The sequence below is a fragment of the Blennius ocellaris genome (assembly GCF_963422515.1).
Source record: "Blennius ocellaris genome assembly, chromosome: 11".
Taxonomy (NCBI): Eukaryota; Metazoa; Chordata; class Actinopteri; order Blenniiformes; family Blenniidae; genus Blennius; species Blennius ocellaris.
The window spans coordinates 17432587-17554482 of record NC_137660.1 but is presented as its reverse complement, the minus strand read 5'-3'; the positions used below and the strand labels follow the sequence as shown (position 1 = coordinate 17554482).

General features: G+C 41.4%; 5 protein-coding genes across 8 annotated transcripts; 2 read left to right on the top strand and 3 right to left on the bottom strand.

Moving 5' to 3' along the window:
* Positions 1-7894: 7894 nt before the first annotated feature.
* LOC308136120 (deoxyribodipyrimidine photo-lyase) lies at positions 7895-13985 on the top strand. The gene is made up of 9 exons (XM_080504348.1): positions 7895-8204; positions 10132-10720; positions 10842-11153; positions 11240-11412; positions 11496-11580; positions 12025-12257; positions 12411-12605; positions 12689-12914; positions 13018-13985. Exons 1-9 carry the CDS (start codon positions 7983-7985, stop codon positions 13518-13520), a joined length of 2538 nt encoding a protein of 845 aa, XP_080360474.1. The 5' UTR covers positions 7895-7982; the 3' UTR covers positions 13521-13985.
* Positions 13986-14002: 17 nt separating this feature from the next.
* LOC308136119 (glycine cleavage system H protein, mitochondrial-like) lies at positions 14003-16661 on the bottom strand. The gene is made up of 5 exons (XM_080504347.1): positions 16502-16661; positions 16305-16387; positions 16167-16230; positions 15370-15501; positions 14003-14544 (listed from the first exon to the last, which is right to left on the bottom strand). Exons 1-5 carry the CDS (start codon positions 16650-16652, stop codon positions 14447-14449), a joined length of 528 nt encoding a protein of 175 aa, XP_080360473.1. The 5' UTR covers positions 16653-16661; the 3' UTR covers positions 14003-14446.
* A 1276-nt stretch (positions 16662-17937) lies between these two features.
* fam107b (family with sequence similarity 107 member B) lies at positions 17938-36256 on the bottom strand. 3 transcript variants are annotated; one of them, XM_080505101.1, is made up of 4 exons: positions 36066-36256; positions 22594-22765; positions 19079-19235; positions 17938-18958 (listed from the first exon to the last, which is right to left on the bottom strand). In XM_080505101.1, exons 2-4 carry the CDS (start codon positions 22719-22721, stop codon positions 18839-18841), a joined length of 405 nt encoding a protein of 134 aa, XP_080361227.1. In that variant the 5' UTR covers positions 22722-22765; positions 36066-36256; the 3' UTR covers positions 17938-18838. The 3 variants fall into 3 exon arrangements, with proteins under 3 accessions (XP_080361227.1, XP_080361226.1, XP_080361225.1); XM_080505100.1 differs by having other exon boundaries at positions 36070-36256; XM_080505099.1 differs by lacking the exon at positions 36066-36256 and adding an exon at positions 23652-23809.
* Positions 36257-51240: 14984 nt separating this feature from the next.
* On the top strand, positions 51241-65879 carry elapor2a (endosome-lysosome associated apoptosis and autophagy regulator family member 2a; the record flags this gene model as incomplete). Its single annotated transcript, XM_080504395.1, has 22 exons — positions 51241-51339; positions 52952-53072; positions 54794-54983; positions 55205-55352; positions 55698-55787; positions 56652-56757; positions 56857-57009; positions 58166-58254; positions 58360-58540; positions 58645-58773; positions 59666-59756; positions 59835-59937; positions 60025-60162; positions 61815-62078; positions 62162-62335; positions 62432-62612; positions 63201-63297; positions 63392-63493; positions 63606-63732; positions 64086-64264; positions 64478-64646; positions 65333-65879. The coding sequence occupies 22 exons, from the start codon at positions 51241-51243 to the stop codon at positions 65399-65401; spliced, it is 3000 nt and encodes a 999-aa protein (XP_080360521.1). The 3' UTR covers positions 65402-65879.
* A 5640-nt stretch (positions 65880-71519) lies between these two features.
* grm3 (glutamate receptor, metabotropic 3) lies at positions 71520-93809 on the bottom strand (the record flags this gene model as incomplete). 2 transcript variants are annotated; one of them, XM_080504396.1, is made up of 11 exons in its annotated part: positions 93513-93809; positions 92119-92262; positions 89225-89494; positions 88175-88775; positions 80531-80773; positions 80233-80422; positions 79647-79956; positions 79355-79548; positions 79030-79162; positions 74247-74424; positions 71520-71644 (listed from the first exon to the last, which is right to left on the bottom strand). In XM_080504396.1, the coding sequence occupies exons 1-11, from the start codon at positions 93789-93791 to the stop codon at positions 71568-71570; spliced, it is 2619 nt and encodes an 872-aa protein (XP_080360522.1). In that variant the 5' UTR covers positions 93792-93809. The 2 variants fall into 2 exon arrangements, with proteins under 2 accessions (XP_080360522.1, XP_080360523.1); XM_080504397.1 differs by having other exon boundaries at positions 71568-71644; positions 74229-74424; positions 93513-93797.
* Between the last annotated feature and the right edge of the window lie 28087 nt (positions 93810-121896).

Below are 121896 nucleotides of genomic sequence, written 5' to 3'. Positions count from 1 at the left end.
AGCAGGGTAGAGTGGGGGGCTGGGCTCGGGCTGGGGGGGTGTAATGTCATTGCCTGCTGGTGTATCTGTAGTGGGGGCTCATTTAGATTTAGATTGGTTATGTGAGGAGAGAGCTGAAAGGCCAGCTCATGTTTATGCATGAATCCCAAAGCATGCTGCTGTGGCGGAGCCCTGAGTTAAAGAGACAGAGCTGAGATACATTCGCACATTTAGACACACCTCTGCCTCTGAGGATAAGGATTCAGCTGAAGCGATGCTGTGCTATCAGATACATTTCAATCAGTGTGTGTGTGTGTGTGTGTGTGTGTGTGTGTGTGTGTGTGTGTGTGTGTGTGTGTGTGTGTGTGTGTGTGTGTGTGTGGGCTGCTCCGTAGTGTTTGTCTCTCTTTGCATACATGCACACACATTGCGCTTTGTCCAGAAGAATATCATAATACTCCATTTGATGTAAACAGAAAAACAATGTCTAATTTCACTTTTTTTCCAACACAAGCTTCATCACTGACTGCCCGACTGTGTACAGATGGCTGCTTTTGGAGTACTCTGTTGCTGACGCAGAGCTCCACTCAGTTCATGTGTGCTTCCCACATCACACTTGCTCATACCTCGAGAGCAATCAGTAAATGTCTTTGAAGGAGAGTTTGTTCAGCACTTCATCAGGTATAAAGTGGTTTTTATTTGGAAATGTGGTCCCTATCCATCTTTTAAATGACTTTTTAATGGTCGTCACACCATCCTAATCAATCATGTGGCAGAGCTAGCCTGCAAGCGCAAATACACTCTATTTATAATTCCTACATTCTGCCGCAAAAACTGACTCAATGAGTCTTTTCAGTACAATAAACAAAAACAAAACAAAAAAACCCAAAACAAACTATTGAACTACATTTCTGATTTTTTTGTTTTGTTTTTTTAATTTAAAAATAAAAAGGCACTCTTTGCCAATCTCCAGCATCCTGGTTACAAGGTTTTCCTCAGTAATTTCTCTTAATATTATGACATTACACTTCCCTGGTAGTATGACTTCAATAACTTTAAAACTGATGTTTATCATTGGTTTTTGGTGTCTCTTCATTCAGGGCAACACTTTGTGACCTCTCACCATCCCCCATCCACAATGTACCCCCTTCCCAAATAACCCCCTCCGACCCACTGGCGGCCACAGTACTTTACATCTATAATGAGATACAAATACGCATCAGCAGGACAGTGTCTACGCCACGCGTCACTGTGTGAATATTACTCACACTTATTAGCTGGATTATGTTAATCTTTACACTCTCTGCTCACAGACAACAGACTCCCCATGATATGGGGGGGAGGAGGGGGGGGGGTGGTCACGGCAGCAAGCGTGTGTTGTCGTGTGTGTGTGCGTGCGCGTGTGTGTGCTAGAATGATTGCCATGTTGTCAAACTGATCTGCATGTGAAAGGGTGGTCTAATTACATCACTTATGCAAATGAGAAATGCACACATGCATGCACGTACATAGACATCTTAGTAATACGTGGGCAGCCTAATACTAAGGTCAAAAAGACAGTGTGAGCTAGTCTCTTACTGACTAAACACAGAGTGGCATCACCACCTGTCAGAGATATGTCTTGACCCAGTACACCTAAACAGGATGTTTTGACATACTCCTTCAGATAAATCATGGAGAAAAAAGTTGATTGGTCAAGCTCAAAGTAGACTAAAGCAATCAAATTGTTATTGGAAGGTGTCCGACTGCATATCCTCTGATTAGTCTTTTTTCAGGCTGAGACATTGATGGTGTCCCGGTAGGAATGATTGATTGAGTCTGACACATTTTAATTACGCCCAAATTAAATGAATCGGCTGGCGGACTATAAAACATTGCTGTTTAATAATGAGTCGCTCCGTTTTCCCTTTTTTTTTTTTTCTTTCTTTCTTCATCCAATCTTATTTTGGCTACCCGCACCAAATAACCTCTCCTCATTTAATGATATGCAAATGAATTTTCATGAACCCCATGATCCTATGCGATGATTAAACTGAGATGACATTAGCTGCCATGCTGCCGCCACTGTCAGTGTTTCTGTCTGCCTCCTTTCCCACTCCCTATCGCTGCTATCTTTCTTCGTATCCACGACAACAGCCAACTGGCGATATTAAAAGGGGTTCATTGTCACCATTCCCTTATGAATTTTCTTTGTGGGAAATGACATTCTGCGAATCCAGTGTTATTTCAGAGAAGTTTCCCCAGTGGCGGCTGAGATGTAGCATCAGAGCACAAGCGTTGGATCTCACACACCGGAATGTGGTCGTGACACAAGGAAGACACATGTTACAACAATATACAACTATTGCAATGCAGTAACATCATATTGAAGCTTTTGGTAACCTTCCACATCTCTTCATATTCCAATTCCAGCGCTCCCCTCCCACTGTTCCGTTTTAGTCTGTATCCAGCTCCACCTCTGCTGTCGTTTATTGTACTCCATTTGCATAATGAAGCCCAGGCTTAATTAAGATCCCACTGGAGTCTGGAGCCAAGGATGAAGGAAAGAAGGACGAGGAGGAGGGGCGGGTGGATCCGGCGTTCCTTAGCTTATCCGCACGTGTCCAAATAGGAGGCTCAATTTAGGGGGGAGAAAACCGTTGAGGAGCGATTAAATCGCTAATTATGATCGGCTGTTAGAATTAGTGTGTGGCTGTTAATTAGCTGCAGATGAGATGCCCAGACAGTTGCCCGCCCCTGACGACTGCAGCACCCTCCCTGACTGGCAATACAGAAACACAGCTTGACACCCTGGAGATGATGCCAACACATCCCTCCCTTTAACACACGGCAGTGTGCAGGGATATCCCTTTAAGAACATCCCAGGTGTGCAAGTGCAGGGAAAGGCTCTTCATCATCCTCGTCCACCCACTCCCACTGTTCTTCGTTAAGCACGAAATTCCTCATTTTTTGTTCCCGCGTATCCTTTCTTCATTTTGCTCATCATTCCTTCTCTTATGCACGGTCTTCCTCTCCACAACAGAATGGTACAATCCCTTGTCTTAGCTCTTTGAATTGGGCAGCAGCTTCTGTTTCAGTGCAGCAGCAGTTGGCACTGAGCTGAGTTGGCATCGACGACGAAACGGCTTTCGTCCCATCCTCCCGCCAGGGCTCCATCTGTGGCGATAGTTTTAACCTTTTACGACTATTTTGTGTCGCTGTTTGCTAAGTTCCCATGTCGCTTTGGATAGCGCTCGCGAATGCTTCGCTGTTTGTGTTTGGCATGGTGCCATCTGTGTCTTGCCTCTCCCTTGAGGGGATGCCATCGCCGAAAACACTCAGGGCATCAGAAAGGTTCTGCTCACCGTATGGAGGTTTTTTGTTTACAAATGTGTGTATTATGTTGTCTTGGCAGCGTGCCATCTTTCTCCTTGTGCCCTCACTGGCCCAGACCAGAAAGGATGCCATCACAGAATCGCTGGCAACGGTTGCCCGGGCACTTCGTCTTGGCTTTGTCCAGGCAAACAAATGGTGATTAGTAGCAAATCCTTAGAGGTGAGTTCCGTTGTCTTTGACTGTGACACTTCCTTGCCATCCGATTTCTCCGCCTCGGGCGTGCCACGAGTACAAGCTGGCATGCTGCCCATTCGCCGGCATGCTGCGATTAGCAAATACAGAAAGAAAAGTCAGAAAACGGAGAGAATGTGAGATTGCCCACCGCTGTTTTACTGACGGATGCTCGACGTGGCATTATACGTTACAGTTTAATAGCAACATACAATCTTATCTTCAATGTTATGATACGTTTTATCCATCTTATTCACGATCATCTCTATGTCTATTGGCATCTTACCTACTTCTATGCACTGCTATCCTTGGATGATTTTCAGATCTCCTTTTTCGGTGCCCATTCTCTTGTCCATCACAGCCAGTCATGCCTGTGCCAAGGTGGCATCATGGTAGCAGTATGGAGGTCTGTTTCTCTTCCTCTTTCAGTCTTATTCTCCTCGCCCCTTTGCCCATGCCCATGCCCGCCCCCGCTCAAGTCCTGACTGGATGGCACTGTGCCAACCTGCCACCGCCATCGCTCTCATTTGTAGCTCATCTCTCTGTTGCCCTTCCCCCTGTCTCTACATTTCCATCCTTCTCTCTTGCCCTTATTTAACTCATTCACTTTTAAATCGTTTACCCCGTCTGTTTGCGTGTAAAGCTTACATCGCTCACATTACTGTTTTGACACACGTGCGACTTTTCGTTTCTTAAAGGCACCAAGCAAATCGGACGCTGTCATTAGGAAGACTTGTGTGGCACCTGAAGGAACGCTCTCAATGACTGCCCTGTACGTAATTACAGCAGCAGTTACTTATCCCACTGAGACAGGAGGAGAAGGACGAAGTGAGCCCTGAGTTTAGAGAAAGCTTCTGTTGTTTTAATTAACTTTTACCAACCCCCATCGCATGTGCTTCATTTCACATACTATTAGAGCAGGTTGCACTTATTCAGCACTTAGTATACAATAATATGATGGGTTCGATAAAAGTAAAATTGATCGTGTACTAGTGACCTCACTCTTTCTACTTTTTTTGTTCACCAAGCTGACCCTTGATCCTTTGCTTTTCTACCCCCATCTCTTTAAATTCTCGCGTGTCAAACAAAAGCTGCCAGTGGTGGAGGAGCTATTAAGCAAATACTCTCATTAGAACACAAAACATAATGAATATGTAAATGAGGTGTGTAATTTATGCATGGACTGAGCGACTTGTTCTCTGTTCAGTCCTCTATTGTATTCACTGTGTTTATCCCCTCTTTTATGCAACTTCACACTCTTGTGCCATTTTCTTTTTTAGGACCACATCCTGTGAACAATTCCAACAGGATCTTCTTGAGGTCCACCTATTATTTCTTTTATTTAGCATCTTTATTTTGCCCATTTTTCTCACCTTTAAGCTCAGTATATAGTTTTTCATAGTGTCTCAGAGTCTTTCTTTCCCTCCGTTCTTTTTCTCCGGTTCTCTGTCCGCTTCTTTCGACTCACAACCTGTCCCTACGAAAAACAAACCCTGCAGTGACGCATTAAACCAACAACTGAGTGTTTGAACAAGGTCCAGGAATATGAATACTGAATAATCCAAAGCAACAGGATCACATCCACATAGGACTGTGTTTCATTTTATGATTTTTCTTTTGCGGTAATGTGGATCGTAATGTGTGGTTCAAGCTGTGGGGTAAATTGAAGCATGTCCTGATAGAAGGAGAGTAGCCCTGCTCCTGTCTAGGATAAACACCTATAATACTCTGGCTCCCTTGGCAATCACCATAGCAACAAACCATGGTACCCACGTGAGTTGCATAATAAGATGTTCCCCAAGACCACGGACCATAAAGCGACAACAAACTAGACACCGGCAGCAAATGGATGTCTATCAGAAAATACCCATTGAAATGTCAAACTTCAACCCTGACTCATTCAGAATCAATCTTTCTATTTATCCATAAGCTTGCATCACACACTCTCAGGCGGCACATGCACCTTTTCTGTCTCTCCAGACCTTAACAGGTGCTGATGAGCCGCAGTCAATGATTGTAATGAGCTATCGATCACCGTGGGAAAACAGAGGGACAGAGAGGGGTGAGGGAGGCAGGGGGAACCAGAGGACATGCACACAAACAGAGGGACTACCAGAAAAAGAAAAAGAAAAAAAAAAACTTGAGATGAAGTAAATGGAGACAAGCTACCCAGGACAGAGTATCAATACTTGCTTTAATCAAGTCTTCATCTCTTATTGTTCAGCTTAAAATAGAAGGTATGGGACAGAGAGCATTTCTGTGAGAGAAGGTTAGAGGGAGCTGGTCAAGTCGGGGCAGCTTTTAACTGGGCGATTTGCTTTCGGAAGACCATGCAGACATGTTCGCCATGAGCGGGTCCACATGCCAATGAATGGAACTGACGCAGTATCTCTATTTTCCTCTCTTTTTGTGCTGTGTACATGGAGTGGAAGCAGACAGCTTTAGGGAAGGGGGAGGTGCATTATGTGTGTGTGTGTGTGTGTGTGTGTGTGTGCGTGTGCGTGTGTGTGTGTGTGTGTGTGTGTGTGTGTGTTGGCTGGCGTTTCAGATAATGAAATGCAGCAGGGAACAAAGAGCTGGGGGCCCCTATTCTCTGTGCTGCAGCTTCATTTTCACTCCCGTCAGTCTATGATTCTTCCATACCCTCTTTCTTGTGTACACGTATGTGTGTGTTTGTGTTTGTATGAGCCAGTTGTTGTGTGTTTGAGTGTCCCCTCCGCCTCCTGTTAGCATTCTGCATGGCAGATCCCCCTAATGTAATAACTGTGTCTGCATGTCTAATTTACAGCAGGAGAGAGTAAATAGCCTGTGGTTAATTACAGTACGTGTGTGTGTGTGCGTATGTGTGCATCTATGCATGTGTCTACATGCGCGTGGGTGTGTCAGAATGATTTATGAGTTGCAAATAGCTACACCAGTGGCCCGTTTCTCCTCACTTAGTTTTTAATCTGTCTTTCCATTAATTTTCCAGGAGATGTTATTATGGTTTTATAACAGTGTGCACGAGGATGCACATGTGAGTGCGCGCAAGTGTTAATGACACCGAAGTGTACACATTTTGTGAGTATCGAGGCTACATGGTCAGGGCTTTGCTTTGCCACCTTTCCACTTCTCCTTTCCACTTACTTCCTGGCCACTTGGCCACTCTTCTCTCGCTGGTGCTTCATTCACTCTCTTCATTGAGAGCCACAATGGACACAGATCTTTATTGACAGTACACGGTAGAACATGGAAACAGCAGGTCAATCCGTTTAGCCCAAGGGCCGATACACCAATTCACCAATTTGTCAGTGTTAGTTTGAGAGAGAAAAGCAGCTAATCTCTCCTCTCTGCTCTCTATTGATCACACACTTAGACTCCACTTTTCTGTCTAAACACTATTGATTCTCTCTCTCTCTCAATCTCTCTCTCTCTCCCTCTCTTTCTGTCCTGCTCTCTTCACAAACCACAGCTCTCAACACATATCACCTTCATACATTCTGACTACTTTTCACGTGTTGGTCTGAATAACCGAAACTGTATGTCTTTGCATTTGAGTCACGTTTTGGAGGACTACTTGGGAATCTTTTAAACAAGAACAAAAATCAAGCCACGTGCATATTTCCACTAATACTTTATCGCAAGTGGTGCTTGTGAACCATACAATGCATTTTAATGTTTGGTCCACAAATGTCACAAATCTTTGTGCCCTGCTGTGAACATTCGAAAGCTTATTCACGATGTCATTAAAAAAATCAATTACTTAGCAACCCTTCAACAGCGTGAATACAGACCATGATTAAAAATGCACTGCTGTGTGCACCGTCTCCTGCTTTTGTTTTTCAGTCTCACTTCACAGGATGCACATGAAAAGCACCACATTCCTGTCAAGATGAAGGCTATGCAAAAATTATAGGATGATTATCTTTAGGCCAATGTGACTCGTATTTCCCAAGTTTTACATCAGCACATATTGATGCAAACATTTCCACTTCATAGGATTTAGCTTTTGAGGATCTGTAGATCATGAAATCTTTTAACTTGATGTTATGATTTGACAGAGAAACGATTATGCTGTAAATGTGTGGATGAAACACAAAGGGAGACCCGAATCTGTCACAAAAGAGGCCTCCCTGTTGTGTTTATTGAGTCTATATTGCTTTATTATGTTGTCTAATTAATTCAATGTAAACAGGGGATCCCATCTGTCCTCACATGCTGTGAAAAAAAATAGCAATGGACTTCTCTCAAATCCTAGCTGCTTCTTATTAGATTCGCACACCACCTACTGGTGAGTTTTGCATCTTACATATACATGTTACAAAACGCATGACAACATGGCTTGTGTAACTTTCGAGTCAGCTGTTGTTTGGTAACCGGCAGTCAACGTCTCTCTTCTCTTCAAGTGAAATGAGTTTACTCAAGATTTACTATTAAAGGCATCGGAACAACTGTTACCGTCACCTTTCGCTGGGAGGATGAGTCCGTCAGCGACTTCTGTCCAGCCTCTGGTGAGGGAGATGTTGAGGGAGGTGCTGATGGGTCGAGAGGATCCGGAGGGCTTCTTTGCCATGTGCGTGTCCCTGATGGGGCACCAGGAGAGCCGGTCAACGTTCCCCTCCATCATACGGCCTCTGTCCACCTCCAACAGCAGTCTGCACGCCATCCTCACCTCCATCTACCAGGAGTATTTCTCCAAGGTCAGTAACTCTGGGCGCATTTCACTTCACCTGTGGTGGGTCAAAGTTAGAGGAATTGTTAAGAGAGTAAGATCATGATTACATTATGCATACATTTTTCAGTGAATCATCATGGATGATTAGTGGTTATCTGCATTATATTGCCTTGTAAACAATCAAAAATGTCTCTCTTAAAAAAAAAAACTAAAACGTTTTAAATTAATTATTGATTCACATTTATAACTTGAAAGCACATTTCACTGTTTATAGTTAAATATCTGTACGGGATGCTGCTTCTTCCGAGATAAATTAGTCTCTATTTTAACCAATTGTGGTTTTCTCAAAGTATTGTCTTTAAAAAAAAAATATATATATATATATATATACACAGTCCACAAAAACAAGTGCCCTTTAGGGGAGGGTAAACCCCTAAAGTATTCTGCAGGAATTAGTTGGAGAAGTTCACCTTTGAAATGTATCTTTTATCAAGTTAATATTATTATAATAGTTGCAGGTCAACATGTGTGTTATTATACATAGTTTGTCTGTCACTTTGCAATATATAGTGAAGCCAACATGAACATAATGTGTTTATTGAGCAATTTGCTTCTCTTGGATGTTAGATCTTACACAGCAATGTGGATACAGGAGCTTATTTAAACTTCTGCACGTTCACATTCCGCACATTGTGTTTGGATTAAAACACAAAAACATATTTTCTTGCTCGACATACCAAAATAGATAACTAAATGTATGAATAATTGTTTTTAACAGACTTACTCTGGTCGGTTGGACCAGTGGCTGATTCAGTTAGTTCATTAAGAAATGTTGGAAAGCACAAATATTAATGAAAATAGAATAAAAAAAGAAAAGCTAAAGCTAGAAAGCTAAGCTGGTTTGACCAGTTTGGATTTGAGTTGTTGGAGTGGAGCAAAGCTAACAGGAAGTTAGCAATGACCAGTGAGATCAGTCATGGGTGCTGGAGTTCATCCCATGTGACATTACGTAAAATTTACATCATTCACACCTATGGCCATTGTAGATTTAGAAAGTAAGTCTTTGGATTGTGGCACATACCTGAGATACTCATGAACAAAAATAATAATTAAAAAATAAAACATGCAGGCAGAGGAAATACATGCAAACTCCCCACAGAAAAGCCCTTGTCCAGTTGTGGATTGTATATATGTCTTTTGTTGTGAGGTACCAAAACCAGAGGGTTTAATCTCGCCTGCAGGATAACTTTGTAACGTCCAAAATTGTCTAAGTAAATGCTGTTGTGAATTTGTGTCTGAAAGAATATTTTTTTCCCGTTAATTTTAGCAAAAAATAATGAACTTAGCACGACACTGAGACCTGAGCAGAGAGATTAATGATGTCGCAGTAAAAACGATAGCTTCAGAGGTATCTTCAACATCAAAATCAGTGAATTTGGAAAAACATACACAAATGCTGCAAAATGACACAACTAGAGGGATTTGATTTGTGACTTTTCACTGTAATCTGCACCAGGATACAAAGTTTAGAATGTGAAATTTGAAATTGAGCTCAATTTCATTTGTAAATTACATTGCCAAACCTGTTTTGACCTAAACAAAGGTTGTTTCCAAAAAAACCCCCACCAAGAATGGATGGTCATCTCTGTATATACCCAATTACCCAATGAGCTCAAATAATGGAACAGTTGTTGATCTTATCAAAAACACCTAAATATACTTCTCATTTAGAAAAAAACCCCAGATTAACTAGGGTTTCACTTCCTTTATTAGTTGCACTGATTTTGCATCTTGCATAACAATGTCAAAACTATAATTTTTTTGTTACGACCATCCTCTGTGTTTGTTTTAGAATACCGTGTAACATTCTTACTAGTGAGAACTTGAGTAACTCAGTAACAAAACAGTTGTTTTAACAGCAGAAATAATAGATGTTTCTAATTCACTTGCAGACTGAAGAGGATGAACTGGAACTTGCTTTGGCTCTCTCTCGACTGGAAAACAAAGATCAGCAGCTGTCCACCTCTCGCCAAGAATCACAAGTTATATGGCCCGGAAAAAACCCCAATCATGCCACTTCCCCTCAACTCATTTCAAAACAAAAGTCTATGGAAAACAAATGCACCCAGCTTGCAGATGGACCTGGCAGTGCAGGAAACACTTTTCCAGTACAGACCAATCCCTGGAACAAAGAGAGCCCGTCACACACACAAAATTCCCACAGTATATTTCTTAAGGAAAATGTGGCGGGAGAAGATGACCAAATGACCAAAGAGGGAGATTTGAGTGTATCACAAAAAGCAAAACGCTCCGGAAAGAGGCGGCGGCGGCAAAAAGGTGCTGGCCATCAGCTCGTAGGTTTGCCTCGCTCTCCATCAGCAGCACCACCAGTGTTGCTGTGGTTCAGAAGAGACTTGCGACTGTGTGACAACCCAGCTCTAATTGGATCATTGGAGCTGGGTGCGCCAGTCATCCCTATCTTCATCTGGAGCCCCGAAGAAGAGGAGGGACCAGGAATTACGGTGGCCATGGGGGGAGCGTGTAAGTTTCTGATGGAATCAGTGATCATACGAAGATTTGTCAAAGCTATAAAATCATCACTGAACTTGTCAAAAACACTCTGTTCACCTGTTGTCTACTTATACCCTCTAATTCCCAACAGGTAAATACTGGCTCCATCAGGCTTTGTCTTGTTTTCTTACATCTCTGGAGTGCATTGGAACCCGCCTTGTCTTTTTCAAGGCAAATGGAGAATCAAATGGAGTTGGAGCTTCTCTACGTACTCTTAAGAAACTGGTACAGGAGACGGGGGCACAAACAGTGCTGGCTAACGCCTTGTATGAGCCCTGGCTGAAGGAGAGGGACGACGCGGTAGTGTCGGCTCTGCAGAAGGAAGGCGTTGAATGCAGGTTGTTCCATTCCTATTGCCTCAGAGACCCTTATTCAGTCAGCACAGAGGGCGTTGGACTCCGAGGTTAGTCATGATGATTTTACGCTACTTGATATGTGCTCTACAATTCCATATGTTGATGATAATGAATTGTTTAATCTGTGACGTAGGAATAGGTTCGGTGTCTCACTTTATGAGCTGCTGCAAACAGAACCCGGGTTCTGCTGTCGGGGTTCCCGTCGATCCTCCTGCTTCCCTCCCCGCACCTGCCAATTGGCCTCAGGGTGTCACTTTGGACAAACTGGAGCTGGCGCGCATGCCTCGCAGGAAGGACGGCACAACGGTCAGCCATCACAACACAGCAATGCCATTAGGCCCTTGAACTATTAGATCATATAGTTCTCGCTCATTTTTTGTTAATTTCAGATTGACTGGGCAGCTAACATTCGAAAGTCCTGGGATTTTAGCGAAGAAGGTGCACATGCCCGGTTAGAGGCCTTTCTTCATGATGGTAAGACACTCCACAAGGACTTGATACCTTAAATCAAGGAGGCGACTAATGTTGCCTTCATTCATCTCAGGAATATTGCCAAGATGTTTTCAAATTAAGGACGCTGCAGTCGACATTCATGCCATTATCATATCTTGTGTAGGCAATTACAATGTCTCCTTGTCAGGTTTGTCAAAAAAAAGAGTTTTCAGGGTCTACACCCTTAATAGACTGCATCAATATAAACATCGCTCCACTACTGGCCTCTTTCCATTTGCTAGCTGTTCAGGAAAGAAGAGATTTTAGTGCTTCTGCATACTTAAAAAAATATTGAATGCTGTTGCCTCATCATATCCGATTAATCTGTTAACTTTTTTCTGTGCCTGTGTGTGTACATCACTTTGATTGACAACCTTTCTAACAATGAAATTGTTAAACAAGCTTTTTTTTGTGTCATTCCCAAAGGTGTGTATAGGTATGAAAAAGAATCCGGCAGGGCAGACGCCCCCAACACCAGCTGTCTGTCTCCCTACCTCCACTTTGGTCAACTCAGCCCACGATGGCTCTTGTGGGATGCCAAAGGAGCACGTTGTCGACCACCAAAGTTTCAGCGTAAACTAGCGTGGAGGGATTTGGCTTACTGGCAGTTAACCCTTTTTCCTGACCTCCCCTGGGAATCTCTCAGGCCCCCATACAAGGTTGTAATTGGCTACAGACATGCTTATTTAATAGTAGGATTTAGCAGAACATTAAAAAAAAAGTCTAATTATGTTTCATACACCATTCGTCTGTAATTAAAATGACTTCACACAGAATGCTGAACAAAGCTCATTAAAGTATGGTATTTGCAGGCTCTGCGGTGGAGCAGTGATCGCAGCCACCTCAAAGCATGGCAGCGAGGCCGAACAGGCTACCCTCTGGTTGATGCAGCCATGAGGCAGCTGTGGCTGACAGGCTGGATGAACAATTACATGAGACACGTGGTGGCGTCTTTTCTCATAGCTTATCTCCACCTGCCTTGGCAAGAGGGCTATCGCTGGTTTCAGGTGAGCTGTGCGGGCATGCGTAAGTCACACCCAGCATAGTGAGAAGCACTTGCCGACTGCCGCCAACATCTTCATGTGTTTAGGACACCCTAGTGGATGCGGATGTTGCCATCGATGCCATGATGTGGCAGAATGGGGGCATGTGTGGTCTGGATCACTGGAACTTTGTCATGCACCCGGTCGATGCTGCAATGACCTGCGACCCCGAAGGCAGCTACGTCAGGAAATGGTGCCCTGAGCTTGCAAGTCTGCCTGATGAGCTCATTCACAAGCCTTGGAAGTGCCCTGTGTCCATGCTGCGACGTGCAGGTGAGGAAACGAGAGCACAGATTCCATCTTACTTTAAGCACTCTGGAATTACACAATGTAAAGAAATACATTTCTGTAGCTCAATACAGTAATCTTTGTTTAGGTGTGACATTTGGCCAGACGTATCCTGAACGGATAATTATGGACCTCGAGGAGCGAAGGAATCGGTCTCTCCAAGACGTCGCACTGGTGCGCAAGCGGTTTGCAGAGTATGTGGACAAACGCTCAGGCTGCGACCTCGTGCCATTGCCCCGACGCCTCGTCTCAGAGGCTCTGGGATTAGCGCACAGGAGTGGCGGTGTGGTGACGGAAGGGAAGGAGTTCCTGCTCCCCGTCATCACACGTATGGAGTTCAAGCACCAGCAAGAAGACCCAGATGCAGACGCTGCATCAAACCCTTACAACGCTGTCCTTAAAGGATACGTGAGCCGCAAGAGGGACGAGACCATCGCCTTCCTTAACGAGAAGGACTTCACCGCCAGCGTGATGTTTGAGGGAGCCCAGAGGAGGGAGAGATTGGAGAACAATCAGCGCAGAATGGAAGGGCTTCCTCTCCTCACTGCTCCTCGAGGCAGACCCCTACAGCCAAAGACAAGTTCTCTATAGTTCCAGGTGGGGCAGTAGGGTCACTGAAGTGACCCCTGAGTCAAATAGCTCATCATGGCAACCAGCTGTAAAATGCAAACAATGTTACATGATTTGTGTGAACTAGTGTTCATTCAGTATCGTCTCAAGTCAAAAAACACTGGTGTAAATTTGGGAGCGTTAACTTAGGTACAGGGTGAATTCCTTTTATACGTTTCTAGAATGGTTTTACATTAAATGCATCCGTTTGTGGTCCTTTTGCCAGTGTGCCTCAGAAGACATTAGTTGGAGGACATTATCCCACTCCGGTGTCAAGCTAAAGGAGACGTGTTTGGAGGGTTCATGCAATGCATTTTTAATTGAGGCTCGAAATAAAAGGTCAGGCACACCATCTGTACAAAACTGGTGTGATGCCAAATATCTCATATCAAACAGTATTTTCTTTTGTAAATGTCCAACTACAAATATAAAAGGATGAAAATAAATAACTGCAACAAAAAGTGTCAAGCATTTTTCTTTTTATTTACTATTATACAGGAACCATATCCAAAGTTTAGCCGTCAAACATGCAGTATAGACCAACATAATTATTAAACATAAAGATCAAAGTGCTTTTTGAGTCTAACGTTGCTCTATGACATATTCAAGTTTTCAAGCTTTGATTGAAATACTTGGACATACTCTACCAACTGCAAGTCTCAGTCTCTTCTTTCGGGGGCCAGAGGCTGCAAGAACTCCACAGTTTGTGTTTAGTCAATGCAGAATTGCCCTAAAGTCAGTCTTTAACAATAGATAAAAAATGCTAACGTTCACAGCTCGACAACACTGGCAGAGCCCCACTGTCCCATGCTGAGCACTGCTTTTGAGGACGACACAGGTAATGTGTCTCGTTGCCAGTGGTGTTTGAAAAGGGAGAGGGAGCACAGTGCTTATTATAAGATAGTCTGTTAGTTCTCGATGGCGCGGATGTATCTCTCATATGCAGTTTCATCCATGAGAGTGTCGAGCTCAGCAGGGTTGGTGATGGTCATCTTCATCAGCCATCCTGCAATGAACAGGTGAAATATCGGGTTTAATTGAGAGCGTCACACAACATTATGCTAGAAGATTCTTCTATGTTCTTGACTATGAGCCAAAACATGACAAAGTTATAAAGAAGCAATATTAAGCAGCAATGACAATGAACCATGCAACATATGATTTGACCAAATGGTTCAAATCACAACATTATTGAAACCACGCGTGTCCAAATAATTTAAGTTTAGGGCCCGGATACAATTTCATTTCAACTGGCCAAGAGTAGACAATTGATGGATAATAACCCACGGATGCACAAATCCCATGTTTTCCGAGTTATATTGCAATGAATATATATGTACAGACCATTTGTAAAAAGTTTGATTTAAAATCATGTATGTGGCAGTGTTTCTTTTTTTAGAGTAATGTGGGGGGGGGGGGGGGGGGACTTTTCCAGTCAGAATTGAGGATTGTGTGCTGGTTTTCACAAAGTCTCCCTTTAAAGGCAACAACGTCTGACAATTTATTTGGGAGCTCACTTCAACTGGCCCATGGCAACAAAATCTGTTGTCATCCCTTTAAAAAGAAAAAAACACTAGGTCACAAGGAAGCCTAATTTCCTCCACTTGTAATGAAACAGTGACCCTTAGTGGGAAGATTAGGAACAGCAGCTCTTTATGAACAAAAAAAAACAGCCTATGTTGACTACAGGCGGTCAATGTACAAAATGTAAAACCGACCATTCGGAGCATTTCTTTTTACTAAGACTTCACATTGGTGTAAAGATTAACATCTGAACAAAACGTCATGAGTTACACTGACTGGACTGTGTAGTCTGTGTGTGCGCGCTTACCATCTTTGTAACAGGATTTGTTTACCAGACCAGGGTTGTCTGCCAACAGTGCATTGATCTCTACTACTTCTCCAGTCAGAGGGGAATACAGCTCACTGGCTGCCTTGACACTTTCCAGAGCTCCGAACTCATCTGGCAAAGTAAAGAAAACAAATGGTAATTAAAAGTAATTTCAAAACAACTCCAACAAACAAAGTATCTTTCCAGAAACCTTCTAGGATGGTCAGAACAGTAATTTGTGGCTGAAACATTTGAAAATCAATTCTTAATTAGCACTGTAAAAAGCAGCTTCTTCAGCTGACGTAAATGAAATCCAAATATAATAAAAAGGGGATTTTAAGATATTTTAAGGCATGACGATATAAATGTGGCTTAATCTACAAATCAATGACACACACATTAATGTGCGCATAGATTAAATTATAATGCACAGTCTAGGGAAGAAAATAAATGCCAACTTATAAGTGTTACTGATTATAACATTGATTTCTACTGCAGCTATATCTTGAGCCCGTAATTCTCCTGATAGTCGAGAAACCCTGGTGTTTGGTGGTTGTGAGCTCCAATATCCTCTCTTCCAATAAATAAAACAATGACTTTCCTTTGAAAATGGTTCGTGTGATGTTGATTGTAAACATAGGAGTGTGTGTTAACAAAACAATGAGTGAAAATGTAAACAGACTGAAAAACCTACAGCATTTAAGAGATAGTATAAAAATAAAAAAAGAAGGTGTACATTTCCTTCATTGCTAGATGTAAATTAATAGAAACATGGTTTTAATAATTGAACTTCATACCTTGTTGAGCCAGCTGTGTTCCCACCTCTGGCAGTCCACAGTAAACTACATCTCCCAGAGCCTCCTGCAAGTGGCCGACAGTTGTATTACTAACGTGGGTGAAGAGCCTCGGAGCAGGGAACTGCGTTGCAAACGTACCTGTGCAAAGTTGCTGATACCGACAGTCCCAATCCCTCCGTCCTCTACTCGAATCCATTCGTGCTTGTCTGTAAATTTAAGAGCTGCAAGACAACACAACAAGTGTGAGTAGTCCTTCCCCCGTGTCCTTCTCTCCGGCTAACGCTATCAGAATGTGAGCTAACGTGCGGCTGTAGAGTAAATTCACAACGGACTACCTGCTGATAGTCGGCAAGAGGAGGCTAGAGTTCTTCTAAAATAGGGCTGCGGTGCCAGCTGCAGCGGAGAAAGCTGCGCCGAGCGGGCGAGTAGCGGCATAACTGTGTGAAAGTTGGAAGAGAGGGACCGAAGTAGCCCGCAGGTCGCCATGTTGGTCGCTCACTGATGAGAAAGCGGAGTTGAGCTCTTCCTCTTGAGCCTCATTTGCAAAGCCAGCGGCGCTCTGCTGCCCCCCGCCGGTGAGAAATACAAAAAACAAAACACTCTCCAATTCAATTCAATTCAATTCAATCCAGTCCAATCCAATCTATAGCACCAAATACAACTCTCATCTCAAGGCATTTTTACAGTGAGAAACCCAACAATTTCACATGAGCTAGCATAGGTGAAAATGTAGTGATGCGTAAAAGAGAAAGGAAAGAAGCTCAGTGTAGATCGACCTGCAATCGGAAACTATAGCAGTACCACGTTATTTTAACTCTGGGAATTATGTGGTGAAAAACTTTAACGTTTTGGCCTATGTGGTTTCTTCAGCATCTATTGTTTCAAGTGCGATTATATCAATTAAAAAATGTCTTCATTCAAATAAATGTACACTAGTTAATTTACACTAACTGTTGCAATAGTGTGATTTTATGATACAAATTCTTTCATTGATTTCTATGATCAATTATCTGAAACTAGAGCTGAAAATATCAGTGGATTTTCTTTTGATGAACTGCAATGCTCAGGAAAGTAAAGTGAAAATATCATACTATTTAGAGTAGTGTAGTGTTTCACGCTCTCCACTCAAATCAAAAAGGTTGTTGATAAAAGTCTGAGTTTAGTCTCCCTTTGTGTGCTCCTGTGCATTTCTCCTAAGTCTAAAAACATACACGTGTGTGATTGTTCTGTTACGTACGAGTGACTTGCCTCGGGTGTACCCTGGCTTCGCCCATGGTTATTTTTGGTATCCCTGATTCAGTAACAATTGGAACAAAAAGTAGTAGTATCCTTGCCTCTTAGGGAAATGTTGTGGGTTTGGATCCAGGCCAAGTTTTTCTGTTTGGGCTGTCTCTGGCTACGCCGGTTTCTCCACACAAATCCCAAAACATGCATGTCAACACTTGATTGCCTGTAGGATTTAATACGAGTGTGTGAGCTTGTTTGTGCAGCTGCGTTAAGCCTGTGACAGACCACTTTCACCCTTAGACACCCGGGATCATCTCAAGAGCCCCACAACTCTAAAATGGATGAAACGATTGGAGGATAATCTGTTGCTTTAAACTGCCCATTGAAACAAGGTGTTAGGTCTTAATGTGAGTGTGCGTGTGACGGTTTCTCTCCGTTATTCCTGTGATGGCGAAGCCTCCTGAATGGATTTCTCATTAAAAACGAAACAAGAAACACATGATGAGTCATCACTCATGACTTATTCTGAATGACCAACCTCACAAAAACTTAAATTATTTATTTAGTAACACTTTTATTCATACAAAACAACAGAATATATAAAGAAAATGTCACTCTCATGCCTGGGAGTTCTACTATTGCTGACAATTGCATTAGTTGAGGAAATGGCATGTTTGAAATTAAAAAAAAAAAAAAAAATTATAATAAAGCAAACTTGAGTGTTTTACGCAACCACACACTCCCTTTGTCCTGTTCTGGCTTCATATACTATGATGTAAAACAAACTATAATACAGAATGACTAAAAGTGTCCCCCCTATACCTGGGCTAAAAGCTACTAACATAAATAAGAAAAGCACATTTGTTTGGCTTTTACATTACACAGCTTCAAGAGTCCATCCAGTGTCCACTTTTTCTTCTTTTTTTTTTTTTGATACTGATGATGAGAACGAAAAAAAAACAAGGAACGAAAACAAGAACAATGACAACACAGATAACAGTAAATAGAAACAACAGCTTGCTGTGGAGAGAAAGGAGTCATGACAGAGGGAATGAATACTCCTGTGCGTGCATGTGTGTATGTGTGTATTTGTGTGTTTCTCCATCAGAGCTCACTTGAAGTTTCCTCGCCCTTAGTGAGAGAGAAAAAAAAAAAAAAGCGTGTAACATGTCTGTGTGAAGTTCCATCCACGTGAGGGTGCTGTGTGCTGCTGGATGGGTGCGAGTACTGGCGGTCCGTAGCAGGCAGATGGAGGGGGTGTCTTTAGTCGGTAAAGTCTCTCTCCTCACTGCAGGAAGGAACAGCTAGGTTGGGAAAGCCAGGAAGTTCATCTTGGACCACAGTCAGGTCACCAGCGTTGTACCACAGACACAACACACTCGCTCTCTTTTGCACACACTCCCGACGCTCAATGTCGGCCAGACACAGACACCCCTGCTGGTGTTTTAGGTGGTTCGCTCCTCTCCGTCGGTCTCCTGCTTGGTCCGGCGGAGGTTGCTCTTCATCTTCACAAATTCTGGCGTGTTTTCCTGCTCCTCCTCATTTTTCTGCTGCTCCAGTTCCAGCTGCAGAGAAAGACACACTCAGGTTTATGAACAGGTGAGATTCAGACACGCAAAGGCTGCAGCGGTTCATCTAAATTTGTGATCGTTTCAATGATTCTTTTACTTGAATCGACCGTTTACCTGCTCTAGCTTCTGTTGTCTTTTCATAAGCTCTATCTCCAGGTCACTCCTCTTCTTGTGGGCCTCCTGTTCCTCCTTCTGAGCTTTCAGGACTTGTTCCCTCTTTCTCTTCTCGAGAACTTTTTGGAGTTCGGGTTTGTTCTGGGGAGCCAGGCCCCTGTGCAGATATTGAGAGAGCACATTATTAGGAGAGAACTTCCAGAACAATGTCTAAAAATACACGCTAAAGAAATCTCAGAGACGCTTTCCACAGTAAAAAAAAAAAAAGAGGGCTTACAAATTCATACATAACAGATATGGACCATGACCTCATTCAAGTCTGACATGCTGATTTGCATTAAGATGTTCTGGATTACACGTGGAAGGCATGTTTTTGGAAAGTTTTGATTCAGAGCCAATGACAGATTGCCCTACATTTAAGAATTTTGCATATGTGACAGCAGTTAGAACCATACACAGGCAATATTTACTCTTTTAAATAATCCCAAAATATGCATATTAAAGGTTCATCTAAAAAAAAAAAAGTAAAATATTTTCCTTTAATTCAATTCAAAGTGTTTTTATGTATCCCATATAATAGAATCTCAAAATATAAAAAAACAAAAAAACATTGGCCTTAACCATTACAATCAAAATTTCAAATATGCTCAAAACTTTATTCATCTGCTTTGAGTGTAGAAACAACTGACAAAACAATCAACTCCTCAATGATATTCCACTCTTTTGGCATGCACCTGTATCTGCAAACACTGAAACTCCTATAGTCACGAGCAAGTCAGTGTGGTAGTTACACAACCACCATGATTCGTGCTGCAAATTTCAGGGGGAGGATGGACAGAAACGTCTTAGTTAAGTGTGAGACTGTCTTGTGAAGAGGAGTTAAAAATCAGTGTTATGTAATGCACCGAACTCCTCCATATTACAAGAAAAATAAAAAAGGCTGGGATGAGTGAGTACTTAAGACAGAGGAGGGTAGTAACACATATCGGTTAGAGGCAACAATAAAAGGCAAGGGGGGGAAGAAAAAGCCTATAAAGGATTAGTGGCAACATAAAATCCCACATAAGATGAAATAAATGAAGAGCAGTAAGGGGCTAGAAGCTTCACTGGGTCAGAAATCAAATCTCTAACCTCTTCATTATTTAATTTACAAACCCTATGATCCACATTACCTAACTCTCCTCGTGGTTACACTTTTTCTTTTCTAACATGTCGTGACAGCATAACTCTGCACAAGCTGCAAAAGGTTCTTCGGAGAAAACACATTGTGCCAAACTGACTACAGTTTAGCCGCAACTATGTCTTAATTAAATGCATTATTGAATTCTGACGATTACATAACAAAGCTCGCCGTGTTCCAAGAAGCGGTGGGAGTTAATTTACAACAAGGCACTACTTTATCCTGAGTCACTGCTGCAGTTAAATGCTCGCTTTACACAACAGTGAGGGTCCTATGAAAGCACTTAGCAGGCTGTGGCAGAACGCAGAGGGCAAGAGGTGCGACCGGTTCCGACTGTTTGACGTCCCGCGGAACGATAGGTCAAGGTCATTGAAAGCTATAAGACAGGCTATAAAGATGCTGAGCCTACTCCTCTCTCACGGTGGGCAATGTTTACATAATCGCCGACAACGCAACACTCACACACACACAAGGAGGACTGTGTATTTAATGCCTCACACATCAGTGCCTCCTCCATCTGATAAAATCCTTCACCAGTCCTGGTGGCTAAATTTCTGAAATTCCTCTGGATGAATGTGTGTGTGTGTGTGTGTGTGTGTGTGTGTGTGTGTGTGTGTGTGTGTGTGTGTGTGTGTGTGTGTGTGTGTGTGTGTGTGTGTGTGTGTGTGTGTGTGTGTGTGTGTGTGTGTGTGTGTGTGTGTGTGTGTGTGCGTGGGATGGGTCAGTGCAGCTAAGGTAGCACAAGCAGAAAAAGGCCCTCAGCGAGAGACTGTTTTGCAATGTTGATTGCATAACATGCCCCCCCCCCCCCCCCCCCCCCCCCCCTCTTCATACATCCACCCACCAGTCACCCCACCCCTCCCCACTATCATCACTGCGACTAATCCACAGGCAGGCCAGCTTTCTTATACTGTATTCTTATACAGTCTTTTTTTTTTTTATTCGAAGCACCAAAACAAGTTTATATCCCCTCAATATTCCCTAGCTTTGCTTTATAGACCGACATCCTCTGTCTAGACAAACAATAACTCCAGACAATATTTGTTGTTTCACAGGAATATCAAGTGATTTATTACCGATTCAATTTTCATTTGTATCTTTTCTATTAGTCCAAAAATCTATGCTGTCATCTTCACCACTTCACTGTTTGACCTGTTTAACACAATGCATTGCTGCTGTTGTGCGGTAACAGCTGTCATCAGCATGTGTGTTTACGCAGCTATTTATAGTTCGGGCACAAAGCTGCTGGCACTGAAGAGTGAGAGATGATATAAACACTCGGGTGTTAATAAGGGCGATCATGGCATCACACACACCAATGTATGCTCTTAATGCAGCTTGAAATCGTCTTTTGCATGATCCAATATTAATATCAGGAGCAAGGCTGGGTTCAGATTTGTGCAGTGTATATGGGTGACCTTTACGTAACCGATTTTTGACCAAACTAATGGACTCAAGGTTTTATGTAACAGCTCCAATGAAACTTTTATACTTCGAGCTTTACATAATACTGATGCTGGAGGTTAAAGGGACCCGTGAAGTGAACTGCAGTGACACACTGCAGAGTCTGCATGGATGCATGAGCGGCCAGAAGAAAAGTAGCAGGATGACTGTATCAACTCAACTTCAATTAGTTGGGATGAAACCGAATTAGTCTCGATCTGGACACTGCCTGAACTATTTCCCTCCAGCTAACATGCTTCAGACATTGGGAAACTTGATATTACGGCTAAAAATAAACCAGGAGAAGATAATGATTATTCAGAAAAAGTTCTGCGCAGCAACAGACTTCAAAACTACATAAACTTGTATCTGTTCCGTCATGTGACGAGCTTGTTTCTTGCTTCATTTCGATTTTCTGAATCATAAGCTTGGACTTCTGCTGTCCCCGCTTCACACGTTTTCTTTAATGTGCTGTGAAATAAGACTTCATGCTGCAATAAGATTAGTTTTCTCCCAGGTATGACTCACATGTATGTAAATGTAGGTAGATTAAACACTCAGCAACAGTGGTTAATTTGACCATTGTAAGGGGTGCAAAAATTGTGATTGAGGGAATCAATTTATGGCAGCTAATTTAATGAAAAGGACAAACTGTATGCCTCTAATCAACTTGCAATGATTTTATCAGGTTTTACATGAATTAAAACAATAACTTGGAGTCGATTCAATTCACATGTGGGTCAAAATAGTTCGAAATGGTCATTATCCTTCCATTACCTATAAAACCAACATTGTGGGAAAAGTACTGGCGTGCCAGTATTTGAGGCCAGGAGCTGCCAGTTGCCTGTGTTTAATACAGAGATATGAAAAGTGTATTTTCCTTCCTCCTGACCTCTTCTGGTTCATGAGCAGCTCTCGGTGCAGGTCCTGGTGGTTACGCGAGTTTTTGACAGGATTGATCAGCTTCTTGGGTTTGATGAGCTCATCACAGTCCCCGTCCAGATAGTCCGGTTCCGCCATGACCCTCCTTCCTGGTGACAGCGATAGACCAGGATCACACGGATCTGGATAAAGAAAAACAAAAAAGAAAAAGTTTTAACAATTATTGGGACATGCGCTAAGCTGCAGGGAACGGTGACATGCATTACCCTGAGCAGTTAAACACATCATAGTGTTTTATCAAACATTTTATACTCCTCAAATTACCCCATTTAAAACCCTGGTGGAAAAAAAAAAAAAGAAAAACATCTGTTCAATCATCTGGCAGAAGCAAAGAGTTTTTGGACGCTCTGTATTCTGATGTAGGGAGGCGCTGAAATTACATAATTGTTCCACCCTGAGGGGACGGGTGCAATTCATCCTCCTGCCAGATAATATAAGACATATGTAAACTAATGAAAAGCTGATCCAAGACAGAAGAAGGCTGTGTTCATGATAACAGACGCAAACACAACAAAACATTTTCTTTTGACTATTGTTCATGACGTCAGTATAAGATAACCTTTAGCCATTTTCCACAAGATGTAAATGTTGGAAAGTATTCTGCGTTTCACAAGAGTAAAGGAGAAATATCTACGTCATAATACTTATATCTGCAGTTTATCTCGCCACTTATGAAGAAACCACGACTGCACAAAAATCATAATTTTCCACAATCGTTATAAGTTGGGAAAAATGAACAAAGATATTTATAAAACAGAGTATGCACAACATCACAGCTTTTGTTTTCTAGTCTGTTTTGGTAGGCAAAAAAATATATTTTTTTATTGCACCTGAATATATGATTCATATGCCCTATTTTACAGAGCGATGATGAGAAAGTTATAAATGATGCACAAAAACCAGGCGCTCCACTGATTTTATAAACACAATGTTATCTGCCTGAAATAAAAATAAGCTGCCTTTAAAACCTCTGCATCTTCAAAAATACTGCATCACATTCAAACTCACCCTGCAGATGAGGGAAGACGGGGTATCTGAACATTGTCGCCATCTTTTATATTTAGGTTCAGAGTTTCCTTTTTGAAGAAGAAGCTTTTAAAAACACGCTGTCCTGTTTATCGGCGCGTTTCACAGCATCACATAGGAGAGGTGCTCCGTCCTGCACAGCTGTCTGCTACTGAGCTGTGTGGAGTTCAAAGTCTGTTTTTATAGTCTCTCTCTCTCTCCCTCTCCCTCCCCCTCTCTCTCTCTCTCTCTCTCTCCATCCCTCTCTCATTCCCTCCCACTCAGTAGCAAACATGCATCTCTAGCAATTGATCCCTTATTTCTATCAGAACAAAAATGTTTATTCTTCACATAGTTGAGATTTTTGTCAAAACCTCAGACCTAAAGATGCAGTGTTCATGGCACAGCACTCTGTGAAGTGCCACAACAGTGGAGACTGTTGATGTCAACTTAAAGCTAAGCAATCCATGCATATCTCTCCTGCAGCCTGAAAATTTACTTGGATTTATAAATGCTCACGTTGCCCATGTGAGTGATTTCAAGGCACTGCGTGGTCACAGATTTCTCCTACTTAGTGACTGATATGGAAAACAAATCGTGATGCTCTGACTCATGAGTGAGCCAATCACAGTCATCGGTGGGGAAGAAGCATTTCACTGCACGTGCTCCAGAAGGATGAGGGGGAGTGCGTGTTCTCAGCATCAAAACAATACATGGATTAATGTAATGACTTAAGGACACCACTAGAGGGTGATATTTTGCACCCCACGAGCTAGAGCACGTCAGTTACATAACATTAGATAAACATGGCCAGCCAACACAGTGTTCAGAACAAAGAGGAGCGCCACACAATAAATGTTCTTAATGGATACAATAGCGTGTGTGACAAAGGTTATAATGCTTTTCCAGCGCATTGTCAGTTGTGGATAATCTAAATTAATCTGTTTAAGCGACCTTTTACTGTGTACCAACCGATGTGGTCACAAAACTCTATGCATGCCATAAATGTGTAAGATTCCAGTATTTGTGTTAAGTAAAATCACAATTAAAAGTGTTTTACTGGTTTACTGTTCAGTGGCGTCAGCACTCACTCCAGTCCGGACTTGGGGACAGTGTTTGTGGGGGTGGGTCAGCAGGGACGGGCCCACAAGTCTGCGGCTGTAATGTGGAGCTGTGTGTGAGCCCACACGTGCTGTGCACATCAAAGTGTGGTTTCTGTTCAAGCCAAGTAGTAGGGGCAGAGCAACTTTAGAGACCGGCAGCGTTGTCAAAAGTGTCCGTTAGCTTAACACATCTGCTCCTACTTCCTCTGTGCCTCGGGGGTGAGAGGATGTAACATGGGGAGTTCAAAAGAGACCTGCAACCTCAAATTAAAGCACCGCTTAAAGCCAAATCTATCACTACTCATTTTATCTGTGGTGTCCTACGCACTGTCTGGTTTCACTTAAAAGCTATATAAGATAGCACATTCAAACATTAGTTAAATGTGCTATCAGACCGACACCTACAAGGCAATATAGATAACAATGCTCGAGTAGGTATCCGATTCATCTATCTTCTATAGTGCTTTATAACCGAGGCTCAGAGGATGCTTGAGCCTATCCCAGTTGACTGTGGGGAACCCTGGAAAGGTCACCACTAAGTCACACACAGGCCGAGTCAGACAAGCCCTGCGCAAAGAAGAGCTCAAAGTCTGGACTCGATCCGAGGATATTGCTGCTGTCAACTATTACACCATGCAGGCTTGCTTTGATTCAATTGATCCAAATGTACATAGCAACCTCTCCCTATGAACATAAACGCTTTGTCCGTGCGCAGTCACAATCAGATAGCCAACACAAGCTGCTGAAATTATCTACTCCGTGGGTGGCGGGCCTCGTTCTGCGATAGGGTGACAAGTTCAACAGTACCAGAGAGATTCAGAGTAGAGCCGTTACCCCTCCACACTGAGAGGAGCCAGCTGAGGTGGTCTGAGATTATGATCACGATGCCCCCCCCCCCCATCTCAATGGAGGTCCACCAGACACGTCCAACTGGAAGGAGGCCCTCAGGTCAGCCCGGAACCTGCTGGAGAGATTATATCTCTCGGTGGGTCTGGGTGGGGCTCGGGGGGCCCACCGGGGAGGACATAATGCCACTGCGACCCCATGTGGAGCGAGTGGGGGAAAAAAAGATGGATGTTTGAGGTTTTAAGCAGGAGGTGTCAGAAAGGCCACAGGATAACTGGCTTGTGGTGGCCAAGCATTTGATCTCGCTTTATGATCCCTCGATGTCGGCCCCTCCTATAATTGTCAAGCAGAATTCACCGCGCATTCCATTGTTCGCCCAATAATAGGAAACGTGAGCTCAGATTAAAATGTTGTGGCAAAGGGTGGGTTTAACCTACTGATGTGTTTTTGCAATAACAATCCAGCAACCCCTCCCCCCAATAAAAAGCCATTCAAGTACAACTCCCAAACAATATTGTTAAATTAATTAATTCCACCCCTGCATGTTAGCATGCTTCAATCAAATCAAGATTTTATCTGATGCAGGATGTAGTGTGGAGTTAAAAAAATACACAACACTGAAACAAATAGTCCCTTGAACACATATTATTCCTCCCAAAGAAGCATGCACTGTATGATGCAAGCTTAGTTTCATTCCAAGAAACAATCAGTGTATAATGGCCATGTATGGTTAGGTTCTTTGAGCGCAATTAAAACAGATGATGTATTGGTTTTGTAGACATGCCATGAATTTAAAAACAACAGACCCAACAGATATAACATCTTTCTAAGACATGCATCAGAAAGCATGCAGCATCTGTTTTATTCAAAAGGCCCAAGCATTCATGGATGAAATGAGAACAATCAGGGTCAGATGAGAGTCAGGAGACAAAAAAAAAAGAAAATTATTTTAGCCGATAGCTTCCTTCTGTATATTCTGTGTCTCTCCATGTTAGTCTCATGAGCTGTCCGACTGTGACCTTATGTTCTGGCGAACGTCAGAGTTGAACCAGCTAATCACAGGAGATATCCAATCCGTCATCATGACAGAAACACTAACAAACAGTAGTAAAGTCCAAACACACTTTACACACCTGAAATGACAGAATATGTGGTAAGTCATTCTCATTTTTTTAAAGAAGTAATTTAATAATTGTGTGACTGTGTGGACAGCAGTGGCACAGTGCATTAGAGCTGATGGAGCGACTGAACTTCGAAGGACAGAGTGCCTCTGCACTGTGCCAAGTGTTGCATCATCAACATGTATTCATAATACGGAGTCATTTTTCAATTTTCTCCAAGTCACCATGGAGATCTGCCATCATCCAGACCTCATTACGTGACACAGCACTCAGAGGCGAAGCCTCTGTGAAGTGAAGTGCTACCAGCTGATACCTGAAGGACAGTGCTGACAAGCTCTTCAAGGAGAGAAATGGAACAACGTCAAAGGTGCCGTTGATATCTTACACCAACAATGGATCCATCATGAAAAATAACGTCAAACGTGTGATTGTGGTAATCAAACAATGGAATGTTTTCAATGAACAAGTAACTGGAGTTCTAAAAAGCTTAGCATTTCCATTATGTCCAATGTTGTACTTTACTCATGATTAGTAGGAGCAGTCCATCTCTTCTAATTTAAAAAAGACGAGCTCAGAGACAGAAATACTCGACACGACGGATGGAAGGAAAACCATAAATTGGTTTGGCAAACAACATTGTAGCTCCAATGAGAATCACAGAAAGTGGATCCTTACTGTCACAAAGAAAAATCAGATGGTGGAGATACTATGTACACGAATTTATGTATGAATCAGTGGCAAACTTGAGAAAGTACATGGCACGGAAAGACACGGAGACACAAATACTAAATAATGACATGGTTTAGTGGATTATGAGTCACGAGTGTCCCTCTTCCTGTTGCAGCCTTAGAGGCAGAAAAATGAAGGCGAGGAGGAGCAGCTGGTGGCTTGTTTCACCATCTGACCCCTCTGCTCTCCTCCAAGATACGGGAACAGGCCGTGCACAACGCTGCACAGGGTGGAGCTGAGCTGTCAACTGTCATTGGTGGTGAACACATGGCTGACCACACCCACCCCATCAACTGTGAGCAGGGATTTTTCCACAGTATCAAGGTACATGGGGGGTCAGGTTTGAGGAAAAAACAAGACTGCCAGGCAGCTTAGCATTTGTTGCTCGAGTAAACAAATACTTTACAGAGCTTGTTGTAAAGGAATGGTTTAAAAAAAACAAAACAGATTCATCTCTCATCTTATGGTACATGAATGTTTGAGCTTGGGAAGCTCAGTCCTCTAGTGCATTAAACATATTTCACACAAAACGCATATATTGCTTCTGACTGTACAATCGAGCAATCCAGCAGCTGTATTTTACACACGCACGCTAATTGTCAAAATGGGAACCTTTTTAGCCACATCCTTGACTCCTACATGCTCTTACTTGTCCCACATATCGTACTCCTTGTTTTTTCTCCACTTTTTGGCCCGATCTCATCTATTCCACTCACAGATGGGAGGCCCACCCCCCTAGGGGAAATTGCGTCATCAATAGCCCTGAAGCAACCCCCACACCCCATTCTACTTCCCCCTCTCTCTCTCTCCCTCTCTTTCACACACACACACCCCCCCCCCCCCCCCCCCCCCCCACCTCCTCCTCTCCTGTGTGTTACAAGCTGGACAGATCCGGGTTTGCATCTCCTCCCCTCACTGCTAATGAAGCGGCCATTCAGGCATAAATAGGCGAGACCCTAATTAAAACACAGAGATAGATGGGCTTTTAACGGACAGTTGAGTGGGGTGGGGGATGGAGAAGGGTTGGTGGTAGAGAGAGGAAAAAGTGACAGAAAACGTGAAACCGGTTCAGAGTTGAGGGGCTGAGCAGTGACAATGACATCATTTCCCGAACAGGCACTATACTCGTTTGCAAGCCTTCCCCGCGACAAGACATAAATCAGGGTGGGAAGCACATTCACTCGCTCACACGTACAAACACCCTCAAGTCATTATCTCCTCAAAACAACTCACATGGCCACTGTGTTTGTTGTCTTGTACTCCATATATGTCAGCAAAATCATATCAGGGCAAATGACATTCATGACATTGAATGTCTCTCGGTTGACAAACTGTTCAAGTTTGTCAAGTTTATGAATGAGATCTAGTAATAAGATAAAGAAAAAAACATGTGTACCTTAAACAATTCAAATGCGCCCCATCTCTTGACACTAAATTTGACATTTTAAACTTTTGACCATTTCTAAAGATTCAGTTTATGTTTTTATTTTATAGTAGACTCTCACCGTATCTCAAGTAAATTACCATCGCTCAACAGAAGTTAGAAATGTAAATTCAATGTTAATTTCCCTTTATTACATTAAGAGAGCTGACGTCAGATCATGCAAAAGTGAAACGAAGTGAGAGGCTGTCCTTTTTAGGACAGGTTCCTCCTCTCCGTTTTTTTTTTATTTTTTTTTTTAAGGCTGTGCACAAACAACTCACTGTTCTGGTTTTACCTACTGCTTTCACCATCAACAGGAGGCAGGGCACCACAAATACCCTAATCTATACCGAACTATCTGCAAATGGTATGCATTGGACATTGCCTGCTGTTAAAGGACAGTCATCTTTTTCTGTCATTCAGGTTTGTAGATGGATCAATGCAACAGACGATGTCTTAGGCGTTCATCTATTCAGTTAGGAAAGCAAACAGATATGAAAACGAATGTCTTGTTATATATAGAGTGAGCGATTATTGTTCACTTCAACTGTCCAAATCTAGAAACACACTAGGCTTAACTCACCGTACAACAAGTCAATCAATTGTTTTATAAGCAAAAAAAAAGGCATGTTCTGCATGCCGCAAATATTGCAAAATACATGAATCCATAGAAGAGGAAGGGACTCCTGATCCTAGAGTGTCCCAGCTGTACAACGCACTTGAATTTGATAAATATTTATAATGAAGCTGTGAAGATTAATGAACAACTCATTAATCAAGTGTGTTAAAACAGAGAAATGTCAAAGCGCCATGCAAGGCTGTAGCATTCCTGGACCAGAAGTGCACACAAACAAAGCATAGAACTTTGGACACTGGTGAGTATGTCTCTGACCACCAGTGAGCCTTTATTCTAATGCAGACTAACTATTTTTCTTTTGGTCTAAACCAAAAACAAAACCTCTGCAGTTCAGTTCAACTCACTTCAAGGGGACTTTCATCTCAACAGCAAACCAGAAGACATAAACAAAACGCACGCTGGACAGCCGTTGTCAATTACATTCTGCAGCAATAATGACAAGACTGTGGTGTGCGTGGCTAAATGCAATACAATTCCTGTAGAACTATCGAGTTGGGATTTTTCAACCAAGTCAGAAATCTCCAAGAACTTTGAGAGGAACAAAGAAATCAAAACATCAGCAGAAATGTTTAACAAATATCTTTGGTCTGTGTGGTTTTCGTAGTTTAATCGAAGCAGAATAGAGTTTGCAAGGCAGCCATCAGAATTCCATAATTTGAACATTGTTTTAATCAGGTCATAGCTGAGAAATATGAAAATGCACTGTACCGAAAATACAAAAGAAAATTCCAGTGACTGAACATAGAACACAGCTGTTGGTTCAAGTCAAATAATTTTGATTTAGAAATGGTTCCTGTTTCTGTACAAGATGTAATGACACAGTCTTGGATACTGAGCCTTCAGGAGTCTTCTCTGACACTGACCAAGACCAAGAAAGAGTGAGAGAGAAAATGGCTCCTCCAAAAGCATGCTGGGGAGTTTGGGGGTTGAGATCTGTTTTGTATTTCCTGCCTTGGAAACCGGGGTCTGGAGCAAAAGAGAAGAGGAACGAGGGAATGCTTGAGGCCTCATCATGTACTGACCTCCGAAGGCTCCCGGTCTCCTCCCACAAAACAATGATGTCACTGGGGAGATGCCAGGGGTATGAGAATTCACGATCGGGGTTTTAGGGTTCACATGGCGCAGATGCGCAAACATGCAACAACGCCCACAGGAGGAACGGATGATGTGCATCATGTGATGGAGGCATGAGCAGTTCAGCTGGATGACGCGTGTTGTTGAAGAAGCTGAAGTCATTAAGAAAGGACTATAGGCGTGTCTGCAGACTGCTTTAAGACCCAAATTCACTACCAAACCAGGAAAGAGTGAGACTTGCATCTGATAAGTATGACTTTCGTCTTAACTGTAACTCAGTTAACCGAAAAACATTGCTTTTGTTTGTCTATTTTCACAATCATTTTGCTGAACCAGGGAATCATTGACCTGATTCCCGGTGCAGTTTAAATATCTAGTCTAAAATGTTGAAAATGTGTCACCATGTTGTAGTTTGTAAAACAAACATCATATATGGAACTCCCCAGCTGATCTATTTCATACGTTAGTGAGAGAATGACTGCTTCAAAAGGTCAGCCTGATACACTTATTTGTGTGACGCTTGTAAAGAATCCCAACTTCAAATTAGGAAGTTAAACTACTTCTACTCTCCAACTGCTTTTTCACAGATTAAACAGTGTGATTTTGGATTAAAGCCCATCAAAGAGGAACCTATGGTACTTTTGTGAGCGCTGAGAACTTAAAAGTTCCTCTTCTCCTTCTGAAAAACTGAAATACTCACATTGCATGTTTGCAATGCGAGCTTCTATTTTTATTGATTGTCTGCCTTGTTATTTATTAGCTGCTGTTTTTGGTTCTGGTATTGAAACGCATTACCCTCTGAAGATGATAAAAATAAAACACATCTCCGACATATGCCTCAGTCGTTTTATTGTATTATGATAATCACATTTGCACATCGATGACAATAACAGACCGACTGCTTCTGTGTGTCTGTTAAGAGTTAATTGTAAAACAAGCAACGAGACAGTGAGTCCTCCTGCAGTCATTAGGTTGAACAACACGTTTCAAAACCTGCCTGCTTTGACAGTTTGCGTTCACCGCTGACTGAAGTTGTTTTATGTACTTGCGCGTGTACAGTCCTGTTGCCTCGCGATGAGCCCTGGGGTGGGGCAGATAACAGAATGAATGGGCCGGATTGAAAAGGCCCAGGCATCACTTTGAGTCACACTGTAGGAATGTGATGAAGCTGCACAGTGATTATTGCTTTGGGTCAGCATACACACACACACACACACGCACACACACGCACACGCACACGCACACGCGCACAAGCAGGACAGGAGAAAGAGTCATCCAAACATATGTCAAAATGTTGTGATATCCCTGCATTTGGAGGAGATCTATATGCACTGCACTTTAAAAAAAAAAAGGTGCCGACTCAAAACCAAATTCAGAACAAGTGCTGAATAAATGGTGAGGGGGTCCGGTTTAGGGGGGTCACACCTGCCAGTCAAATACAAAAGGCTGGTCTATAGCATTTAGCAGCTGGCCTCTGACACATGGTTCTGTATGTTTATGTATAGACCTGATGAGAACAGGTGGACTGAGACAGATGAAGAGGAAAACACATGCAGGGATCCATATATGCTATACAGACACGCACACACACATCATCATCATCATGAGGACACATGCGCATTTCCTTTGCTCTTCTTTACTGAGGTGTAAACATGTGTCCTCAAATGGCAACATTCCTCACTGACACCACCCTTTTATAAGCTGTTCCAATATCTGTGCATTCACTGGTATAATTGCATGCATAAGAAAAAAAAAAGAAGACATTGCCATTTTGTCTGGCTAAGCAGTGTGAAGTGCTATTTAACCATAAAGGAAGAGTCTTTGTTATGGCTCTGCTGTCTGTTCCAGTTTCAAAGCTTTGTGCTTTACTGCCGTTTTCCCCGTTATACAGCAAAGAAACGCCCCTCCTCGCTTCTAGTGGCTGAGCCCGTCTGGGATCTCCAGTCTGATTGGCTGGAGGGCACACCAGGGAACATTTGGGAGGTTCTCCTTTGTTTACATGCGAGGAGAGAAAACCCCAATAACAACTGTTACCTTGAGCAACCAGACAATCTCCAGTAAGCTAGACAGACACAAGGGATGCAAGCTGCCCGTGCACCCACACACACACACACAGTTATTGAACTAACCTGGTGGTTGAAACGCAGGGTAAAATGAAAAGGTTTTGTTCTCTCTGATTCTGTGTTATGGTAGACGTGACACAAAATACATGGTGTATTTATGCCTCGTTTTAGTTAAGACAGGAGGCTATCATGTGGTTTTATTGTCTGATGAAACTTTCCAAAGCCTGTATATATACAATCTGAAAGCACAGGCAGCTTCAGGCAGCACCTAGAAGAAGTGGGTCTGTGTCTCTGTAACAAGGATCATATATCTTGATACGGACTTGCAACGCTTAATCCAATACATGCGATGCATGCCCCCAATCTCTCTATACTTCAGGCTAACAAGCAGAAGGAGGAAGGCATTTAGTGACTGCAACGGTGCACGTGTGCTGTCCATTCCCTGAGAGTATGCAAAGTGGTCAGTACAGTAATGGTGCTTTACAGTGATTGAAGCTCCAGCATAACGGTGAAAAAAAAAAAAAAAATCAATGGGATTCTCTGAGAGGGGGCGTGAATGTAAGTGTGTGTGTGTGTGTGTGTGTGTGTGTGTGTGTGTGTGTGTGTGTGTGTGTGTGTGTGTGTGTGTGTGTGTGTGTGTGTGTGTGTCTGCGCACGCGCGCTAAAGTCTCTACTTTCGTCTTTGTTACACATATACCTCCTCCCTCTTGCACAAGTAAACAGACCATGAGGCTCATTAAACAAGTCTCTGCATGTGAGACTTTTTTTAATGAATTAACCACTTTCCATGCATCACAGCATAACGACAAACAACCCCTGAAAAAAACACCACACATTCGCACCCGATTGGGACACTTGCGACGTTGATAATGACACAATCTTTGAACCCATAAAAACCAAACAATAATGGAATGCAAACAGATCTTTGGTCTTATTCCAGGATCCGGTGGTTGCATCACTCATATTTGCATTGCATCATAAGATTTCATCCAGTTTCGATGGAAGAGAACACTAACACACCATCTACCAGTGAAAAACTGGTTAACTCAAACTGACAAGCACTTATGTAAAAGGACAGATTTTGGAAAACCAGTGCGTTCTTCGGTCCTTGAATAATTTGCAGAAAGATCTTAAAAGCTAAAAACACTAATCTCTCACAATGATCATTAGGGTCTTAATTTGTTTAATTCAGTGCATTTGACTTAATGTACCGGCTGCTACCTCAGCCACGTCTCCCTTAATAAATACATCTTGTTCTCAGTGAGACTTTCTGATGAAATAAAAGCTGAAAAAATTATTTAAAAACAAAACAAACAGATTTTCATAAATGCGCATTATCCATGAGTGTTTACTTGCAATGTAAACAACACTTCTCAAAAAAACACTGTCACATATTGAACAAGTAGGAAGATTATTTTCAACTAAACTATAAGGTTTAAGGAAACAATAACATAAGGAAAGCTTGAGGGTCAGCACCCTTGCAGTGTAATACACAAGCACAGCACAAATCAAGGCGTCTCTCTCAGCGGGTTGGAACTGGACAGAGACGAGGTGTGTTTGGTGAAAGACTCCACACTGAAACCTCTCTTTGTTTACATGGCTCATGGCAAGGTAAAGACATCAAAACATTTGCCACAGGGTAGTCTTTCACCACCGGTGAGCAAAATGTCCAGAACTAACACGGCATGATCGCCAAAGACACAAACACAGCAACACGGTGTCTCGTGCTGTGTGGGTCTTAAGGATCAGTGCAATCTGCTGAGTAATGAAGAGTTTTCTGCCCACAGATAGGCCAGCAGGGCGGTGGGAGATAATAATATCAACATACACTGTGGCTGGCTGCACTTATAGCCTCCTGGACACCCAGCTGTTCTTGACCCAAATACCTTAATTTCCTTGAGGTGAGTTTGAGTGCTGAACATGGACTCTCTCTAATGATAGATCACAGACATGCAACAGAACCACTAATGGACGCGTGCCATTATAGAATGGAAACGCAGACATTTCATTCACATATTTAAATTCCTCAGAGTGCAATAATAACAGAGCAGAAAGCATTATGTTATAAAACACACACACACACGCAGTGACAGCGTCAGCTCTTACGGGAAACTGAAGAAAGGGAGAGAGACCTAGTAAAAGAAACAGAGGAGAGGAAAGGAGGGGGTTCAAAGATCAGAAAACAGATGTAAATCGTTTAACAAACTCCCCTCCAAATGACTAACACATGTGCGAGAACTTTCCTTCCCGAGACCCACACACACACATGCATCTACACACTTGAAAGCTGTGCACCAAGACAATATGACAGTCATTTATACCACCTGCTTTCGTCACTTCTTGTCTCACTGTCATCAGATGACCCACACTGGAAGTGCTTCACCCTAACACTGCGCTGCTGTATTTGCCAGGTTGCAGCTCGGGCCTCCACCCAGCAAACACTCAAACATTCAACCCTCTGGCTCCAGCTCTGCCCTGTTTGTTTTACATCTTGTTAAAGTTTGACAGAGACTGTATGAGCCACTTTGTGAGAGAAATACACTTATGTCTTTGAGACATGCAGACCTGTTGCCACGTTAGAAATGTGCACACGCACGCACACACACGCACGCACACACACACACACCCAGCAGTTGGTCCATGATCTGCCTGATGACAGCACAGGTCAGTTTGTCAGCTCTCACTGAGACCATGTGCTCAGACACAGTAGTCACTGTTGTGCTATCACACACTGTCTGACTCACATGATGATATCAGACACTGGTCATTGGAACAATATGGTCTGGTTTTTTTATTTTGCCACACAAATGGCTTACAACTACATATAGCTAAATACTGTAAGCTTTGCCGTTACCACATTAGATCAGTCCTGTATTATAATACTTCTTGTAAACACCTCAGGGAAAAACATGTGATTTGTGGATGGTTGGCCATGACTTGGCTTTAAAACAAGAAGGACTCTGTCTTCTTGATATAAGCAATTAATATTAGATAATATACATAATGTGATTTAACGTAAGTACCATATCTACTTAAACTAGGCGTCAATAAAAAAGATAAAATAAATTATCAGAGTGAGAAGTGACATGAATGTTTGCAGTTTGATAAATGTCTGCAGATATTGAACAACAAGCCCAGCGTGTTTGCTCCTCACTGTCCCGTCGGCTACAGTCATGCGCTACAACAAAAGGAGAGACAATGAAAGTAGAGTTTTGCAATCTCATTCCGTCTCTCCACACGCTCAAATCCTCTGCTTCCTACTTTTCAGTGTTCCGATTCCGGACCTGCTGCAGATTCAGACGCCAAACACACTTGAAACGTGCGGCTTTTTGTTGGTGCGCTCGCGAAAACAATCACACGAGGAAAAAAAACAAAAAAACGCAAGAGCTTCCAAACCCCACACACACACATACACGCTCACCTACCTCAAAGTCGAACCCGGTGTGACTTCTCCAACTCAACTTGTTTAATATTTAAAATTGACAAAGCGGCTCGGACCGCATCGGAGCGTCTCCGGTTCACTTCTAAGAGGTTGAGGTGTGTCTCCTTTTGGAAACTGTTCAATAGCTCTGGCGGACGCACACACACACACACACACACACACACACGCACACTCTCAGACACTCAGTCAGGACCCATAGAAAATGTAAATTTGAACTGGGTGGGAGGGGTGACGTGACGTCACACACACGCCCCGCCCCATCTTACTTCATCTGCCTGCTGGAGTCAATGAGGGGGTGGTGGGGCTCCTCGAGCTCAGGGCGGGGCCTGCATGGGAGCGCGCACGCTGTCAAACACGTACACTATGATAAACAGGGGATGGTTATTACTGAATGTACCGTAAATGTAATAATATTATAAATTCTATAAATTAAAATAAGTTGCAGCAGTTCGCTGGTTCGAGTCCCATATGGGTTAATGTAGAGGTTTCCTAAGTAGCCCATCCGGCTGTGTCAGGACCAGGGCCAAATCAAACTGCATGTCCCATGATGTGCTGTGCTGAATCCTGTCAGGCAAAATGCAAACACAAAATGCATCGTTGTTACAGGTGGTCTTCTAAGGTCTAAATATAAGGACCAACTCACTTGACTTTAAAGAGAAAGCAAGCACCCACATCAGACCTATTTTTGGGCTAACGATCCCATCAGACACAAACAACATATTTATTTGTGTGCTACTTAGACATTCACTGTGAGTGCAAGGGAGTTGGCATTCCGGCTTTATTTAGATCTCAAAATGAAACATTACATATGTTTGGTTTGGTCTGCAAGTGAAGTAATGTTAATCACTGTGAGATATAGAGTGATTTTTAACATGACAGCAAAACAAGTTATACAGGACTGGTCACTGGGTCTATTTTGATCTATCTATAGTCCATCATACATTGCAGAGTTAACTGAGTTTTTGATAGCTGACTTCCCCTAAGTTAGTTGAGTTTAAAATGAAGGTGAAAGAAAAGTACACAACCAGCAAAAAAAAAAGTACATGTATATATATATATATATATATATATATATACACACAGTTTGGGATTGTTGAATCTGGTTTATATGCCGTTTCTAATGAGTGTTGAGCGACGTAATCTTGAGTCATATGTTATTTCATTGTCATATCGGGCAAATTTAGACTGACATAGCTTTGAGATCCTATTTGAAGTGTTTGTAGCTTTTATTACTTGGCAACCCCCTATGTTTTATCAAGCAATGTTCTCTTTCGTAGGGAAAACCATGGTGAAGTTTACAGCAAATCATCTCATCACTCTTTACTTTGAGTATAACGGATCAGCCCCTCTGCCTGTTGTCACAGACTGAGTATCCTACCCATTCCTTGTGATAAAGCATAATCTGCTTACTGATGAAGGGTCAGTGGATCTGCTTATCCACCATCCTTCTGTTAAATCAGCTCACTGAAACCCCTAGTTTCCTGGTGAGCTGTCGCTTTACATGACTTTACTCATGTCAGTGACATCAATGAATGGCTTCATGGCTGTTTCTCATTGCGTTCGATCACTGTTGAAAGAACATCTAAAGTTTCTGTAAAACTACCAAAGTGGGCTTACTGGAAATTATTTAAAAAAAAAGAAGAAGAAGAAGCTCAAATCAGCCCAAGGGCTTGGTTTGACATATCAGCATGTGAGAGGAGGGGGGCGTTGGAGAAATAAGGCATTCCTGCGAACTTTCTCATAATTTAAGAGAGGGGTGACTAAGAGTGTATACTGAACAATGGGATGAGTCATGTGAAGGGTCACCTCTGACAGAGAGGACACTCCCTCTGGAGACCACCACACTCACAGTTCTGTGTGCGCAGGAAACAGATGTGTACACAAGTGTATGTGTGCCTGCATGTGGTTGTGTGTAAGGGGCTGAAAGTTGTATCGAAAACCAAAAGATACAGACAAAACAGTGATATCAAACTCTTCATTTAAACTAAGACAAGAAAGGCAATGTATGTTTTTGCCATTTATTAACTTATAGTTTAAGCCTAAAAGTTGTCATTATACAACTATCTGTTTTTTTTTTATATATATAGTTTGTCCAAATATAACAATGCCACATTTAATCCTCAAGTTGAAACATTTGTCATAATGAGAAGGAAAACACTTCCCTACTGCTACAGTGTCTTGCTTGTATTTGTGAAACAACTTCATCACTACCGATATTGCATCTGTCAGAGTAGTTTCCGCTTTAGGTGGTTTCAGGAAGTTTCAGCAAGTGCGCTTCTGAACCACAACTGAAATGAAGAGGCACATGGAAAGTTGCATTGATGAGACACACTCAAACCGCCATTTTAATGCACCAAAAAAGGCTTTTTTGCTGTTTTTAGTGACAAAAGAAATGTGCAAATTCACCTGCAAGTCGATCCCCAAGAGGAAATCACCAACTAACCTGTGTGCGCACGTATCAGCCAAGCAGACACGATCCATAGTAATCAATACATCTTCCTGTAAATGACGGCTGGTTGGATGATGTGGCCACTGAAGGTCAAGTTCATGTCTTTTCCCGCGGGTCCGTGGCAGTTTCTTCTCAGCATGTCATTAACTGGAAATGATCATATTGACAATGCTCCTTCTCATCATGTGATGAGTGTGGTGGTATCAAAAGGCAAATTTCTGAGACAGATGTTTCAGTTATCGTTGGCGGTTGTCTCGTAGTTTGTGTGTGCGTGTTTGAAGGTTTATACATGAGGTCTGTTGTTTTCTCTGAGGGCCCCCACTTTAAACAGGAAATGACAGTTATCTAAAAACCATGGTGACAGAGAAACCTTCCTGGAAACGTGGGTAGCACATACAACTAATCTCTGGAGAGATGAGGTTATATTTATATATTTTTAATTTTTACATTTTTGTTGCTTTTTGAAAATTACTGAAATTACTATCCATCAAGCACAAGAAACCGACGCATACAAAATAATACCTAATTGTTTTGAGCCTTCACGTCACACCAGAAAAGGGTTGATTCATATAATTGCAGGTAATTGTTGTGTACATAAACACCACCCCCCCCCCCCCCCCCGCGTACTTGACCTACTTTTGAAAGACTGGGAGTTTCTAACAGCAGTACACCCAGCATATGCCATGGCAGCCTTAGCTCAAGCAGCCACAGCTGAATTTGAGATACTTGTTGAAACAACAAAAATATATATTTTTTTAAATGTCTTTTTCACTGATCCCAAACAGATTTAATGCATTCTTTCCACAGTTTTAGCCCTTGTGTCTGACCCACTAACACTTGAGGGCACACCAAGGAGCTGGTTTAGAAACCACAAGATACAACTATGTACTGAAACACTATTCCGCATTTATGACATGGGTTTTGGGAGAAATTTCCATTCGGTTAACTGTAAGAAACTTTGTATTTCCTGTGCTGACACGCATATGTGTACATCACGAAGAGGATGCCCTCAGGATTTCTGTATGGTTTCATTAAGCTGTTGTACTCGGTGACACTCCCGCTGTCAGCCTGTCTGCATGTGAGAGGTGTTCTCCAGTTCTTGGGGTAACGTAATGCATTCAGCTTTCCTGGCCCTTCCCTCTGTGAGTGTTCAGCCAGAGTTGAGCTAATTCAATCACTGCTGGATGACTCACACCACAGTGTCCCCTTCTGCACAGATTCACAAACACACAAAGGCAGGGAAGGAACACACAGAAACATGGGCACATGCACGACGGTGCCTGGCTGGAGGAGGTTTGCGAGGGCAGTGCAGCGTCAGCTTCCCAGTGTGCTTGTGAACTGAGGTCTTGAGCAGCTTTATGCAAAACTCGAGCTTTCTCAATTGATTCATCGTCACATTGTCTTTCGATTAAAACTCACTTACTTTTCGCAAGTGTCCATGTGTGTGTGTCCGTGTGTGTGTGTGTGTGTGTGTGTGTGTATGTGTGTGTGCGTGTGTCCGTGTGTGCGTGTGTCCATGTGTGCGTGTGTGTGTGCATGTGTACAAATCATAGGCTGTGTGCTATTCCCTACATTTGCCCGCCTGTTGCTGCTGGCATGTGTTCGAATGTCATGCAAGAGAACACATGCGGAGATCAACATACTATAATTTCACTGCAGTCCTTGGATGTTGTCACAGAGGCTAGTATTACTGGTCAAGCCACACAGATTTATTGAGCTTTGCTGTACAGACTCTTTCCACTTAGCCTAATGACTGCCATCAGAAATGAGAGCAGATGGCTGGTTTTACAGTATAGAAGTGTTTCACAAAAGTGCCCACACTTGCTGTGTATATTTATTTACTACAAAAACCACAGTACATTTGGGATGTGAATCTTTGCTAAATATTTAAGGTTTTATGACAACTAGTTCAACTATTATTATTTTTCTTACAGTTTTAACACTCTTATGAATAGGATTCATTGATATTGTTGCAGATATAGAATTATGATATGGGAACCTCTGCCTCTTTTTCTAAAATAACTTGAACTTTTAAAATCTGACCGCTCATCAGTAGTACTGTGGGTTTTCAATAGTATACGTATGTTAAATGTGTAACACGCCTGTGAGTGATATCTTGGATGATGGCCATGTCCTTGGGGGCAACCATCATGACAAGTGTGTATGGGAGAAAGGCTCTTTATCTATGCTGTCTAGTATATTTTACAATTTTGAAGATATCATATCATCAGTCTCTGAGTTACGGTTATGAGTACAGCACGTACATGACAGGAGTAAAAGGGATGAGTTGTTTGCTATTGACATCTGAACTACAAAATAATAGGTCACCTGTTACAGAAAAGCATTTATGTTGCACCGACACTTGAACATGTAGAAATGTGCTGGACTATAGATCAACTTTTTCAAATTGCTGACATGGGCTAATAAAACTCTCGGGTGGGATTATTAGCTTTCAAGTTAATCATGAACAAAAGGTAGACAATGAATTCAGGTCAGATGTGGAAGGTGAGCACACAGGACACTCAACTCAACTCAATTTTTTTATAGCACTTTTAAAACAAAAGCTGAAACCAAATCCTGTACATATACAGGACACATAATGGAGAAGCATGTATTTGTCCCTTCCTGTGTCCATCCACTAATCTGTGTGTGTTTGTGTGAATAAGCTGAATAAGCAGGATTTCCAACACAGAGGGCAGGAAGGCCCTTCCAACAACACGCACACACTGCGACTACAGGAAATCAAGGTCAGTGTGACAATTGCGTGCATGCGTGCGTGCGTGCGTGCGTGCGTGCGTGTGTGCGTGTGTGTGTGCGTGTTTGTGTGTGTGTGTGTGTGTGTGTGTGTGTGTGTGTGTGTGTGTGTGTGTGTGTGTGTGTGTGTGTGTGTGTGTGTGTGTGTGTGTGTGTGTGTGTGTGTGTGTGTGTGTTTGAGAGTAAGAGACAGAGGAGGGTTTGTGCGTACATTACCCCCCGGTGCATCATAATCTCCTCCATTTTATCCTTGGAGGGGTGGCGGTAAAGGGTGGGACAAAAGTGTGCTTGTATTGTTTAAATGTCTAGCACTGGGATAAAGAGATCTCAGTGGTCAGTCTTGTAGCCTTCATTGTTTTAATATAGCAGCTCTTAGAGAGCAGAATGTAACAGATGTTCACTTGTTTTGCTCTTTCTCTGCATGTACGAGTGTGCTCGAAGCACAGAAGCATAGTTAGAGATGTTAATCCCTTAAAAGCTTCTAAAACACTGCTGGGTTATTAAAGCCTTAATGACAGTGTTGTATTTAGTTTAACATATTCTGGCAAAGCAGGGGAGTTGTGCTTTCTTTTGTGGCCATAGCTACATATGCAAGGCACAATAGGATATTATGGCTGAAATCAACCAAAATGACTACAGTATACATTTCATACATGATTTTATGAGACAAACAGCCACTTTGATCTTATTTCGAAAACATTCCAAATTGGGTTGAAACACTCATTGTTTTTGTGATTTCAGAAGTTACTGATTAAAGTGTTTTCAATCTGTGACAGCAGTACTTTGTACCCCCCGCCATCCTCTGTAATGTTATCAAATAGATTTAGACACAAAAGCCTAAGATATTGACTGCAGATGGGGCAGCCTTGGATTGTGCATGCCAAGGCTTTGTTACACTCAGTCGATCCACTAACACACTAACATTCACACATGCACATAGACACACCGTATACACACTTAATCACATTATTAAGCAGACTCTCGACTCCATCCTTGTACCCATTTGTTGCCCCCCCTCCCGTGCTTTGCCCCAAGACTCATCGCCAAGGTAACCGCCAGCACTCAGCTCCTCCCAGACAAACTGGTGAGGCAAGACACACAAATACACAAGACTCACACACAAAGTCAAGCACACAGAAAACATATTTTCTCCACGTGGGTCAGTGTTCACTGGCAAGGATATGGCTCCCTCGTCATTCCTGAAGGGACAACTTAGGAAACAAAAACTCATCCACAATGACTTGTTTAAATATTGACTGTTTGGACTCCATTATTTCCTCACACGCAGAGTGACTCCTTTCACAAATATGTCTCTCTCCGCAGAAGAATAAAAGTTGTTTTTCCATCAGCACAGACTAACTGAAGCCAGAACTTTTTCCACTTTCAGATTAGTGCCCAGCAAGTCCAACATGGGAGATCTGGAGATGGAGACGAGAGCGGAAAGTGAAGGAGAGGAAACTTGTGTTGTTTTCCGTACCTGATAACCCTTCATCCTCTGTCTCTCTGTGGTCCGACCTGTCGGACGTCGTTTCCTGGAATTCTGATTCCTAGGGGGGAGTGTGTGGAAGGGCCACACAAAGGGATACTGTCAGTCACTGTAAGGTCATCATGAATAACAAACACATTAGCCTGAAAGACTTGGCCAGTCACACGTCGATAAGTACATGCCTTCAGGAGGCTGAATAAGGCAAGGTGTTGCTCTGTGGCAATAAAAAGGCCAAGCCAAGAATGTGATTCCAGTGGTTTATTTGACACACACCAATGCACAATAAAGAGAGTTCTGAAGTTATGCAGCTCATTTTTGTGAGAAATACTTAAGTCTACCTCCATGATATAGAAAACTAATAATCTAGTAATCTAAGAGCCAAGACATTTACAGCTTTGGTCAAAAGAAAATATGACTAATGAATAGGAAATCAGAAATGACCATTCATAATTGTGTTTTTATTTATTGCTAAATGTTTGTGAAAATGAAAAATAGAAATGCATCATGACTGCATGGTGTGAAGACAAGTAGTGATTGCGAGTAGGGAAGTTCATGTTCTTTGTGCTCGCTCTTCCTGTTCAAGCTAAACCCCACTATTTCCCTAATAACAGTGTTCAGCAATTGTTCAGTAATCTTTTACAACTGATTGCATTGCTGCATGTGTGTGAGAGGGTGATACAAAAGAATTTGAAATTGTGTACCGCAAGACACTGTTTTATGAACCCTACATTCACTGGCCCTGTGTGTGTGCGTGTGTGTGTGTGTGTGTGTGTGTGTGTGTGTGTGTGTGTGTGTGTGTGTGTGTGTGTGTGTGTGTGTGTGTGTGTGTGTGTGTGTGTGTGTATCATTAGATGGCATTTCTATTTTAGTACCTACCTCCCTCACCCCTCTTTTAAAAGAGAGCAGGTTAATGAGAGATTTCCTCTGTCGAGCACACACTACTGTCATATCAGTGACACGCACGCACGCATGCATGCGCACGCACACACACACACACACACACACACACACAAACAAAGCAATAGAGAAAGCCTTTGGGGGCGGAAGAGATAAAAGCCACATCTGTTGAGCCTGACATCTTAACATAAACAATAATGATTAAGTCAAAGGAATCACACATCATTGAATGACACACTGGACTGGCGTGTGAAAAATGTCTCTTTGTCATTCCTACAGCAACATTGGACGGACCGTACAGTCTGTCGGTCCTGATGTGCTTGTCATCAGATGAGCTCAAGAACTGAGAGGACTTGAGTTTGTGCCTTGAAGGCAGCACTCGGTGGGCCTTTTGGCTGTGACTGTGTTACTAACAAAGCAGTGCTGCATATGGTCGTATCACTCTGCTCCACTGGGTCAAACAACTTTCTTGTATCCAGCTGTCACGACCACAGCTCAATCATGAGGCAATCCTGGGTGTTACACAAGATTGATATTTGCTTAAGAATTTTATTTTTTTTTTTAAACATATTGCATGTTACATCAGCTTCCACATTTCGACATAAAGTGAGAACTACTTTCTCAAAGCAGATTTTTACAACTCATTTTGAATCAACACAATAATTGCATTTTTAATGGAGAAGAGGATTTCATACATATACCGGCTTAAAACCCAAGCATATGTTGAAGTGCTGGCCAATTTGTAGTCTACATACTGCTTTCTGGATTCTATACAAGGCTATAAAATGATACAAACTGTTGAGTAACTCACACAGTCGGCCTTCTAGTTAAGGAATTTGAGATTCTTATACCAAGTGTGTATCTGCCTGTCACAATAAATCTTCCCTTTGTTTAACAGTGTCACAACACGATTTTGTTTTCTCTTTAATTCAGACTGCATCGAAATGACAATCCCCTGGACAAACAGATGTGTAAACATCTGCTGATGGGGTATATCTCTCTCAATGAGGTCACACAAGAGTCTATGCCTCAGGATTACTCTCAAGCATGACCCTTCTCCCACTCATGCATCTGGAGTTTCCATCTCTGATCAGCATTATTGATCTCAGCCCCAGGGACACCACGTTTCTCAATCCCCTTCTCAGAATTAGGGAGAACATCTTGTGCAGGGCTACAAAATGCTGACTCAGCAGCAATTGTAATTGTACACAATTGCACATACACACAAAAAAAGATACACAAAAGAATGTCATAGCAAGATCATGTACAAGTATCAGGCTGAACATAGACTGAGGACACATTTCACGAACATCCTATCAATAGTCACTCAGTACTTTAGCTGCCAAGTGAATGAGAGTGAATGTTCATGTGGATTTCAGTGCTTTAAAGTTCATTAATAAAGACAAAACATGTCATGAATTGAATGAGGTTGATCCTACAATAGACGTTACCGATGCAGAACACAGAAATAAGGGTTCTACATCCCCCTTCTGGTCATTTAAGGAATGAACGCACAATACTAGATTACACAACTTACTATTTGTCAGATTTTATACATGTTTCAACTTAATTCATATCTATGGTTATTACATTATTCTAATAAATGCTAACCATACATTTTAATAAGAGAAAATATTATGCTACATGTATAATATTTGTCTCCCTTTGTCTCAAACAGAGACAAAATGATTAGAAATGGTGAAGATTTTGACATTTACACTGAGAATCAACTCAACAACTTTGTCAGCAAGACACAATCAAATGGAAAATTTACATGAAATGTACAATTGTTAAACGCAATAGGAAATACTAAAGTGTTGGGTCTTGCTGGTTGTTCAGATTATACTGATTTGAAACAATTGGTTTAAGAAAAGTAATTCTGATTTTAGGAAAAGTCATATCAAATGAATAAAACCTTGAAACTGTAAAATATTGCACTTCTAAATTCACTTGTTGTCACATCATAATTGATTATTAGTAAATGTATAACTTAAAAAGAGAACTTGCTTGTCAGTGCTTTCTCACCTTTGGATGTCTGATAATAATGGAGGGTCTGGGGATGTGAGGATACTTCAGTTCCATCTCTGGACTACACTGCAAATCCAGGTCATCCTCATCTGAGCTCTCTGGGAGGCTACAGCAGGGCGGCGGTTTTGGTGGTGACTCAAAGAACAGGCCATCATCTTGGTCCTGCATGCGGCAGATAGAGTTTGAATTGGTACCATTTAGTTTTCTGGTCCTGGATGATCTGGCGGAAATACAGCTGACTGTCCTCTGAGGCTGTTTGTGCTGTTGTTCCTGTGAGCAGCCTGGTAGAGCTTCTGGCTGGGACATTACTGGATCTGCTGCTGCAACGTCATGGCTATTTCTGCTGCGTCGCCCCATTGAGGGTGCTGGATCAGTGTTAACATCAGATGGAGTACCAAAACAGTGGCCTAGAGATGAACAAGGCAGTCCGTGCATGCTGGCAGATCCAGAATTGCTCAGGTTAGAAAACCATTAAAACAATTCATAACACCACTGACATCAGGCAGATGTGGAATTTTCTTGCAATGAGTTCATTATATAGGTACTCTCTTTTAACTTCTGGTTGATCATCCCGCACTACAATAAAAATATGCTTTAGTGAAGCACAAACATTTACTTAAGCTTGATAAAAGCACACGTCAAAAAAGGACAAGCAAGCCATTTATGAGCAAACAATGTGGGGGGGACAATCACTTCCCCCAAAGGCAGCAAAATTTCTTAACATTGTGTCACAGAGGCATTAGTGGTGCATCCCAGACTTATCCTGAAGAGTCAAGACTGTGTCAAGCATTCCAGTCAGTTTGTTGACTTGTCTTCATACCATTTTCTCTTCTTCTTGTCGGAAAAAAAAGATTCAGCCTCCAAGATCTCATTCTACAGTCACATATAGTCCAGAGTCCTTCTTTCCTCAGCTCTTCATGGTCGCTTGTCTGCCTCCAGGGCAACCTGCAAGACTGTCACAGGGTTTTTATCTGTATGTGTGTATGAGAGAGAGAGAGAGAGAGAGAGAGAGAGAGCGAGAGAGAGAGAGAGAGAGAGAGAGGGTGTCTCATTACCTGGACAGGTAGTACCTTGTCTGTCGTGAGTTTGGAGGTCTGGGTTGGGCCACGCTATTCCACCTGGCCTCTGGTTACCAGCTGATTTGAGGTCAGTTACTACATAATATACCTGCCCTGCATTTCACTACTATTCAAATTAACTGATCGCAGACCAGCAGCCCAGGGTCTAAAGGTTATTGGGGTGTTACGGATGGGTGAATATGAGAGCTCAAGTTCCAAGCAAACACCGTGAGGGATAAGCCTCAGATGAGAAAGAGAAAGGAGGGAAAAGGGCGTAGACAGACAAATAGATAGATAGATAGATAGATAGATAGATAGATAGATAGATAGATAGATAGATAGATAGATAGATAGATAGATAGATAGATAGATAGATAGATAGATAGATAGATAGATAGATAGATAGATAGATAGATAGATAGATAGATAGATAGATAGATAGATAGATAGATAGATAGATAGATAGATAGATAGATAGATAGATAGATAGATAGATAGACAGACAGATGCAGTATCTGCTTGTGTTTGGTGTTGGTGGGGTGAAGTGACATATTAACACCCACGTCATTGTTAACCTTAAAAAGAAGTTAATGATTAAGGTCAACAGTACGTCCCACCCATGAAAGAGAGAGAAAGGTGAGGGTGGGGTGTTCAAAATGTCTTTCATCTTGGTAATCAAACAGGACAAAACAGATAAAGAACTACATTAGAGCTTCATGTTATAAATCAATAAAATCCACCGGCAATTAAGGTGTAACTGTGTACATTTCATGATTGAAGACTATAATCAGATAAGAGTAAAACACACTTGTTCACTCTGTCTCTCCCACGCGCAGTTCAAGCGGTTTACTGCTTTGGGTGTAGCTCACGATGACAAATTGAACGAGGGTGTTACTATAAAACATGCATGAGGCTTTTTGTCTGGCGACGTAAACAAAGATAGAGTTTTCAGTCACCATTCTCTAAAAGGCTTAGTGGGACTCAATAACTGCCAAGATTAGGTCATTCACCAACATATTCATGGTTCCATTTTACTGATCCCTTATTTTCAATGACATTCATCACCGTGCATAACAATTTATTTATCTGAGTTAGGTATCACATTAAAGCCAGTCACTAGTAATTGCTATATTATGGAGGAACTGTGGAAGACAGTTGTGATGAATGCCTTATAAAGCGATGTGTTACTATAATAATACGACTTCTGGAAGAAATATATTAGTACTATTTTAATATTAGTAACCCAATTACAGTAACATTTTTGACACCACAGAGAAAGATTCTCAGTTGCCTGTCATCATCTCCCTTTATCATGCTTGGGAAGTCCCACCTCTCCTCATTGTTGTTCCCAAAGGGAGAGAGAACCCCCCCCCCCCCCCCCCCCCCCCCCCCACCCACCCATCCTGAGTCCTGAAGAGGCCCTGAGAGGATCTGCATCAGTCTGTCCACATTCACCTGGGTAATATCCAAATGGCCTACTCTTCATCAAGTATCTAGCAGGATCTGTAGGTACCATAAAGACAGTAAAATACTTTTGAATAGGCAAGGTTGTGCTGAATACCTTATAGAGTGGGGCATTATTGTGGTGTTATTACCTGTGACAGTAAAATGGTACTATTATCATGAAATATAAAAAAATGCAAGACACATTTTACTTTACAATCCATTGTTCTGTTAATTTTATGCTTGGCCGCGTTTTCATGTCTTGTATTCCTTGTTGTTTGCTGATGTCTGGTGTTCCACTCCCTGCCTGTTCAGTGTCTTTTTGCTCCTCCCTCATGTCCTCCTCTGTACCCATGTTCCTCCCCTGAATACTCTTGATCATGGGCGACCGTGGCTCAGGTGGTAGAGTGGTCGTCTTTCGGAGTGAGAGGTCGGAGGTTCGATCCCAGTCTACACCGGTCTATGTGTCGAAGTGTCCTTGGGCAAGACACTGAACCCTAAATTGCTCCCAGTGGTCGACTAGCGCCTTGCATGGCAGCTCTGTCCCATTGGTGTGTGAATATGAGCGTGAATGGGTGAGTGAGCTGATATGTAAAGCGCTTTGGGACTGCACTCAGTGTGGTTAGAAGGCGCTATATAAATCTGGACCATTTACCATTGTCAGCTGTGTGTAATTGTAGGTTTGCTACATCTAAATCACGTTGCCCTTCTCATCCGTGTCACCTCAGATTCGTGTCGCTTTCTTCCCTCCAAGATTGGATTTTGTTGTTGTTTTGAGTTATTTGGCTCCATCCTCACGACATACATACATTTTACAGAGCGCTACAGAGCTGCTGTCTCACTTTCTTGCTCCACTATGTAACTATTCTCTCTGACTCTGTCTCTAGTCTCTGACTATTTTACTAAAATTCTGTTTACTTAAAAAAAAAAAAAAAAAAAAAACCCCTCTATAATCCCGAATAAACTCAGTCTAAATGGCAAATACGAAACTGTAACACTCACACAGCACTTGTGATGCATTAGCAGCATTAAATGGCCTCAAGATTGACTTGCTTCAGTGAGGTATTCTGTGGTTGTTTTTAGGAACCAGGAATATCCAGATCAAAGTGTGTCTTGATGGACCACATGAGTGAATCAGACTAGAGACTTACCCACAAGTTGTTGAGAGTTAAGGTCAGAGCATCAGAGCAACACTACAATGACAAAGCAATTTGCACATTAGCAACACGACCAATACCATTCATCCATCTTCACCACCTACCAATTATTTGGTAAGAGTTACTATCTTATATTATATATTTTAGAATAGTTTGTACTCATGGCATAATCATGACAAAAACATGCAATGGGAATATTACAATTCAAGTAGGATCATCACTAAAAAGAAAGACTCACAAAAGAAAATAAACATCTAGGTTTTTGCAGCTTGTAGTGTATTATTCACTTTTTATTCAAATATGAACCATACGTGTTATATAAAGGCTTCCCATCCACCCGAGACATCAAGGTTCTAGTTTTATCAGCTGAATAAACGAGTAGAACATTTATTTAACCCATATCTTCACATTTCAGTTCAGATCTGCACATCACAGCCAGCACACATTGTCTCATAACACTTTGTGTAATCCTGTTTGACTGATACCGCACTGTTGTGGAGCTTTTACGCTCTCTGGTGGTGTCATCTATAAACTACAAATACGCACGGTTCGGGGATTTATGCGCCATCAAATGATTCTCATGTGAATATAAGTGCAAAGTGCAGCAATAGCCATCATAGTTCTGTTGTTTTGCGTGTTTTGTCAGTGAAGCCGGAATAAACAAACAATTTTCTCCGTGTGTAACAACACAGAAGCGTCAGAGCCGGTGGAAGGAGACAACGGCTGTCAAGTTAACAAAAATCCATCCGAGAAACGCCCACATTTTCCTTTCTTTTCAGATTAAATTAAAAAAAAAAAAATCGCCTGTCGGCTGGATGAGGCGCTACATACTTAAAGTCTCCAAAAATTACAAAATCATATCAATATCATCAGAGTTAGAAATAAAAAACAAGTAGTAATGTCGCACAATATTATATACAACTAACTATATATATATATATATATATATATATATATATACAACTAACGCACTACGTTCCATCGTGGGTAGGTGGGCATTCGCCCCATTGCTGCTTGCTGTAATTAGTATTTATATCATCAATTTCTGTTTATTTTATATATCAATGTTGCTAACATTAAACAAATTGGGTTAAAAAATTAGGCCACACAGAAGCACAGTGGCCCACAGCGAGAAGGTCATGGGTATACATACTGGCCTTTCAGTGTGAAGTTTGCATGTTCTCCCTGTGTGTGGGGACTCCAGTTTCTTCCCAGTCCGAAAACATGCTTGTGAGGTCAATTGGTGACCTTGAATTGTCCCTCAGTGTGAATGTGAGTGTGTTTGTGTGTCTCTGTGTGTTTGCCCTGTGATGGAAATTAAGAAAGTGCTTTATGATCGAACAGGAACATATCAAATCTAACAGGAACCTGTTGCATAATAAATTAATATATGTAGAAGAATTGTATTTGTGTTTTCAACTCCTCTTCAGACATGAGAGCTGTTGGCGTGCCTGTGTAAATGATTTTATATACACTATTGCTGTAGGGAAGTGGGGGTGCATCATCATCATCATCATCATCATCATCATCATCATCATCATCATCATCATCATCATCATCTTACTGATATAACATTAGTTGCGCTTGAACAAGCGCGTTCTTTTTCCCCACTTCGAACAGATTTCCTTCCGTCTCCTCTCTCGCCTTTTACTTTGAAATCCCCGAGCGGAGGCGCTCGCGCGGAGTGCGCCGGTGACGTGATGAGGTGGCTGGGGAGCGCTCAGTCTGAGAGGATAATCGCAGGTGGAGAGGCCGGCAGACAATCTGCTAACCCGAGGCTACAGCAGGAGCAGGTGTCCGCACGTCTCAGGTTGAGGATCCGCCGAAGCGGCTGCGGTCCTTCGTCTCTCTCTTCTCCCCCCCCCCCGCTCGATGATCCGGGATGCGGACCTCAGCTCGGTTCGTCGCCCGCTGCGCGCTCATCCTCATCAGCACGCTCCAGCTGACTGACGGAGCCAGAGGACCGCGACAGTGTACCGAGGTGAGGCAGAAGCAGTCATCCTGCTTCACAGCCCGAGGGCCGCAGTGTTGGAGCGACAGGATGCATTATCAACAAAAACAACAACAAAAACAAAACGGCTGTTTTGCTGTTGTGGCCGCACGCGCGCGTTATAATGGATACATATCAATCACAACCATTAGAAATGATGACACACTTCCGGCTGGACTTATAGTGGTAGTGTTTGTTTCGTTGGACACCACCGTCACTGTCCTCTGTAAGTAAGTGGGGAAAAAAAAGACAAAACAAGTTTGATCAGCATGGAGCTGCTGAGAGCTGTTATCAGCTTCCTGCATGGCCTGGTCTTTCCTTCCCTCTGGCCAGTCTCAGCCCAACACCTCCTCCTGATCGGGCTGGACACACACACACACACACACACACACACACACACACACACACACACACACACACACACACACACACACACACACACACACACACACACACACACACACACACACACACACACACACACACACACACACACACACACACACACACACACACACTTAAGTGCATTCATGAACACACTTCTTTAGTGCCATGTCAGTGATTGACCACAGCTTTTGTGAAGGATAATGAGTTTGTTGTGGATTCATTCACGTACAGTACAATCAGCCAACGTCATTACATATAGCAACTTGCATGCATTTAAAAGATTAATTGATTTTGATTGCAATAAAAAAAAAATCAATAAACAACAATGCCAATATAGCACTATACTTATAACATTTACTATATATGTGGAGACCCAGGTTGGAAGTCCAATCACATGCTTTTTATCGAATTCAAACGCATGTCATTTAACATGCATGGAAATTGATTGGAAGAAGTAAGACTTATTTAATATGACTACTTGATTAAAATAATATATTTGTTTAGCACATGTTTGTCTCATCTTTCCATTTATTTGGCAGATTATTTTCCATGTATACATTATTACATAGTTTGTAAATAATTGACATGTTCATCAACAGTTTTCTAATCACACGAAATGAAATTTATGGGAACGACTGTCAGATCAGGCCAGGTTCCAATCTGGAACTCAATATGTGTATGAAAAGCAAAAGTTGCTGTGTCATCACTGTAAGAGCGCCGCACTACTCGACCTACCAGCATAAATCATTCTTCACACAACAGCCTGCATGCACTGCAGTGTCAAAATCTGCTTTGGCTCAAGGATGCCATTATGTAAACTGTCCGAAATGAGGCCACCCTTCTATTCTATATACTGAAAAAGTGGAGTCAAAAACATGAAGCTAATGCTTTTCCCTCCATACCACATCTTAATATGTGCAATAATAAAACGTCTAAGTGCTCACAATGTTAAAAGCTGCTAGTTAAGCGACGCCCTGCAGCCTGCCATCGCTGTGGAGATGGTATGTGGTGTATCCATGGCAGAGGAGTGGTCGGAGCAGGAGCGATAACACTTTAAACTGACACTCCAGTAAAAGGTGACACAGCAGCACGCTCTCGTTAAGGTAGCGTTTCAGTATACAGCCCTGTGTTTGGCCTATATTTGCTCACCGCTTGAGCTCAAGTCACTGCTGGCGACTGATTTCTTATGCATTTGCTTTGTGTGTCTCCTTGGCAGGCGGACTACTACTATGAGTACACAGAGTGCGACAGCAGTGGGACTCGGTGGAGAGTGGCCATCCCACGCGGCTCCGGGACCTGTACTGGACTGCCGGGGCCAGTCCGTGGCACAGAGTGCAGTAAGTGAGAAACAACTGACTGTGTGTGTGTGTGTGTGTGTGTGTGTGTGTGTGTGTGTGTGTGTGTGTGTGTGTGTGTGTGTGTGTGTGTGTGTGTGTGTGTGTGTGTGTGTGTGTGTGTGTGTGTGTGTGTGTGTGTGTGTGTGTGTGTGTGTGTGTGTGTGTGTGTACAACAGTGAAAGTTGACATCGCCTGCTTATCAGTCTCTGGAATTTCCACCACTACAAACTCTTTGGACTCCAACCAACCACCGACTTTAGCTCCAGGCCGAAAACACAGCGACACAGCATCAAGCTTCATAGTTAAGGGTTCACAGCCTAAAAGTGGAAGTGGAGCTGCAGCGGAAATGGATTTGATAATTTTGTTTATTTGTTTTTGTTCGAGCTATTCATAGCCAGCTTACAGTTGCAACATTACAATCTTAATCTATCGCTGGTGGAATCCGTGTAGCTGAACCGGTCTTTCAAGTCAACCAAGGCAATTCATTCCTTAAGCCAGTTCTTAAAAGGCTAAAGAACGCCGAGTAGATTCCAACAGATGTTTCACGCATTGTACACTTTTGATTTAGATTGCAATGGCTATTGATTTACTGTCCAATGTCATAAAAAAAAAAAATGAATGAATCCTCATTTCATGTTGATGTTGGCATAATGAAACTGAACTAGGCCGGTGCCAACACATCTAATCATATGTCGATAATGTAATTGTATTTCTTTGATTATGCTACGAAAGGCTGTGACTGATGCAGAGTTAATCTAGAAATACTCCAGCCGTGGCTGCAGCGCTTCCCTGGGAATGATTTGCTAATCGCTCGTTTTCATCAGAACCACCTCGATGCGTCTCAGTGCGTGCCTTTAGAAGCCACGATTAGTTTTGACGGGAGCCTGATCGATCTGAACAGAGGAGATCGATTCGAGACAGACAGGTAGTTCTCACTCAAAAGGCATATTAAGAATGAAATTAGATTTACATCAAAAACCCGGCGATGTTCTGATGAGTCATTTCTGGTTGAGACTACAGTCTCTGATGTGATAATAGCTGCTGTGCTGCAGCTGCAAATCATGTAAATTACCCCTAATCTCAGCCTTATTACATCGTCCCCCTCCACACTCCACTCACACCCACTGGGATTGGAGTTTTGGCGATCGTACAGGATCAGACGATGCGTGTAATCGCAGAATGGCCCCACTCTGAAGTCGGTAATCTATCTTGCGAAGGAAAACATCTGTCATGCCAGTTTTACTGAACCACGATGAAAGTGACTGACCAAGCAAACTCTCTTTGCACGATGTTGAACTGAACCCGTGTAGCCAATTCGCGGACGCACAGATTGCTCAGTCTGACCCATTTCGTGTCGTCGTCGGTTGAACTTGAGCGACAGGACAGGCGACACAATGGCATTAGACCAGATCAACTATGAGAAAAATCCCGACGCTGTCAAAACACTGGCGAGTGCACAAGACCCAGCAGCTCGCTGGAAAAAAAAAGTGTAGAGACAGACACAGTGTGTAACAGGATGTAAGGATTAAGTTCCTCGATTACAGGGGGTACATTGAACTGAATGCAGCAGCGATTTCTGCATGACCACTAGTCTGTCATCTTTCAGTCTGTCTTAATTCCACATAAATGGCATAAAGAACTTACTTATTCAATGTGCTGTGCCTCTTCTTTTTTTTTTTTTTTTTGCCGTGCCTCTACACCTCATCCACTGTGTTCCTCAGCCTTCTCGTGTGAGGCTGGGGAGTTCCTGGAGATGTCGGCTCAGGAGTGCACTCAGTGTGCTGCGGGAAGCTACTCCCTTGGCAGCGGTATTCGCTTCGACCAATGGGATTCCATGCCTGCTGGATTCAGTAGCCTGGCGACCAACCCGGAGAGCAATCTCCACGGATCTGACACAGTCACCTGCAACAGGTAAAATGTCACCCGAAATATTAAGCAGTGCATTTTAGCGCTTGAGCAGTCACAATGTGTATTACGCTCACATACACACACACATACATGCACAGTGACCTCACACAACGGTGTTGATTTTGGTCCACTTGTGGCTCAGTCTTTTGTCGAGGACATTTGCAAACCTCCCCCTTTTTTTAGAAAGTAATTTCAAAACCGTTTAAATTTTTTTTGCCTTGCAGTTCCTTGTGGGTGCCTCAGGGAAACTACCTAGAGTCTAATAGGGACGAATGCACAGTCTCTCTAATCTATGCGGTTCATCTGAAGAAACAAGGCTCAGTCAGCTTTGAGTACCAATATCCAGACAACAACCTGCTCTTTGAGTTCTTTGTAAGTATTACATTTCTTTTTCTGTATTACGTCACACGTCGGCGTAATTGTAAGAAAATTATAAATACATGATATCCATCTGCTGATGTGTCAAGAGGTCATCGATCAGCCTGATGTATGTCTGAATTTGATTTGTCTATTTATCTTTAATTAATATGTACATAAAAGGGGAATACTGTCTGAGAGGTTTTAGGTAAGTAGGTAGTTGAAGACAAATCCTTAAGGAAACTATTTTTTTTCACTTTTTGTAAGTACATTAGTGTGATTTGTACATCTCATCATGATTAAATGTGAGGCGGTCGTGAGTTTTGATGTGGCCACGCTATCGTGTGTGTGTCTATTCAGATTCAGAACGACCAGTGCCAGGAGATGGATCAGTCTGCTGATGCAAAGTGGCTCAAGCTCACCGGCCATGGCGAGTGGGCGACTCACACGGTAAACGTCTCGAGTCTAAGGACGCCAACGTTTAGCTCAGCGGACAGGTTTTTGCGGCTGGCATTGTGCAGCGTCTCACGGGTGGAGCTGGACAGGAAACCCGCGCCAAGAGTTGTCTGTCATCACCTATTGTCTCTACATATCTTCCTGTCACAATGCAGAACAACTTTATTTGTGTACACAGTTCACTTTCAACATGTTTCCTTTTACACACTCTTTGGAGGAGCAGAGATACACTGGCTCAGTCTTCTCATGTTAACTAAATAGCTTTCATTGCAACTTTACATAAACAACTTAGTCCAGTTCCTCAAGTCACTTTGCTCAGGTTGCATTTTTTTAAGGGCTGCAGAGTCTATTCTTGAAATTATTTGCATTCTTCATAAACACTGTTCCACTTTTGAACTGAAAAACTGTTAATGTACCTCTATCCTGCTTTACCGTTAATTCAGTTTGTGATTGTGACATTTTGAGGATGATCCCAGTTGACTGTGGGCAAATATGGGTCACATCTTGTACATGACAAGCAAGACGGTCGCACTCGTGCATTCATGGGAGTTGCCATGTCTATTTTTTCACTGTGAGGCGAGGATGCTGGACAGTATACCACAGTGCTGTTACATTACCAAGACTTCTACATGCTATCACATCCTTTAAGCAATAAAACACTAACAATTTAGTTATTTACCGTGCATCTTCCTATTGTTTTTATTTTGAGATATCAGGCATGAAAGACTGTGGCGCTTTAGCCGACGTGGGATGTCCAGTGACTTGAGGCTGCAGGAAATGTCTCTCTCATCTCAACTGCACAGACTTGTGTTCAGTGTTCAGGCCAAACTGATGATATTCGAAATGGTTATGTTGTAGGTGAATCTGAAGTCTGGCACAAACATCCTGTACTGGAGGACTGGAGGTGTTCTGATGGGTAGCAAAATAGTGAAGCCTGTCTTACTAAAAAACGTTGAGATTGAAGGTCGGTGACACATTATATACGCAGTTTTTTTTTTTTATTATTGTTTAAGCAATAATAAGCAAACTATTCCTATCGCTGTCTGTTATATCTCTTTACCAGGTGTTGCCTACACTTCAGAGTGTTTCCCCTGCCAGCCGGGCTCCTTCAGTCGAGAACCAGGCTCCTCCATGTGTGAACTTTGTCCTCGGGACACCTACTCTGGCCACGGCGCCAGCTCCTGCACCTCCTGTAACACCACCACTCAGTATGCAGGTTTGTTCAGACGTTGGCTTTTGCGTTTTCTAAACTGCACTGAACCCCCAAGAATAAAACCATCAAACTGCACCGCAATAATGAGTGTTGGTGTAATTGCTTTCACTGCTGCTCAAAGAGGCTTAGAAGGATGCAGAGAGCGCCTGTCCTATTTTCTCCCACATTCGTCAAACTTGAAAAGAAGAAACATGCTTGTTAGCTCAGCAGAATGTGTAATCTTGAAAGAGAAGCTTGTATTGACAGATGGCGCTTTTAAATGAAACTCGTGTTCCACTTTTTCAAATTTGTTTTCTACCATGGCATTTATCAGAATAAAAGAACACTCCCTTATCATTTTCTTCATGCTATTTTTATATTCAAGATCATTTCCCCATGTATAGCAAAGCATTCAGTGTTTTATACACTGTTAAATTGCCACTGACAAATATGTTTTGTTTTTCTTAATCAAGTGGGACCCGATTGTTTAAAATTTTTTTTTTTTTAATCAAAAATTGACATAGACTTTTGCATGGCATGATGTTGCATTGTCTAATGCCTTGGAGCTTCTGTTCTGCTGAGAAATAAGTGATTGCAAAAGGCTTGAATGTCTGGAGCATATTACATATTTAATTTAGTATATCTCATGATGCACATTGTACAACCTTTGCTTCAGCATAGTGTTTGTAAGAGGTCTCCTGCAAGAGAAAATAGAAACTTAAAATGTATTCTTCTTTATTTGTTGATTTATATTGACATCTTGCATCAACAAAATTGTTGGTTTAAATCAGAGATCTCCAACTCGAGCTGGCACCATTATTTCATTAGAGGGTCACTTCAGGGTTTAAGTAATTTTAATGTGTTCTTTTAATTCAATATAAAATATAAAAGTGCTGATATCTCTCTTGATCCTTTAATAGCCAACTGAAGTCTTTCAATGAACTAAAAAATAAACAAATTGGTAAACTCTTTTGCCCAGACCCATGACAGCAGTTTTATTCATAATTAACAAAATGTAAAAAACTATACACATTAATTTTTGACTTCTTGGGCTTGCAGACCAGGAGTTTGAGACCCCTGCTTTAAATGATTGTGATTTTCTGTATTTCTAGTTTAAGTTTAGTTTTATTTGGTTGTTTATTGCAATTGTAATCTTGTCTTTCCACTGTTTTCGTCCAAGCTGAGGGATCGGGTGCGTGTAAGAGCAGACCTCCATGTTCAAAGAAGGACTATTTCCAGATTCACACAGCATGTGACCATGAAGGCAAGGTCAGGACAAAAAGAACCTTCCTTTAAGATAAAAACCATTGGGTTGGGGGGGGGGACCTCCTTCTGCAATCACAGTTTGTGTCTTTTTCCTCCATCTAATCTCAGACACAGATCATGTATAAATGGATCGAGCCTAAGATCTGTCTTGAGAGCCTGACAGGAGCAGAGCCTTTGCCTCCAAGTGGGAAAAGAGAGCCATGCCCTCCCTGTAACCCTGGATTCTATAGCAATGACAGAGCCACCTGCACGCCATGCCCACCTGGGACTTTTTCTGATGGAACAAAACGTACTGAAAACTTCCTTTATCTTGTATTCATCCCAATTATTCTTCTGTTGTGTTTTTGTACTTGCTTTGCATGCTTTCCTAATGGTCTTCTGCACTGTGTTCAGCATGTAAGCCGTGTCCAGCTGGCACCGAGCCCACCTTAGGTTTTGAGTATAAATGGTGGAATGTTCTTCCCTCTAACATGAAGACCTCCTGCTTCAATGTGGGAAACTCCAAATGTGACAAAATGAATGGTGAGTGTTTGTGCGAACGCGTCTACTGCAGTGCACCCTTCAGATAAACAGTAGTCAAGAATTATACAATGTGGCGACCTCGTATTTGCGTGAAACAAAATAAAAACAAATTAAAGTTGCAAACAGCGTTGAACGGGTCGGAATGTGTTGCATGTTGATGTTTTTGTGCACGTCATCCCACTTCGTGTTCCCAGCAGGTGTTGCTATGCCCGATCGATGTAACTATGGTATGGCTGTGATCAGATGATGACTCTCATGCAAAGTTTAAAGTGTCTGCCAAAATAGAGCATGTATGCCTCACTTCCTGTTTCCAGCAGGTGGCTCCATGGCCATTAAGAATTTAATAATCAAATGTAACCAGTAAAAAAAGAGTTAAGAGGTCTCTCGAAACAAACAAAAGAATAATGGGCAGTGGACAGTTAGATCCAGAGCAAAAACAAACAAACAAAATTACTCCCAAAACATCCATTCATTTACCTTCTATATTGTTCTGGTTAGGGTTGTTCATATAGCAAGTAAAGGAGCAAAAGAGCTTCTTGCTATGAGGCGAGAACGCTGACTACCACAGGACTCCGCAACCCTTGTTTCATTCCATGTGTGTTTTCTAATTTAAAAGTTGATTAAAGAAAAAGGCTCATTAATTGGAATATTAAGCCATCGTCCCTGAATAGATAATATAATATGAACACAAATTAAAGAGGCAGCCGATGGACAGCGTTAACGGTTAGTGGTTTTTTATTTACTTTTTGGAAAAGTCACTCGTGTTCTGCTAAGTCACCCATTCGGACGAAATGAGATTATGAGTTGTGCGACTTTACTCAGTTTTTCCTCACCTGATTGTGTGAGATTCCTGTAATAATTGCTCTGTTGTGGGTTTGTCCCATCCTTCAAGGCTGGGAAGTGGCAGGTGATCACATCCAGAGTGGAACGGGAAGCTCGGATAATGATTACCTCATTCTCAACATCCACATTCCAGGTTTCAAGTGAGTAAAGGCACGATGCAATTTCCACATCTTCATCACACTTGAACTGAGCAGCCCCATCCTCTTCTTCGCCACCAGACTTCCTACGTCGGTGTCGAGCCACCCTGGGACTGAATTTGGCCGCATCACATTCGAATTTGAAACCGTGTGTGCGGCCGACTGTGAGCTCTACTTCATGATGGTGAGAGCAGCTTCTCGTCCATCTTTGCTGCTTCAAACGTTATTAGCATTATGTTTAGAAGATAATTTTTTTTAATGGTTTTTCTAGGATGTAAACAGGAAGAGTACAAATGTGGTGGAGTCCTGGGAGCGAACGAAACCGAGGCAAACCTACACGCACGTCATGACAAAGAACGCCTCGGTTTCCTACACGTGGGCTTTCCAGAGGACTAACCAACCATCAGATGTAAGTACCGCAGGTTTTTTTTTTTTTTTTTTTAATTGCCTGCAACCTATTTGAGGTATGAAGTTATTTATGGTCTGCTCTTCATATGAGACACAATGTCACACCAAACAACCAATTAAAACGTAATATTAAAGTATAATGTTTCACATCTTCATGGAACACAGCCTGTGAATATTCATTGTGTCGCTTGGAAAAGAGAGTAGTCCCTGAGGCAACTGACTCCCAAAATAACTAATTAGAGTCAATAAACCTGGATTTCCATGAATAAAATGAAATGTGAGCAATGTGGCTATATATATATTCATTTAATGTTCTTATTTGCCAAAGGAGGTTCAGCACACTATATAATCTTGGGATTATTCCCTTTCTTTGGCAGCAGTGGGAATGTTTAATAGTCCAGGTAAATTACATTAAATATGTTACAATTGTACGCGATGTAAATCAGGTCACATTTTGTGCAAAAACCTTTTCAAATGGTTGTGTTTCACCTGCTACTGTGTCTTCACACAGTTGAAAAAAATTCAAATACTTTGGAAGTGTTCATGTCAAAGGCTTATATTGCAGACTTATTACACATACACTAAAACATTGCAATGCTATTTTAATGTATTCATTATGATTTTAGCTCATAATTAAAGAAAGTAGAAAAAGTTGAACAAAATACTTTAAATATTTAATTAGACTTATTTTCTTAATGGATGCCGCCATTGTGTCACAATAGAACTTTTGGGGAAAAAAACATGTCAACCCTTTTTGGTTAATGAGTGTAGATGTTTTTGTATATGTACAGTACACATTCAGTTTATAGGCATATACACATTTGTGCTGACCAAGGTAAACTTGTAGCAATAATATACTTGTTATGCGTTCATTAGAATACAGCTTGCGGTCAGCAGATGGGACATAAATAAGGTTTTCCTTTATTTTTTTTCCAGTAGAGCATGTTAGTCTTTCTGTCTTACTCAAGAAGCAGCAAATTAGGAGGCAGTTTGTGTTCACAGATGTGTGTTGCACTGCTTATTCTTTAAAGAAATCAGTTTGGTCTGAGAGCCATAAAAACAGGCCATGTTAAGAAATGTTTTTTTTTTTTTAAAAGGTGGTATCATTTTTATTCTGCTTTATAAAGGCGCAGCACTTTAAGCACTCCTAACTCTCCCTAAAGCCTGTTAATTTCAGAGATAAATCCTGTTTTAAACCTGTTTACAAAACAAACATCGTCATCTTCGTGCTTACACCGTATCTCTCATAATGGGCGAACACAAGAGAAGAGATTTTTATGGATTGGGCATCCCGTCATGATGTCTCCATCTTTGCTGGCAGGATTTCATCTGCAACTAAAAATGACTTTCTTTCTTTTTTTCAACCCATTTACTTGTTATTCTGTGATTGAAAACGCAATTCTGCATGTGTACTTTTCATAACCAAAAATCCTTGATGGGTTATGTTATTTAGAAAATTTCAAATCGACCAGGAAGCAGAAGAAAAGAGCTTAATGTAAATTGGATAATCATCTCTGTGGCTCCCTAGTACGGTGTCACAGTCAAAGGGCTAAATTTCTTTTGTCTTGATTATTGGACATTATGTGTGTTCTCCTGATGTGAAGGAGAAAATGGCACACGAGACTTAATCCTGTGCTGATCGTTCCCTTCCAGATTCGCCAGCATGTCGGTGACATGGCACGTATCTTCTCCATCACAGTGAGTAATGCTGTGGATGGAGTGTCCTCCGAGTGTCGGGTGTGTGCGCTCAGCGCTCAGCCCTCCAGCTCAACATGTGTGCCGTGTCCACCTGGGCATTACATAGACACACAGACCAGCCAGTGCACAGAGTGTCCTCGTAATACATACCTCACCCCGCACGCCCTGCCCGGTCCCGGTGCCTGCAAGTCCTGTGGACCAGCCAGCAAGAGTGATAAGGTTCGTTGCTCACGCTTGTCGTGCCAAACCTCTGAAAAGCTGTGTGAGACAATCGTCTACATAGATGCGTTTGTGCTTTCCAGGACCACCGTCTGTGTTACAGTGACTGTCACTTCACCTACACCGAGGGTAATGTGTCTCTAACCTTTGACCTGAGCCAGCTTGGGTCTGTTCGCTCGCTGATGAATGGTCCCAGCTTCACCTCCAAAGGAACCAAGTACTTCCATCAGTTCAGTGTCAGTCTGTGTGGAGGACAGGTGGGCAAAGAAAGACGACACACAATTGGAGAATAGCCCCGTTTTCTATATCCTTCTGCAAAACTGGCACACTGTTTCCTTTTCCTTCTTTTAAAGTTGGCAGTATGCACGGACAATGTCACAGACATATCCATTACCGACTCCCAGAGAGAAAAAGGCGAAGGAGCCAGTGCTGTCAAAGCCTTCATCTGTATGTCAACAATAATCCCAGCAAGTGGACGGGGATTGAACACAGCTCTCTCTTCACAGTCTATCAACCTCGCCGACACATTCCTTGGTAAGTGGACAGTAGATGCAGACACAATGCAGATTTGTTTATGAAGGCAAAGATGTAATAAAAAGCATTTATCATTGCGCAACTAAGTTTATGCAATGGTGTTCTGTGTAAGTACAATAGACATAAACAAGTTATTTCATATGTGATTTCACATTTAAAGGAGTGGGGTGATACTCAAGGTAGTTTAAGGCGCGGATTGTCCTTGTGATCTCCATCTTGTGGTCCGAGTCCTGGATGCTCTGTTGCTCATTTTTCTGAGGCAGTGAGCAGGTTGCTCTTTACAGGCTTACTCTACAGCAGTAGTAGAAGAATGGGGAAAACTGAGAAAACTGTTTTTTTTAAGCTGTACACTTCAATTATATAGGTGCCTTTCAGGACACCCAGGTTACTGTACATAATAAAAATGTTTAAAAAAGTTAAAACATCATTCATGTGCTTGTTAAAAAAAAAAGATTTTAAAGTGGGATGTCAAATTGCCCCGTGATTGAATTTTTTTGATGTTGGGTGGGAGGGAGTGAGGATGCTTGATGTTCCATTAAAATGAATTGTACACTTACTGATACTTCTATTGTTGTATGTCATTGACAGGTGTGACCATAAATAATGACCTTGAAGGAATAAAAGCGAGGCCTGAGCTGTTTCCCAACACCTCTAAGAAAGTCCCAGATATCAACTTCTACTACAGGTACCACTGTTATTTAAGACATCTTAAATAAAAAAGAAAATGTATATATATAGAAGTCGTCTGAAGGTTCTTCTCTTTTCGCCTTCCTCTTGAGATCCTTGGAGGTGACTTCATCCTGTGAGTCAGGTCGGAGCGCTGTAGTGACACTTCGTTGTAACCCAGAGAAAACAGCAAAGGGAGAGCTCTCAGTTTCCAGGTATTACTCCTCCGTCCCGGTCTCTCTTGTGTTGCATCACTTGAGGCCGATTTCATTTCCATTTCTGGTGCCTTTGCTGGCTGTGATGTGGCGTCTGTTTTTGCTGCTGCAGCCTGTGTCCTGCAGGAACCTGTGATGGATGCACCTTCTATTTCCTTTGGGAGAGCTCTGGGGCTTGTCCTACGTGCACAGAGAGAGACTACCATCAGATAGAGGGAGTCTGCAGGGCAGGAGAGCAGGTGTGTGTTGGCTTAAAATTCTGTTATTGAATTTCCATTGAAACAATATGTTGACTTTCAGCTTTATTTTGAGGGTTGCTACACCGACGTGCGATGGACCGTGTGAACATAAAAGCCTATTTTATACTCGGCCAAGCACGAAACTGGTTCTAACTCCAGTACAGTTCACCTAATGGAGCTCCTAACACTCTTAAAACAGAAAGTCATCACTTTAATGTTGTTTGTTTCACTTCAAATGCAGTGTATTGGAGTGTAGCCAAAGAATCTAAAAGTAAAACTGAACAGAAGTTTGTTCACTCTGACTCTGTCCCATTCTCACGTAAGGCTGGATGCATGTGTGGCTTCATCCTCAGGACCTGCTGTATGTCTGGAATGAATCGAAGCTGTGCATGGGAGGCGTGGCCTTGCCCGAGAAGCAAACAGTGCCATGTGAGGGTATGGAGTTCTGGGTACGACTCGGCGCAGGCCTCGGAGCATTCACTGCATTGTTGCTTGTTTCGCTCACCTGCTACTTCTGGAAGAAGAATAAACGGTACTATTATTTTCTCCTTCCACATTTCTTTCTCTCATCCCTCAATGAAGTCAATTGTCACAATCCCATCTTCATCATTTTGTCTGTCCTGTGAAACGTTTTCCCTTTTTAATTGTATTTTTCCTCTCTTGTTGTTCCCTGTATTCATGAGGACATTGTTCTCTCCTTATACACTCTTTGCAGTATTGATCGTTTTGCTTGTCTTCATGCCAGGTTGGAGTACAAGTACTCCCGGTTGGTGATGTCTGCTAATAAGGAGTGTGAAATGCCAGTGGCTGACAGCTGTGCTGTGATGGAGGGAGAGAACGAAGGAGACATGGAGGATGAAGTTGTGTACTCAAAACCATCTTTGCTTGGCAAGCTCAAAGCCATAGCATCCAAGGTGAGAATCACATCATTTATTTCATGCCACTATCTCGCTGGGATGCAACAACAACAAAAATGTGAGAAAATATGCAAATTCAACATCGATTTTCAGTTAGAATCACACCGAGTAGGAAGTTCACATGTGTGTTGCGCAACACCCACGCAACAGTTTTGCGAGACAATTGCCCCCCATTTAAATGACTAATAATTGCAACAGAATTTTGCAGACCATAACTTGTTTTTTTGTTTATAATTTGCACATTTCCCCTGCTCCGAGACAGGTTTTCTCCCACAGTCGATTTCTCTGTGGGAACTGACTCTCAGAACCAGACCAAACAACCCCACTTATTCAGACATATTTAGTGAAAAATAACACTTCCTATAGGGTCCCTTTCCACCCCAGCAATTATTTTTGTCATTAGGCACAATTGACTGTTTTCTCTCCATGTATTATAAATGTCTGATATATGTGAGGTGTTTGACACTATTATGCCAAAACAAGTTGTACAAATTACCGTAACATAATAACATAATAAAGTAGCATGTTCTCAATCTGCTCCAAATCAAGGAAGGGAATTCAGAACCCCTGCAAATGTTTTACATATTTTCAGCCACAGCCCAGTGAGAGAGTGACATTTGTGGTGAATCAGTTTTGAAGCTTTTACAGATTTCACCGATAAAATTGTTTTTGTCGGATTTCAGGGAAATGGAGAGAGTTATGAAAATGTGCAACTGAACTCATCTCATTCGAAAGCCCTGGTATGGAGCTAGAAGAGGAACCGGAAGCTGGTGAAGTGGTAGACTGAGGGGAGGAAGCTGAACCTCAAGAGACTTTCCACTGAGTGACCCCCCCCCCCCCCTCTCCCACCCCCCTTTAACTAACAACCCATTTTATGAGCTTTGGTACCTGGAGAACCAGCTGTGTGTACGTATGCATACATACAAATAACCATCATGCAGAGCCAGGGTCACTGAAGTCACACTAACATGGTGGCCTTACTTGGTACGATAGAGCCGCCCAACTCAGAGCGTGGTCGGTGAAGCAAGTGGGTGGCAGACACTGTTAAATTAATGATACAAACTGATGTCAGACATGTTAGAAGAGCTCAGGGTAAGCCAAGGACCTATTTGGGATGTTCGTTTTTGTTTCTATTTCGAGTCTTCTGTGTGGTTGTCCATTATTTCATTAATAGGGTGTGTTATTCCAGATGAATCACCACGGTTTGTGTGAACACCAATGAGAATAGAAGGAAAAAGATTGGCTCATTCTCACCGTATAAATCCAATTACGTCTCATCTATTTAAGTTATTTAGTTTTTTTATTTTTGTTGCTTTGTTGAAATCATTGTAATGAGATGTGCGGACTATTTGAGAATGAACTTGCCATATTATGATGTGGAGGGTGTGGTTTCAAGTCTCCATGTAAGTCAAATAAATCAAGAGGTATTTATGTATAAAAGGACTCTTGTTTGATTGATTGCTTTGTCGACTGATTGTCTCTTCAGCTTAAAGGCTACAATATCCAATGGGCATTATGGATGGCAACAGAGGAAAAACAACATGGTTTAGTTGTCAAATATATCTGGATACAAAATAAACAACCTTGGCTAACAATTTGTTTTTCTATTTAAAAGAAAAAAAACACTAATAAACCATAAATAGTCGCATTAGGTGTTTTTCCCCGAGGCTTAGTTTAAGTCTGGGTAACGTTCAGTTGTTTTTATAATTGCAATGAGTCATTTTGTGGATTGGAAGGTTTTGGAAGCATAATATACTTCACTGAAAATGAATACCTGAAGTAACATTTCATATTTACAACACTATGAGAAACAATGCTAGTTTGTATTTGAGTTTTTTCTTTTAGTAAGTTGTGTGGGTGGAATTCACGCTATTCATCTATCCAAGGGTTTGTTGTGTGGTAGGAATTCATTCAGTATTTCAAAAGTTCGATGTTACGTTTCACTCTGGCCAGTTTTGAAATACCAAAACTCCTAAATAGTTGCTGCAAGGACTGATAAACTCAAACTTGTACTTTGTATAACTGATATACTAGATCATGTTTATAAGTGTTTGTTTCACTTACTTGATTGCAGTTAGATATCTTCTCAACTTTCACATGACTGCATGTTACAAGTTTGATCTTGAAGATCTTATAATGTGTCACTTGTGGCCAACAATGTTCGCCAGTCCACCGCCGGGCCAATACACCCAGGTTCACACATATGACCAATTTAGAGACACAAATTAGCATCAACTGCAGCTTTCTTGACAGGGATCACATGTAAACTGCAAAGAAAGCCCCTCTAAGCCTGGACTTTGTTGTTCATGAGGATTTTAATGACCTTCACTCAACGGCTCTGCAGAGGGCAGCAAGATACTGAAATTCAAACCTTGTCCATCTTTCCTTTTGCTTTCTCCGGTTTGGAGTCGCAGGCCTTGTGCTGACCAGTTCTGTTGCTCCCACAACCTCAAATATTGCAATGATATAAAACTCTTAAATGTTGTTTGGCAATTAGATTAGTTCTGGTTGAAGACCACGCTGCATTCTTCAGGCGTGGCAGTTGCAGGAGATGCAATGTATCAAACTAACCAGCAGATGGCGATCATTGACAAGGAACGAATTTAAGTTTGTACTGTTTCCTACCCCCTTTCAAACATATAAAGCCAGATCTGATAAAATTGAGTGTCTTTCTTTCTTTCTTTCTTTCTTTCTTTCCAAAATAAAGATGCATTCATTCATTCATTCAACATGAGTGTGCATCTCTTTTGAAAAAAAAAAAAAAAAAATAGAACCTGTGGAAGTGATCATGTAACTTTGGATAAAAAAAAATTGTTTAATCATAGAAGACTTGAGCAGAGTTGAGATATGTGTCTTACACTGAAAGGCAATACAGTGTTCATGAAATGGATCAACTATCTGACTACTTTTATAACTTTAGATCACAATATGTTAGTACTGCTGGCATTTCTGGGCAAAAAAGTGAACGAGTGCTTCATTTTTATTTTTATTTTCCTCATGTCCCCTTTAAAAAAAAAAAAAAAAAAGCTGTTTCTCATTGTTTGTTAATTCCTTCCTGCGCTCTTCTGTGCTTTAAGACACTGGGGCCTTCACACTGGACGACATTGTCCTGAAGCAGGGGGCTCTCCAGCCGATGGTTTAATTGGAGTGCCATTACTTAGGGAACAGATGAGGCAGAGTGTTGGAGCCATCTTTCAACATTTGCCAAAAAACACAATCAATGGAGTCCGTGTGTGTGAAAGTGATGGTGAGGGGATATTAATGTAGCTGAAAAAGCAGATCCATCGACCGCTGCATTCGCTATTCAGATTTTAGATGCAATTTATGAGCCCTGCAAACACATTTACCAAATTACTTTTTTTTTTTTTTTCCTGAGCAGAACGGACAGAAGGATTAGCAGACGACACCAGCTGTTTTCTTGTTGTTATTTATTATGATGTCATCACACCCTCATTATTGCACATATCATAAACATGGAACTATTGCTCTGTGATGACCGGCCAGTTCCAGAGTGCAGACTGACCTCAGCTTCATTTCACCTCGGAGGTCTTGTCTTGTTTAAGGCCTTACAGGCCAAGCACAGTCTGAAGTGTAGCAGGAGCTACACCACAGACCTTTGTAGAGCACATGGCAGTTGGCAGACTGAACAGAGGGACAATGTCCATAGCTTATAGTTTTGCTGCTTAAAAAGAATATTCATGAGTAAAACCAATTAAGAGAAAGTTACCGTGTAAATGAGATCTCGTGTTTCAAAATGGGCCACGTCTTGTACATCGAGATTTATCTTTCCATACTCTCGACAAATCTTTTGTCTGACGTCTCCTCGTAGCTTGTCCAGCGAGGTTGCCTCACTGTCATGTGCTGCGTGGGCATCCACGTCTAAGTGCTTCGGTTCAAGTTTGAGCGAGCAGTCTGCTGGTCTGGCTTCGGTGGTCCTGGCTGAGATCTCCTCCACAGCAAGTTTCACACACAGAGTGGGGACCGAGTGGAGAATAGGTGGTGAGGGAAAGGTCAAAGAGGTGAGCGAGAGGGTCAGAGGAAGAGTGTGAGACTGTTGTCCGAGATTAGTCCCTGCACTAAATTAGAGTAGAATCAGGGTTAAGTGCGCTCTTTGTGTGGCCATTAAAAGCCAAGAGTAGAGTACAGAGTCTCGCCGAGCCAGATCTCATCAGTCCCTGCCAATTTGAATCGGAACCAAACCTTTCTATTCCTCCTCGTTCGGCCACTCCTCACCCCTCCTCCCCCGCTCTTCTCTTCATGCAGACAAACAGACATTCCAGGAGCAGATGTAGTGGTGGTTGTCCATAGCAACATGCCATGCAGGGTGTATCTTGTGGGAGCAGGACCACTGAGTGAATGGCTAAGCCTTCTTCCAACAAAGACTGTGAATCTCTGAGATGCTTTGAGCTTCCATAGAAGTGCTGTGACTTCTGGGCTGTGGGAGTGCTTTACATAATCCAGCAGCAGCTTCCCTCTGCTCTGCCACATCGCTCTCTCCTGCTGCTCCCTGCACCTCCAGCACGCATGCACGCACAGACACACACACACACACACACACACGCACGCACGCACACACACACACACACACACACATACACACACACCAATGTAGGTCGGCTCATCTTGACGCATCCTCTGAAATTCCTTCAATCCATCTATCATTCAGCGAGATAATCACAGGATGCTGTTGGCGACCGGCTGTGCAAAGGTGCGGACCGGTCAAAGGATGGATGTTCAACAATCCCGCCTGTGTGATTTCTAACGTGGTGAGAATAGATTGAAAACGCTCGACCGGGGAAAGCAAATAAGTGAAGTTGATCACATATTTCATTGCAAACAAACTGTAACAGTCTCACTTTATTTTAGACAGAATATTAAATGCAAACATTAGGATCAAATAATTAATAACTTACTATAATCCCATAAATTATTGCATGATGATTCAGTCTTTAAAATAAATCTTGTAAATTAGTCCTCTAACTTAGGCTAATTATTTTTTGTTTTAACAACGCCAACTATCCAGCAAAGTCTCTGCGATTTTTCCAGCCATAAACGGTGAGTTGGACATGTGCAGATATTTCGATGAAATCTTATGTATGTTGTGCGTACGAGGACTGCTCTAACAATCTTTTGTTAGCCGAGATCTGCCAGCAGCTGACATTGTGTGCTCTGCTTCCTCTCGTGAGCCTCCCTGGGACTGCCAAAGCCAGCTGCTCCACTCTGCCTCTCCACGTCAACACATTTAACACAGACATGTAAACTGCACACTTCAATAAGTCGACGAGTCAGTGACTTCATCTTAATGGTCGATGTGCTTCTTTTACCCCTAACCGTCTTTTAGCTGTAAATAATGTAAAGTAGAATCCATGTGATGGGTGTGTATCACAAATATCCACGTCATGTTTTTTTAATGAGGAAAAAGAAGGGGGCCAGAGGACGTTAGTTTAACCTGGGGATTCCTCAGAGTCACTGTTTCAATTCTGCAGGTAAACAATCAATGACCGGAGGAGATTAAAACTCACTGGTTTAGTGTTGTCTTGAAGCTATATCAAGACCACTTTTACATTTACCAAACCAGAATTTGCAGCCTGCATGTAAAAACGGATCTCTTACAACCTCTACCTGGAGCGCTATCAAACATACATTAAGGCACATAGCCATATTCAAAACATCACCACATGTTGTATCTATGGGGGCACATAAACATGAGCTATCAATCCCCAGTAGTTAATAAAATTCAACGTGTGTTCAGCAAAGCAGATCATTTTCCTCCATTAGTGTTTCAGTCATCGAAGGAGATGAAGTTTATTAAAACGTATAAATCACAGATTTAAATTTGCCAGAAGCCAGAACTGCTGCAGCACTGTCTGTGACCACATTTTGGAGGCAAAGGAATTGCATTTGTTGTGGCGCATCTTTTCAGCCCTGCTAATGATTATTATTAGAAATCCATTACAACAGTCCCACAGAAGAGAAATAAAACAGCAGTTTGAGAGTGGGAGCGAGATACTGTTGCTTTGTTGAACACATGTCTGGAACTATGGCCATTTAGATAAAGGGATTCCATGATTAGAAATAGAAAAACTGAACATTTGTATCAAAAGCAAAACATATTCTTCTGCACAAACAAAAAAAAAGAAAAGAAAAGAAAGAAAGAACAGCCACAATAGGTTCTTTTTCAGCTCTAGGATGCAAAGCACATCTATCAAGATGTGAATACATGAATTCTCAAACTAAAAGTGTCAGAGTTTGATGAAATCCTCTTTATACACGTTCATTCTAGTGCTTAGATCCTATCCAGTATTCTGCCCACATTCATTCTAGACTTACGAGACTGTCAACATTGTGCTGTTTGAACCATCAGTAGTATAATATACAAATGTACAGATACACAATAGAAATGCATACGTAATTGGTTATTACAATGAGAACCTACAAAAAATCATGACAATAAAAAGTCTCTGGGGTATTGCAGGTGAGGCAAGCAGAGCCACAAATGTGCATCCAGACTGACGGGACACAGCCCCTCCTACCATGAGTAAAGCGCATGTCTATTTACACAGCGTCATAACAAAGCTATCAAAAACAAAGGCTCCAAAAGTTCCTCCTAAAAACTTTTTTTTGTTCTTTTGTTTCTCTACATACAACAATGTCGATTCCATGTATATACATCCCTAGAAAATAATTTAATTATAGTTACACACTTTCTACATTTATGAAACAATACAGTTCTAGTCCACAAGGAAGGAGTTTGTCTGCCTGTTTGTGCGTGTCTGTGTACACATGTTAACGTTAATGTTAATGTGAGTGAGTGCAAGGATGTGTGCATGAGGCGGGGAACACATAGCGGATGGGAATAATGTTCAGTTGTTGGCTAACAGTCGCAGGGGCAGAGTTAGAGAGCAGACAGGGGTGTGGTCACAGAGAAGACGTGGTGGAATCAACAATTTCTCTTCCGTTGCACACTGTTGGTACGTAGTGGGCACTCACAGAAGCTAGAAAAAGACACACAATGAAAAGACTGAAATGAGAGGAGAATTACAGGGGGAAACTGGAGAAAAAGCATTTGTGAATATTAGTCTGGAACAAATCTTTCCTTTTTATGTAAATAAAACTATCACTCAAGGAGTTTTTCAGCAAATACAATCGAAAATAAAACATGAAATATAATAAAATATCCATTTCAAGTTTTAAACCAGGATATTTTAAAGTGTGAGAGGATGGAGTCCCCCCCACCAAGTCGTAATTTTTGTTTAATTCCAGACTTTATCATGTTTTCCACAATATAGGATATTATTGTTAAGAGATGCTGGAGTCCATGGACAATAAATAAATAAATAAAATCTTGATACTGATTGAAATATCGTTGCCCATGAAATTGGAATACTTTCTTTCTTTCTTTCATTATTTATACACATTGGTGCAATGACCGAATACCCCGATGAAACAAATTTTACATATCATAAAATGCAAATACATCCACTCTGTTGTAATTTTTGTTTGTATGCAGAGACTCCAGATTACAGAATTGGCTATTTGATTTTTCAACCAAATTTGACTCATGTCCTTATTGGCTGTGCCTCGTACAATATTGATTGGCCAAATAGTGCAAGCACACGCATGCAAATATTGCTGATTTCCATATTTTAGGCATCACAATGACAAAGCAAGAGAAAAGAGGGCGGCTGCAGTGAGAGAAAGTCTTGATGTGCGGAGGGTGCGGCACTGGTCATGGCTTGCTTGATCTCCTAATATGAACCCCATCTAGCATGCGTGGGATGCCTCAGGCCAAATCCTTGATGAGAGGGACTTTATTCCTCATAGCCTTCAGGGATTAATCTAACCCAGGAGTGGGAGTCTCTGTCTCCAATGACGGCATCAAAAAGTTATGCAACATCTTATTAACACATTGCTATAATTCAAGAGTGAATGAGTGACATTTTTATGGATGAGATCTCTAATATTTGTTTCCCGTTAAACTGACCAAGTTTGAAAAGTTGAAACAAATTCAGAATATTAAATACCGCCAATTCTGTTGAAGCCCGAATATACAGTTTACAAAAGTCAATTGTGGTTCAATTAAAAGATAAATAATTTGTCTGTGGAAAATGAATCACAATAATTGCATGCAGAACATTAATTATTGATTTCCAACATTATGGGAGATGTAATTACAGTAAATAAAAACAAATGCCTAATCAAAAATATTGACGCCCGTAGTGTAAGCTGACATTGTGATATAGGAAATTATAATATGCAGAGGAATACAAGGCATATGTAAAAATGTGTGCACTGCAATCTTTGTAACATTTTGGCCCTCCGTTTATTCCACCTTAAATATGTTCTAGGGACCCAGGGTGACATTTACAAGTTGTCAGAAGCTGATAAATCCTGGATCTTAAAACCTTGCAGAAACCCTTAACAGCCGTTCCTTGCTTCAAGCAACTGACTAAAGATCTGAAAATAAAGCTAAGTGATGTCTAACAGGTAGGGAAAGGCTATAAAAAGATAGCAAAGTGCTTCTGGGTAGCAATTTCCACTGTCCACAATGCCATTAAGAAGTAGTAGTTAAGACTAACTGTGGAAATGAAGACAACATCCGTAAGACTACCGTGCAGAGTCAAAGTAAAGAAAAGAACCCCCCCCCCCACAAGTTTTAGCTGACGCATACCCGATGATTACAATGTAAAGCACCGATGCAAAATCATGTTCCACATTCAAAACGTGCACCCATGTCAGCTTACCGTAAAAATGATTTGGACAAATCAATTTCAAACTGAGCTCTTTGGAATAAATGATGAGATGGTAAGAGTTTTCCTCCAGGGTTAATAAAATATTTCAATTCTATTCTGTGCTATTATATAAGGTATAGATATATATATTTTTTAAACTGCTAATATATATTTATAGCTGTTAGCCAGAAAACTGAGCGTGAAAAGGTGTCTGGCTTTTTTTTTTTCTTTACAAGATAATTATGCCAAGCAGACCTTAATCCCCCAATGAACCACATCAAAACATATCAATACAAGTCAGCACGTATATTTTAAACATGCTGTGAATGCCAGAAAGACATATACCTTTTCAAAATATAACGATATGAGCAAGAGTAGGTAAACATTATTGAATATTTACACACACATTTAAAATCTCACATGGAGAGGTGTGCTGCGAGACATTGCCTCGTTGTAACACCAAAAGTGTGCACATGCAGTAATTACAGTTAAAAAACATTTTTTTTTAAATGCTTTTTTAATGTTTTTTTTGTTTTTTTAAAGTTGGAAACATTGAAAAAGTAATCTCTCAAAAAGACATAAACTGACTTGTATTTACCACGAAATGCCTTCAAACGACATAGAGACATCAACAAGATATGGTTGGAAGACTGCAGTGGCTGTTAAGTGGTAGTAAAAAAACAAATTGCAGGCCTTGCATTTCAATGTGGGTGTAAGTCACTGCTATACTCAACAACATGCAGTAAATAATGAAACTAATGGAGTGTAATTGGACATTTAAAATGTATTTCAGAACACTGTAGTGCCATGAATATATTTGAGGAAACAAAAAAACACATTGAATCACTATAGGTGGTTCTCATACCATGTGATGTGTACGTGCTGGCAGCCCCACTGACACTGAAGCGGTTGAGGTTGAGCCTGTGGCTGGTCACATTTTTCTGGGGCTGGAACATGATGATATGGACTTTGGGAGCAAACATGCAGCCGAGGACCACAAAGCCACTCAGGCTCACCGAGATACACATGGTGGTGGTCTGAACCTGCAACGTAAAGGAGGAAACACTGAGATTTGATTGAATTTCATGTTACTTCAGATGACTTTAGGAACTACAACCATAACTTGGATTAAAAAAAAAAAGAAGCTGGGATGCTGTTTTGGATGTAAACAAAAATCATTGATTTGCATTGTTATGTTCCACTGTGAATAAGAAATGAGTTTATATTTAGACTTCTGAATAAAATATTCGCTCCTTTTGGATTTGACAGCCACAACACATGTCAAAATAGTTAGGATGGGGCCATCATACCATTGTGTCACTTAACTTCTTCTTTCAACAACAGCATATAAAAGTCATGGAAATGAGCAGAGCAGCTGGTGGAGTTTTAGGAGCGTAATGCTCTTGTCTTATGGAGGAGTCTATAGCTGCTCCACAGTCCTGGGCTGGATTTTTAGTTTTATGATGCAGCTCAGTTCAGTGGTCTGCAACTTGTGGCTCTTTAGTACGTCTGTAAATGCTCTCTGAACCTTTCTGACAGTTATACGTAGAAAAACTTTCATCAAGATTATTAAACATTTTATTTGCATACCTGGCTTTATTCACCAAAAGACTCTCGTGGCTAAAATTGTGCATAAAGCAAAAGCTGCTGATTTTACTATTTAAAAAAAGGTGTCAAACTGCTAACATTACAAAAAAAAAAACAATAGAAGAAAAGCTAGATTGACTAAAGGAAAAGTGGCCAATATGTTTGAAAATCAAGAATGGAGCAAAAACAGGCAAAAATGATTATAATAGCTTAAATGGCTAAAATAATGACTAAAAAGTTGTCAAAAGTCAAAATGGCTCAATTAACCAACCAGCCCAGTAAGCAAGTCAGCTAAAACATTAAAAATGGCTAAAACTGGCTGCAAAGGCTAAAACAGGTGAATTAATTCTAAATGCTATGAATGTACATCGAGCAAACCTACATAAATAACTTTATAAGCTGTTTTATCCTTGATGACATGTTTTGTGGCTCTGGAAGAATTTTATTTGGTGGAAAGAGGCAACAATGGCTTTTTTTTGATGGGAAAGGTTGCAGAACTCTGGCTCAGTTGATCCTCTGCTACTTACATCTGAGCCGTGCCTCTCAGAAATGCTCCATTTATATTGTGTCGCCTGAGTGAAATGTTTTCAATTCAACTAATTACTTTTCAAATGTTCCCTCTATTTTCGTTCCCTCTGTTCTAACTTTCTTATTGTCGCTTGCCATTAGGGCCAAAATGAACCAATATTTTCCATAAAATGGTGAAATCAAATGCATTTTTTTAAATTACTCAGTTCTCCTTTTATTTACATTCATAACAGTATCTGAATATTTAGATTGTTGTTGTACTTCGACCGTAAGCTAACACTTTAAAACAGTAATTAAATGATTCTGAGCACACTAATACAGCTGAAGTTGGATAATAAGTGATCTCTATGTTTTCCCTTTGCCAATAAGGCTTGTAAAGTGAGTGTACGGCTCTTTGTAAGGCAGACCTTGTTACCTTGTAACAGTCCACAGGATAACAATTACAGAGTCAATCAATAAAAGACTCAATCAACTGAGACCACAGAGAATTAAAAAAAAAAGAACTTTTCTCACTAGTAGCTTTAACTTATTTTTCTGCAATTTATTGTATGAAATCAATGCAAACTTCATGAGATCCCATTCTAGTTCGCAGGTCTGTGGAGATTTGTGTGGCGTGTGTCCTATTTAGGCTGCAATAATCAGTACTGTAAGTGCCTGAAAGTCAACATCGACAGTTGAACACATTAGTAATCAAACCTTCCATGTCTCTGTGAGTGTATATTCTTATGTGAGTGGGTGGGCGGGTATGTTGGTGTTATTATGACTGTACCTGACGAATCTTAAAAAAAAAAGAAGTCTATTTCAAGAGAGAGAGTGAGAGAAAGAGAGAGAGATAGCGAGAGAGAGAGAGAGAGAGAGAGAGAGAGTGAGAGAGAGAGAGACAGAGAGAGAGAGAGATTTTCTTATATGAAGGATCAAATGAGCAAACCTGCCATCAGCACTCTCTTCTTGTGCCCTTTGATATAACGTGAATGTGTGTGTGTGTGTGTGTGTGTGTGTGTGTGTGTGTGTGTGTGTGTGTGTGTGTGTGTGTGTGTGTGTGTGTGCGTGTGTGTGTGTGTGTGTGTGTGTGTGTGTGTGTGTGTGTGTGTGTGTGTGTGTGTGTGTGTGTGTGTGTGTGTGTGTGTGCTTAAGATTTGTGGAGCTCAGGTGGTGAACACTCTCTCTCCTTTGCTGTTAAATCTGGACATGTGTCAGCAGTTTGATAGAGGCATGCTGTTTGTCACCCCAGCACTGCGGAACCTGGATGTTTGCAAACAGGATTTGAACTTGTTTAGGTTGGTCCTACATCTGTGCTGTCCCTTTATTGTCACCTGTGCATCTTTATTTATGATTTTATGGACTACAATTGCTCACAGAGTTTCAATGCAGATAATGATAAAAAAAAAAGAGGTATTTCCAGAACAATGATTATTTGGTTCTTTTATAAAAGTAACTGGCTCAGTCTATGAGTCAGGTATGATGTTTTGTTCTGTTTTCAGTCTATATGCCTCATATTAGGAAGGACTGACAGCCTGCTCAGGGGGCAGCCCATAGTGAGCTGGGATTTATTCCAGCACCCTAAATTGGATAAAGTGGTATAAAAGATGGATAGATGCTTTCTTATGTGCTGCTATGATGATATCAGCCTGTCTATCTATTATCACAGGAGAGCAACTGAATGGTACCAAAATAATCACACTGTTTCCATAAGGTTGTGTTCACACTTGGCAGATCTGGTCAGACTAAAATGAACAGTGGTGTGATTGTTGTGTTATTGTGGTCCAATTGTAGAGGCGTGAAAGCTGCCATCCGAATCTTGCTCTGCACCAAACAAGGAAGAGTAACTTTTGGTGAGTTTCCAAACAAACTCTAGCACAGTTTCATCAAAGCGTGAATGTGCCACGGAGTAAAGACAACTAAATAGCCCAAACACCGGAAGTGGCAGGTGTCAGAAGGGCCGTCTCCCCGCTGCAGATCTTTGTTATATATTATGAGATGAAGAACTTCTTACTGCAGTTTTACAACTGATGACCAAAAATGAGCTTTTGAGAAATCCCACAGGTCTCTTTACCCCAACATAAATCACGTTCTGCTTAAACCTGATAGTTGTGAATGCCATAAAAGCAGGCAACAATTTGCTTCTCATCGAAGTGTCTCCCCACTAAAGAGTGAATTTCCTGCTATTTACTCTCAGATCAAATGTGACGTGAATGTAGTCTCATGTTAAAAAGGAAAGCTGGATAATGCCTGGCATTCTAATGAATGAGTCAGGACTCATGAGGCTTACAATATAAAAAAATTTAGATGAAATCATTGCAAAAAAGAAATCAATGAGAATAAAACTAGTAAATATTTCACGAAAACAATTTTTAGAACTAAAGGTGAAATGAATGTAAATACTATAAACTTTACAATAGGTATAGTTAGTAAGAACTATAGTGCAAAACCATGAATGGAGCAGGTGGAATGACATAAATGCTTATGGATTCCAAAAACTTTTACCGATAAGGTCACATTTGAAAGTCCAGTGATAAAAAGAACATTACTACTTAACATATACAAAAGCATGTCTGGTGTATTTCAGATCCTCTGGGAGGCTGCACGCATACTCACTTCCCAAGCTGGATCAACAGTGACTTCCACTCGTACAGGTGGAAAGTTTCGCTCACCGAATTTAAGGTAGTATTTTTGTGGGGGGCTGAATTATGCAATAGGGACTTGGCCGAGATGTGTGAAAATGCTGGAATCAGAATACTCAACCTGTCAATCAGTCAGTCACTGGCAGTCCTGAGATGTTGTCAGCTGTGTTTTACAGTGAGCCACAGAAGCTGACTGCAGTAAATCTTCACTTCAGGGATGCCGAAAAGGTGTTTTGTAACCTCTATGTAGCGCAATCATGCTCGATAGAGGGTTTTTCTTTGAAACTGGAAAGTCAGACAGGTAGGTCCATATATATATATATATATATATATACAGGTAGGTCCATATATAGGTCCATATATATATATATATATATATATATATATGGACCTACCTGTCTGACTTTCCAGTTTCAAAGAAAAACCCTCTATCGAGCATGATATATATATATATATATATATATATATATATATATATATATATATATATATATATAAATATATTTAGCGTTGCAACCATACCTGTTACTCTTATGGTTTTGCACTTTATATCATTTTATTATTTTGTACATTTTTGTTCATCACATAAAGCATCCATAAAGCGTGCTTTATGCAAAGAACAATACAATTCTCCCTCCAGCCAACCCATCTCCCTTTCTGAGGTTGTCACAGATCACACCTTTTATACAAGTGTCTAATGTGTTGTCTGCTCAGTTGACTTTGGCTATAAAGCAAAACAAAAATCAATGAGAAAAAAAAAAGAAAAAAAAAGAACTAGACTAAATTCTTCTATTCTTTTCTGCTTTAGTCTGGACAAATGTGAACATAGCCTGAGGTTAGCATCATAGCCAGCTGCTTTATAGTCGAAGCGATGTCTCTCTAAATTATGTGTGTGTTTGTTTGAGAGCATACCCTGTAGTCACTAGATGTAACATAGAAGATGGGAAGAAAGGCCAGCCATATTATGCAGGTGGTGTACATTGTGAATCCAATAAACTTGGCCTCGTTGAAATTCTCTGGGCACTTCCTGGTCTTGAAGGCATACCTAGAAAGAGAAAACAGCAATTCTGATTAGACAGACAACACCAGGAAAAGGTCAATACCTAATCTACCAAAAACAAAACTTTTCAAAATGAAAGAAAAAAAATCCTTGGGGTTCACCAAAGGGCCAGCCACATCTGTTACTGATGTGAAGAGGCAGTGTCAGTGTCCATCAATTCAGCTATGAGACACTTACACAGTACACAGGATGACCAGGAGCACATCATATCCCAGTGACAGCAGCATGCTGGAGTCGCGCACGTTACACTTGAGGATGACAGTCTGCCGTCGTTCTGGCAACGTGAAGCGCCGCGTCCCGGGAACTTCCAGCAGAAGCCACACTGACACCATCACTAACTGGACGGAGATTAGACTCAAACAGATGAACACCTGCGAAAGAAGCGGAGCCCATCAAGATCTACTGTTTGTCTATCCAATCATCTGTCTGGCTGATGTAGATGGATGGACACAACGCTGCAATTAATTACCTGAGAGGATGGGCTAATGAAGCGTGGTCTCACTGCGCCCGCTCCGTCTTTCACACCATTGAAAATCCTGGCGATTCTGTTAGTTTTGGTGAGGAGGGCGGAGTAGCAGACAGCGAATGACGTGCCTAGCCCGAGGCGCCGCAGGGCACAGATGGCAGGAGAGGGCTTGGCCAAAAAGAGGAAAGTCATAGCGTAGGACATGAAGACCCCTGAGAGGAGGATGTAACACAGCTCTCTGCCTGATGCTTTCACCAGAGGTGTGTTGTTGTGTCTGATAAACACCCAAAACACCAGACCGGTGCACATGAACCTGCAGACAGACAATTATTGCCATTTAGGAGCTGTTTGTATTGTCAACGAAACTATGAGATGCATGACAACATATACATAAGTAATCTTCTATCATTTCTATCTCTTCTATATCTAAAGACATGAAAGATGATAGTCATATATTTGGTCCACAATTGATCCTTAGTTTACCTCTATTGTAGGCTACATCTGTCATTTTCTATTTCTGCACATGATGCATGCGTGGCATACCTTATTAATATTTCTGATTAACTTAGGAAATCAAAGGTAAACTCACCCTACACAGGCAATCGAAATTGGACCAATGGCCCAAGCATCTTCCCACATAATGTAGTCCTCAGGAAGGTCATAACAGGAGGTCAGGTCGTCAGTGGGCCATTGACCAGGAGCACAGGGTGAGCAGGTGAACTCATCAGCCAGGTATTCATGAGGCTCACAGGCTGTACAGATCCAGCAGCAGTACTCACCTGGGAAACAGGACGATGAACGGAAAGTGTGGCAGTTTCTTTTTAAGGCTCTGCTGCTATGTATGTTGCTTATAACTAAAAGAAAATAGTTGAAATTCTCTCTCCTACCTGCCTGCATTTTCTTCATCTCATTGCGTTCGCAGGGGTCGCTGCACTGTGAAGTGGGCACTGTTTCTCTGGGCCAGCGAATTAGCTCACTGCTCAGACTCAGACTCTCTGCCCATTCGCCCACTGGCACATACCCATAACGATCGGCAGAGCGCTGGTAGCTGAAGATGTTGTATCTGCCCATGCCATCCCCCTGGGAATCAAACTTCACTACTGTCTCACTGCCTGGAGGCGAGAAAGGGGCTGGAGGGGGTGAGAGGAGACAAAGAGTGAGAAAAAAAAACTTTATAGAACCAGTGGAGTAGGAGATCAAAGCCAAACAATCACAAACAAGCATCCCATTGAAGCTTCATTGATGCTCTTTAAAAAGCAGCAGTGAAGACAGACAATAAGCAATACCCAGCTAAGCCTTTGGAGTCCAGAACAGGCAGCATAGGGTGTTTTCATTACTGAAGACCAGCCAGTTACAAAAGTATTTTCTAACAGGCTATAAATGCCTGTGTTGCTTGGTGATGTGAGTATCATTGGCCTCTCTAAGGTCACATCAGGACAAATTCACTGGTCTAAATTCTGGTCTGAGTTTATTACCAAATGCATCATTAACAAACTGCCCATAAAGTCGTATAAGCATAACAGCAGAGGATTGAATCCCTGGGCAATGCTATAGCTACCCACACACGGATAGAATTAGCCTCTGGGTCTCTTCTATGACGAAAGCAGTGCTGAAACTGCCAAATTGGTTTGTATACATGTTGTTATGAAAAGATTACCATCTGCCCCTGAGGATGTGGGAACAGAGGAGATTGTAAAACTGGCAGGATACTAAAACCACTAGATAAATAAGAGAAATGCAGGGCTGTGGTCTCAGTAAAAAAGTAACTTCTGGATGCGTTACAGTCGCGGACCGAACCAGACAAAGTTGAATTCACTCCGACAGAGGCACTTCTGCCTTTACAGCAGACCAATCGACTATGTTGCATGATACACAGACCTGTACATTATATGCAGCTGCCTGTCAAGTTATGATGTGATGAGGGACAGCTCAGTGTATGTCCGCTTCATAAGGCATCACTCCTCAACGTATAACAAGGCTCTCGGTCTTCAGAGTGAAGCAGCGTTTATAATACGGTGCTGCCTTCCTCATATCTCTGTGTCTTGGGGTAACTGAAGAAATCACAAGCCAAATTAATTCACCATACATACAGCTTGCGATCAGTGGAATGAATCAGAATACAGAGTGCAAATAAGCTGTTGGGCAAGAGAGTGTGCATTTGTGTGAAGATGTGCACACAAGTGAGTGTGGAAGCTCCATTAGGTTTTACTTTACAGTGTGATGGCTATGGTATTGCTCTGAGCGCTGTGGGAGGCTGTGCTGGAAAAACCAAAGCTCTGACCCTGCTGTTAGTGGCGTGCAAGTGTGAATGTATGTACGTACGCGCATGGATCTCCGACAAAGGCTAAAGCTGTGCTATTGTTGTGAGAGCTCAGTGTGTTCAGAGAAGAATGGCGTGTCAGATGGCAGCAGAGGGGGTTAGGGTTTATGAAATCCATAAATCACAGAGACAGCACAACCCTCTATCTTCCTCCTCTCTGCCTCTGTCACAGGAAATTCTAAGTGTCAAATCTTCTTTGATTTTGGAGCTAAATGTTTCAGTGACAACTAAATGAAAATGATTTCAATAAGACGATGGAGATAATATCTTGAGACGCAGAGGAGATATGAAACCATTATTCCACAAGTTGCCAGATAATAAAGTCTGTTAATAACACCGAGGAATGAGACAAGCCAAGCGGTCCTCCTTCCAGACACCCAAACACACTTACAGAAACACTCTGCCACGAGCTAATTATCATAACTGCACCTTATTAAGACCATGGATGTGTGCTGAAGCCTAATTAGCAGCATGTGGTAATTATGTGTAATATTGACTAAAGAGATAACAGCATTGGTCTACAGACTTTGAAGGTGCGGTTTTGCCCTTCACTTCCCCTAGCAGATCCCAGTCAAAGTGAAATAGACTCAGAGGGCTGGGGATTTCTCCCTATTGCCAACACTGGTGACCTTGCTGACAAGACAGAAAGGCTTATCAAGAATGTGTATGAGGGTGCAACTTAGAGCCGGTGAAGGCCACCAAGTCTCTGCCGACCGCAGAGAGCCAGGACAGACAGAGCAGTTCCTTGATGGACAGGTAATGTTGTCTTTCCTCATCGTTCACTGGAACCAAAATTAAGAAAGCACAATGCTGAAGCAGCTGAAGGATCATTTCTGTTTTGACAAGACTAAATCTCCAGTTACACTTGCAGCAATGTGAGGTTGTACTTTTACAATTGAGATGCCATCAGGCTCACAGTGATTATGATGACATGCTCGTGTTCACATTGGCAGGTATCAGTACATCAGCAATAAGAATAATTTGGTAAATGCTGTAGTACAGCAGCATTATTCAATGTTGAAAAAGTTGATTCCATCCTCCTGGAGCACCAAGTTCAATCTTAATTTTGATTAAGGTTCAAATTGTTATTGCAGCAAAAATGGAGATTGAGACCAACCAAAAAAACAAACAAACAAACAAACAATGATGATTGTTGCTGTGTACATGAAAAATGCCACCCTCTGACTGAGCAATCCAACAGATGGGCTCAGTTGTTTTATGTGGGTTATCTTGGTCTTTTAGTTGAATCTGTACAGTGGTGTAGTGATTGGCTGTGGGAACACACTGGTTAGGCTTGGTGTGGCGCTGTCTAGAGTTTGCATGTCATACTTGTCTGTGCCCGGATCTTGATGATGCTTGTGCTCAATAGAAAAACACCCCAAAACATGTACGTTAGGTTATTTGAGAGGTTGTAGTTGAGTGTGTAAATGCCTTTCTCTGCAACCCCTGTGATGGGCTTTACCTTGTGCCTGATGTGAGCGAAAACTGGCTTTGACTTTGTCACAACTTTGAGCTGTTTATAGTTTGGATAGAAGGTGGACGTTTCAGTTTCTTTTCTGTCCAAAAAACTAAAAATCCTAAATTGCCATTGTGATGATGGTATCATACTTATTTTAATACACAGCAATTAATGAATTGAATGAAACAATAAATATTGGATTATATCCAATATAAAACAGTATTTATGTTCTATTTTTTTTTAATGCGTGTGAAACAGTCTTGTTATTAAACTACCTTCCGTGACTTTTTGTATTTGTTTTGGGTCGTCACTACAGCTCTATGATTGACACTAAAATATGGCAAGTGATCACCAAGGAACTATCAATGACAGGATCACATGTCAGGTAGGCTCCTCAATCCGTTGATGATGCTGACATATTTCAAAATGGATTAGATTTGTAAACTGCAAAAAGAAAAAGAAACAGAAACAGAAAAAAATGATTGAATGGATTGACCAAAAGGAAATTTGTCCCTTGGGCATCGTTCTGCTGCATGCTCGAGCCCGATGTAATGTTGATGAACCATGAACTGAACCTGCTCATTTATTTAAAGAATTGAATGTGGTGACTGCTCCCAAACAGCAGAAGGGTTTCCTGCGGTGTCTTAACACATTCAGTACAATGGCCTATAACATTGAAGATAAATGATTCTGTGTCACCTCATCCATACGATGCTTCCCACAGGCCCAGTCCAGTCCAGCTGGGACTCATCGCAAGCACTGCCTTCAGCACCACTTCCAGCTCTCACTGACTTTTAATGCCTGTGAGGTGTTGTTAGCACCCAAAGGTGAACTGTGCCACTTCAGTGACGTTCTACCTAAAAACCATGCATGTTGTATTGCTGTAAGTATTGTAAAAGAAATGCTGCTAGAGAATTTACTTTTTAAGTCAACATGTTTGGACTCCTGACAAAATGTGAAGGAATATTTACATTGTCATTCTGTGAATGCAAAGAGATAAAATTACAAAGTACAGAGTAAGGTGTGAGAAACTACAGCTAAACCATAAACCTTTAAAACGTTTTTTTTTTTTTTTGTATTCCCACTAACTCAAGTAACACCTTATTATTTCAGCTTAATTAGAAGCATGGTGAAAACAGGCTTTTCATTCAGAAGCTGAGAAATTAATTATGTTCTTGGCCATGTCGGGCTAAAGCGAAGCCCAAGGGGGATTGTGGGTATTAAAGGCAAAGAGGGAGAGAGGAGGCAAAGGGGCTTGGGAGGAATAAGTAGGAATAAGTAATCTAAAAGTGAGAAGCATACAGACTCAGAGAAAGTGGCTGGATTCTTCCTTTGTGTGTGTGTCTGTGTGTGTGTGTGTGTGTGTGTGTGTGTGTGTGTGTGTGTGTGTGTGTGTGTGTGTGTGTGTGTGTGTGTGTGTGTGTTTGCATTGATTATGTGCATGTAGTAGTGCATTCACAAGTGCACACATAGACAGATCACATTAGCTGTATGTGTTCTCTCGAGAGATTCTCTCCTCAGGGATGGAGATACTGCCCAGGCCACAGAGCAACAGACCACATGGGAGCAGAGGACAGATACGGTGGAGAAAAGGAAGACAAGAATAAGGCAAAGGAATCTATAACAGAGAAGGAGCAGTAGCAAAGTGCTGAGACTTGACTGAAGGAAAGGTGTTGCGATAGAGGAGACAAAAGAATGGAATGGCGGGCCAAAATCGGGAGGTGTGGGGACGGAGGATGAGCCAGGAGACAAGATAAGCGCTAAGAGAGGAGGGAAGTGACAAGGGAGAAGAGGAGAAGAATACAAGGGCGATACCAGCAATGCAAGAAACTAATGCCATGGCAGCAGAGATACGTAGATGGAGGAAAGCCTTTGGAAGGAAGAATCAATAGAGAATAGGTGAAGGATGGATGGAGAGAAGTGAAGGACTGGAGGAACAGACCGGTGCAGAGAGGCAGAGGAGGCAGGAGAGCAACCTTGTGAAGTCTGAGTGGGATGTGCTGTTTTTGAATGTGGAGAGAGAGAGAGAGAGAGAGAGAGAGAGAGAGAGAGAGAGAGAGAGAGAGAGAGAGAGAGAGAGAGAGAGAGAGAGAGAGAGAGAGAGACTTTCTGGGTGAGAAAGTGAAAGCAGACTGAGAGATACAGAGAGGAAGAGATGGAGTGATAAAGATAGAGAGAAAGAGTGACAAAAACAGAAAGATTGAGACAGAGGGAGAGAATGAGTGAAGGTTGTTCTCTAGCATCTAAACGTTGCAGTGAGCTCTCTGCTCAATATGGCCCTGAAGGCACACCGCCTCTGCTAACACACACACACACACACACACACACACACACACACACACACACACACACACACACACACACACACACACACACACACACACACACACACACACACACACACACACACACACACACACACACACACACACACACACACACACACACACACACACACACACACACTATCACATCTATCGCCACTATTTGAACAGAAGACTGCATGCGTGTGTGCTTGCTGCAGATCGGGGAGGTGGGTGGGTGGGAGTTGAATGATGGCTTTGAGAAGTGTGTGGGTTGGGGGTGTCTGCAATTTCACACTGGTGGAAAAACAACCATTTCAAGCTACCTCCTAGTAAAAAAAAATAAAAAAAATAAAGCTGACTATTTTTGCACGTGTTTGCGTGTATCTCTTGTGTATGTATGTCTGTGTTTTGTGTTTGAAGTACGCACCAAGGCCTAATAAAACCACACAAATATGTCTGTGAGCCAATTACTAGTTTGTATGGAGCAGTTGCCATGATCTACCAGATCAACAATTGGCAATAGAGTCAGCTTCATTACCATAGCAACTAGCGAGATGAGACTAGATGAGGAGAGATGCATATGAAAACACTGTCCAAACCACACAGCATATTGCCTCAGTGTGCTACATACACTAACAGTAAAACTCTACACCCATTTGGAGGATACAGCTCACTGAGTGGTGACATTAAAGTGAAGGGACAGGACATTTCAAACATAATGACATAAGGAAAATCAAACTTTGACGTGACGGCAGTGCAACAAACAGGAGACGGAGATGGGAGAGAGCGATACAGAGCGCTGAACAGTGTTGGTTTTTTCGTCTGCTACAGTTCAGACTGAGAGCACTGCGGATGGTGATGCTGCAGTATTTATTCTCTACATTTCAACCTCAACTCACCTCAGCTTCCTCCTTACATACCATAGATGGAAAGATGTATATGTACAGCAGTGAGAGTGAGTCATTCAGGGCTAACCAACAACTCAGAAGAAACCCCTGCTACAGTATCCAGCTAAACTCTACTGCCATCCTCATAATTTCTTGCTCTCATCAATACAGGCGCTCAGAATACATCCTTGCCAACACAGCTGTCTCTCAGTCTGCATCAGTCACTGCCACTGAGCTGTAAAGAACTCAGGAACCTTGTACATGCTGTTATTCTTTTCCAACTGCAGAAGAAAGACAAGCGCCTCATGGACATGCATCCATGGTGAAAAGAATGGAGGGACATGGGTAAGAGAGAATGTAAGGGGGACGGATGATCAGATAGAGAGCTGCCACAAAGGGATCCCCTTCTCCTCCCCTTTCTTCTCTTCTTTCCCAAAACTCACTCAGTGTTTTAAAACTTCCTTGCTGTGAATGTGCATCTCTATCCCACCCGCCTCTCTCTATGTATCCAATAACAGAGTAGTATCACCTTCACCAAGTGGAGGCAGTGACTGCAAATTGCTTTGACTATTTCTTTTTTTTCTATATTCTACTCATTCCTTCATTCCGTCTCGTACAGAAATGCTCTACGTCCTTTGATTTGTGGCAGAAATGAAGATGGGGAGTTTCAAAGAGATTCCTCTTCTTGTGCTGACGCATGCTGGCCCACTCTGGAATTGCCTCGGTGCTCACTTGTTCTTTCCCTCCTTCCATCCCTATCTGTTTTTCTGTCTTACCGTCTTTTACCTTTCCCCCAAAACTCTCTTTTCTCATGTTAGCGTGCCTGTCAGTCTTATCTGTAAGCCTCGTTCCCCATCCTTCCAAATGTAATGTCATTCTCTCATCCTCCAGCCATTCGTCTTACTCTGCCTCCCTAAGCATTCTGTGGCAAAGCTGCCGCGTTAGAGTTGTTTGTCGGGGTGTTTTGATGTCTGCTCCTGGTCACGGTTGGTGGAGAAATAAGCACCTCTAAACCTGTGTCAGTCCCTGAGACACAGCAGTTTATTTATAACGCTTCCTTTGTGCACCATCTGTCAGTCAAGCCAATCCGCTGTCTTTACTCTCCCAACTCTACAGAGACTGACAGACAGACAAGCAGCGTGCTATAGGAGCTATTATAACACACACAATCTCATTAGTGCAAGAGGGAAGAATATGGAGGACGGATTAACTGCAGCTCTTATTCCTCAAAGCAACTTTGTAGTGTCGTATCAATTACGCATGGGTAAAAGGTGTCAATGGCATTCTGGCACTGACAATATGTAGCAATTAAGCGGATTTGTCTCAGTACTTTTTATGTTCAGTGGCTTGGCAGTTTTGGCTCAGGAGAAGGACAACATTCTTGTGTTGTTCACTTGAGGACTGTTAACAAGGCATTATTCACACATTCCCATTTTCTGATATCTTTCCAGTTTCCTCCCAAACCTACTCTCCATCATCCACTTGTTTTCACTCTTTATGCGCCTTGACCAGCTTATCTAGGACTCTTCATTCTCTGTGACATGCTCCAGTTCTCTTACCTGTGAAGCTGACATTCAGGATGTAATCCCTGTAGAGTCTGCGGCCATCCAGGGCCTTCATGCTGTCACACAGCTTGGTGGTGTTGAAGCACAGGCTCCGTTGCATATTGTGGAGAGCATAAGCCATAGCATACACCGCATTCACCACAAACATGATTTTAGACTCTGGTTCAAAGTTGTTTTTGTCCATTGACAAGTTCATGTCACATGGTGGCAGCGGTGTCTCTCCCAATACCACAGCTCCTCCTCCAAAGGAACACTGGAACCGCTGCTCCCAGAATTCCTTGAACCAGGGATTCCGAAGGTTTTTGACAGGGTCCAGACTGAGGAAGTAGCGGTTAAATTCTGCGATGGGATTGGCAGCCAACTCGAGTGTGATGGCTCCTTCAGCTGTGACCTCGTTTCCCTTAACAATGCTTTCTTGTGCACCCCAGCCATCGCTGGCCACCCAGATGAAGGAGGTGTTAAGTCTGGCAGCTGCTGCCAGCAGCTCTCTGGCATCGTCGCTCCGCAAGAAAAGGACAGCCACACGAGCATTTGGCTTCTGGAGGAGCTGACGGATCACAGCTTCATAGGACTTCTTAGCATTTGAACGTCCCACCTGGACAGAAAAGAGACCATAATGCAAGTACTTATCTACATGCTCCTTCAAATCTAAAAGGAGCTGTTTAAAATAATGTGTTATAATCATTCAGATAGAAAATAAGCAAAGCCTCATGCAGGCGTGCATCTCCGTTGCAAATGAGATGAAAAATGTGAGTGTGGAAGTGCATAGAATGAGTTCTTGGAGATAAGCTTTCATTTTCTGGTTCACAGCTGATAACACCAGTGTATTATTAAACCACATCTGAGCATAAGACAAGATAAGACATAAAGATGAACTTCTATAAGCTCACAAATTTGGCTTCCTGCTCATTGTTTCCATTGCAGCTTCAGGCCATACATCAGGGTGACATCAAAGATTAAAGTTTTAACTTCTTTTTTGTCCTGCAGTTGCTTATATCCATACAGACTGGAGTGCAGACACAAACTCATACTCATAAAATATACCTTTTCTGAGGTGGCAATACAGATGTTTCTCATGCGGGCTTCCTGTTCAAATGCCTCAATGCCAGTTTCGCCATAGTCTCCCTCCGAAGCCACTGTTGACACATATGTCCAGTTGAAGAAGCGGAGGATCTCGGCCATGGCTTTGGCCTGGTAGAAGTCGGGGGGCACAGTGCGGGCAAAATAATCGTAGCGTGTCTTGTCACTGAGCTTGGCACTCGTCGAAGCATAGCTTATCTGAGGGATCTGGAAGAGCCTGAGAAGATTGGCAACCTGGGGGGGAGAGATGCAGTAAAGTGAGAAAAATGCCAGAGAAGTAATTTCAAAGCAACTTTTTCAAAACTAAAATATCACTGATTGTCTAGAGCAGTGGTTCTTATTAACTAAATCCTGCTGCACAGAATCTGTTGCCTCTGAATCTCTTCAGATTGACATTAGATTTAGATTAGTTCAACACTCCTACAACACCTGCGAAGTGAAATCAAATATATATCATCAATGCTCATTATACTACACAATAAAAATTGTGAAACCTTTATTGTTTGTTTCTCACATATTCCACTGTGGCAAAAGAGGCTGTTTTCAAGGGACTTTAGCTTCTAGCTGCCAGTTGTAGTAGTAACTGCAACAGTGGAAGATGAGCAAAACTGTTTGGGTGTTGGTACATTTTTAGAAACATTGCAATAGAATTAAGCATCCGATTTACCAAAATACACGCAGTATCTAAATATTACAGCTAATTTCATGCATAATGTGATCGCAGGAAGATAAAACCTACTGCGGCAAGCACACATGAATATGATTAAAAATAAGACAAAACACACTCATGTTGATGTCCCACTTGGATTCATTTTCTGGATACTTACTCTCATGCATAAGCTGATTTTGGTCCCTGCAACAATATTAAAACACCCACCCAAACACGCACGCACGCTCCCATACCATAGAATTCAATGAAACACTGACTCATTCATTAATGATGGACATCATCTGGGGTCTAGTGGTATCCATATAATATTCCCTTTCACTTTTGATTGGGGTTCAGTCATGTTCTCTTCATTGCAATTTTAGTCACAGATGCCATACAAACAATGGGAAATGTAAGACACACTCATGCTCACGAAGACATGCAAACATACAAAACCAAACATGCACACACACACGCAAATGAACACACACTGCAAAGCCATTCTGTTCTTTCCTCTGTTTAATCCTTTTAGAGCGCATCACTCTGGGCTTTTCTATATTTCATTCATAGCGCAGTTGATGAGCTGTTTTGACAACATGTCGGAATCTCATTAGACTAATAATGTAGGAGATTAGAAAACACACTCACACACACATGCATGCACGATGCATGCATACACACATACACACATACACACATGCACGCGCGCGCACACACACACACACACACACACACACACACACACCCTGATAGTTGTTTATAGTTCTTTTTCCCGGTTTATGCTTTTAGGTTGGCAGGTGACTTTAATGTCATGGAAGGTCACACTGCAAAATGTAACTGCACTGCTCTACTCCCTGCCACTGGACAACGACCACAACTACTGTGTGTATGAGGCCTGTGTGAGGGAACATGGAGCCTTTACTCTTTTAGTCAAAGCTGCTGTCTTTGAGGGGAAGAGAGAAAAAGAGAGAGAGAGAGAGAGAGAGAGAGAGAGAGAGGGAGAGAGAAATACACTCCGTAGGAAATGAAAGAGAAGGAGGAAAAATGGTGCAGTGGAGGGGTGCTGTATGTTTTCTGCTTGGAATGCAAGTCACACACACACACACACACACACACACGCACACACGCACGCACGCACGCACGCACGCACGCACGCACACACACACACACACACACACACAAATGCAGAGATATGTGCCCACATATGAATGGGTAGAAGGGAGAAATGATGCCTGCTGAATAAATGCCTTCAAGGCATGTAAGTTTAGTTGTGCATGGTTAAACATAAAATAATTCCCAATTACTTCATTTGGAAGCAACAGAGAGACTGGCCAAGTAGAGACACATGAAGAACTAGTTGGGTTAGCTGCACTGGCACCAGATCAAAAAATAGCACAGTTCAGGTCTCGCAAAACAGCGATATCCTCAGAATAAACAGGTAAGAACAACAGGAATAGCAAGAAAAGGGCAACAAGAATGAACTGCTCAAAAAAAGACAATTATTATGCGTGATGAAGGACAAGAGGCAGAGCGTATATGTTAACAATGGCTGCCCCAGGAAGGAGGAGGAGGAGGAGGAGGAGGAGAATAAAGGGGGCTGAGGTCAGCATACACTGAGCTCTCCCCAAATAGCCAGAGGGATGCCTCTTAATGTGTATAAAGATGAAGGCAAAAGAGAAGTGATGAGAAAGAGCAGAGAAAAGATTTGAGGGATGGATAAAAAGCTATACATAAAATCGGAGAGTGAAAGGAAAAAGAGAAGACTAGAAAGAGAAGACAGAAAGACAGTTGCCGAGATTAGGGATTTAAGGACTGATAGGAGGAGGCTTTTGTGCAGTCACAGAGGAGTAAGGGAGAAGGAGGTTTTATGCTAAACTATGCAAATCACCCAGCTTGGTGACAAGAGCTACATGAGCTGGGGAAACACACATGAACACACTAGTGGAACTTGATTCCAAGAATCAAGCCCATGCATGCGCAGAAAGACACACACACGCACGCACGAACGCACGCACACATCCAAACTCACACAAAGTCACAGAACACAGAAGCATAGAAACTGGAACATGTCACTGGACGCCAGCCATTGCATGATGGTTCCAAGACACATGTGCATGGTTGAGTAAAGGAAGAGAAAAGTGGCTCGCAAGACAGTTTAAAGCAGACGATAATGAATAATGTTTGTATATCACTGATCATCCAATACTACCTGTATCGAAACGCTGCTGAAGGATCCTCCAATGACTCCTGCAATAGCCAGTGGGCTGTCATCCTGCAGAGCGTAAGACCCATCCGGACAGATGAACTCTGTGTCATCCACCTTGGTGAGCGACGCTCTTACAAACTCCAGTGCCTGCATTGGCAAAAAGCACATAGATAAATTGTAAGAAATACAATCTAATATAAAGGCATAAATATATATTTGTCTATTTTTTTTACAATGCTAAATTTTTGTCTTTGGAAGGGACCATACGCTGCCATTGCTATACACAAGGGCTTCATAATGCTTTCAGTACAGGGTCCAAATGACAAATGAACTCGACTGAGACAAAAGCAGATTAGAGCATATTTATGGTCTGTGGACGAACAAGTGATGAATTGTATAAGATTACTAAATGTATCTAGCCCTAAGTCATGCAGCAATAACATGCTTCTTCATTTTCTTTTGTTTAGTTTTTTTTTCTTAAGATGAAGAGGAAATCGTCCCCTGAGGGAAAAGAGCTGTGCATTTTTTGATGTGGCTCATTTCCCTGATTGGATATAGCTTCAATCTCTCATACTCATCGAGGTTTAACTGTTATCATTTAAGACAAGATTGTTCACCTGTTGTGGCTATAGTAAAGCATTGGGGTCCATTTATTCCACTTGAATATTACATTATAATGACTCATAACGGCTCAGTTGTCATACTTTTTCTCAATTTAAAATGGAAAGATTGTACTTTTCACTTCTGATCTGACAGTGCAAAGAGTTGGGAAACTTTTTAGAATACAAAACGTTGTAAAAGTTCAAGTCGTCCAGTAAAGACAACAACTAGCTAATTAGACAAACTTTATTCTATAAATGTGCTGTATTCTAACTTTGCTGTGAAAAATTATATCAGCATTCACAGGTAAAGGCAGGGTTAACTCAATAGAGTACAACATTAAACAGAAAAATATCTGAAATAAAATATCTCTTTAATTTCATTAGTTTTGTTGAGGATGAGTTTGTTTGGACCATTGTTGTTCATCCAACATTTAAGCATGTAAAATACATGGGGTAAAAATTAAAATACTCAATTAAGAAAACATAAAAGATATGCCAAAGATATTACAATTTCATCAGTTGTCATCTATGTCTTATAAATATCTTCTGGATGTGATCACATTTTTAATTAACCACAAGTGAAAGCTGCTGTGAACAGCTTTAGATTTACATATCTAAAATTACACCTTACACACATAATGAATAGAATTTTAATTTATTAGAAGGCAGGATAAAATTTAGATTAGGGAAAATGAAGAAACGCTCCGCTAACATAGATGCGCAATCATATAATGTCCATATTAACTAACTAATAAGAAACATGCTGATGTGTCTACATTCCTGACGCTCACCCACCTGCTCCAGTGCATAGGTGTCTCTGGAGCAGGTGTCAAGGATGTGGACTCCAAGGGAGACTCCTGGCAGCAAATTTTTGTCTGTGTTGATTCGATCTATGGCGAATAGCATGGCCTCCAGCCTCTGGATGCCTCTGTCCTCATTGACGCGGCCACATTCCTCCATTCCGGCTCCTTTCTCATGCACTGGGAACAGGCCGCCGAGCACAAGGTCACCCTCGATGCGGATCTCCCGTCGTGACTGAGGTGGGTCTGACAGCAAGGCGCCTTGACACATCATGACCAAAACTAGAGTGGGAATGCGCCCGACCACCATGTTGCGCTCAGAAAGGGATTGGGTTGTCAGAACGTGAGGGTAGGCTTGAAAGAGTGTGAGCAAGAGGGAAGTGAGGGGTCAATAAGGTAAGGGGGTGCGGGTTTAAGAGTGAGGCGTACAGAGCGGGGCGGGGTTGTGTCAAGCAGCGGCCGTGGATACTTGGGTCGATTTGTGGCCCGTGAAACGGTCAGGGAGAGCTGGACTGGACCGCACATGGAGGGGCACACCATCTGGACATCAGTTCTGTTTCCAGAGGACAGGTGAGAGAGAAGAGAGGGGAGAGGGGGTGAAATACAATCAGCCCACATGCCACAGGACAAATCACAAAGCTGTCGGGAGGTGCGCGATAAAGTACTTCTGTTAGTGTCACCGTGAAGTATAAAGACAGCAAATCAGACCTTCAGTGGAGTTTGGGGATGCTGTTAACAAGCGCTTAAAGTCATTTCGGTTTCACAGCCAACGCCATGACTAAAAGAGATGGAATTGTTTGCAAATGGCACCCCACTGTTCTCCAATCTCCTCCTCCTTTACATCACCCTGTAAAGTTTTCCTTACACTGTGTGCGCGCGCATGCGCGCGCGTGCGTGCGCGTGTGTGCGTGTGTGTGTGTGTGTGTGTGTGTGTGTGTGTGTGTGTGTGTGTGTGTGTGTGTGTGTGTGTGTGTGTGTCCGCCCCTGGTTGTATCAGGATAAGCCAGCTTAGATGGCTGGTTGATACATGAGCGCAGTCTTCTCATGCCACAGATCAGAAAAGCTTCTCTAATCTGATCTCTGTTTCAACAATTCTCTGCTTGTCCATGAGTTTATACCCTGGAGTGTACAAACGTGTGTGTGTGTGTGTGTGTGTGCACGCATGTGTGTGTGTGTGCACGCGTGTGTGTTTTATCATCTTCGTGGTATAATTACAGTGTGAGGACTGAATGCAATTCACCATGAAAGAAGCTATCTGACAACAATGAGGCCAACAATAAACAACAGCTGATGCTTCTTATCACTGCTTACGACTTAATTATGTGTTTTTACTATTTAGTTCGGCGACACTCCCCACCTCCGCATTTGTGACAAGCAGCCCAAAATATTACACATTTTTATATCATATGAGCCTAATTGCAGCCGTGCATATCTAGTCAACACAACTTAAAAATGAAGAGTTAAAAGTAAAGTAATCGGCATATTAACACAATTGTATCATGTTTTTCATTCATCATTGTTGGCTTTTATAGGGTTTAATTGTATTAGCATTCAGCACGCACATATGTTGTCTGGATATTTAGATTAAGCCAGAGAAATTAAGAACTTATAATAAATAGCTCTAATGATGGAATGTCAGACCCCAGTTATGACGCTTTCTAATGCCTGCTGGAGATGTGCTCATACAATGAGTGTGATCTTGTGCAAATTCAGATATGGAGCAACACATTTGTGCAGGGTTATAACCTCCTGGTCAACTTTAATCTTTCTGTGAGGAATTTACATGTACTTTCTGGTTAGGTATACATTTTGTGGGCACGCAGGCTTTATTCCATAACATGCATATTAGATTAATTGACAAACCAAAACTGAATTTGGGAGTGAACGAGAGTAAGTGGTTGAGTGAATGAGTGACTCCGTGTTAATAGTGCGATGGATTGATGACCTCTCCAAGATGTACCGCAGCTTTCTTCCAGTGTCAGCTCTCGAGACAGCAGTGATTCCCAACCTGGGTTCAGGGACCCCCTCAAAGGATCACCAGGTATAGGACTTATAAATGTGCCTTGTTTGCTCTGAGGTTCTTGAGGAAGTTACTGTTGCACGTGTCAAATAAAACCGTAAAGTGACAATTCATAGATTCTTGTGGAAGAGTGAGAAACCTCATGTTGCTTTTATTTTTAAGGTTCCTGATATGTGTATGTTCCAAGGAGTGGGCTATTTCTATGCATGTTGCTCTCTGTCTCTGTTCTATCCTTCTCCCTGTCCATCCACTAACCCCCTAAGGGTTTCCTTCCTGTTACTGTAAAAGACAGTTCTTCCTTCTCACAGTCCCCTTTGTTTGCTCATGTGGAATTGTTCTACCTTTGTCTGTCTCTCTGTCTTGATAGGACTATGTTCTTATGGCCGATATATGGGTAAAATTCAATACAGAATATAGACCAACTGCATCTAGCTTCATATCAGCAATTAGTGAGGGGCTCTGTAGTCTTTCTTGGAGTCAATCAGGAGGGCTTTAAGGAAATGCGAGTTGAGAACCACATGGATGAAGAATTGGTAAACTATCTATAGCCGTTTTCACACGACCGCAGTTTGGTTCACTTCCTCGGATAATCTGCTTCGTTTGGGCAAATTAAAGTTCACCTGCACTCTAGTGTGGACCAAACAACTGAACTCTGGTTTTTTTGAATACATGGATTTCAGAGAGAAATGCCAACAAACTACCTGGGGGAGCAAAAAAAATAAAAAAATGAACTAAAGAGTAAGCCTGAAGAAGTTGAGGAAAACAAAGAAGACAGGAGAAATGTTGAGGTACAGGCACTTATCAATACATGGTTAGTGACCATGGCAGCCAACCACAAGAACAATTACGGTTTAAAATTACTCCATTTCATTGTGTGTGTTTTTTGAAGGGGCATGTGAAGCAGGCTGGACAGGAGGGGTTTTTGTCCCTGGCCAATGAATGAGCTGGACTCTCCTCACCATTGTTAATATTTAAATTCCTACTCAGTGTCTGTTTGGGGCAAGAGCACCTCAAACAAGTTAGCTGTTGTAACTGCATGACAGTGTTGCAGTAGTTTGTTCCTCTTTCAAAAAGTGCAGTGGGAAGATGGACATGTGAATTTATTACCACCATATCAAGTAGTGGGACTTTTTAAAAAGATGTATATATTTCAAATTGTTTCAATAGTCAAGAATTGTTGGCCACAAAATTGACTGTTACATTATTGTCTTTTCTTTAAAACTCTATATCTATTAAACTATTAATCAGATTGGAAGTTCACTTTCTTGTTTTTCAGTTCTGTCATGTGTCTTTTGCAATCTCCAGTGCTCTGGAGAGATAAGACAGAGACTGAAGGTTGACATTGTGACTCGAAAAATTCATCTCGACTGAACAAGCTCATAGTGAAATTTCTGTTGATTGCACTGTGTTACGGTGTGTGTGTGTGTGTGTGTGTGTGTGTGTGTGTGTGTGTGTGTGTGTGTGTGTGTGTGTGTGTGTGTGTGTGTGTGTGTGTGATGTGGGGGCGGGGGGGGGGGGGTGAAAGCGTATTTCAGATTCAAACAGCGCAGCTGCCATACCTTTACCCCTCTGCTATGTAATATTAAGTAATACACACATGTATGGCAAAAAACTCACAGGGATCCATTCCCCCAAAACACACACACACACACACACACACACACACACACACACACACACACACACACACACACACACACACACACACACACACACACACACACACACACACACACACACACACACACACACACACACACACACACACACCTGTGCTTCTCTGAGGAGGTGACCTAAAAGCAGATTGTTTCTACGTCTCCTTTCTCTCCCTGATGCAGAGTTGTGAAAAAGTGTGGTCAGGAAGAACGCACAAACCTGCAGTGCAAGGATCGTTAAAATATGAGAAGGTGACCGTAAATAAAAGAGACGTGCCAAAATTGGAATCGCGGGAAAATTTACTGTAACATGATGTATCCTGATGTGACCTTTTAGATCGACTCCTGTCTATACTGAGTAAACCTCATGAAGTTATTTCATGGTAATTGAATGATAAATGTCAACATGCATACATCAGTTTGTAACTGACAACGGTGGTTTACAAGAAAGATTTATGAATTCTTGAGGACATCACATGTGCTAAATGAGTTTGTGTACTAGAAGGCGGCGGTGGGGGGAAGGGGGGGGGGGGGGGGGGGGGGGGGCATCGTCTTTGAATGATTTCCAGTGTTCCAGTGAAACAACAGGAGTTCCTGGAAATCAAGTCTCCATCCAAACTTACATCGTTATTAGAGGCCACTTTCAAACAAATACGGAGGAAAACTTTGTAATGAGCTCTGTTTTGCAAACGGTGCTGCAACGAGGCTGCAGACGTAGCCGTGTGTTTGTCTTGAGTGTGTGCTTAAGCTCATATTCATGGTTGTGTGAGTTGTGGATGTAACACTGTATATTTATGGAGCTGAAACTATCTTTGCACCTTATTCAATGTCTTACTTTGACACAATGGTTCACAGTAATTGCCGCCTCTTGAAGTCAGTTTCTGAGAACTGTGCCAAATAATATCTCCCAGCATTTTTGTACGGCTTTCATGGTGTCCACTGAAATTTAATGTTTGGCTCATAATAACCTCTTGGAAAGTTCCCAAACCCTGCTTCCTCTCTCAACAGCAACTGTGTAAGCAAAGCGCACGCTGTTAAACACACAATCTTTTTTTTTTTTACCCTTTCTTTATTACCAAAAATATATCCAAGGAAACCTCAGTACAACACAGCTTGCCTTAATTTCTAATATATTGCCTGTATTTTAAAACTCTAGGTACTCCTGTATGTGTGAGTTTCTTTATTAGATGTGGAAGACACAGTATTACTGTTGAGAAAACATTCCTCAGGTACTGGTTGTGGGGCAGTGACAGAAACTGTAATAGAAGCTTTTATTTACTGAAGCATATTAGAGCTGGAACCAGTTTTGACCGCACTGTCAGGTGAGATCAGGGCAGAATGAGGAGAAATATGACTTACAACAGCTGCTTCACTTTGTTTTTACCAACTGATAAAACACAATATAAAATGTATCACAGTGACAGTGAAGTCTTTTATTTTGTTGCGGTTAATACTGTGAAGATGATTCTAGTTCCCCATGCATGGTTATAGGAGACACATGTCAGCAATCAAGTCTTCAAAACTACACAACATAGGCTCCATTATGCACTCAGGAAAGCACACATCTTTGCTTTGATGACTATCATTGGTAGAGGTGGAGAGCTCCTACATTCATATGTGAGAAATGATATGTACAGTAGATATAGTAAGGGTGATATTCTTGTTGCTAAATTTTAAGATGGAGCCAAGAGGCAGTTAGTTCAGCTTTAGAAGGAAACAGCATAATACTGTTGTTGTTATTATTAATGTGAGTACCAATACTATTACTTCTTCCTATGTCACAACTTAGCATATCGGAGGAAAACAGCTATTTATTGGTAAAAAGTAGTTTATTTTTCAGTATAAACCTTAAAAAGCACCCCCCCCCCCCCCCCCCCCCCCCCAGCCTTTGTTACTACTACTGGTCCTCCTATTACTATTCTACAACTACTACTATTATAATATTCATAACAATACTATTTGGGATGATTATATTGAACTAAATATGAGTAAATTTAACATTTTTAAAGCTTTATGAAAGATGAGATAGAGGAAGGTTTCCTATTAATTGGTAATATTAATGATTGTTCTTTTAAAGTATGTCATAAATATTAAAAAATAATTTATGGTGATACTACAACAACATCTACTTTCTATTGTACCACCCCAGACTCCCTCCTACTAATACTACTATAACTGTGACGGTTCTCTCTTCATTTGTAAGATGTGGGAACGTCGGTAAGGTGACCATGCACGCAATCGAGGCATCAGAAAGAAAATCCCATCTGCAGAAACATTTAGCATGAAGAAAGCATATCCTGTAATGAATAGCATTATTACGCTCACATTTCAAAGAAATACATTTTATAGAGGATAAATTCTTACCTGAATAAATGAGGATAAGAGAAGATGGCAAATGGCACATGGCAGCATCACCAAATACACCTATTCAAGAGAGATGAGGGGAAACAAAAGAGGTGAGAATTAAAGACTCAGCACAGAAACTGACTGCTAATAAACAAACAAAAAAAGGACTGAGTGAAGGTTGTACTACTTCCCACTGAGAGCTACGATGCTGAGTAAAATCTGACAGACAACCCCATTTCACCTCTGACCCGGCTCGAGTCAGTCAGTAGGCTGCATGCACACGTCTTCACTGCTCCTTAGTTTTGCCATCCTCCCTGAATCCCCCACTTTACACCCTCTCTCTTTTTTCATCCACTCGTCGCCAGCTCTCATCTATCCCCATTTACAGTATTCCTACCTCCCTTGCACCCTTCACAGCTCTCCCCTCTTTCCCTCTAACAGGCAGGGCTGCTGTGGATGACACGTATCCAGCTGAGAGCAGCCACGCTGGGTCGATGGACCATGGTACGCTGAGGGGAGCGATAGCCCCGCAACCACAACCTGTTCCCGTTACCTATTGTGAGTTAACTTGACACATTTCACTCCCAGATATAAGTATATATGTCAGTTTTTAAGATTTGGAAGACAGATTTATTAAAAGGTGGGTTGTTATTACAGATCTGCAGACTCATTAGACTTGCAATGTCAGGGGTTTATCAGTTAAGTTCTCATTTGCTCTGTCTTTAATTATAGTTGTATCGCTCTCTCCTCTCCTCTCGCCCTCTCTATTGGAGCCATTAAAGCCACACCAGTACATTACCACTCATTAGAGGATGTAACATCAGGACAGAGTCACTGTAGTTCTGGTCAAAATGTGCACAAGTTCCTTGTGCATGCGTGCGTGCACATACGTGCGTGTGTGGGTGTGTGTGTGTGTGTGTGTGTGTGTGTGTGTGTGTGTGTGTGTGTGTGTGTGTGTGTGTGTAGACACAGAGTTCCAGACTTCTGACAGTCTAACGGGTGCAATGGGCTGTGACCATTAATTATTTACGGAGTACGTTTTAGGCAGGAAAGACTGATGATCCATAAATAGGACAGAAGGATCTCACAAAATACAACAGCCAGCAAAACATAATGCACAGCCTTCCATCCTTGTAATCTAAGCACTGTGCTTCAAATAGTCATAAACAGATAAACAAAAACCTTTTTCAATCCGTTCACTACAAACTGAAACAGTTGGAGCTCACACCAATGATTTTAGACTGACCGCGGGTGTACAAGGTGCAAGAAATTGGTTAAACATGATGATGGCTAATGTGTGTAGAGTCCCTTTTATCACCATTTACCAGTTAAAATCGATAATTAGTTACTCTGAGCTCAGCCTTTCCTGTATTGATTCGTCAGTTTATTCTGTGACCTGCAGTTGGTCCAAAGGTTAAGGGCTGCATTATGTTGGAAACATAGAAATTGATTTCCTGCACCTTGCAGACGACCAAAATTGAAAGGATTTCCCTACGCAACAATTGATTTTTGCCAAACAACAGGACTGCAGTTTCACGTTTTATTGTGCACAATTCACATGCTGTTCCCGACAAAGAAGTGCATTCATAATGAAAACTGGATTAACCCATATAAGAAGTGGTGTGCTTCAGGGGCACACAGGCTAAATTGTGCTCTCATGTGCAGTGGGTACTCCAAAAGTATTCTCCACTAAAAGAGCTTTTAACCTTTGAGCACCACACAAGTCTGCTGTGGGAGTTTATAGCATTATGGACTAGTACGCATGGTGCATTTTAACAACAGCTCTGTAAATGACAACAAAAGGAAAAATGAGAGAATCTAATTACTATATCTTAAACAAGCTAAAATGCATAATAATAACTTACTCCAGCATTGTGTCTCTGCATATTTTTAACCTTATTTCTATCACTATTAAAGCAAATTAAATAGTTTTGTGTTTTGAATTATGGGTTTAACAGAAAGAACAATTTTAAAAGATCACCCTGTGCTCTGGGGTATTGTTATTTGCATTTTTTTTAATGATCCTTTGGCATTTTACAGACTAATAGTGAAAAAAAGCCGAAAGATTAATCTCCAGTGTCGACGAAAACAGATTTATCTTTTTCCTTCCCACAGAGTTTCAATCAGATGTCTCTGTCTTCATCGTGTTCCCTGTGTGTATTTCCTGGGTTTTGGTGGTCCACAACTCATCTGGCATGCCGTGATTAAAAAAAAAAAAAAAAAAAAAAAAAGCTGTTCAGCCTAAAAACAGAGCAGGGCTGAGAATTGTGTGAAAGCATTCATCAGATCCTCATTTCATCACTGTAAAAAGGAGTAGGCTTGTCAGAGAGAGAATTACCCTTCTGTGGGTGGCATCTATCAGCGTAACTGTCATGTAATGACCCTGGGAGACATCGCGGGGCATCAGTCACCCTCGCAGTGACACAGGTCTTGCTGCATCCTGCTTAATTCATGTTCACCCACGTGCGAGATTGCCATCATTCTGCATGATACATGTGGTGTACAGAGCATTAATGCACCACGGTGGGAGTAACGGACAATGTTGACCACAGAACATCTTGGACACCTTGAAAAATACACAGAATTGGCTTGAAAAAGGATGAAAGAATCTTGAAAATAAAATGAGTTTGGCTTATTTCAGTTGATTCAGCTTTGATGTGATGTGTAAAAATAGACACCCCCCCAAATAATAATAAAAAACAGAACAAAACAATTACAGTTGTCATTTCTAACCATTTATCAGAATTTAAAAGATGTACAGACTTTATGTTTTGCTCCCAAATATTAAGGTTTCAGGTTGTAGGATTCATTGTTCCCACAGTGGCACAATTATTTCAGGCTTTTGTGTTCAAACATGTCCCTTTCATTTGTATCAAGTGACAAAATAGTTATTCAGCACCATCAGCAAACTGTTCTTTGACTTGCAGCAACACATGGTTTGAGAAAAAAAGATTATTTGTCTGTAACTTGCTTTCAAGTTGTCATATTTTGTGTTTGTTAGTGCTGATATTTCTCATTCAATACAAAGTCAGGACACAAAAGCAAGATATTTCTGCCTTTTTTTTTTTTTTTTTAGCAATTATTGTGGTATCAAAGACAAACTTGTGATTTTTCAAGGTACAGGACCTGTTGCACTAAGATCCTGCACAAAGTGCTAATTGAATGTTCATGCAGTCAGCACACGCCTTCAGTTTGTATGTGTTTAGCATGCAATTTACAAAGAATACAACAATGCTGAGATAACGTACAAACAACAGTATTTGAATGAGATATTTGCATGTTAAAGAGCCTGTTTACATGAGACCGATCTGCTGGAAACTGCACAGTTTCCATGTTAATTTACCTGAGATCACCATGGAGTGACTGATGGAGACACCACCAGCACAAAAATGTAATGTGATGCCATGGAGTTGTAGATGTTTGTGGTGGAAGTTATAATACATATTGGGGCATGACACCAAATAAATCTGAAATTAGAAATAATCTTAAAGACACAACATAGTTAATAATTGCTCACAAAGTTGACATTTGAAATACAACACAAAAATAAAGCTTACAAACCAAAGTTGTGAGAAGCCAAATCAGGAAATGCCTCTAACCACAATAACACCAACATTTCTGGTAAAGGCTGAGCTGATTTACATGTCGTTTTTCAATGAAGAGAAAACAGGCGAAAGCACAAACAGCACAACCATTAGTAATGTGTTGGCATAAACCCCTCCCAGCATTTTGCACACCTGGTACACACACTCAATATATGTGAAGATGAACATGCTCAATGGAAAGAGTGTACTATTTTTGTCAATTATCAGTGCTCCCTGTTTTTAGAGCAGCTTCCACACATCTGTGCATGTAATATCAAGTGTGTACCCAATTTTATACTAATAATCATATTGTTGAAGGACATTTTTTAAATTAACTATAAAGGTAAAGATAAAGAAGATGGTTATAGATGTAACTTAAAGCTTTCGGAAGTTTAGTTCACATACACTACATTCTCTCCCCTTTCTTGTCTTTTCCTACATTATCAACTCTTTCGCAACATGAATACTTCTTAAAGAACCTTTTGCCTCTTTTCCTCCACATTGCTGGACAGGCAGTGCTATGTCCAGATGGGTTTTCCACCACTTTAATGCAAACCATTCGGGTTTCGCATGGTTGCTGCATATATTTTTGTCACCAAGTGATAATGTTTCTCCAGACTGAAACACCATCTGGCATAATGTGGGGATGTTTTGAAGTGACGACTTCCAACCAGTCGCCAATCAATCAGAAAGAAATGTGAGATAAATGTGTGAATAATAAAACATTAGGATACATGTATTTTACTTGAATTTACAAGATTGTAACTGCAAGACATCAACCTGGAGGAACCAACACACACTTATTAATATATGCGATACCTATTGATTATTTCTAAAGGACACTCACAGGTCACACGTTTAGTTTCCAGGTGTGTGACAGATGCACACACAGCAGTGAGCGAGAGAGTGAGACCCGTGCATTTGAATTGAATATTCAGAGTTGTTGCCACACCTGATGCAACAGGAAAGAGAGATGATAACATTCCTACAGTATGCCTATAATATGGTCATATTCTCAAAAATAAGTTTTTTTTAAAATTATTTCTTGGAATACACTGTGTGACAGTAAGTTTTCCACTGTTGGAAAACAGAACTAACATGGGAACCAACAGGACTGAATGCTGGATGATTGACTTGTTTATATGTAACACTCCTTTTCTTTCTTTTCATTAGGAACATATGTGGTGTGCAGTGTTGATTTGTTTTTCTTTCTAACATAAACATCAGCAGCTTGAAGGCTTTATTTGTATTGGATTTAGTTGTGTGTCATTTAATCCCTCGTGTGATCACCCCTTTGGGTAGTTATGGCATGAAAATAAACAAATCTACTTACTATTTTCATGCAGTGATCGTTTAGTACGCCGAATGCAATGACTAAAACAATTAAACATGTGACAAAGAGGACCTCTGACATTAACAAAATGAAGATGTAGACCTCTACACTAATAATACATTTACTAATCTCAACCTCAGCAACAACTGTGATCAAATTTACCAAATGGATGTTGTAACTGCATCCTATGAGCCATCTATTTCATATATTGACTATATCACACATTGACTTACACAAGCAAAAAGAGCTCCACCAGTGCCTCTTTCAGGCTTCTAAAAATTCACATACATGTAGGTTTAAATAGATATTTTACTTTTGTCAATTACTCGCTCAACTTTTGATCTCTAAATGGTTCCTGTCATGCAGTGTCTCATTATCAATCCCAAATATGAGGAAACCTTAGTATCCCCATCAGTCTCATAAGTATAACCTCATTACAACCCAAAATAAAATTAACATACAGCTTTGTGTCATAAAGGAATCTATAACTTCTTGCAAAGACATGGTTGCCAGGCAAGCCTGATAAACTGACTGTTGATACAAGCTAAAAGGTATCATGGGAAAAGGACAGAAGTACCCACTTAAGGAATATGATCGCCAACTCAACATTCATATATACAACATAATAAATACAGTTTCAGTCACATGAGTGTTAAAACAGATGTCATGACATTTGAAATAATAAATGCTCGACTGAAACATTGAAAAACCCCTGGGTACAAGGTACCATGCAGTAACTTTCAACCAGAAATACTTTGTATTAATGGTAGTTGGTGCATGACCAGCGAGCCACCTTACACTATCCATCTCACACAATCACACACACAGTTTCCCTCCTCCAGATCATCATTTATTAAAGAGCCTGATGTCTCTCTGAGACACACTATCACAGCTGTACATCCCACTGCCCTTTCACTGCCTCGTCCCTCGAGTGTGTGTGTGTGTGTGTGTGTGTGTGTGTGTGTGTGTGTGTGTGTGTGTGTGTGTGTGTGTGTGTGTGTGTGTGTGTGTGTGTGTGTGTGTGTGTGTGTGTGTGTGTGTGTGTGTGTGTGTGTGATAGAGAGAGAGAGAGCGAGATAGAGAAAGAGAATGAGAGAGTACCTGTGCATGTAGGAAAGGAGATTTTGTCGTGCTAACACAAGTGTCTGTGCATGTGCTTCATTGTGCTGTGTGGTGACTATCGTTAATGAGGAGAGGTGTGCTGTGGAAAACCGCAGTAATTTCCAGTCACTTTTAATCTTTCACACAGGAGTGTAACTGTGTAAAGAAGCATGTGGCGCACATCAAGAGTGTTTTTATGAAAACTTTAAAAGTCAAGAAGAACATAACGGAGAATAGAATGCAAAGCTAGTCTTTGTATAAGTTATATCACCACCGAAACAGAAGAAGAGGTTAAAAAAAAAAAACCTACATGTTAGAAACAGCTAAAAATCTTGACAATGAAAATGACTCTTCATCTCTTCAAGCATTGAATCAATACAAAAGAGCAATATATCATATATTTTTTGCAACAAAAATGACTAAAGTGTGGGGGGAAAAGGCTAAAATGTGAAGAAAATAAAATCAGCTTGAAAAGAGTCCATTTAAACAGGTGAGACCATGTGGATTAACATCTGCTATGAAAGAAACATTCATAGAGGCTAAAGATAGAGGAAATGGGCACAAGTCTTATAGAATAACAAACCTCATAGATTGGAGAGTAGGAGGATTGAACACCTGCTGTTTAGGAAGGGAAAACACAGTGGAAGTTTCACTGTGCTTTGCTATAAACCTTCTTATGGCTGAATGATGATCGGGAAAGCTGGATTTGTTTAGATTTTATGGCCACTGAATTGTCAAAAAAATATGTAATGAGTGAATGATTCTGCCTAGTTTTTCCAGTGTAATCACAGACATGTGATTGGATTGTCATGTTGGGGACGTTACTGGGGGTCATCATGATGATCAGTGTATATGGCAGAGCTCCATTTTTCTTATTTCTGTTACTGTTTGCATTTCATAGCGATGATTACTGGTATATGAATTATCTATGTGTGGCAAATGAGAGTCAAAAATACAGCTCCATAAAATCATGAATGCTTCCAAAATTGCGATAGTCAGATGCCGATAGTCAGTGGGTGTCTGAGTTTAATTTTGAAAGCCCAATATTATTTTTCATTCATTAGCTACCTGTTTTTCCTTTGGAGGGACGTGGGGGGGCTGGAGCCAATCCTAGCTGACATTCAGCAGAGGCGGGGTACACAGGGCTATCAAGAGAGACAGACAACCATTTAAACTCACACTCACACCTACAGGCAGTTTAGACTCACCAGCTAACCTAACCTACATGTCTTTTGGCTGTGGGAGGAAACTAAGGCACCCAGTGGAAGCCTACGCAGGCACGATGAGAAAATCCAAAATCCAAATTGAGACCATATATTCGGTCCTCATCGTACTGCAGTTGAGTTTGTCCAAAACAAGACACTGGTTTTTACCTGTTTTGTTAGTGTGTCACACTCCTCCTGACTCTGCTGAGGTTGGATCCCATGTTTTCATCCTCGTGTCTTCAGAGGATCAGAAAGAGACAGAACAGTGTCAAACCAAAAAAAAAAAAGAAAAGAAAACTGTGAAACTATTCTAGCCATATGGTTTAATGAGACATTGATTTCATTGATACTCTGTATGTATTTCAACAGACTGCTGACAGAGACTCAAATAAGAAATGTTCAATTAAAATGGAATCAGCACCATGGACAGCGACATACAAAAGCGCTTATGTGTTGTCCTTGAATCACCTGTGGTGCTTATGGGAACACAGTTACCCTTTAAAATGAATTATTACTCTGAAATCTGCACAAAAATCCAATCTCAATGGCCCCCTGTCTACACCTTATATTTGTTTTCCTTCGTCACAACTTTATACCAGTGGTTTCCGATTTTGTGTCCAGGACCCGTTTGCGGAGGTGGAAGTTATCACAGAGGGAGACTAAGGTTTTGCCTGCCCTGAGTTTGTCAAAATTTGATTCTAACCTCAAACAAAAAACCTAATAAGACAGTTTCCAGAGTTAGGAGCAGACCAGGGAAATTGCTCATTGCTTTTATTTCAAGGCATTTGCTTTTGCATGTTGGTGTGCATCACTTCAATGTGATGTTTTGGCGAATCAGACATTGGATTGTGGGCTTTAAAAAAAAAAAAAAGAGCCGAGGAACATCTATTTTGTTTTAGACACACACTTCTAGACAGATAGTGTGCACAAAGCTCACTTCTCTGGGAGTCTCAGAATGAATGAACCACACCAAAGAATGAGAATGAGATTTTTTTTTCTTTTATTGAGGAATGCAGGCACACATACATTTAAGCCAACGTATGTGTATGCGTCATGTTGAAGATGTGTGTACTAAATCTTTTCAGAGTTTTCTGTGAGAAAAATATAGATCCATTAAGAATATAAATACAAACATGTATAAGCATTGAGCTTTTACAGTATACCGGCACTTCACAAGGGTTTAATATACAACTCTGATACAGTATACTCTAAGTATTCTTAGTACAGGCTTGCAGTGTAGGTTAATATGGACAGTGCAGGGAACAGAACGTTCAACAAAGTGATTCACTATCACTCTATGCAAAGTCTTTCAAAAGTCCAAAAATTATCCAATGCAAACGCAAAAATAGAAGTTTTTCCCCCTCACAGACTATGCTGACTGCGGTTTATCAGACTTTATTTGGATTTTAACTAATTCCAAAACATTCTCAGAACTTCAAATAACACTCTTGCAGCAAAATCCACTTTTTTGGGGTGTTACACGCTTAGTAGGCAAGTACTGTGCTTCCAGACACTCCTAATATCATCAGTCCATGGTTAAATAGACTTCCTTCTCAGCCGTCATGCACAATCCTGCCAAGCAGCTGTGTTTGCAGGTGCTCAAGCACCTTACAGAAAGTGTAGGAGAGCAGAGAAAAGGCAACACTGTTGGAGCTGTTTCTGAACTGTCTATGGGTATTTAAATGTTTCTTGCTGTTCCCAGTATTGAATCCAGTGTTAGAATTAACTGGTAATAGCTACCACTGTGCCCCATGAGTGGTAAATAAAACAACAGGCACTTTAACAGTTACTTTTAAGGTTTGTGGTAGTTTAATGCTTCATAGTCAAACAGTGCTGCATTCCTACATTCCAAAGTCTTCCAGATTAAGATTTATTAAACAAGAACAATGCATTAAATTATAAATTCAATTCTCCATACTTTGATAAGAAATCACTGACCTGTAACATTCAGCAATCAGAAATGCTTGTATCGTCACAAACTATATTACTGCACAATAGTCTCTATGCACTGACTTCGTCCTGCTAATAATGAGGTTTTGTACTGCATGCAATAAAGAAGCCAGCGCGCGTTGCTGCAAAGAAGCTGCGAGGCCATTTCTGCACACAAACATACATGAACCCAAACACACCGGCATTCACACGCGCACACACAAGCACACGCACACAAACAATAAGGATGCACAGTATCAAGCTCATGTAAGCACATTCGCAGGCGCAAAATTGCTGAAACTCAAGGCCAGTTCCATTCAGTGACAGCCGCTATCCTCTGCATTGCACACAGATACACCCTCTCCGACCACAGATAGACACACAAAATAACACCACTATACAACTGTGAATGTGGGGTTTAGAGTTTTATAGTTCCACCAAATGGCACTCACATGCACGGACGCACGCACGCACGCAGACACGCACACACACACACACACACACACACACACACACACACACACACACACACACACACACACACACACACACACACACACACACACACACACACACATGACCCTAGGTAGGGGGCTTAGCCTTCCAAAATGTATTTATTTAGAAAACATGCAAGCAACAAACAGCTGCACAAAAGAGTACAAAATATTACATAGTTAGTTGGGCACAAAAAGACAAAGTGTTAATACTTTTATATTGTAAAGCACAACAATATGCCAATCAATCAGTGTAGGATGTAGGTGTTTCCACTAAATGAGAATAGAGGAAGGCAAATATCCAATATGATTATAGGTGGAATCAGTTCATGCAGTGAACCACAAAGTAACATGTGACACTCACATAGGTGCATGATGTTGACCCCACTCCTAAAAATCCCAAATAAATCATGCAAAATCTGCACCTATGAGATTCTTTCATTTCTCATAGTCACTATATAAATTAATATTATCAATATTATGACTGTTGTTATGAAACTAGGCTTCTCAGACATCTGGAAGTGCAGGCATCGCTCTCCCATCCTCCATATAAATGTTTGTTCTTTTACTCTTTTGTAATGGAGATAACTTGAAAACCTCATTACTTCAATCTGAAGCGTAATATGAATTTACAGAAACATGCCATTTCAGGTTTGAGATTGCAACACCAACATAGTTATATAATGACAAATTATTTGTTATATTATAACAAATGAAAAGGCCACTTTCATTCAAAACTATGAAGCGCATGAATCAATTTCCAATGCAAGCTTGTGACACTGATCATTCAGAACCAAAGTGTTATCTTAGTCTAATGAGTATCATTTCAGTAAAATATGACCTTTGGGTGCAGGAAAGGGGAAACAAGGTGGATTAACACCAACCCCAAAGTTATTCATGGGTTGCTCAGCACATCAATAGTTCATTATGGGCGGTGTTGGATAGAAAACATGGTGTCTTGACACCAGAGATGTGCTTAAAACGAACATCAATTTGATCACCAAAAAAAACAAAACATGCAGCATGAAAACTATATAAACATAATTAAGCATGCGTCTTAAAAATAATGACAGAACATTATCCAGTCCGTGAGCCTACTTTTGAATGTTAACAAAACAGATATTCTGCGGGGCTCTGCTTTATTCAAATGTGTTCTCAGTAGTTTTATTAGTTCTAGTGTGTAAGATGAAAGAACTGGGAGAAACCTCATGTGGGCTGAATGCAAGCATATCCCTGAACTAAGTTTGAGTTCCGTCACCCCTTCAAGCACCCTGTTGAGAAATATTAAATTACCGTGTAACAACTGATTAGGGCATATCAATTTTGGCTGCCTGTACCTTTAGTCCCGGTTCACGCGCCCCTCCTCTGGCGCAAGGTGTGGAGTGTGTTGTTTGCAGGCAAAACGTGCAGTAAAATAATTGATAAACTGTGTCAGGATCCGGATCTGATCCACCTGTATGTCTGTTTTCAAAGACACACCACCCGCCCATCTTTTCCCCAGAAGTGTGAAGCCAAGGGACATGCTTCAGTGCGGTGTGCCTGAACCCAAATAACTTCTCCACGCAGCGTAAAATACGCAACTGCAGATACTCTTTGTTTCACCTTCTGTATCTTTATCGTGAATCTGCTGCAGAGATTAGCTCCCGGGGATTTTCTCCCTATCATATCCCGCGATCACAGGCTGTATCTGATTAACAGGAATACATAAGAAACATGTTTTACGCAGTACAACTGGGTGTTTAAATCCTGCGCAAAGTTCAAAGCAAATTTCTCCCCACCGTACGATTGGCTGACGCGCGCTTGAACGCTCCCGGACTGTCAATTTCTCCTCTGCACTCTGTCGCCCTAACCTGTAATCTAAGACCAGAGCGCAGTTTCCCAACCAGTAAGAATTTTTTATATATATATAAATATATGTAACATACCTTGACGACTTGGAGTCTTCAAAGGTTGCGCACAAATCTCAAGCTGCAGGAAGTTTGACTTAGTCTACTCCTGATCCCTCGGAGGAGTCGCACTGAGAGAGAGGATGGGCGCCACTGCTCTGTGCGCCAGCTCCGTGGAAGTGTGTGCGTGTGTGTGTGTGTGCGCGTGCACGAAAGAGAGGGAGAGGGAGAGAGAGAGGGAGAGAGAGAGAGAGAGAGAGAGAGAGAGAGAGAGAGAGAGAGAGAGAGAGAGATGGGGAGGGAAACAACAGACGTGGAGTGCTGTAGCCCCTTGCCAAAGGATGCTTCAGTCTCCTAGCAACAACAATCGATCTGGCAAGGAGACATTTTTATTGGATAAAAAGAAAACTTAGCCCCCCCCCCCCCCCCCCACACACACACGCACACACACACACACACACACACACACACACACACACACACACACACACACACACACACACACACACACACACACACACACACCCAGCACATGTTTACCACTCAGAACAACAACTCAGGCTTTACTGAGTGAGGGCAGAGAGTGAGAGAGATGACAGGGGGAGAACAGAAAGGTGTATCCAGATGAAGGTTTCGTATGTGTTTTTTCAGGTGCAAAATGACTTCTGCATCTGTCTGTCCTTGAAAACCCACATGCGCAGACGAATGGAGAAAACCAACACTTTATTTCATGCAAGCCTGGTTAATGTTTAACACATTATTGCACCCTATGTTGTCAATAGTAGACAAACTGGAGGATGTGGTTCAAGCTCATTTTGAAGATTGTACCAGTGGCTCCAGAGAGACGGGACATCCAGCCTTGGAGTGGGGTCAGGAATGTTTGTAGTGAAAGCCTTCATCCAACCCGAATGCAATGCAAGTTATCTATCTATATCTATTTTTTTCACAAGTTGGAACTCCCTTTGTACCTCTCAATCTCCCTTCATGAGAACTGTTAAAATCTTAATGGTGTGTCTGTGTTTGCGTGTGCATACATGCACACACGTGTCACTGCAATTGTACTTGTTGGTATGATTATGCACATGGAGTCATTAGAATGCAAGTATGCAAGTGTGCAGCTCCGATTGAACAGAAAATCCTCTTCACGCATGATTGAGTCATAGAGCGCTCTCTCTCTCTCTCTCTCTCTCTCTCTCTCTCTCTCTCTCTTCCCCTTTCTCTACTTGACACAAACACATGCACACACACACACACACACACAGTGATGCACACTACAGTGCACACACTCAGAGGGGCACTCAGACTAGAGGCCTGATTTTTGTATTGTAAAGTTAGTCAAGTGCCTCGAGATACACTGTCTGAGGGCTTGCTCATAGCACTTTTTTGATTGCAGCTCAAGGCCGCAGCATGTTGTTTTGCCTATTTTATATTCAGATATATGACAGAGAAGTTTCTGAAGCATTCAGGTGTTTTTCATGTACATATCACATGATGCCAAATGGCATTAAAAAGAAAAAAAGAAAAAAAAAAACCTCTGAGGATAACTCGAGGGTTGGCAGAGATTGATTAGTTGACTGATGGAGTAGGGAAGAGCAGTCACTTCACACCTCTGAGAAACACACACTAGCAAGGGAGAGAGGTGGGAAACACACACACACACACACACACACACACACACACACACACACACACACACACACACACACACACACACACACACACACACACACACACACACACACACACACACACAGTGTCAGTCTCAGCTTTCTCGGGCTTCATCCCTCATCCCTGCCGCTCCAGCGCAGAGATGCTGGACACTCTAATAAAAGCCTCATTGTTTGCATGGCATGCATATATGCAAAAAGCCCAGAAAGCCAGCTTTGTCCCATAAGGGTCGCCCAGTGAGAGTGCTTTGTGCCCGGCCTTTCCCCACAGACAGCAGGGCCGAAATGGAGAAAGAAAGAAAGAAAGAAAGAAAGCAAGCAAGAAAGAAAGAAGGAAAGAAAGAAAGAAAGAAAGAAAGAAAGAAGACTTAAGGAGAGATGTTAATCTAATAAATGGCCGGTATGAACTTTCTGAATCCTGAAACGGACATGTAAGCTTCAAATGGCGTCAACATCACTTCCTTTATTCTTCCATTCGAAATCTTCCACCAATTCCCTATGACCACAGCAACGTTTGGACGACATCTGCAAATTTTCAGGAAATGAACAGAAGTAGAGACAAAATCACTGCAAAGTGTGGATGGAGGGTTAAGGGTTAATTGATGCAAATAGTTGTGATGTTTAATGTTGAGATTGTAGTTGCAGTCTGGTTAAGGCACTTTTATGTTTCTCAGTGGACATAACTGTGCAAATGTGTGTGTGTGTGTGTGTGTGTGTGTGTGTGTGTGTGTGTGTGTGTGTGTGTGTGTGTGTGTGTGTGTGTGTGTGTGTGTGTGTGTGTGTGTGTGTGTGTGTGTGTGTGTGTGTGTGTGCGTGTGTGCGTGCTTGCACGTGTGTGAAGGAATTTAACATTTCGCCTTATCACAGTAAACTGCTCCAGCTCACTGCAGCAGGAAGTAAGTCCACTGGGATTACGTTTCCTTCTTCTTTGATTCCCCACAGATTGTTTGTGTCCTTGCGCTAATAGAATTAGCCATGCTTCATTTCCCATGGTCTTCTGTTCTGTCTTGGCCTCATGATGGATGAAGCTTCACACAGAGGAGTGAGTGTGCTGAGAAGTGTGCACACTGTTGGTCTGACAACGGGTCTAGTAACAACCACAAGTATCCATTTGCTTTGGTCAGTGTGGTCACTTGTGATGTGGCCAAGTGGACTTAAAAAAAAAATCTCTGATGTCGTGGAGATTGAACCCATTACTGCACAAGTACAGTAACCCCTTGTGTATTTTTGACATTAAGATCCAGGAATTAGTAGAAATGTGCACACTTGCTTCGTTTCATTTTTGTAACTAAACAATTAAATAGTTTGTGACGGACCCCACGTAATAGTACAAATTATGCCAATTATTATATATTTAAAAAATAAACTGAAACTGTTAAACACGAAAATTTAATTTAGGGTGTGATTGTTCTTCAGATCTATCTGCGGCTATGTTTTGGATGGAATAACTCTCAGAAGACCAGTTTAACTAAGCTTAGAATATCCCCAGGAAAATGGATACTCACTGTTGTGAGAATGTGATTGTTTGAGACGTCAATAAACTCAGCTGAATGGAAAAAGTTTGGTGTGTTTAAATTCATGCAGAACTTTGCGCTCACACAAAGCGCTTTTTTTGCACAGGTGTGCAGAGTAAAGAAGCACAGCTGAGAGATTATTTACCACACCAATGTTTTTGGCCACTCACCAAATAAATAAATCTATTGCACAAGCCCATCTACCTGCATGTGTTGGAAAAAAAAACCCTGAAAATGCCAAACAGACTATTCCACACCATCCTGCAAATGCTGTGCTCAAACCTTTTCCTTTACTTAGCTCCGATACTCAGAAGTGACAGTTGACTGTCTCGTCTTTGCTGTGATGTGCATCCACTGAATTGAAAGTATTCAGAGTTTATTGGACCATTTTGAATTAACATTGTTGTTTATGAGTGTAGTGATAGCTGCTTTAGTGCCTGCTAATGCTTCTGTTAATCGACTGTAATTTACAAAATGTAAGTGTTAGTCTATTCTTAGAGGAAATCTCTAGCAAGGGGATCCCAACTTTTTTTCTGCTGTGAGCCCTGCTTCTAAGAAAGCCTGTGGACTCCTGCTGCCATCTCTGAATAGCCAAAACATTACAGTGAAGCCAAATGCTGGCAAACACACCCACTCTCAACAGCATACAAAATCCATTGAAAATAAAAGCACTGGGGAGGTTTTCAGGGTTGCTCTGGATTCAGGGAAGTGTTTTATTATAATTTTGACAAAGCCTTACCCCCCTCTGTAAATGCTGGCACCCCAACATGAGACTTTCTGCATTTCGGAAGAACAGCAAACAATCCGAACACAAAGTAATGCACATTCCTCTGTACGCTAGGAGCTCTGAAACCAGAATGCTTCATTTCTACTGAGAAAACAATTGAAACAAATTTAAAATAAAGAAAAATGCTTAACATGATTATATTTATCAATTATGTATAATGCAATGTAAATCACACAAATGTAGTCACTGAAGCATTCATGTAAAAAAAAACATAGAGCATAAACAACTGGAATCACATGAAGTCACATTAATTACACATTAATTGTTGTCCTAGGCGACAATCAAACAATCACACGATTTTCTGTGATATATTGTAATCAATAACATTGCAGAATAAAAAAAAAAAAAAACATCACATGTGCTATTGGACAGTGGTGTTCCCATTTCACAGCAGCTGTTATGAGAGAGAGAGAGAGAGAGAGAGAGAGAGAGAGAGAGAGAGAGAGATTTCTTTTTAATTTTTAAAACACTTTTTTATTTACACTAGATTGTCAGAAGATGGTTACCCTAACCCTAACGGTTATATATATATATCTATATATATATAAAACCCTAACCCTAACGGTTAAACCCTAAATAAATGGGCCTTTAACAGAGACACACAGGAAGCAGACGCTAAAGACTAGCTTCCGTTGTTCTATTGATCTCCAGCACATGGTTGAGACCCCGGACAGACTTCCTGCTCTCTAATAACCATCATTCTGAATGGAGTTTATTGTGATCTGCCATTTTGTTTTGTAGTTCTGTCCGAGGTCACACACACTCTCTTCCTCTCTCTCTACACATGGACATAGACACATACACACACCAAGCTGAAAATAGGTAGTTAGAATTTGTGTTTTACTTGTTTTCATTTTAAATGAATAGAATTTTTGGAATCATATTTGGCATCGTATTAATGAGCACAAAGGCGAATGAAATATCCACCTCTTCTGTGTCAAGAACTCCAAAATTCTTCAAGCTCTACTGTTAATTCTGGTAATTGTAACTAATTTAACTATTAATTAAAATTCTAAATGAACTGTTTCATATATCTGACTGGCATAACTGAATTGGCTTTAATTTCCTGTTAAACCAGTGGCGCTCCCGAGGTATCTGATACAGATCAGATTAAATTTTCAATAAAATAATTAAAAACTATCTTTGATAATTATGAATCATTATTGATAGCCAAACTGCCAAAGCACAACATAATTGGTATCTCATGTGCGGACTGCACTACATAAATGGTACCACGTGATCCTGATGAGGTAAGGAATCCCTACGCTGCCATGGTGGTAATGCTGAAAATATTTTACTTTTCCAGTTTTAATTTATCTATGACACCCTCAAAATAAATAAACAATTAAACACATAGCCAATAAGCTTTACGTAGACATAACGCGAGACACAGTAAAAAAAAAAAACAACTCTCAAATAAAATCAATGATGATAAGATACACTAAATGTAAAACATATAAATTCAGGACGAATGATAAAGAACCGAAGGACAGTTGACGATTCAATCAATTAACAATATTTAACAAACTTTTGCAGAAGCTGTGAGTGCTGTAAATAAAAAAGCAAATGGGACGCGTTGGTGATGATGAACTGAAGTGACTGTGTGATGGTGTGTTCTTTCAGTGTCATATTTTACCTCTACAAGTGCATTTAGTTTTCAGAAATATTGAATACATAAACAATATCAAAATAGGTATTTATGTGCAAAGAAAATACATGTATATGAAAAAAATGTATTCTTTAAATAAACTTTCTTTCTTCACCTCTGTTGGCCTGGATTCATTGTGCAACATTCTGTCAGTTTAACATGAAAAATAATGATAACATTTAGATAATTGTTTTCTGTCTCTTACACTAAGTTTATAAACCAATGACCACTTCAGAAAAGTCATGTGTCTACGTGTGTGTGTGTGTGCGTGTGTGTGTGTGTGTGTGTGTGTGTGTGTGTGTGTGTGTGTGTGTGTGTGTGTGTGTGTGTGTGTGTGTGTGTGTGTGTGTGTGTGTGTGTGTGTGTGTGTGTGATTGAGTATCATATGGTTAATGTTGTTTTGGACTTTTTATGGTTCCTAACAGGGGGTTGGTCTCTAATTATCATGGCTACAGAGGCATGGCCAACAGACTGCGAGCCACACACACTTCACAGGACGTGCACTGACCTGTCTCATGTTCGTCTGCTCCTCAGTGCCACACACACACACACACACACACACACACACACACACACACACACACACACACACACACACACACACACACACACACACACACACACACACACACACACACACACACACACACACACACACGCACGCAAAATGAAATACTTTATTACCAAACAGTGACTCACCTTACACACCTTCTGTCCTGGGGGTATTATCCAAAAACCTTATGTGCAGCTTTAAAACTGAGGGATTTGTTGCTCCTTGTGACAAACGATAATATGCTCTCTGAAAATTGTTTTGTTTTAGCCATAAACAAAAAAAGTTTTTATCACAGTTCAGTCAAAGCACAGCCACATTTTCTTAATCTAAAACAATTAAATTACAAATAATCTAAAACTCTATTTCAGTAACATAAAGAAATGGAAGCTGACTGTACATGCTATATATTTTGGAGAATGTGTCTTTTATGAATGCACCTGTCGTGTCTTATTTGCATTCACCCAATTGCTGGCTGACCCTATTGTCGGTACGACGTTGCAAGTCATTGAACTTACTTTCAAATATTTCAAATATTATAGCGCGTATGGTGCAAATATGATGAACCCAATAAAAACAAAACAAAGCCATACAACACAATATAGTACAATTCAAACCAAAAACAATAAGCCCTAATTGTTGAATCACAGTGTTATCAAAATATACTTTGCATATTGCGAAAGGGGCCGCACACCACAAGCTTTGCGTGTTTACAGCTGCATTTGTTTATACTTGTCCACATATGCACGCGCACGTACGCACACAAACAGACTGTGTATAGTATCTGATTTGGCCTCTCCTCTGAGCTTTCCCACCACGACCACAATTCATTAGTAATTGACCGCAGCAGCCTCACTCATTAAACATTAACAGGATACTAGTGAATAATTGATTAATGATATGAGGCGATCTGCAGCAGCATTCTGACAATAAGAGCGCATGGATGAGAAGAAGGAGAGGTCCGATCGATAAAACATAACACAAAGGCATGGCTGTCACTCACTCACTCACTCACTCACTCACTCACTCACTCACTCACTCACTCACTCACTCACTCACTCACTCTGGTACACACACGCCCAGAGACACCCAATACTCACCAATTGACATCCACCTACAGACAGTGAGGGACATGGTCAGGTGGCTCAGAACAGATAAACCAGGTGAGGAAACCTCATGACTTGGACATTTTGCACCAGGAGCCACACCAGTGCTTGGCTGCCATGGCACAGCCTGAGGGAACCCCCCCATCATGAGCAGGCAGAGGAATCCACATCACGGCCACAAGGCTGTAATATGTGTTAGGGTTACAGTTAGGCTTATACCGGAAGCAGGACAGTGTGAGTAGGTCTGGACTCCAAATGAAGAAACACACTTGTGATTTCAACTAAAAATAGAAAATGAAGTCACTAAGATTAGATAAAACCCAGATGGGGATAAAGAAGACTCAATCAAAATTAATATTAAAGATAAGTTAAGAGGAGCTTTCCAAAAACCAACCCTAAATGAAAGTTTAAGAAATATGAAGAACATTAGTTGAAAACCTGCTTTTAAAAATGTCATTGTTCTTTGGAGGCCCCAGGTCCTCCAGCAGGTCCTCCAGCAGGCCAATCCCTGGCTGAGGACTGTAATCATGAAATGAAGCCACACCTTGTGTGCCAGCTCTAACTTTTGAAACTGCTATGGCGTCCAGGTCCACACAGATTTTTATAATAGAAGCACTTCTGAAAGATAAGAAGGCCGAAAACTACTTAAGACCAGTAACAAAACCTTGAAATCTACTGGGAAACATGCTGGGACCTTCAAACCGCTGTAACGTTGGGCAGCCTTCTGGTCTGGTCAGCTTCAGGCCGGAAGTACCTTTTCGAGGAAGATCAGAAAGCAGGGCATTACAATAATCAATACAGTAAAAAAAATAAAAAAGAATGAACTAGCATTTCCATATTAGCCCAAAAGAGAAATGTACTGACCCTGGCAATGTTCATGAGATACTGTAACAAAATAACATTTTTGTTACATTCTTTATGTGTGAAATAAAAATAAGCTCAGAGTCAAAAATGACTCTGATTCTTAACTTGTTGTGATGGGGTTATTAGTAATGCCAATACTCTTGATTGACAGTTTTGACTTTCAGCCAATAATTAAAGCTTCCATTTTGTCTTGGTTAAGCTCTAGAAAATATTCTGCTGCAAGCTTTAATGTCTAAAATGCTGGAAAAGGAAAACCAGTGGGTCTTAAGTCATCAGCAGACATGGGAATGTACAGTTGCATATTATCAGCATAGCTGTGAAAGTTGATACCGTGTCTCCTGATGAGACACCGCAACACATTTCATTCCATGAAATCCTGAGGAGTGACTTGCATCAATCGGCAATTTGCTGATGAGCAGTCCTGAAAAAAAAGAGGTCAGTGCACAGCCTGAAAAGAGTCATCCAAGTATGAGACCAACTGTAACTAATTTCCTTACTAAATTACAAAGTTTTTTTTGACAAATTATCCCATATATATGATTGTTTTTTGTTTTTTTGTTGTTGTAAATTTGCTGAATTTCTTTGATAAAACTCCTTTATAAGGTTTAGTGATGGTCCAGGATACACTTAGCTTTTTCTTCGATGTCAGTTCAGATTGTTTTTCGCCTTCTGTGACCTTGTTCTAAAAACAGTTTTTGGTAGATTTATTGTATGAGTTCAGTGTCTCTAATGAGCTCTCGGCATGTTTAAGAACGAGTATGGTATCAAATTGGCTGTTTCGTACACCATTGCATTGTTGATTGTTCTGGACTTAAAAGCCTTTGAGCATCCCTCCTGATGAGAATGCTTATTGAAGGCAGGTACACAGAGTTTCATTAGTCTTATCCATTGTGGGGATGATTAGACGCTCGAGTGTGATGAATCCTCTTTAAAGTGCAACCAAAGGTTTGAAGGTTTAACTTTACTGATAATGATTCAGTATAATATGTAGGAAACAGTGCTGAATCGTCACTGCAGTCTGCTGATATGATTCTCGGAATTTTGCTGACCCTGCAGCTGGCATGCCAACTAGTGAAAAAAAATTTTTCAACAAAAGTTTAGTACTAAATGTAAATCACATAATACAGTGTGCATGTGCATGTGCTTGCGCACGCACGCACGCACGCACAACTGTTTGCCAATAGGTTGATTCACTACCTACAATGTACATACACATAGAACCAGATCTATTATCCCATACTTTGCGTTCATTTTGTCTATACTTCTGTCCATCTTCTGAAAGCTTGCAGACGTAGACCAAATGTCGTTGTGGTCATGGGGAATTGGCGAAAGTTTTCAAATAAATGGAAATATAAAGGATGTGAGGTTGATGCAATTTGAAGCTTGTGTTTCTTTTATTGTGCACATGTAAAGCAGAAGTTAGCTTCACATATTGCCCCCTGATTACGTTCCAACGATGGTTTAAATACACACACGTTTTCATGCACTTTTTTGGGAGGGTCCAAATGTACACTTCTTTTCAGGAGACCTTATCCAAACATAAAGACAACCTTGTTAATGCACAGATGCATGCATGTGCGCATGCACAAACAAAAACACTCCCAAAGGGATCATAGGCATTATATTGATTTACATCAATTTTATGAAGTCTTACTCTTCACTTTGCTGTGACTACTCCTTGTTCAAACGTTGCCCACCTCTCACACCCCTTTTTTTTTTAATGTGAGACAAACCCCCACAATGTCACAGTGTACACAACTTCATGTCCCTACAAGATGGTACAAGCACTTACACCCACAATACATGTGCTGACAAGCACAGAGTGAAAATGAGGATAATGGCAGTGATCTGGCATCGAAAATAGGAGCTGGATGTTTCCTTTCTGGAGTCTGGATGAGCGAGAGGGCATGCTCATCAGAGCAAGAATAGAGTGAGATATGTCCACTGTCATTGCTGATGAAACTCTGCAGGACTTGGCAGGACCGTGTCACAGAGTTGCTCGATGATGAATAGGGGGCAGACACATGGGTTTAAATCACCTCAGAGTGCGAGCATTTGTATGCTTGTCTCTTTTGTCTCTGTTTGTCTCTTTTAACAATTGTTACACAGACAAACCAGGTCATTGTCAAATGTTTCAATATTTAATTCGGGAATTTTGGTCACGACAAATGTTTTCTAATGAGATGATCAATCTCTGGGTATTATAAGTAACCAAACCAGGAAAAATCCATGATCTTGAAACTTAGTCTTTGGTTTACTCCAAGATACAGTATGATATTCTCTCTTTTCTTTCTTCCATCCATTGATCCATCCATCAATCTTCCCCAACTAAGCATCAGTGGGCACTGGAGCCATTCCCACTGTGGCAAATGCACAAGATGTAAGTTGACACAGAAAGGGCCCAAACCCACCAGGACTCGAACATCAGTCTTTGTTTCTATAAGAGCAGAGTGCTAACCACTATACGACTCTCCGTATCCTTTCTGCCACAAGTCATTTTTTAGTATCTCTCAATCAGTATTACGTAACATGAGATTCTGTAATTTGCTTATCCATGTATGCCCTAAATAGACCGGGAATTATTTAATATCTCTGTTCATTAATCTCCTGTTTAGTTGATTATCACAGTTTTGAATTACAAACATTCTGAATTGAAGTAGACTTCTACTGCCTGTTCCTATTCCCTTCTT

Coding starts and splice junctions, on each gene's coding strand:
- LOC308136120 (XM_080504348.1), top strand. CDS start 7,983: ATGAGTCCGTCAGCGACTTCTGTCCAGCCTCTGGTGAGGGAGATGTTG. Junction 12,258..12,410: donor CTCTCAGGCCCCCATACAAG/GTTGTAATTGGC, acceptor TGGTATTTGCAG/GCTCTGCGGTGGAGCAGTGA. Junction 12,606..12,688: donor AGGGCTATCGCTGGTTTCAG/GTGAGCTGTGCG, acceptor TCATGTGTTTAG/GACACCCTAGTGGATGCGGA.
- LOC308136119 (XM_080504347.1), bottom strand. CDS start 16,652: ATGGCGACCTGCGGGCTACTTCGGTCCCTCTCTTCCAACTTTCACACA. Junction 16,231..16,304: donor GTATCAGCAACTTTGCACAG/GTACGTTTGCAA, acceptor GGCCACTTGCAG/GAGGCTCTGGGAGATGTAGT. Junction 14,545..15,369: donor CAAATCCTGTTACAAAGATG/GTAAGCGCGCAC, acceptor TGTTCATTGCAG/GATGGCTGATGAAGATGACC.
- fam107b (XM_080505099.1), bottom strand. CDS start 23,694: ATGGCGACAATGTTCAGATACCCCGTCTTCCCTCATCTGCAGG. Junction 22,766..23,651: donor CGTCTTCCCTCATCTGCAGG/GTGAGTTTGAAT, acceptor TTCTTTATCCAG/ATCCGTGTGATCCTGGTCTA. Junction 19,236..22,593: donor CTGCTCATGAACCAGAAGAG/GTCAGGAGGAAG, acceptor ATATCTGCACAG/GGGCCTGGCTCCCCAGAACA.